This window comes from Bubalus bubalis, chromosome 7 (genome assembly GCF_019923935.1).
Source record: "Bubalus bubalis isolate 160015118507 breed Murrah chromosome 7, NDDB_SH_1, whole genome shotgun sequence".
Taxonomy (NCBI): domain Eukaryota; kingdom Metazoa; phylum Chordata; class Mammalia; order Artiodactyla; family Bovidae; genus Bubalus; species Bubalus bubalis.
In genome coordinates this window covers 33,820,425-33,926,806 of record NC_059163.1, presented here as the reverse complement: position 1 = coordinate 33,926,806, position 106,382 = coordinate 33,820,425, and the positions used below count along the sequence as shown (strand labels likewise).

At 37.0% G+C, this 106,382-nt stretch overlaps 2 protein-coding genes across 3 annotated transcripts; both read right to left on the bottom strand.

Moving 5' to 3' along the window:
• Positions 1-10,923: 10,923 nt before the first annotated feature.
• Positions 10,924-27,587, bottom strand: GNRHR (gonadotropin releasing hormone receptor). Of its 2 annotated transcripts, none has more exons than NM_001290857.1 (3): positions 26,987-27,515; positions 14,761-14,980; positions 10,924-11,197 (listed from the first exon to the last, which is right to left on the bottom strand). In NM_001290857.1, exons 1-3 carry the CDS (start codon positions 27,506-27,508, stop codon positions 10,953-10,955), a joined length of 987 nt encoding a protein of 328 aa, NP_001277786.1. In that variant the 5' UTR covers positions 27,509-27,515; the 3' UTR covers positions 10,924-10,952. The 2 variants fall into 2 exon arrangements, with proteins under 2 accessions (NP_001277786.1, XP_006079903.1); XM_006079841.3 differs by having other exon boundaries at positions 11,062-11,197; positions 14,761-14,852; positions 26,987-27,587.
• A 4,587-nt stretch (positions 27,588-32,174) lies between these two features.
• LOC102392527 (transmembrane protease serine 11C) lies at positions 32,175-100,983 on the bottom strand. Its single transcript, XM_006079839.3, has 10 exons — positions 100,928-100,983; positions 95,313-95,428; positions 81,407-81,525; positions 65,131-65,198; positions 63,595-63,758; positions 49,032-49,070; positions 45,260-45,431; positions 43,805-44,064; positions 42,344-42,486; positions 32,175-32,404 (listed from the first exon to the last, which is right to left on the bottom strand). The coding sequence occupies exons 1-10, from the start codon at positions 100,981-100,983 to the stop codon at positions 32,243-32,245; spliced, it is 1,299 nt and encodes a 432-aa protein (XP_006079901.2). The 3' UTR covers positions 32,175-32,242.
• Positions 100,984-106,382: the final 5,399 nt, after the last annotated feature.

Genomic DNA, 106,382 nt, shown 5'->3' with positions numbered 1-106,382 from the left:
GTCAGTTGTTTTGTTTGCTATTATTTTCTCCCATTCTGAAGGCTGTCTTTTTATGTTGCTTATAGTTTCCTTTGTTGTGCAAAAGCTTTTAAGTTTAATTAGGTCCCATTTGTTTATTTTTGCTTTTATTTCCATTACTCTGGGAGGTGGGTCATAGAGGATCCTGCTGTGATTTATGTTGGAGAGTGTTTTGCCTATGTTCTCCTCTAGGAGTTTTATAGTTTCTGGTCTTACATTTAGATCTTTAATCCATTTTGAGTTTATTTTTGTGTATGGTGTTAGAAAGGGTTCTAGTTTCATTCTTTTACAAGTGGTTGACCAGTTTTCCCAGCACCAATTGTTAAAGAGATTGTTTTTTCTCCATTGTATAATCTTGCCTCCTTTGTCAAAGATAAGGTGTCCATAGGTGTGTGGATTTATCTCTGGGTTTTCTATTTTGTTCCATTGATCTATATTTCTGTCTTTGTGCCAGTACCATACTGTCTTGATGACTGTAGCTTTGTAGTATAGTCTGAAGTCAGGTAGGTTGATTCCTCCAGTTCCATTCTTCTTTCTCAAGACTGCTTTGGCTATTCGAGGTTGTTTGTATTTCCATACAAATTGTGAAATTATTTGTTCTAGTTCTCTGAAAAATACTATTGGTAGCTTGATAGGGATTGCATTGAACCTATAGATTGCTTTGGGTAGTATACTCATCTTCACTATATTGATTCTTCCTATGCATGAACATGGTATATTTCTCCATCTATTTGTATCATCTTTTATTTCTTTCATCAGTGTTTTATAGTTTTCTATATATAGGTCTTTTGTTTCTTTAGGTAAATTTATCTCTAAGTATTTTATTCTTTTCATTGCAATGGTGAATGGAATTGTTTCCTTAATTTCTCTTCTGTTCTCTCATTGTTAGTGTATAGGAATGCAAAGGATTTCTGTGTGTTAATTTTACATCCGGAAACTTTACTATATTCATTGATTAGCTCTAGTAATTTTCTGGTGGAGTCTTTTGGGTTTTCCATGTAGAGGATCATGTCATCTGCAAAGAGTGAGAGTTTTATTTCTTCTTTTCCAATCTGGATTCCTTTTATTTCTTTTTCTTCTCTGATTGCTGTGGCTAAAACTTCCAAAACTATAGTAGTGGTGAGAGTGGGCACCCTTGTCTTGTTCCTGACTTTAGGGGAAATGCTTTCAATTTTTCACCATTGAGGATAATGTTTGCTATGGGTTTGTCATATATAGCTTTTATTATGTTGAGGTATGTTCCTTCTATGCCTGCTTTCTGGAGGGTTTTTTTATCATAAATGGATGTTGAATTTTGTCAAAGGCTTTCTCTGCATCTATTGAGATAACCGTATGGTTTTTATCTTTCAATTTGTTAATGTGGTGTATCACATTGATTGATTTGTGAATGTTAAAGAATCCTTGCATCCCTGGGATAAAGCCCACTTGGTCATGATGTATGATCTTTTTACTATGTTGTTGGATTCTGTTTGCTAGAATTTTGTTAAGGATTTTTGCATGTTAAGGATTTTGGCCTGTAGTTTTCTTTTTTTGTGTCACCTTTGTCTGGTTTTGGTATTAGGGTGATGGTGGCCTGATAGAATGAGTTTGGAAGTTTACCTTCCTCTGCAATTTTCTGAAAGAGTTTGAGTAGGATAGGTGTTAGCTCCTCTCTAAATTTTTGGTAGAATTCAGCTGTGAAAGCATCAGGTCCTGGGCTTTTGTTTGCTGGAAGATTTCTGATTACAGTTTTGATTTCTGTGCTTGTGATGAGTCTGTTAAGATTTTCTATTTCTTTCTGGTTCAGTTTTGGAAAGTTATACTTTTCTATGAATTTTTCCATTTCTTCCAAGTTGTCCATTTTATTGGCATATGGTTGCTGATAGTAGTCTCATGATCCTTTGTATTTCTGTGTTGTCTGTTATGATTTCTCCATTTTCATTTCTAATTTTGTTGATTTGATTCTTATCACTTGTTTCCTTGATGAGTCCGGGTAATGGTTTGTCTATTTTGTTTATCTTTTCAAAGAACCAGCTTTTAGCTTTGATGATTGTTACTGTGGTCTCCTTTGTTTCTTTTTCATTTATTTTTGCCCTGATTTTTATGATTTCTTTCCTTCTACTAACCCTGGGGTGCTTCATTTCTTCCTTTTCTAGTTGCTTTATGTGTAAGTAAGGTTATTAATTTGATTTTTCTCTTGTTTCTTGAGGTAACCTTGTACTGCTATGAACCTTTCTCTTACCATTGCTTTTACTGAATCCCATAGGTTTGGGATTGTTATTTTCATTTTCATTCGTTTCTATGCATATTTTGATTTCATCTTTGGTTTCTTCAGTGATTTGTTGGTTATTCAGAAGCATGTTTTTTAGCCTCCATATGTTTGTATTTCTAATAGTTTGTTTTTTTTTTTTCCCTGTAGTTGACATCTAATCTTACCGCATTGTGATCAGAAAAGAGGCTTGGAATGATTTCAGTTTTTTTGAATTTACCAAGGCTAGATTTATGGCCCAGGATGTGATCTGTCCTGGAGAAGATTCCATGTACACTTGAGAAAAAGGTGAAATTCATTGTTTTGGGGTGAAATGTCCTATAGATATCAACTAGGTGTAACTGGTCCATTGCATCATTTAAAGTTTGTGCTTCCTTGCTAATTTTCTGTTTAGTTGATCTATCCATAGGTGTCAGTGGGGTATTCAAGTTTCCCACTATTATTGTGTTACTGTTAATTTCCCCTTTCATATTAGTTAGCATTTGCCTTACATGTTGCAGTGCTCCCATGTTTGGTGCATATATATTTATAATTGTTATAACTTCTTCTTGGATTGATCCTTTGATCATTATATAGTGTTCTTCTCTGTCTCTTTTCACTGCCTTTATTTCAAAGTCTATTTTATCTAATATGAGTATTGCTACTCCTGCTTTCTTTTGGTCTCCTTTTTTCAGGAAATGTCTTTTTCCAGCCCTTCACTTACTGTCTGTATGTGTCCCTTGTTTTGAGGTGGGGCTCTTGTAGACAGCCTATATGGGGGTCTTGTTTTTGTATCCATTCAGCCGGTCTTTGTCTTTTGGTTGGGGCATTCAACCCATTTAAATTTAAGGTAAATATTGATAAGTATGATCCTGTTGCCATTTACTTTATTGTTTTGGGTTTGAGTTTATAAACCTTTTCTGTGTTTCCTGTCTAGAGAAGATCCTTTAGCATTTGTTGAAGAGCTGGTTTGGTGGTGCTGAATTTTCTGAGCTTTTGCTTGTCTTTAAAGCTTTTGATATCTCCTTCATATTTGAGTGAGATCCTTGCTGGGTACAGTAATCTGTGTTGTGGTTTTTCTCTTTCATCACTTTAAGTATGTCCTGCCATTCTCTTCTGGCTTGAAGAGTTTCTACTTAAAGATCAGCTGTTATCCTTATGGGAATCCCCTTGTGTGTTATTTGTTGTTTTTCCCTGCTGCTTTTAATATTTGTTCTTTGTGTTTGATCTTCGTTAATTTGGTTAATATGTGTCTTGTGATGTTTCGCCTTGGGTTTATCCTGTTTGGGACTCTCTGGGTTTCTTGGACTTGGGTGGCTATTTCCTTCCTCATTTTAGGGAAGTTTGCAACTATTATCTCTTCAAGTATTTTCTCATGGCCTTTCTTTTTGTCCTCTTCTTCTGGAACTCCTATGATTCAAATGTTGGGGCGTTTGACATTGTCCCAGAGGTCTCTGAGGTTGTCTTCATTTCTTTTAATTATTTTTTCTTTTTTTGTCTCTGCTTCATTTTATTTCCACCATTCTATCTTCCATCTACTTTGTCCTATCTTCTGCCTCAGTTATTCTACTGTTGGTTCCCTCCAGAGTGTTTTTGATCTAGTTATTGCATTATTCATTATTGATTGACTCTTCTTTATTTCTTCTAGGTCCTTGTTAAACATTTCTTGCATCTTCTCAATTCTTGTCTCCAGACTGTTTATCTGTAACTCCATTTTGTTTTCAAGATTTTGGATCATTTTTACTATCATTATTCTGTATTCTTTTTTCAGGTAGAGTCCCTATCTCCTCCTCTTTTGTTTGGATTTGTGGGCATTTATCATGTTCCTTTTCTGGCTTAATATTTCTCTGCCTTTTCATCTTATTTAGATTGCTGTGTTTGGGGTGGCCTTCTGTATGCTGGAAGTTTGTGGTTCCTCTTTATTGTGGAGCCTGCTCTCTGTGGGTGGGGTTGGATAAGTGGCTTGTCAAGGTTTTTCCTGGTTAGGGAAGCTTGTGTCCGTGTTCTGGTGGGTGGAGCTGGATCTCCTCTCTCTGGACTGCAATGAAGTGTTCAGGAGTGAGTTTTGAGGTTTCTATGGGTTTGGGTGCCCAGAGCACCCAAAAAGATTCACAGAGTCGGGCAGAGAAGAAAAGAGGGAGGGAGGAGATAGAGTTGACCTGGGGGAGAAAAAGAAAGATCAAAAAGGGGACAGAGCAATCAAGCCAGTAATCACACTCCTAAGTAAAAATAGGTACTAAAGATTGGATTTGTAAAGGTACAAAATTGATAACAAAAAACAAAAAGCAAAGATTAAAAATCTAGAATAGAAATTAAAATCTTGAAAATACAATATGAAAAAAACTAAACAAAATCACAAAAATTATAAAAAATATATATGAAATTTGCTTTAAAAAGAGGGTCTTTTTTTGGAAAAGGTATTAGGTTATAAAAATGAAAATTAAAGGAGTAATAAAGAACTTAAAAATTCAAAAAATTAAAAAATGATAATAGTAAAATATATCTAGGAATTTCTCTGGAGCTGTTGAGGTCAGTGTAGGGTCAGTTCAGTTCAATTCAGTCACTCAGTCGTGTCCGACTCTTTGCGACCCCATGAACCGCAGCACACCAGGCCTCCCTGTCCATCACCAACTCCCGGAGTCCACCCAAACCCATGTCCATCAAGTCGGTGATGCCATACAACCATCTCATCCTCTGTCGTCCCCTTCTCCTCCTGCCCTCAATCTTTCCCAGCATCAGGGTCTTTTCAAATGGGTCAGTTCAGTTTCAAATAATTCCTTCTTCTCAAGGTTATACTTCTTCTCAAGGTCTATAGGCCCCTTCCAATGTAGTCAGTGCTAATTATAGGGTTTTAATCTGTTGCACCTGTCACTTCCAGAGCAGTTCCCTCTTCTTTGTTTATTTTGGCTTCCTCTCTTTGCAAGTCTCTTCAGTGTCTAATTTCTGCCCTGACACTAGGGGGCAAAGTTATTTAGGTTATTTAGGCTAACTTGTTCGGAGAAGGCAATGGCACCCCACTCCAGTACTCTTGCCTGGTAAATCCCATGGACGGAGGAGCCTGGTGGGCTGCAGTCCATGGGGTCTTGAAGAGTCGGACACGACTGAGCAACTTCCCTTTCACTTTTCACTTTCATGCACTGGAGAAGGAAATGGCAACCCACTCCAGTGTTCTTGCCTGGAGAATCCCAGGGACAGCGGAGCCTGGTGGGCTGCTGTCTATGGGGTCGCACCGAGTTGGACACGACTGAAGCGACGTAGCAGCAGTAGCAGCAGCAGCAGGCTAACTTGTTCAGTTGTGCTGTGAAGAGGGAGGAGCACTGCAAACAAATATCATGGTGTGTGGGGGGAGTGCTCACAGTGTCTGGGCCACACTGGGTTTGCCCCTGCTAACGGAGTGTATGCTTTCCTGGTCTACAGTGCTCAGGCTCCAGGTTGCTCTGCAAGGGAACTGTCTAAGGTGGGCCTTGGGTTGGCGTGCACTTCCCAGGTCTAAGCCACTCAGGTTCAGGTTCTCAGGTACTCCACAAAGGGACAGACTCAGTTGGGCATGCGTTTTGTGCCCTTCCCAGGTCCGAACAGCTCAGGCAACCAGGTGCTCGGGGAGTGCACTCTCCCAGCTGGGCGGTGCATCTAATCACCTCCCTGGTCCCAGCCCCTCGGTTTCCTGGGTATGCCATGAGAGCGCAGTCTCAGATGTGTCATTTGGCTCCTCTGGGGAGCTGATCTCTGACTGCGACCCTCATGGCAGATGTCAACCCTCCAGGATCACAGCAAGACTTCGTTAGTAACTGGGGACTTGCTCACAGTTCGGTAGAGGGTGCCATCTCTGGGGCCAAGACCGCCCCTTGCCTTCTGCCTCTGGCTGTTACCCGCCTGCGTCTCTGCCTCCAGTGGGGGGAGGGGCTGGTCTGCAGCTGGCTAGCTCTCCTCTAGTATTTGCTCAATCCTTTGTTTTGTGAGCAGGCCAGGCTGTGCCTCAGAGCTTTTCATGGGAAAGTTCTCTCTCTCTCTCTTTTTTTTCTTTCTTTCTGGCTATCCTGCAGTTTGGATTGCTATCTCATGTTAGCTCCCTCAGATTGTCTTCAGGGCATTCAGGCGAGGTCCCTACCCTATGCATGCAGCCGGCGCCTCCCTGTTCAGTCCCTGCTCGCTGCTGGCGGATGCAGGCCTCTGGGCTACCTCTCTGCTGGGAGTTGCGGCTAGGCATGTAATCTGTGGGTTCTCTCTTTTTTTTCCTCCCAGTTATGTTGCCCTCCCAGATTCCAAACCTTTCCACAGACCCACTGGTAAGAGGGTTTCCTGGTATTTGGAAACTTCTCCTCCTTCATGACTCCCTCCCCAGGACAGGTCTCTGTCCCTAACTCTTTTGTCTCTCTTTTTATTTTTTATATTTTGCCTTACCTCCTTTCGAAGAGAATGGGCTGCCTTTCTGGGTGCCTGGTGTCCTCCCCCAGCATTCAGAAGTTGTTCTGTGGAATTTTCTCAGAGTTCAAATGATTTTTGGTAAATTTGTGGGGGAGAAAGTGGTCTCCCTGTCGTATTCCTCCGCCATCTTAGGACCGCCCTTGGATTTTGATTTTGAAAAATAATAAAATCTGTTCCCTTAGGGCTACATTTATTATTTAATTGCTATCGTGTAATTACTATATTTAGCCTTTATTCTTTTTGTTTAAATTGTGTGCTATTTAAACTTTGTGGTATACCTAGTTATGATTTTGAGAAGGTAATTGGTGATTATAGCTGGCACTTCTGACTTCTGATCCCCAAAACATTCCCCTCTTGTTCTCATAAAACAAGACAAAAGAAAAAGAGAGAGATACAGAGAGGGTCGGGGGGAGAGAACTGATTAAAAAAAAAAAATTATCAGATGACTAAATGTTCAGGCCACCGAGTGCTGCTCTCTGTAAGATAAATCATATCCTTAAGGTGTTTAGGGTAATCCTTTTCTCCTTTGGTAGTGATTAGTTTACAGGTGGTCATGTGCTCCAATTCTAGCCAGTTTAAGAGGAAATGTGAGGGTTATCGCAAGGAGAGAAGCACAGTGAGAAGCTACCCTTTCTTTATGCCTTTGAGACTCCTCATTGGTGACAACTAACTTCTAATAAATAAAGTAAAACCTAGAGGAAGTAAAGAAAATGACTCAAAGCTCTGAGCTAACCAACTCTGCATGCTTTCTTCTGGACTTCCTGTAACATGAAATGAAAACACACCATTTCTAGTCTGACATTTCTATTACAACAGAAAACACTCTAACAGAAACAGCATAAAACAAAAGTCATACAAACACACACATATAGTATTTATTTTACCCTTTTCTCATTACAAAAGCAATATATGTCTATTTTAGAAATTTGGGATATAGGTATTCACAAGAAAGAAAATTTTTTAAAAATGAGAGATAACTATGTCAACACGTTTTGTGTATATTCTGTTGTTCCTATGTATGCACTTTGTATATTGTATAACTTAAAAATTAAACTAATTGTCTTATACCTAATTTTTAAACTTAATAACCAAAAGAACTAAATTAAAGATTTAAATCAATTAATCCTAATTAGAGATTAAATTGAATCTTAATTTTATTTAGTTTCCTATGAACGCAAATTATAGCAGTCAGACAAGCTTTAGGAATTGGTTTGACATTGAAACTAGGCTAAAGATAAAACATGAAATTCAGATGTATTTTGACAGATGAAGTTTAAATGTATTTTAACACAAATATTATCTCTTTGAGACTACCAAGTAAGTTCTGAGACCAGGGCACTTAAAATTTTTTTCTAGTTCATTTACATTGAGTTATGCTCCTGGGAAGATAATGTTTGTGGTACCTCAACAATTTTTGGTTTGCTTATTTTTAGCTACGATACCTCTATTTTTTAGACGGAAGTTGAATTTGTGCAATCTTTGTTTAATTCATTGTTGTTTGTTCATGTTATGTATAACTAAATTGAATTGCAAGGGGAAATCCATTTTTTAACCTGTTTTATGAGCGACTTCACTTTCACTTTTCACTTTCATGCACTGGAGAAGGAACTGGCAACCCACTCCAGTGTTCTTGCCTGGAGAATCCCAGGGACAGGGGAGGCTGTTGGGCTGCCGTCTATGGGGTCACACAGAGTCGGACACGACTGAAACGACTTAGCAGCAGCAGCAGCATATGCTAAATAGAAGAAAAGACAGCCAAGATAGACTCTTAATTATCTGATAGATTTGATTACAGAAGATACAAGGAATCTTCATCTTTTATTATGCCTGAAAATAGAGTAAATGATTATAATATCAAATATTAAATACTCTTTGTTGAGTGATGTACTTTTAACTTAAAAGTTACATTTACCTTTTGCACTATTAATTTTGATTTGCATCCATATTCATATTATAATTTACATACCACAATATTTTATATAATATAGTTATTTCTGCAAAGTTTTTCATACATTTGGAGCCTTAAGAGAGTTTCCAAGGTTAAAATGGTGAGTGATCAAATTGAAATCCAGTTTCAATATTATTATGTATATATAAACACAGTCCATGGGGTTGTGACTATACACAAACAGATGAATACATTCTGATACATTTTTATTATAATAAACTTCTTTATAAATATACAAGATCAGTTGGCAATTCTTAATTTTTTTTGTGACATTGCTCCTTTGGCAGCCTGATTTGGCCTATAAACTCCTCTCAGGATAATGTTTTTAAGTGTATAAAATAATAGAAATAGAAATCAAAGAAAAGTTGTTCCATTGAAATAGTTTTGTGCATAGAGGACAGGTTAAAAACACCTGCATAAAGATTTTGAATAGCCCTTTAGTTAATATATTAAAAAAAAAATGCCTGAGAACTTATCTAAATTAAACAGTTCCATAAACAAAGCCAAACTGACATACGTTTTATAAACACACATCTACTAAAGCCCTTAGATTGTATCTCATATATTTTTGCTTTTAAATCCACACATCAGAATTGTTATAAGTTTAGAAGTAAGAATATGCATGATAAAGAGACAAGGGAGAAGAATGATTTTGTTGTGACTTATCTTTATATTCCTGTGTCATCTAGTAGAACTATATATTCTTGGTATCATTATACACACCTTTAAAGTTAACTTTGAGTGTTTTAGCACTTTACAAATTTTAAGTCCAGCCCAATTCAGTTGTGGAGTTGGGTCGTTGATTGGCTAATTAAAGGTATGAGTTTAGTAAAAAGGAGATGTGAATGAAAAAAAAGTAGAAAGAAGGAATTCAATTAATGAAGACAGAATTGGAAAATAATATAGAATGTGGGAAAAAACCACCACACCCTACAAAACTAAAAGACAAAGTATGAGGAGAGAAAAATAAGGAAAGCAAAGACCTACCATTAGTTTAATTAGCAATTTACTTTCCACAGTTCCACAAGGCCTGGAATATGTGGAAATTACCTTTCATCTTCAATGTGGCACTGCATATCACATGTGAATATAGTAATATTTTACCTATTTAAAAAAATAAATAGTGGTTGAGTTTCTTTTGAGTCCCTTATATAGTTTTCTTATTTAGTGGATACTAAAGAACCCTTTCATCCTATTCCCCTTTTCTTGGAATGTGTGGAAACAGGCCTGAATTAAAAGAGGTATTGTGCCAACATATTTTGGAAACCACACCATTTAATGCAAATATCAGTGGAAGTTAGTTACACATTTACAGAGAGTTTTTCTTTTCCTTTTTCTAATACTCTTCTGTCTCTTTTGACTTGTAATAGTGAGACTGAGGTTTTCAGAGTTCATTTTACATATCAAATAATATTTTGCTTGTGCATTTGCTTGATCTCTCTCTCTCTTTTTTTTTTTTTAGTGATTGTGGATTATGGATTTAGAAAGATCAGAAGACAAAAAAAAATCCATCATCTTAAAAGAGGGTATATTATTTATAAAACATAATCACTATAGATGTTTTCTTGATTGTATATTAAGACAGTGTTGTTATTACTGCACTTAATTACCACAAACTCCATAGACCACATAGCTGACAGGAATGTTCTATCCCCCAGTCCAAATCTGAACCCCTCTGAAACTCCCTTTTATATGGAGGTACTTCACAACCTGTACCAGGTGAAGAATGGGATGAAGGAGAACTATAAGTCTTGTCAAGCTGAAGGAGTGGATAGTGGGTTGGTTGCTGAATACTCCAAATATCAGAATGCTTTTGAAGCCAAGGAAAAAATTAGATTTATTGAATTTTTTCTTAACCCACAGGAGGAAAAACCAATCATATGGGCAGGGGAAATACTATCTGTGCTTTTTGTATTTATTATCTTAGCATAAGATTGTAACTGTTGCTAAGCCCCTTTGCAGAAAAAGGTCTGTGTTTCTCAGTGTTAATTTTTGGCATTTGTTTGCCTTAGGCCATGGCTATTTTAAATATTTATATATTATTATACAAGAATAAAGTGACTAAAAAACCCATATAATGTGTTATAGGAGTTCAAAAAGCAAAGGGATTAATTCAGAAACATGTGATTAAGTGAAAATATTTCATTATTTTTCCTGAAAAAAATCTTTTCCTTGTAATTGAGTTTCTGTGATTTCTAAAGGAAAAAGCGTAACATTACCTTAAACTCTGCTTTATTTATATGTAAATATGTCACAATATGCTTTGTGTTTCTCATTCCCAAAAGGAGAAATTCATTACTTTGCCTTTCTTTGACTTTCTATGCAGTCTAACAATTATAGAGAGAAATATCCATATATAAGTGGATCAAAGCATGGATTTAAAAAAGCAAAGAGAAAGAAGAAGTGATTTACTGGATCTGACACCCTGTTTACCATGTCAGGATCAAACCAATACCAAATTCCAAGGACATAGTAGGGAGTCCAGCAGACAGTAAATGAAGTGGCAAATGCAACCGTCATCTTTAAGGTCCTCAGCCGAGCTCGTGGTATATTGTTCTTGGACTGATTCAGTTGTAGTTCTTTTAAACAGAGAAAATAGAAGGTGTTTTTAATGACCAGTTTTATTACAAAGCCAAAATAGAAAAAAAGGAACAGAGAATCATAATTCAACCTGGTGAATATAATGGAGGCAAATTGCTAATAATTTTAATAATGACAATATGCTTGCAAAGCATGTTTGTATTTCAAGTTTTCCACTCTGCTACATAATAAATAGAAATATTAAAGATAGTAATGCTCTTAAAATTAATTTTCCATCAAACTAATAAGGATTTGAAATAGGAGGTTACTCAAATTCTTCAAATAAAATTTTAAGAGAGTAGACTGAGGTTGAATTGAATTTAATTCTCTGCCCTTTGGTTGTCATGCCAACATAGCCACATTTATTTTATAAACTTATAATTTTTCACCTTTCCTGACTGACCAAGCAGGAAGCCCTGTTGCCATCATAGGAGGTGATGTAAGCTTGGTGCAGGCAAGAAACACATGCACTGGATTGGTGTCAGAATCCTAGTTGGCATTAAGGAGATTTAAGGAATAATACACGATAGAGGAGTTGAAGGACATTAGCTCACCTCTTCTTATAGAAACACCAAAATCAGAACTAACTGCTGAACAGCTGTCAACAAAAAAAACCCCACTAGAACCTAACAAAAAAGATACCCTACATCATGTATGGATATGAGAGTTGGACTGCGAGGAAGGCTGAGCGCCGAAGAATTGATGCTTTTGAACTGTGGTGTTGGAGAAGACTCTTGAGAGTCCCTTGGACTGCAAGGAGATCCAACCAGTCCATTCTAAAGGAAATCAGTCCTGGGTATTCATTGGAAGGACTGATGCTGAGGCTGAAACTCCAATACTTTGGCCACCTCATTTGAAGAGTTGACTCATTGGAAAAGACCCTGATGCTGGGAGGGATTGGGGGCAGGTGGAAAAGGGGACGACAGAGTATGAGATGGCTGGATGGTATCACCAACTTAATGGACATGAATTTGAGTAAGCTCCAGGAGTTGGTGATGGACAGGGAGGCCTGGAGTGCTGTGATTCATGGGGTCACAAAGAGTCGGACACGACTGAGCGACTGAACGAACTGAACTGAACATCCAAAGATAAAGAAGGAGACACAATGAGATGGAAGGAGGGGTGCAATAGTGATAAAATCAAATTCCATACACACCAGGTGGGTAACCCACAAACTGTAAAATAATTAGACCACAGAAATTCTCCCACAGAAGTGAAAGTTCTGAGTCCCACATCAAGCTCCCCAGCCTGGGGATCTGGCAATAGGAGGAGCCCCCAGAGAATCTGTCCTTGAAGACCAGCAGGGTTTGATCTTAGGAGTTAAACAGGACTGGAGGAAACAGAAACTCCACTATTGGAGGGCACCCACAAGGTCTTGTGAATACTAGGACCCAAGTTAAAAATGGGGACCTCATGAGAGACTGAGTTAGATTTACCTGCTAGTGTTGGAGGGTCTCCTATGGAGGCAGGGGGTGGTTGTGGCTCACTGTGAGGACTCATTGGTGTAGCCCTCTTGAAGGCTGCCATTTTCACACACTAGACACATGAACTGACTTATGTGACTGGACATGTGAAGGCACATTCATATCTTTGAAAGTTCACAACTTTAAGGTTTGTATATAGAGGATTTACTGTATTTAAAGTGATGAGAGAACCCATAACCAAAAACACTCTGCTCAGCAAGGCTTTCATTCAGATTTGATGGAAAAATCAAAAGCTTCACAGACAAGCAAAAGCTAAGAGAATTCAGCACCACAAGACCAGCTTTGGAGCAAATGCTAAAAGAAGTTCTCCAGGGGGAGAAGAAAAGGTCACAACTAGAAACAAGAAAATTATGAATGGAAATGCTTACTGGTGAAGGCAAACATGCAATAAAGGTAGGAAATCATCTGTAGACAAATACAAAATCAAAACGATTAATTGTGAGGAGAGCATAAATGCAAGATATTGGAAAGGCATTTGAAATTAAAAGACCTGCAACTTAAAACAGTCTTGTTTATATATAGGCTGCTATATCAAAACCTCATGGTAACCAGAAACCAAAAATATACAATAGATACACACACACACACAAGAAAAAGGAGTCCAAACACAATACTAAAGTGAGTCTTACAGGAAATCAGTCCTAAATATTCATTGGAAGGACTGATGCTGAAACTGAAGCTCCAATATTTTGGCCACCTGATGCGACGAACTGACTCATTGGAAAAAACCCTGATGCTGGGAAAGATTGAAGGCAGGAAGAGAAGGGTTGGATGAGATGAGATGAGGATGAAATGAGATGAGATAAGATGGTTGGATGGCATCACCAACACGATGGACATGAATTTGAGCAAGCTCCGGGAGTTGGTGACGAACAGGGAAGCCTGGTGTGCTGCAGTCTATGGGGTCCCAAAGAGCCGGACATGACTGAGTGACTGAACTGAACTGAAAGTGAGTCATCAGTCACAAGAGAAGAGAACGAAATAGGAAGGGAAGGAAAAAACTTACAAAAACAAATCCGAAAAAATGAACAAAATGGCAATAAGAACATTCATGTCTATAATTATCTTAAGTGTAAACAGATTAAACAGTCCAACCAAAAGACAGAGACTGGCTGAGTAGATACCAAAACAAGACCTATATATATGCTGTCTACAAGAGACACACTTCAGATCTAGGGATACATAGAGACCACAAAAGAGTCAGATAAGACTTAGCAATCACCACCGACTGAACGTGAGGGGATGGAAAAAGGTATTCATTGAAAAAATAGATAACCAACAAGGGACTATTGTATAGCACAGGGAACTCTATTCTGTTATTAGGTTATTCTAAAATAACCTAAATGGGAAAAGAATTTAAAAATAAATATGTGTATATGTATGACTGAATCATTTTGCTGTACATCAGGACTTAATACCATATTGCTAATCAACTATACTCCAATATAAAATTTTAAAAATTCATACATTTGTTTTTGAGAATGCAACAAATTATTGAAGCAAAAAAAGTACAACCATGTGCGTGAAGTGAAAGATCAAATAGTCAATTGCATGTTCCATAATATTTAGCACACTCAACACACACACCGAAATGTGCATAGTGTGTGGATACACTGTGTGGATACAGGAGATTTGAATGTGATACAGAACAACTTAACTTTAACAAGTCTATTGGCAACTATATTATGAGTTGTACTTTGCTATATTCTAGGCATCAGGTGTTTGATAAAGTGTTATGATGAAGCAGCAGGAACAATTTGCCCATGCTTCTACTGGGTAAATGAAGTAATTGTCCTTTTAGCTTTAATTCCACGCTGTAAATTTATAATATGGGGAGATATTAAATTACCTCATCTCTAAATTGGGGATAATAAAAGTATTGCCTCATAGGGTGATTTTGAATACTGAAAGAGTTAATTAATGTATGTTAGTTGCTCATAATAATATCACAATACTATTACAATACAACACTATTACAGATAAAATAGTACCTGGCACAGCAAGTGCCACTCTGATTCTCTGGTTGGGGTATTGCCGTTAACAACTGTCCATCCACAATTAATCTGAGAAATACATACTGTGGGGATCCTGATGAAGGACCCTTGTTAGGGTGAAGATGATTTTTGCATTGCAGATCACCATGATGAGAAGAGGGATGATGAAGAGGCAGCTGAAGGTGAAAAAGTTATAAAAGGCTTGATGCCACCACTGTGGAAAACTGCAGTGTGTTACACACTGAGAGAAACCTTCAGTCTGTCCAGAGTCATCTGCTAAATGGATCATCCCAAAGATGTATAGCTGTAGGAGAAAATTTTAAAAATTAAAAAGGGATATTGCTTATTTTCAAACAATATTTGCAAGTTTTATCAAAAGTTTTCTCTTCTGTATTGTACTAATCTTCTTACATGTTGTTGCCCAAAGCAATTGCTAAGCTTCTTGACGTTTGGCTTTTGGCTTTTCTACAAAAAGTTGTAAGTGGATCTTTACTTAAAATATGTTTGGGTAATGTGAATGGATCTGTAGGATTTTGAATTTCTTCCAAAATTATTTCAGCCTTGCCGAATAATCACCGACCAAAGATTTAAACCTCCTCTGTATTTCAATTTCAGATGCTATTATGATGAGTAAACTTTTTGCAAGTGATTTTATTGTTAAATCTGCAGCACAAAAAAACTGTCTGGCATTTAGAATATGCCCTCAAAATAAATATTTAAATTTTATTTTTGAGACATAAGATCTCATTAAAATGGCCAGAAACATGTACAGACAGTTCATTAAAAAAGGGTGTAACAGTGACCCTTAAGTATATAAAAACATAGTTTCAACCTCACTTATGATAAGAGCAGTGTCAATCAATTAAGGCTACACTGATATGCCATTTCCCACTATCAAGCCTGGCAAAATTAAAAACAAAAACAAAAACAAACAGTAACACATTCTCATGATAAGGCTATAGGGAAACAGAAACTCTCATACATTGCTAATGGGCACGCAAATTGGTACAATCATTAAGGAGAGGAATTTGGCAATAATTAGTATACATTTGTACTTACCTTTGACTTAGCAATCTGACATTCAGGAGTTTTCCATGAAGATACACCCCTACTTCCATTATATGAAAATACATGTGCACAAGATTATTCACTGATGCATTGTTTATATGTGAAAAACATTGAAAATAATCTAAATATTAATTCATAGAACACCAGCTGAATAAACTATGGTGGACCACAAAATGGAGTCCTGTAGAGTAGTAAAAAAAGAGGGAGGGAAATTTCTATCTGAAGGTGTGTGTGTGTATACATGTACATACATTTATTCTAGCTCTGTGTGGAGAGAGGCTAAGAACAATGTCATCTAAGCAGCAGTGAGCATACCCCGCTCTCCAGTACCCAGATCTTATTTTCAGTATCATTCTCTACCAAAAGAAATCAGAGCTCATTGGTGAAGTGCATAATCCCAAGGTTGGGGCAATCAAAGCACAGTAAGTTGTTAGAACACCTGCTGTGCCAAAAAGTCTGGAAATGCCCAGAGAATGATGGAGCATGTGAAAACATTTCAGGCACCAGCTTTAAAGAGGTCCCATTGGCCAAATCTGGGATGTTTAAGCATGAAAACAAACAAACAAACCCTGATAGAAAAGAATAAGGGTTCAAATAAAGAAACCATGACTCCATGCTGATGTAAATGACAAAACCAGAATAACAAATATATGGGGAAAGGAAAAAGCTCTTTACTATACAGAAAGTCAGCTAGTAAATGTAAAAGATACAATGGAAGTAGCGATTACCATTTTGTAATTACTATAATAATAATTGATTCAGGCAAGATCACCAATGAATGGTAAAAATATGGGTGTAAGCTTGAGGAGAGTAGTTTATTTAAGTCATCTCAAAGTATCTACCTGTAGGATACATTGCATTATAAACAGTAAAATAATAACTTTACAGTAGAGAAATAACCAAATAATTAAGCTAACATTGCCAATAATGGGACAGATTGACAGCATCTGCTTCCTTCTACAAGGCATTGAGAAGAACTCAGAGTCACCTCTTTCATGTTTTTGTTAAAAATCAAATCAGTCAATCCTAAAGGATATCAATCCTGAGTATTCATTGGAAGGACTGATGCTGAAGCTCCAATACTTGGGCCACCTGATGGAAAGAACTGACTCATTAGAAAAGACCCTGATGCTGGGAAAGATAGAAGATGGGAGGACAAGGGGATGACAGAGGATGAGATGGTTGGATGGCATAACTGACTCAATGGACATGATTTTAAGCAAGCTCTGGGAGATAGTGAAGGACAGGAAAGCCTGGTATGCTGCATTCCATGGGGTTGCAAAGAGTCGGACACGACTGAGTGACTGAAGAACAACAATGTAGACAAAGAATGTCACCTACACAGTAAACAAAGGATGTTGTGGCCATCAAGTTATTAGCCACTGTACTTACCCTCAGGAGTGCTCCCGAAGGAGTGGATTCAGGATGGAGAAAAGTAGAAACATGGCCCTAGATAGTTAAGATGATGTATCAAAGGAATGATCTCAATAAGCCCAAACTCTTGCATCTTTCTGTACTTAGAAAAGTGCTACATTCATTAACCTGAGATGTATGGTTTTTCTTTAATTAGCAATAATCTTCTGATATTCTGACTACCAGGTTTTTGTTGCAAAGAAGCCTCCTATTAAAAACTCCTGGCTCCTCTGTTGCCTTTTATGAACTGGGAGCAATCTGAGAGACTGTCTTCTAGGCTTAAGTTCTCAAAAGTCTACTGAATAAAACATATTTCTCAACTTTTAGGTCATAGATTTTTTTTCAGTTGACAAGTGCACAACCTGAATCTACCCCCAAAAAAATATCAATCAAACTCAAATTGAAGGGCATTCTACAAAATAACTTCTCTGCACTCTTCAAAAATGTCAGTGTCATGAAATACAAAGAAAGACCAAGGAACTGTTCTAGTTTAAAGGAGACTAAAGAGACAATGGGTCTTCCCAGGTGGCTCAGTGGTAAAGGATCTCCCTGTCAATGCAGAAGACACAGGTTTGATCCCTGGGTTGGGAAGATCCCCTGGAGTAGGAAAGGGCTACCCACTCCAGTATTCTAGCCTGAAAAATTCTGTGGATAGAAGAGCCTGACAGGTTACAGTCCATGGGGTCAGAAAGAGTTGGACATGACTGAACACGCAAGCAAAGAGACAAGGCGACTGAACCTCTCGCATAATCTTGAATTTTCTTTTATTAAAGGGGATATTATTGAGACAGCTGAGAGATGAATAGGGCATATAGATTAAATGGTAGTACTTCAGTTCAGTTCAGTCACTCAGTTGTGTCCGACTCTTTGCAACCCCATGGAATGCAGCACGCCAGGCTTCCCTGTCCATCACCAACTCCTGGAGCTTGATCAAATTCATGTCCATCGAGTCGGTAATGCCATCTAACCATCTCATCCTCTGTCATCCCCTTCTCCTCCTGCCTTCAATCTTTTCCAGCATCAGGGTCTTTTCCAAGGAATCAGTTCTTCACATCAGGTTGCCAAAGTATTGGAGCTTCAGCTTCAGCATCATTCCTTCCAATGAATATTCAGGACTGATTTCCTTTAGGGTTGACTGGTTTGATCTCCATGCAGTCCAAGGAACTCTCAAGAGTCTTCTCCAACACCACAGTTCAAAAGCATCAATTCTTTGGCAGTCAGTAGTACTGTATTGGAGAAGGCAATGGCAACCCACTCCAGTACTCTTGCCTGGCAAATCCCATGGACGAAGGAGCCTGGTAGGCTGCAGTCCATGGGGTCGCTAGGAGTCGGACACCTCAGTAGGACTGAGCGACTTCACTTTCACTTTTCACTTTCATGCATTGAAGAAGGAAATGGCAACCCACTCCAGTGTTCTTGCCTGGAGAATCCCAGGGACAGGGGAGCCTGGTGGGCTGCAGTGTATGGGGTCATACAGAGTCGGACACGACTGAGGCGACTTAGCAGCAGCAGCAGCAGCAGTACTGTATTAATGTTAATTTCCCGATTTTGATACTTTATACTGCACTTATGTGCTAGAAAAAATACACTGAGGTATTGACAGAGACATCATGTCTGAACTTTTAAACAATCCATAAAAACATGCATACAAGACAGAGAATAAGCAAATGTAGCAAAATGTTAATATTTGGGGAGTCTAAGGGAAAAGTATCCTAGAAATCTTTGTATGATTCTTGCAACCTTTCCCTAAGTGTGAAATTATATTAAAAAAAGAACTAGTTGAGTCAACAAGGAAACAATGCAAGTGGTTTTCACAAACAAGTTCTAGTTGACATTTATTCATTCTTTCCCAATTTGCCAGGCACACTTCTTACTTCATAATTTCCAAAATTTTCTATTGAAAAACTTCATTTTACCACAAAACATCATTAAAATGAAGAGATAAGAGTGCCCAAGAGCTTTAAAACTGATAACAAGTTAATTCAAACAAAAATGTTGCAGCTTTTTTTTTTTTAAGTTTTAAGCAAGTGAGGGGAAGTATTCATTTTTATTTAGTTGTTGACTGAATTAGTAAACTTAAATTCCATTTAGTTAATTTAATAAGCTCAGAATTTCTTTCCTTTTGGGGGTGGCAGAGTGGAAAGAGTATACCTTAAAAAAATACTGTTTTCCTCTTTGCTTGTAGAGTAGAAAAATTTTAATAAATATAATAAACAAAATAAATACATATATAATAAGATCTAAGTACGTATAATATAAAATACAAGCCTATTTTATTTGTAATTATAATGCTGATTTTCAGTTTGTGATCTTTTCAGCTTCAAGGGCAAACAAGAATTTTTAGGTTAATCCACTAGAGGGCGCCCAATGATAATATTATCAATCTTAAAGTCAAGAAAAGCAAGTTCAGCTAATTCTGTTTTATGATCCAGATCAATTTTTTCCATGTTACAAAGTGACCCTTTCAGTTTTTCCATACTTCTTTGCAAACTGCCCTTATTTAAAGTTGAGTTTTGAATCTGACCCAACAGGTGTTGTGAATTGAAATCTTTGGAAGGGTTTTTCACATGACCCTGAGAGTCTTCTAACTCTTAAAAATAGTTTTTTCTTCCTATCTCCCTAGTCAGCCTTGGAACCAGATAATCTGAATTTGATTTTCTGCTCTGCACAGGGTCACATTTTCACTTTAATAGTTCATATTTTTAAGTTATAATGATGAGTCTTTCAATGAAAAGGACTTTATAGTACTATGGTTTGAATTTGGTTTTCATCTTTATGTAATGAATGCTTGTTTTTAAAGCAACTCCTTGGTCATAAAACTATACTTGGTACACTCTGTCATGAAAGATGAACTAAATATATCGTGCTATCAAGGAATTAAATATTTCTTAGGGGAGATAGAGCATGTATGTGACAACTATAATACTCAATAGACTGTGACAAGTTCCGAAGGAGAGTTATAGTGTTATGAAAATTCAGAATTTTACTCACCCACAAACTAATTTGTTTTAGGCTTCATTCAGTTTATTTTCAACTCCAAGACCATGTTCATTTGAATGATTAATATAGGGATATACTTTACTTCCAGTGATTCTTTCATACTTGGATGATATTTCATAAGTTTCTTTGTTTCTCCTCTCTCATGCCTGGCCCCAGTTCTCATCAGTGTTTACTTTATTTTGCCCTAAACAATAGCAGTTTGTTCTCCACCTTTACAGTCACTTGCAGATGCTATTCCTCTTAGCATATAATTTTTAACCTTCGCCTTACCCCATATTAGTGACACCATGACTTAATCTTTCTGAAGGTGATTATCTTTAGATGCTATGCTTTAGGTTCCTCTTGGGATTCCCTGGTGGCTAAGACAGTAACAAATCCGTCTGCAAAGTAGGAAACCCGGGTTCGATCCCTGGGTTGGGAAGCTGCCCTAGAGAAGAGAATGGCTTCCCACTCCAGTATTCTTGCCTGGAGAATTCCATGGACAGAGGAACCTAGTGGGCTAGGGAGATATAAATAGTATTTAACTCTAGGGACTGTCATGACAGTTAACAAGTGAATACTTGCAAAGCACCTAGAGTAATGCCTGGCCCACAGTTAGCACTATATAAATCATAGCCATTATTAAACATTTTTTTGAGGCACACAATATATAAATATATATTGCATATGTTTACATATTTATAAATTTATACCATATTTTTCCTGATATCACTTAACTATTTATTCTCACCTTAAGATTTTCCTGCCTTTTCCTTCTCTAGCCTCTTACAGGAAAAAAGAGACAGATTGCACACTGTGATACAATGATATGCATGCATGCTCAGATACAATGATATGCATGCATGCTCAGTCGCTCAGTCATGCCCAACTCTTTGTGACCACATGGACTATAGCCCACCAGGCTCTTCTGTTCATGTAATTTTCCAAGCGGGTTGAAACTCCTGGTGGTTAGAATTCTGGGCTTTCACTGCTGAGGCCCGAGTTCAATCCTGCTAGGGGAACTGAGATCCTGCAAGTCGCACAGCATGACCAGAGACAAATAAAAAAACAAAAAGCAACACAGAAGCATTTAACACAATTCCTGGCACGTTTATGTACTGAATAACTATTATTTATCAAAATAATCATCACCATTATTGTTATTTCTGCTATTAGTATGCTATTACTACATTACAGTAACATTTTTGGCATATTGTACACATGTAGTGAGTATTGATTGAATTTAAGCTGCTTGTGGGGCTTCCCAGGTGACACTAGTGGTAAAGAACCCTCCTGCCAATGCAAGAGACATAAGAGATGCCACTTCGATCCCTGGGTCGGGAAGATCCCCTGTAGGAGGGCATGGCAACCCACTGCAGTATTCTGGCCTGAAGAATTCCATGGACAGAGGAGCCTGGCAGGCTGCAGTCAGTCCATAGGATTGCAAAGAGTCAGACATGACTGAAGTGACAGCATGGATAGAGCATGCACAAGCTGCTTGTCAAGTTCAGAAGAGCCTGCTAGCATTGTAAATTTATGTTTGTAACAGGCAAGCCTCCACATTTATTCAGACCACACATCTTCACACCGAAGAATAAAGGAATACTCATATACAACAGACCCTCCAAATCTTTGGGTTCCACATCTGTAGATTCAACCAACTGCAGACGGAAAAATATTCAGAAAAAATTTTTTAGAAAGTTCCAAAGAGTAAGACTTGAACTTGGAAAGCTCCAGCAACTGTCTATATAATATTACATTGTATTTACAATTATTTACACAGCATTTACATTGTATTAGGTATTATAAGTAATCTAGAGATGATTTAAAGTATATAGGAGGGTGTACATAGGTTACAGGCAAATAGTATACAGTATTTTATAGAAGGGACTTGAACATCTGGGAAATTTCTTATCAGGCCACCACGGTGGGGAAGGAGGATGTCTAGGAACCAATCCCCTGGGGATATCAAGGGTGACTGCATTTTCTCTTCACGCCTGGGTTACCTACAGAATTAAAAAGCTGTCAACATATAATTCTCCCTAGTAACACAGAGAAACTAGTGATGTGAACTCTATCTGCAAATAATCTGCTGCTCTGGAATTCTTGTGGTCTTAGCTGACAGTCATCAGAAACCTTGCATTTTTTAATTGGAAATGGACACATCAGATTCAGGAAATGTTTCCTGCTTAACATGCACCTACTAGCCTGACCACAGTCAGTCTTAAGTCAGATATCCTTTCAAGTCCTGTTGGCTGTCTTGCCTTGCCTTCCTCTCCCTTCCGCCTTTTCTTCCTTTCTTATCCTATGTTTAGAAATAATACCTCCAAGACTTGAATCATTATGCTCTGGCATATAAAGCTTTTAGAGTGAATAAGACAGCTTAGTGACTAGGGAGGACATTGGCCAAATTTACTTATCAGTCAGAATACATGTCATAATTTTTTGAAGCAATCTTTACATAAGCAATTTTGTTTGTTGTTTCTTAAATAATTATTTTATTTTCATACTCATATTTCCCTAATACTTTTTTCTCCTGACTTCAAAAATCCTATTATGAAGGAAGTAATTAAGGTAGGAAAAGGGGAAGGAATGAATAGTAATGCATTTTTAAGACTTTATACTTAAAGTCTTATATATGATTGTGTATATCTTACTCTTTATAGCACTTTTTATAATGACCCTTTTAAACTTGGTTAAGTAAATTACTCAGATAGCTGGTAAAAGACAGCACTGAGATTTGAAACCAGCTTTGTTTAAATCCCACTGCCTTTCAGACTTGCAGGGATATCTGAGGTCTTCAGAGACTAGGACTGGAGCTGGTGAATGGTCAAACAGAGGACTGGGGCTCCCTTATCCCTATTTGACCAGAGCAACTCCACTTATATCTGTTTCATTTATTGAAGCTCCACACAGTATTTCATTTTAAATAAAATTCAATTACAAGCAAAAGTATAAAATTGTGGTCACAGTACACTGAAAGTTCTGGAAATATATCCCCAAACCATCACAGAACTCTGAGGTGATCAGCAAGGTGGAAAAGCAAGGTGGTCAGTTTGAAAGTTGGTCATTCTGAACTCTAGCAAAATGTCATAAATTCTCAGGTTCCTGGGAACATGACAACTAGCTTGTTAATTTTTTTTTTCTTTTTCCAACCTAGCATGAATTAATCAAGTGATAGAATATCCATATATATACCAAAGGATGAATACAATCCTAAAGGAAATCAGTCCTGAGTATTCATTGGAAGGACTGCTGCTGAAGCTGAAGCTCCACCTGATGTGAAGAGCTGACTCATTAGAAAAGACCTTGATGCTGGGAAAGATTGAGGGCAGGAGGAGAAGGGGACGACAGAGGATGAGATGGTTGGATGGCATCACTCACTGACTCAATGGACATCAGTTTGAGTAAACTCTGGGAGATGGTGAAGGACAGGGAAGTCTGGTGTGCTGCGGTTCATGGGGTTGCAGAGTCGAACATGACTGAGCAACTGAATAACAACAAACACAGGATGAAAATTAAAAGTCATCCTTTCAAACGCCTTTTAAATTAGCCACAACGGGATGTGCTTTTGTCAATGGGCTTTGTGGGGCATGGTGAAGTGTGAGCTGTACTCACTGCGTCACACAGCCTGGAAATCAAAAGCCTTTCCTATCTCTTGTCTTCCCCATCACGCACACATTACATTACTCACAGGGTTGAAGCCTCTTTTATTCAGAGAGAAAGAGCAGAGAGCTATAATAAAAAGATAAATTGGACTTAACAAAAAGACAGGAGTACAACAGATCAAGTGGCATTGGGCAAACAATCCTTTTAAGTGAATACTTTTCAAACTGCGGGTTGTACCCATCAGTTAGTTGTAATCAGTAATAAAAAATGATTTGGAACAGAATAGAGTATTTATTTTATGAAAACTTTTCTCAATTATAGGTCTATGAGAGATAGATTAAGTCTTTATGTAGTCTGTATTTCTTTCTTTCCATTACTGTCAAGAAGGTTTGAAGGACATTGATGTCAAAGGTTCTCTTTGAATGGTCTTTTTTTATGTGAAATGGAGATAATAGCATAGCTTTTACATATCTCACAGAGTCTGTGTAAATACCAAATAAGATTATGAATGTGAGGTCTTTCAGGAAACTTCAGCAAAGTGCTTTATCAATTTAAAGTGCTGCTGAAAGCAAGAATGAGTCATTTGTTTTACAAAATGAAATAGCGTCAATACTACCATATTCTGTAACCCATATGTAAATTTTCTTATGTACATCATTTTAATAATGTACAATATGATGGCCACAGTTAACACTGATGTATGATGTTTAGAAAAGTTGTTAAGAGAGTAAATCCTAAGAGTGCTCATCACAAGGAAAGAAAACTTTTTTCTTTTCATTGTGTCAATATGAGATGATATAAGAAGTTAGCTGAAACTATTGTGTTAATCATTTCACATTATATGTAAATCAAGCTATCATGCTGTACACGTTAAACCTACATGGTGATGTATACAGACTATTTTTCAGAAAATTGAAAATGAAGAAAAACAAAAAAAATCATTTAATCCTTGTGTAAGACTCATGAAAGTTATATGGCTTCCACATTGTTCTCAGAGTTTCCCCCAGCTATCTTCTGTTATATACATCCATTCCACCTCCATTTATTGATTCATCTATCCAAACTTTGTTTTCATTTTAGTAAAAGGTGAAAAGTTTATTTGATCTGAAGAGGAATCAGAGTATCCAAACATTTAAAATTTATATTTTTGTTGGGTATCTCATTGAGTACTGTGAATATGAATTAAATTGAACACAACAGTTTTCACTGTTGTAGCAGCACATATCATAATGGCAAAGACAAACAAGTACATAATTCCAATGTTTTCTGACAAAGAAACAGTGAGCCATGAGGTCAAAGGAAAGGCAGCAACCATGAAATCTAATTTCCTGCTACTGTCAATCTGTCACTTAAGCCAAACAAGTCTCCTTTGAAAATTAATCACTTTACAACTTTTGCTGAAAAATACATGTGATCCTTGGCTTATTTTTTCCATTCAAATACATTCATCTTTAAAAACTTAGTTTAGGGCTTCCCTTGTGGCTCAGCGGGTAAAGAATCTGCCTACAGTGAGGGAGACCTGGATTCGATCCCTGGATTGGGAAGATCCCCTGGAGGAGGGCATGACAACCCACTCCAGTATTCTTGCCTGGAGAATCCCCATGGACAGAGGACCCTGACAGGCTACAGTCCACTGGGTCACAATGAGTCAGACATGACTGAGCAACTAAGCACAAGACCTATTATATAAGCATTAATAAAATTGTTAAAGACCTTAAAAAAAAAACTCAGTTTATTCTACTTTTACCCTTCCTTCACCATTTTAACTTTAATAATTCATCTCTCTCTCTTCTACACTGGTAATAGGCTTGAACACTTTTTTTGTACATAGTTGTATTCATTTTTTATAAGTTTTATTTCTATAACTGAATGACATTTTTTTGTCTCTTTGTTTCATCAGTACCTGGTTCAGTGTTAGGAACCCAACTTGTGTTTATCTTCTCTAAGAAAATTGAACAATGCACAAATACACATCACTGATAGTTCAAAGAAATGAAATGGAAAATTTCAGAGCACAAACCTTTGCTAAGTAACCTCATTTAAGTGACATATTTGCTAAATTAATTCTTGTATATGCAGTCACTGTGAGAATAATTTTAATATACTTTTCTCCAGGGAAATAAAAGCATTTTGTTTTTTTCTGCCATAAAACACACACTGATATAAACAAAATGTTAAGTGAGGAATTGGTGGGAGAATATAGTTATCTAACTTTCTAGTGTCCTGAAGTATTTAGTGCATCCTGTGTGGCAGCTTTTGTTTGTTTGTTTGTTTTTTGTTTGTTTTTATGCCAGCTGGCTAGTTTAGAATCTCTAGATAAATTTCTATTTGTAGTGACAAGTTTTTGGAGGATCATGGTAAACTCTGACTTCCTGACACATCCCTGTACCCTGGATTCATCACAGGGTACATTCACACACAGAGACAATTTGGTCATCTTTGCCATTTTCAAGAATGCATCGTCTTCTTCAGAGATTTGGCTGTTGAAGAGGCAGATTCTGAAGATCCATCAACTGGGGTGCCTCTGATAAAGACAGTCTGGAGGGCTATCTGCTTTCTGAAGGAGAGGGTCTTGCCTGCACCAACAGTCATAGAGTTTTGCTAACAGCCTGTTACAGTCTCATCTACCTCCAAATAAAGCTCAAGTCAACCTCAGGGAAATGTTCCAATATCCAAACATCTAAGATGCCCCACATTTCCTTTTATTCAATCCCACCCAGCTGCAAACTGCAGAACATACTAATTAAGGATAGTTCTTTCTACTCTGCAATGACAGAAGACTCAAGAAGTTCCAAATAAAACAAGTTATGCATACTTTCTACCTATGCAAATTTTATTGTTCCTAAAGATTCTCCCAATTTACCATGTCAACCAGAGTAAAAGAAAATGTAGATGAAAGAATCAAATGAGGATGAGTTCAAATTTGAGAATAGCTTCATTTTGAGGGAGCATTTACTGTGTACCAGAGAGTATGATAGAAAACTTAACAAATTATTTGTTTAATCATTACAAAGGTACATCAAGTAGACATTACCTCCGTTTTATAAATGCAAGACCTGAAACTCAGAGAGGTTAAGACATTTGCCAAAGGTAACAGAGCAGAGTTAGGATTAAATTCCACACTCTGACTTCCAGCACCCAAGCTCTTAGAGATAATACAATACTACCTTTGACAAGACCTTCATTAAGATTTAGATAGGAAATCTGTAATCTCCATAAAAAGTTTGCAATATTGGTTTACCTGTGGTCCAGCAAAGATGCTACTGAGGAGCCAGGCCAAGCCAATCATGAACTGTCCAAGCTTGCTGTTGCTTTTCACTGCTAGAGGCTTGGTGATGGCCAGGGAGCGGTCGAGGCTGATCACCACCATCATGAAGGCGGGGGCGTACATGGAGAAAAGCTTCAGATAGCTGAGGACTTTGCAAAGGAGCTCTCCAGCATACCATTGAACAGTTATGTTCCACATTCCATCCAGTGGCATAACAATCAGAGTCTCCAGCAGGTTGGCTAAAGTCAAATGTTTTAAAAGCAACTTCATTCTTGAGAGCTTTTTCCTCTTCTCTTTCCTTTGAGTCCAATTCTGAAGTTTCAACAAGAAAGAAGTGTTGAAAATTGTGGAGAGTAGAAAAAGGAAGAAAGTAACTGTCACTCGGATCTTTCCAGATAGGGTCAGGGTGGGGAGGCTGCCTGGTGTTAGTGGGATGCTGCTGTTGATTGCTGAACAGTGGTTTTCATTCTGTTCAGGAGAGTCACTGTTTGCCATCCTTTATGGCTGATACAGCTTCAAGACTCGTGTTTCTGGCACTTCTGATGTTTTATTGTAATTGCACTTGGAGTCCTGTTTTATTTCAGCCTTATTTGGCTGGTAACGTCACAGGTTTATATTTATGTCAAATTTTGTCCCTGAGATACTTTGTATTTAAAGTGAAAGATCAAGGTGAACTTGTTTTGTGGGCTTGTAATCCAGCTGGGTGCTAAAGCAAAGCAGACAAACACTTTCTGAGGGCCAAATGTAACTGTAGTATCTCAGCAGATGGCCTGGTTTTCACAACATTTTTCCTAAGTGAAGAAGGACGTTTGAAACTTAATTTTGTATTTAAAATTCTCTTAGGATATTATTCAAGTAACTTTAGTGAAGATGTTTTCTAAAAAAAAAATGTTAAGTGTTCTGTTCAATACATGCAAAATGAAAAAGAAGAAAATACTAAAAAAGAACTTGATCCAGTTAAGATTTGTAATTTAAAGAATCACAAATCTGTAATTTCTCAAAAAATTTGTTTTCTTTTCAATCACACAATGCTGAGCATCCAAACACTAGATAAATATATTTATTCAGAACTGTCCTCTATGAAACATCAAACTAATACCTTAGCAGTTAGAATCAATTTGATCTAATACTGAGATGTATTCAAATTTATCAATCAGTCTTAATGTTTAGATAAAATCATTAACTTCATGAACAATTTTTCTGTTATTGCTTTGATTTTATAATTATTGTACTTGCTGTTTTTGCACATTATTTCATAGGGTAGCTTGGTATTAGAGGGAACACTGTATAAATGCTTAACCACATCTATGCATGTTTATATATAATATACATCCCTTTATATTGTAATTGGATCATTTCACATTAGGGCCACTTAGAAACTTTCTCTGTGTTCTTGCTGTATCTTACACATTGAGTGTTTGATGATGTTGTTTCCTACTACTGGTATGACTTAGATTGGAATTTATTAAGTCACCAGATTGATTTGTCTTATCAGCTAGTTTGCTTCTGTAGCAGCCAAAGAAAGAATAATGTTAAAAGTAAGGGTGGCTATTTTAATTTAGATGGCCCATTCTTGTAGTTTAATTTGTTTGTTGTGTTACATTCATTTATTAAATAAATAATTACTAAATACCTGCTATATATACTGTCTTGGCAGGTGAATGAAACATGAATATAGCATCATCTGGGCTTCCTTGGTGTCTTAGCGGTAAAGAATCCACCTGCCATTGCAGGAGACATTGGTTAAATCCCTGGATTGGGAAGATCCCTTGGAGAAGGAACTGGCAAACCACTCCAGTATTCTAGCCTGGGAAATCCTATGGACAGAGGATCCTTGTGGGCTATAGTCCATGAGGTCACAAGACAGTCAGACATGACTTAGAGACTAACCACCACCAACAACATTGCATCACTGAGGCCCTGAAGGAGTCTATTCGGTACTATATAAGGATAGATAAGCGTACTGGAGTTACCTTATGTACCTCTTCAGTTTCTTCTGTGCTAGCTCCTGGGTTTTGAGCAGCTTAGACCAGTTGCTTACCTGGGTTCCCTTTTGGTTGTCACCACGTTCTCAGAAATACTGGCTTCCTCCCAACTTTTGGACCTGGATGAAATATTATACCATAGGACATGGAATATACTTCCTAAGTGCCTTTCTGAAGGGTCTGGAAATATTTTCTAATGGATTGTTTTGGTTCTGAAATAGAGTGCTTTAGAAAAATTAGTGGTGGAAATAGATGAGTTAGAAACAAGAGGAGTGTGTTTTTTTAGAAAAATGTAACATGTGCAGTTTTAAACAAAAATATAGCATAGATATACAGTTCACTTTACTTATTTGTGGTAGTTATATTCTATAAGTTGCCATGAACTCTGAATTAGTGAATACTGAACCATTGATTCTAGTGAAAATACACTGTTAGGTTTCTGCAAGCCAAAAATATCACTTGCATCACCCAGGTTCATTTGTCAACATCCTTATAAAAACAAGCCAAAAGTAATCAGTGTTGAACACCTGCTCTTTACATAAGCCTTTTCCTGTATAATACATGGCAGATATTTTTAAAAAATCCTTTAACATAATATTATAAATCAACTGTACTTTACAAATTTTTCCTCAAATCCCTGATATGCAGAAACTGCTTCACCTGCAAGCTCGACATTTTCCACACTATAACACTATATCACAATATCACACTATAACTAGTTTGAAACATGCAAACTAGTTACCATAAGTTTCTTTGACTTTCAGCCTCACAACAATGCTGTCCACTATACTTTAAAAAATCAGCCCTTAAAATTGAATTACACCTCTAAAACTGACCCAATTTCATTCCTTTGATGGCTGTCATACAGAGTGAGGTAAGTCAGAAAGAGAAAAACAGATATTGTATATTAATACATGTACATATAATTTAGAAAAATGGTACAGATGAACCTAGTTCCAGGGCAGGAATAGAGACATAGATGTGGAGAGCAGACGTGTGGACACAGTGTGAGAAGGGGAGTGTGGGATGAATTGGGTGATTGCATTTGACATAAATACATGTGTAAAAGAGATGGCTAGTGGGAACCTGTGGTATAGCACAGGGAGCTCAGCTCGGTGCTCTGAGATGACCTAGTGGGTGGGATGGAGAGGGTGGGAGTGAAGTACAAAAGGGATACATGTATATGTAAAGGTAATTTGCTTTGTTGTACAGCAGAAGCTAGCACAACATTGTAAAGCAATTATACTCCAATAAAAAATATGAATAATTGACCCTTGGCCCAGAACTTCCGATATTTGGGATGCTTATTAGAAAGACTCAATCTATCATTTAGCTTCGACTTGAGTTGGTGAAATGGACGAGACATGGGTTTGTCCAGCACTATAGCCATCAACCAGAGGTGGCAATTGACCATCTGAAGTTTGGCTTAGCTGAGCTGAGATGTGCTTTAAGTGTAAAATGCACAATGGATTCTGAAGATTGAATAAGAAAAAGCGAATTTAAACTATTTCGTTAAGATCTTTTAGACAATGTTTCGGAGAAGGCAATGGCACCCCACTCCAGTACTCTTGCCTGGAAAATCACATGGACGGAGGAGCCTGGTAGGCTGCACTCCATGGGGTTGCTAAGAGTCGGACACGACTGAGCGACTTCACTTTCACTTTTCTTTTTTTTTTTGAAGGATTATATTACCTTTAATAGTATTAATTTTGAAGATGTTTCAACATTACATGAAGGGATACCCTTACAAGTGAAGTGTAGAAACCAGTGCAAATTTTGGTTAGCTTGTTCAGAAACAAAATGTTCCAAGAATGTTCTGAACATTGCTTCCATTATTAAAGTGAAGGTAATTTTTACAGTTGTTTGAGGTGTTGTAATATGTCTACTGATACTCCCAGCTGTTTTACCAAACTGGCTGTCTGTTCTAAAATCCAAGTGAGGCTTGGGTTTTCAGGGCATGCATGCTCCTGGGCTCTACACTTTTCACTTTCATGCATTGGAGAAGGAAATGGCAACCCACTCCAGTGTTCTTGCCTGGAGAATCCTAGGGACGGGGGAGCCTGGTGGGCTGCCATCTATGGGGTCGCACAGAGTCAGACACGATTGAAGCGACTTAGCAGCAGCAGACAATGTTTGTATTGTCAGTGTAAATACTTTTTGAAGTTATAACATTTTGCCGATTAAAATTATTTTGACTTGTTTTAAAAAAAATCAGCCCTCATCTCATGAATCCACAACTTTCAGCATTGTGCAGCTTTTCTATGGTTTCGTCATATACTATGGGTTTCAGCTTAGCACTCTCTGAAGCAGCCTCATGTACAGATCAGCAAATTTCCTCTTCCCTTTTCTGGATGTGCAAGGTTTTTGATTCATTAGCATTGAACACATGGACACAGCACTATAGCTTATGCCTGACAAGGCCCATCTAACATGTACATTTTCTCCATAAGGCACATTACAGCCTTCTTGTGCTCAGGAACACTGGACAGGACTTCAGCACTACTTTGGCGGGGCGTAGAAATGTTAATTCTTATACATTTATGTCTCAAGATATAGCAGAATATTTTAAGACCAATCAAATAATAAACCTACTGTGTTAACTCATGCAAAAATTTTACGGCAAATATTTCATTTTAGAGTACTATGTTAGGTAGATACTTAGTTACAACTATATCATATAACAGGATAGTAGGGACATCAGAATTTGAGTGTCACTCAAGGTAAGGAAGCCATCAATAGGGGATTAGCATTAGTACAAAAACTAGAAAGAAAACAAATAGACAAATTTTCCTGAAAAAATTTTTATAGCAGTATTATTGCAAATCGGAAGCTTACAACCCACTGATATGTGGATCTGGAGGAGTCCTTGTGATTCAGGAGATTGTTTATATGCAATAGAAGGGAATTTATTGATAACACCTAATCTGTGACTTCCCAAGGGACCTGGATCTGCAAATCAACAGAGAAAATCTCCTTAGTAAACTGCAATCCATATTTACTCAAATAATTTCCTTCAGTCTAGAGAGGGGTGAAAGGAGATTTCTATGTCTTGGTCCATTGCTATCACTAAATATTTGTCAAAATCTAATACACAAAAAGTTTTCATAATTCTAAAATTATACAAATATGCTTAAATTTGAAACATTAAATGTGCATAGAGACAGGTGATACTAAGTTAAATATGGTTTGGAATTACAAACATATTTAATAAGGGTATAATTTTTGAACTTTAATTACTTCTGCATTAGAGACCAGTTTTGGACATGATCCAGTCTCTGTAGTGCGTCACTCGAGTGTAGACTCCAGGCTTGTTTGGAAGGGCACACTCATCTCCCCAGCTTACAATACCAGCAAGGAACCAAGTGCCTTTATAATCTTCACCAACCAGAGGTCCACCAGAGTCACCCTAGAGATAAAAGGATATATATAATGACTATAATTTAAGAATGAATATTGCTTATCTTTTTCTCCTGTAGTAAAGACAGAGGAAACAGAAGGAAAAAAGCTAAATATTTCAATATTAAAATGATTCTAGTCAAGAACACTTTTAAATTCTGTAATCATTTATTTAAATCAAAGACATCAATATATGTCTTTGGATACAACAATATAATAATAAGAAATACATTTGAAAAATTTCAACTCAATTATTACCCAAAAGAGATACTTAAGATATTGTTGCTTATACCATCATCAGTATGCTGAGGAATTCTCTGATTATCTCCCCAAACGCTCTCATTTTCACACAGATGTTGAAAAAGAAGTAGTTTATATTTACTCACTACCAGCACTGGGCTATTGCTCTTCCAATCTTGGGGAAACACCTGGATTGGCTCCACCTATGAAATGCTATTACCAGCATTTACTTGCAGTTTTTTCACTCCATTCCTTTTCATTCTACATCTGCTCTTCAACTTCTTGAGAAAGCTAATTTTTGACTCCTCCCTTTTCTCCTACTGTATTAACTTACCTCCTACTTTCTATCTTTCTTTATGTGACTGGAGTGCATGATTTCGGAAAAGGCAATGGCACCCCACTCCAGTACTCTTGCCTGGAAAATCCCATGGGTGGAGGAGCCTGGTGGGCTGCAATCCATGGGGTCGCTAAGAGTCGGACAAGACTCAGTGACTTCACTTTCACTTTTCACTTTCATGCATTGGAGAGGAAAATGGCAACCCACTCCAGCACTCTTGCCTGGAGAATCCCAGGGACGGGGGAGCCTGGTGGGCTGCCGTCTATGGGGTTGCACAGAGTCGGACATGACTGAAGTGACTTAGCAGCAGCAGCAGCATTGCATTGCATGATTTATCCATACGACTACTCTGCCAACAAGATTCTTAGCTTCTTACCCTCCTCCCCACTACAATCTGGGCCAACCATACACTGTGAAAGAAAATCTTTCACAAATTTACATCCTTAAACCAACATCTTTTACCCTGTAGTTAGGGGTCCCTAGACATATTTCATTCTCATTGTTAAGAAGAGCCAGTAAAAACTTTTCATTTCATAATTTAAAAAAATATTTATTTTTCAGTTGTATAAAATACACATAAAATTACCATTTTAACCATTTTAAGTATGCAATTCAATGGCATTAAGTACATTCATATTGTGTGATCATCATCACCACCCATCTCCAGAACTTTTCCATCTTGGACAACTAAAGCTCTACACCCAGCACTGAATGATTACTCCTCATTGTCTCCTTTCTCCAGGTCCTGGCAGTCACCATTCTACTTTCTGTCTCTGTGAATCTAACTATTTCAAGTGCTTTATATGAATGGAATTGTATAGTATTTGTACTTCTGCGACTGGCTTATTTCAGTTAGCATAATGTCTTAAGTTTCATCCATGTTGTAGAGTGTCTCAGAATTTTCATCTTTTTAAGACTAAGTAATATGTAATTTATGCATATGTCACATTTTGTTTATCAATTTTTCCATCAATGGAGAGTTGTATTGCTTCAGTCTTTTGGCTCTTGTGAATAATGCTGCTATGAATATGGATGTACAAATATCTGTGTTCCTGCTTTTAATTCTTTTGGGTGAATACTAGAAAATGGAAATGCTGGAATGTATGGTTAATATATTTTTATTTGCTTTTGAAAAATGATTACCATGCTGCTTTCCATATAGGCTCACCATTTTACGTTCCCACCAGCAACATACAAGATTCATTTCAGAATTTTTAAAAATTTGATTTTCTCACTTGAAACCTAGTATCTTACTTAGTTTCAAATTGATGGAATAAGTAGAGAGCAACAGGTAGCAATCTGTCTGTTTCCTGTCCTTGTCCCTTTTGATTTCCCAGCTCACCTACATCAGCCCACACCTATGTTTACTCTCCTTTTCAGGCAAATGGATGTATTTGGTTCTTTTCAGGGTTAATCCCCTCATTTGTTCTTTGAATCAAAACCTTGTTCTCTCAGTAATTGTTTTGTGTAATTTTTTCCAATATGTCTTCATTTCCTTCACTGCCTTTTCTCTGTAGGCGTATATACTTTTTGGTCTGCCTGTTTTGGTTTGTCTACCTGAAAAAATCACAATATTTCTGGATATTAAAAGCTCTTATATTGTTCTAATTATCTTCCTTTCATAAAAGGGACTTCATGTAGTAATAGTGTTAATCGGTCAGTCATGTCCGACTCTGCAACCTCATAGACTGTAGTCTACTAGGCTCCTCTCTCCATGGGATTTCCCAGGAAAAAATACTGGAGTGGGTTGACATTTCCTTCTCCAGGGGATCTTCCTGATTCAGGATTGAACCCGGGTCTCATGCATTGCAGGCAGATTCTTTACCATCGGAGCCACTGGGAAGCCCAAACTTAATGTATAGTCTATACTGAAGTTTCCAGTTTCTCATTCTTTTGTTCACTTCTTTTTTTTTTAATTGAATTATAGTTAACATATAACATTATGTTATTTTCAGGTGTATAACATAGTGATTTGATCTTTTATATTGAATACATTATGAATTGATCCCCATGATAAGTCCAGGTACCACTGTCACCATGCAAAGTTATTACAGTGTTAGACATATTTCTATGTTCTACTTCATTATTTATTTTATAGCTGGAATTTTGTACCCCTTAATTCTCTTCACCTATTTCATCTGTTCCCCAACTCCTTCCCCTCTGGTAGCCACTAGATTCTTTTCTGTTCCTATAAGTCTGTTTCATTTTTTTTTTCAGATTTCACATGTAAGTGAAGTCATATAGTAACTATTACTCTGTCTTGCTTGTTTCACTTAGCACAATATCCTTCAGGTCCATCCATGTTGCTGCAAATGGCAAGATTTCATTCTTTTGTATGGCTGAATCATATTCCATTGTGTGTGTGTGTGTGTGTGTGTGTGTACCACATCTTCTTTATACATTCACCTATCAATGGACACTTAGGAAGTTTCCATTTAATAAAGTAGTTATATTTTTAATTTTTTGAGGAACTTCCAACTGCTAACATAACAGCTGCACCAATTCACATTCCCATCAACAGTGTACAAGGATTCCCTTTTCTTTGCAATCACCAACATTTGTATCTTCTTTTTCATAATTTCCATTTTAACAGGTATGAGGTGATATCTCATTGTAGTTTTGATTTGCACATCTCTGATAATTAATGATGTTGGGCATCTTTTCATGTGGCAAGAATAGTATGCAATGGGGGAAAAGCATCCTCTTTAATAAATGGTGCTTGGGCTTTCCTTGTGGCTCAACTGGTAAAGAATCCACCTGCAATGTGGATTCTGAGTTTGATCCCTGAGTTGGGAAGATTCCCTAGAGGAGGGAAAGGCTATCCACTCTACTATTCTGGCCTGGAATTTCACAAAGAGTCAGACATGACTGAATGACTTTCACTTTCATTTCCAGGAAAACTGGACAGTTACATGCAAAAGAATGAAACTGAACCATTGTCTTATACCACATACAAAAATACACTCAAAATGGATTAAAGATTTAAATATAAGACCCAAAATCATAAAACTCCTAGAGGAAAATGTAAACAGTAATCACTTTTACAGTGGTTTTAGCAATAGCTTTTTGGATGTCTTCTCAGGGAAGAGCAACAAAAGAAAAAATAAATGAGACTATATTAAACTAATACTCTTTTACTCAACTTACTTAATCTTTTACTCAATTGGTAGAAAAATTCAAAACAGTTTTTCTACCAAAGCAGTTTTCCAAACTTTACCAATAAACAATTGTTGAATTTGATAGACACTTTCCAGCAGTTAACTTGATGTTATGTGTTACTATTAACCATCCCCTTTTTTTCCAATTCCTGGATTTTGGTGAGATCAATTTCTTATGCTTTTCAGTTTTTCTGATCATTCTTATCTCTTACTGTTAGCCCTTTAAAAGCATGTATATCTGAGTTCAGTTACTTAGCTGCTTCTTATTTTATACACTGAGTTATTGTATCCATGCTCATGAATATAGCTACTGTCCAGGTGACAATGACTTTAAGGTATATCTCTGTAGCCACAACTCTTTCCTGAGCTCAAGATTTTTATTTACAATGATATATTGGACATATGTATCTAGATATTCCATAGGCACCTCATATTTTACAAACCCCAAATGGAACTCTTACCCTCCTCAACCTGCCTCTTTATCACACGCACCATCTCTCCAATAGCGCTCAGCTTTCTTTATAGTGCAACTCCCACATCTATACATGACTACTGGAAAAACCATAGCTTTGACTAGACGGACATTTGTTGGCAAAATAATGTCTCTGCTTCTTAATATGCTGTCTAGGTCGGTCAGAACTTTTCTTCCAAGGAGCAAGCATCTTTTAATTTCATGGCTGCAGTCACCATCTGCAGTGATTTTGGAGCCCAAGAAAAGACAGTCTGTCACTGTTTCCATTGTTTCCCCATCTTTTTGCCATAAAGTGATGGGACCAGATGCCATGATCTTAGTTTTCTGAATGTTGAGTTTTAAGCCAATTTTTTCAGTCTCCTCTTTTACTTTCATCAAGAGGCTCTTTAGTTCTTTTTCACTTTCTGCCTTAAGGGTGGTGTCATCTGCATATCTGAGGTTATTGATATTTCTCCCAGCAATCCTGATTCCAGCTTGTGCTTCCTCCAGCCCAGCGTTTCTTATGATGTACTCTGCATATAAGTTAAATAAGCAGGGTGATAATATACAGCCTTGACATACTCCTTTTCCTATTTTGAACCAGTCTGTTGTTGCATGTCCAGTTCTAACTGTTGTTTCCTGACTTGCATACAGGTTTCTCAAGAGGCAGGTCAGGTGGTCTGGTATTCCCATCTACTGAAGAATTTTCCACAGTTTATTGTGATCCACTCAGTCAAGACTTTGGCATAGTCAATAAAGCAGAAATAGATGTTTTTCTGGAACTCTCTTGCTTTTTCCATGATCCAGCGGATGTTGGCAATTTGATCTCTGGTTCCTCTGCCTTTTCTAAAACGAGCTTGAACATCTGGAAGTTCACAGTTCACATATTGCTGAAGCCTGGCTTTGAGCATTACTTTGCTAGCATGTGGGATGAGTGCAATTGTGCAATAGTTTGAGCATTCTTTGGCATTGCCTTTCTTTGCGATTGGAATGAAAACTGACCTTTTCCAGTCCTGTGGCCACTGCTGACTTTTCCAAATTTGCTGGCATATTGAGTGCAGCACTTTCGCAGCATCATCTTTTAGGATTTGAAATAGCTCAACTGGAATTCCATCACCTCCACTAGCTTTGTTCGTAGTGATGCATCCTAAGAGCCACTTGACTTCACATTCCAGAATATCTGGCTCTAGGTGAATGATCACACCATCATGATTATCTGGGCTGTGAAGATCTTTTTTGTATAGTTCTTCTGTGTATTCTTGCCACCTCTTCTTAATATCTTCTGCTTCTGTTAGGTCCATACCATTTCTGTCCTTTTTTGTGTCCATCTTTCCATGAAATGTTCCCTTGGTATCTCTAATTTTCTTGAAGAGATCTCTAGTTTTTCCCACTCTATTGTTTTCCTCTATTTCTTTGCATTGATGATTGAGAAAGGGTTTTTTATCTCTTCTTGCTATTCTTTGGAACTCTGCATTCAAATTGGTATATCTTTCCTTTTCTCCATTGCCTTTCACTTCTCTTGTTTTCACAGCTATTTGTAAGGCCTCCTCAGACAACCATTTTGCCTTTTTCATTTCTTTTTTGGCAGATGGTCTTGATCCTTGTTTTTTGTACAATGTCACAAACCTTCATCCATAGTTCTTCAGTCACTCTGTGTATCAGATGTAATCCCTTGAATCTATTTGTCACTTCCACCGTATAATTGTAAGGGATTTGATTTAGGTCGTACCTGAATAGTCTAGTGGTTTTCCCTCCTTTCTTCAATTTAAGTCTGAATTTGGCAATAAGACGTTCATGATCTGAGCCACAGTTAGCTCCTGGTCTTGTTTTTGCTGACTGTATAGAGCTTCTCCATTTTTGGCTGCAAAGAATATAATCAATCTGATATCGGTATTGACCACCTGGCAATGTTCATGTGTAGAGTCTTCTCCTGTGTTGCTGAAAGAGTGTGTTTGCTATGACCAGTTCATTCTCTTAGCAATACTCTATTAGCCTTTGCCCCGCTTCATTCCGTATTCTAAGGCCAAATTTGCCTGTTACTCCAGGTGTTTCTTGACTTCCTACTTTTGCATTCCAGTCCCCTATAATGAAAAGGACATCTTTTTGGGTGTTAGTTCTAAAAGGTCTTGTAGGCAAACCATTAAAAGAATGCAAACCACTTCAGTATTCTTGCCTTGAGAACCCCATGAACAGTGGATCATATATAAAAGCAAGTAAGGCAAATAGATTTCTTTGTGTTTGGAGATTAAGATGGGTGTGGGGGAATCAAAAGATGATGAAATCATTGATGGTGCTGTCAATGGAATGGCTGAAGTAATAAAACATGGATTCTAGGGTGCACAAATGTAGAAGAGAGTCATGGGGTAGAGGGTGATAGACTGGGATAAAGTTGAGAGAAACAGAATTTAAGTTTGTAATGACGTTGAAGAGTAAGTTTAATGAGACAGTTGGGAAGATGGGAATAAGTAATAAGAAATGATAATTATGTATTACAAGTTCTTGTTTGCATGTCATCTAGCTCCTGGAGTGCAAGAATAATGAGTGAATTGAATGAATAGGATAAGAATCCTTCTGGATTTATCACTGATCGTGCCTGCCTAGATAACTACAATAGTATTTTTGTTGGTTCTAGGACTATTGCTTATAAACAGCATCAGAAGTATTTGAAGCATATCAATAACCTCAGATATGCAGATGACACCACTGTTATGGCAGAAAGTGAAGAGGAACTAAAAAGCCTCTTGATGAGAGTGAAAGAGGAGAGTGAAAAAGTTGGCTTAAAGCTCAACATTCAGAAAACGAAGATCATGGCATCTGGTCCCATCACTTCCTGGGATATAGATGGGGAAACAGTGGAAACAGTGTCAGACTTTATTTTTGGGGGCTCCAAAATCACTGCAGATGGTGATTGCAGCCATGAAATTAAAAGACGCTTACTACTTGGAAGAAAATTTATGACCAACCTAGATAGCATATTGAAAAGCAGAGACATTACTTTGCCAACAAAGGTCCATCTAGTCAAGGCTATGGTTTTTCCTGTGGTCATGTATGGATGTGAGAGTTGGACTGTGAAGAAAGCTGAGCGCCAAAGAATTGATGCTTTTGCACTGTGGCCTTAGATAGAGTGCCTGATGAACTATGGAATGAGTTCGTGACATTGTACAGGAGACAGGGATCAAGACCATCCCCATGGAAAAGAAATGCAAAAAAGCAAAATGGCTGTCTGGGGAGGCCTTACAAATAGCTGTGAAAAGAAGAGAAGCAAAAAGCAAAGGAGAAAAGGAAAGATATAAACATCTGAATGCAGAGTTCCAAAGAATAGCAAGAAGAGATAAGAAAGCCTTCTTCAGCGATCAATGCAAAGAAATAGAGGAAAACAACAGAATGGGAAAGACTAGGGATCTCTTCAAGAAAATCAAGATACCAAAGGAACATTTCATGCAAAGATGAGCTTGATAAAGGACTGAAATGGTATGGACCTAACAGAAGCAGAAGATATTAAGAAGAGATGGCAAGAATACACAAAAGAACTGTACAAAAAAGATCTTCACGACCCAGATAATCACGATGGTGTGATCACTGACCTAGAGCCAGACATCCTGGAATGTGAAGTCAAGTGGGCCTTAGAAAGCATCACTACGAACAAAGCTAGTGGAGGTGATGGAATTCCAGTTGAGCTATTTTAATTCCTGAAAGATGATGCTGTGAAAGTGCTGCACTCAATATGCCAGCAAATTTGGAAAACTCAGCAGCGGCCACAGGACTGGAAAAGGTTAGTTTTCATTCCAATCGCAAAGAAAGGCAATGCCAAAGAATGCTCAAACTACCTCACAATTGCACTCATCTAACATGCTGGTAAAGTAATGCTCAAAATTCTCCAAGCCAGGCTTCAGCAATATGTGAACCGTGAACTTCCTGATGTTCAAGCTGGTTTTAGAAAAGGCAGAGGAACCAGAGATCAATTTCCCAACATCCGCTGGATCATGGAAAAAGCAAGAGAGTTCCAGAAAAACATCTATTTCTGCTTTATTGACTATGCCAAAGCCTTTGACTGTGTGGATCACAATAAACTATGGAAAATTCTGAAAGAGATGGGAATACCAGACCACCTGATCTGCCTCTTGAGAAATTTGTATGCAGGTCAGGAAGCAACAGTTAGAACTGGACATGGAACAACAGACTGGTTCCAAATAGGAAAAGGAGTACGTCAAGTCTGTATATTGTCACCCTGTTTATTTAACTTATATGCAGGGTACATCATGAGAAATGCTGGACTGGAAGAAACACAAGCTGGAATCAAGATTTCTGGGAGAAATATCAATAACCTCAGTTATGCATATGACACCACCCTTATGGCAGAAAGTGAAGAGGAACTCAAAAGCCTCTTGATGAAAGTGAAAGTGGAGAGTGAAAAAGTTGGCTTAAAGCTTAACATTTAGAAAACGAAGATCCTGGCATCCGGTCCCACCAGTTCATGGGAAATAGATGGGGAAACAGTGGAAACAGTGTCAGACTTTATTTTTCTGGGCTCCAAAATCACTGCAGATGGTGTTTGCAGCCATGAAATGAAAAGACGCTTACTCCTTGGAAGGAAAGTTATGACCAACCTAGATAGCATATTCAAAAGCAGAGACATTACTTTGCCAACAAAGGTTCGTCTAGTCAAGGCTATGGTTTTTCCTGTGGTCATGTATGGATGTGAGAGTTGCACTGTGAAGAAGGCTGAGCACCGAAGAATTGATGCTTTTGAACTGTGGTGTTGGAGAAGACTCTTGAGAGTCCCTTGGACTGCAAGGAGATCGAACCAGTCTATTCTAAAGGAGATCAGCTCTGGGTGTTCTTTGGAAGGAATGATGCTAAAGCTGAAACTCCAGTACTTTGGCCACCTCATGCGAAGAGTTGACTCATTGGAAAAGACTTTGATGCTGGGAGGGATTGGGGGCAGGAGGAGAAGGGGACGACAGAAGATGAGACGGCTGGATGGCATCACTGACTCGATGGACGTGAGTTTGAGTGAACTCCGGGAGATGGTGATGGACAGGGAGGCCTGGTGTGCTGCGATTCATGGGGTCGCAAAGAGTCGGACATGACTGAGCGACTGAACTGAACGGAACTGAACTGAACTGAAGCATATGGAAAGGAAACCTGGTGCAGCATTCAAATTAGAGTTGGTGGAGTCTAATTTCCTGAACTTAATCTCAGTTTTGTCATTGAATACCTGTGTTAGTTTAGACATTACTTGATCTACTTGTCCCAGTCTCTTCATTTGAGAAGTAGGGTTTATAATAGTATAAGCATACATCACAAGATTGTTATAACCCAACTAAATTATTTTTAAAGAGCTTAAAACAGTGGCTAGCTCATGAAGATGCTATATAAATGTTAAATAAATCAAATATCTAAGGTGTTGGAGCCACCCTAAATCAAAAAAGCTCCACAATCCTTAGTCCTGTTGTCAGACCCAGTTGTGTTTCCCAGTGAAAGAGGACCAGTTGAACTAAAGTTACCAATATTCAGTTGCATCTCTTTATTGCTTATTTGAAATTGATTCTCATCCCCTTTCAGTAAGGGTGATTTAGCCCGTTAATACTTTAGTAAGACCTATCATTATATATAAGAAATATAATTTTAATCAGCTACTTTGGCTATAATACGTACTTCAGTCTTTAAAGATTATCAGTCTTTTGAGACCATTGAACAGATTAATTGGAAATTAAAAATCATACAAAAAAATCCGTTTGAAAATAGAATAAGCAGATTTACCTGGCAGGCATCGACACTTCCTTCCAGAAACCCAGCACACAACATCCCAGGTGTGATTGCACCGTCATATACCACTTTCCTGTTGCAGATCTTGTTATCTATAATCTTCACTAATCCCTTTTGGAGTATATTAGGACTTGTTCCTAGGGAAAAAATTATATAACTTTTTCTAAAGTCAATATTAATCTCCCTGGCTAGGTTATTAGCGGAGAAGGCAATGGCAACCCACTCCTGTACTCTTGCCTGGAAAATGCCATGGACGGAGGAGCCTGGTAGGCTGCAGTCCATGGGGTCCAAAGAGTCGGACACGACTGAGCGACTTCACTTTCACTTTTCACTTTCATGCATTGGAGAAGGAAATGGCAACCCACTCCAGTGTTCTTGACTGGAGAATCCCAGGGACGGCGGAGCCTGGTGGGCTGCTGTCTATGGGGTCACACAGAGTCGGACATGACTGAAGCGACTTAGTAGTAGTAGTAGTAAGTTATTAGTGTCTAACACTGTGTATAATTTCAAAATCAATGTAAAGCATATGTTTTATTTAAACTTGTATTTGTGTGCTTTCTTATTTACAAGGAAATAATGTTATGAACACACCCAGCTACTGTTAAAAATGACCATATTTAGAAATACTAAGTGTGTCCATCCATGTTGATGGAATTTTTTTACTTTTGAATTGTTTTGGGAGTTTATATTTATTACACATATACTTTAGAAAACAAAATGAAAAACTCATACTCCAGAAATATACATTTTATGATCATTTTTAGATTTTCTGCTGTTTGTTACTATAATCCTATCTTGGAATTTGGGGTTTATTTTTTCTGCTTTTAAATGCATTTATGAACACAAACACAACATGCTTACATTATTAGGGTCATGTAAATGCACACATTTAAATGGTCTTTGCTCATGTATTGCTTTGTCACAGAAGTTCATTCATTTTATCCCATCAAAAATGTCCAATCTTCTGTGGTGCTTACTTTTTTTATGGTACTTACCTACAGAAAATGTGTTGTGTAATCTTATTTATTATATCTCATGATTATTGTCTGTCTTCCTTTGCCAAGAATGTGAGCTTTGTAAGGGCAGGAAATATTTGCCTATTTTAGTTACTAATATATCTAAACGACAGTACTTGGAATAAAGGTTGTGATCAAAATAAACATTTATTGAATGAGTAAATCAATAAATGAAATGGAGGTGAATGAATTGCTTATTCAAGTAATAAGCAATTCATTCAAATATTACATTTCTGTAAAAACTGCCATTGTTAAGGGAAGTGAAGTTACATAAAAAATGCTATGAAATTATAGTTTCTATATGAATGTCATTGAAGTTGGTTTTCATCTCCTTTAAAATGACCTAGAGAGAGTACTTCTCAGGTTTAGCTGTGATTCTGAGTATCTTTTTAAACTCCTAAAACCCGAACCATATAATGATAGAAGTTTAGGAACTCACCATCAGTCTTTAATGTTCCCCATCCAGTGACCACCACATCAGAATTGGATGGGAATGCATAAGAAGTTTCTGGAAGACATGCTCTTCGGATATTGCTTGTATACAGTACTGGTGAGGACAGACGTACTACAGCGATGTCATTGTTGTGTGAGGGGTAGCGGTAGTTTTCATGAATTATAATATCCTTGACACTTCGCTGTATTTGTGGATCACTTAAAAGGAGCCCGAAACTAACATTCCATTGTTTGGGATCCCTGGCACTAAAGAAAATAGATTTATTTATTAAAAGTCCTATATATTGGAGTTGTAGGAATTAATATCTTATACTTGCAAAAGAAATAGATAAATTTTGAATTCCATAGTGCATATAAGTATACAAAAGCAAAGCTGTACGTAAGAAACAAAGTTAAAATAATGATAGCATGAATAAATTTTGAATAAGTCAATAAGCTCTATTTTAAAAGGTAACTCATAGAAACTACATTTTATTATTATTTTTTGTACAGAAAAGACTCAAGAGGATTTAGAAAGATAAATATAACGACACAAGATAAATAAGATTTTATAAATAGTGTGCAAGGATATGAGACAGAGTAAACTTATGGAAATTAAGGATATAGTCAAAATTCTCTTTTATAATCATTAAAAACGATAAATAGAAAGATATTTCTGATTTTTACTATTACTTGTTAATCAAGGGTTGTATTCAACGCGTTAAGCACTGAATAGTGCTGCTGGAACACTTTAAAACTCTCAAGTTTGAGAGGAATTTTTGTTTGTATATAAAACCATTAAGTGTTATATAAAGTCAACATAAATTGGTGAAACGAACCATCAAACAAAAGGGTAAAAAACTTTCAGGTATAAAAGAGCAAACTTTTGGTATAATAATATATCCTTTAAAGAAATAATCATTTCAAACAAAGATATATATGGAAGGTTGCAGGAGGGACTAAAATACTTATAATTAAGTAAATTAGACCTAATGTAATAGATGAGAAAGAAACAGATCTGCATTCAGTTTGGGCTTTATAGTTTCCTTATGAAATTGAATTAAGTAGATTCATCTTCGTGACTTTCAGTTGAGAGCTATTTTGTCTTCCAAGAGACATTTACTAATGCCTGGAGAGGTTTTTGGTTGTCAGTCTTGAGGGGATGCTACTGACATTTGGTGTCTAGAGGACAGGGATGCTCCTAATCATTCTGTAATGCACAGGATAGCCCCCCACAACAAAGAATTATTTGGTCCAAAATGTGCCACTGTTGATAACATCTCTCAGTCTGAATATATCTTTTTTTTTTTAAAAAACTGATAGTTCATTGAGTAATTTTGAGCTATACCTCACAATACTGGACAGTTGAAAGCATAGTTATATGGCTGTATTCTTGAAAGATACCTATCAGACTTTTAGGTACTTGAGTGAATTTGAGAACTTTATGTGGTCCAGAGCTTACTTTAGGAAACAGTGAGCAGCAGTGATAAGCCAGCTGTTACTAATCAGAGTGGCTCCACATCGGTGGACATTTTTCTGTTGAAGACTAGCTTGCCAGGGCCATTCTCCTTCCTCAGCATCCATGCCCCCGGCTATCTTGTTGCCAGAGCGAGTAATTTTGCGATGTCCACAACCTGCTCCAAAATGGAGTCATTAGCACATAACGATATTGAGACCACTTATGCATGCATTCTTAAACAATCTACCTTTCTATAAATAAGTCACTATTAACTTTTAATTGAGAAAAAACACAGTCTTGGAGACGTTAATACTAATTTACTGATGTCATGAGATTTCCTGAAAATTCATTCAAAATAGATGGACATCTTTCTCCCCCATCCTCATCCCCTTTGTGTGTGTGTTTGTCCTTGCTATGACCTCCTGAAAGAGGTAGGTGGAATTCAATGTTTAAATTTGGAATAATTGTAAAACAAATTACAAAGTTGCATGGAAAAATGTGTGCTTTTAAAATTTGTGAACAGTTGTTTAAAGCAATGATTGCTAGGAAGCATTTATAAGAAAATGTGAATGAATGTGAATGTGAATGAGATACTGATGAGAGACAGAGTAGAGAGAAATGTGTTTTACTTGGATAAAAGGAATAATACATGAAGAGAACTAACCCTTGCCGCAAAGTTTTCAGTACTTTTCAGTAACAAGACTGTGCTTTATCATCAATTTAGGTCCAGAGAAACTGCTAGACTCTTAAGTCTTTAAAACAAATCTGTATAGCAGTAATAGTATAACTTCACTATTATCCTACCCTTCTGACCCTGTCTCTGAGTCTCTTATCTTGTCTTAATCCATTTAAAGCACTGAGCTTGTCCCTTAACAATTTATGATACCTTTTGCTAGAGATTCTCAGTCTCATTAATAAATATTTCTAGAGTGTAAGAACCATATCTTTAAAAATAATATATATTATATATATTAAAATGTTACAAATTATTATTAAAATAATATATATTATAATATTAAAATAATATAATATACATACATATTTTATATATATATATCTCTCTCTCTCCAGAACCTAATGGAGAGAACTCATCACATAAAAGAAGCTCAAACAAGTTCTCAAATGTTTGTAGAAATGAAGTCTATATAGTGTAATTCATGAGACATCTTAAGATAAAAATATTTGACTACAAAACCCTTTTTTTTTTTTTTTACAAAACCCTTTTATGTATAAGGTTTGTTCATAAGAATTTGGAGAGTAAATAAAACTTGCCAAAATCAATGCAGTGGTCGTAGATTAAAGTAGTGGTTTCAATTGGGGTCAGTTTTACATGCCACCTCCCATCCCCAGAAGTAATTTGTAATATCTGGAAACATTTTTGGTTGTTATAACTGGAAGGATGCCAGTGTTTGGCTACTGCTATCTAGTGGGTAGAGGCCAGGAATGCTGCTAAAAATCCTGTAATGCATGAACTGTCCTTGAAACAAAAGATTTTCTAGCCCAAAATGTTAGTAGTTAAGACTGAAAAACTCTGAATTAGATAAAGGTATTTGTATCAAGAGTGGGAATATTTACATTTATTGGAAAGGTTAGATGGTCAACTGCTTCATAGAGATGTTATGCATTATATATGACAAGATGTATCTTGAGATATTCTTTCTTGAGTGTGGAAAGGATTAGAAACACACAAGAGGTACATGTAGACTTTTAAAAGGCCTTCACTAGCCTCTTGAAATCTTTAAGCTTATATATTGCTTCTGACTCTAGATTGTTCTCTTTGATGAGACGCAAACTTCAGGTTGTTAAGGCATCCTCTTCACAAGCATCACTGAGTTGAAGCAGGGCCTTTGTGGTTGTTATTTTTGAATGAGAGAACCCTCATATTGACTCACTGAGTATGACTCCTTTTTCTTTCCCTCTTTCTTTCCACTCCCTTACCATGGACGCTACTGAGGATAAAGCAAATAACACAGAACCTAAAACTACAAGGGTTCCTCCGAATCCTCCCTTCTGTTTGAACAACTCCTAAAGGAAGTTGGCCTTTACTCAACTTCTTTCAGAGGAATGTAAAAACAAAAATGCTCTCTGGGCTACTAGAACCTCCCCTCGGTGACTCTACTTCCCCGTTTCTGCTCTTACTCAGAATTTTAATCTAATTTACCTCCATGCACCAATTTTCATTCCAAGATTTACTTATTCATGATAATTGCTTCTGTTAAGCTTTTGGATGCCACCGCTGCAGTATTACCTTGTTATTGTCTTTGCAAAATCTTACCTGGCACCTTAGAGCTTTTGTTCTGTCAAAAGAAGTCTTATGGCAAAATTTCAAGGATTTAAGGAATACAATAAAGGCTCTCTGTGTGATAGCTTCAGAAACATCAAATAATCTACCAAGCTCTAACAGCCTCTCTATCATCACTTTTTTACTACACTTGTTTTTTTTTTTTTTATTGAAGTATAGTTGATTTGCAATGCTGTGTTAATTTTTGCTATACAGCACAGTGACTCAGTTATACATACATATATATATATATATTCTTTTTCCATTATGGTTGATCATATGATATTGAATATAGTTCCCTGTGCTATACAGTAAGATACTGTTATTTATCCTATTACTGCACTTTAATATGTCACTTTATGTCACATGCCGCTGTAGTCTCTTTTCAATCCTGTTTGATTTTTCTTGCTTCTCCCTTCTCCCCTTTTATTTAAAGTAGAGTTAAAATCTCAGATAAACCAAGTCAAATTCAGATATTGATATAGATGGTTGTTTAATGTTCTAGTTGGGGGGATGCACAAATTGGCTGATCTCTTTCTTATCACTGCTTTTATTCCTATGTTGATTACTTCTCTCTACCAACCCGACAGAGTCTTAATTTTGGATTTTGGTCATATCAGTACTGAAGTTTTTTATAGGAATAAATGAGCTTAAAATGTCTTATTAGTTGCTAAATGATTGTTTCATCAAAATACATCACAGAGGAAAGCAATCTAATACAGATTTGTGTTAAATATTACCCAGGTTGCTCAGGAACAACCAAGCTGTGACTGAAGGATAGCCATTGGGGTTGGTGTCGCCTCGCTCTGGAGGGCGATTCCTCTAATCCAGCTGTTCCAGTCAACCTCAGGTAAGAGGAGTGCTTCTCTCTGACAGCGTGCTCCAGGTTCTAGTAACCTTGGGGATCGCATTTCTTAAAGCATCTAGCAGAAGGCCTTGGCCAGCAAGGAGCTGCTTGTATGTAAGGCAGCTGACTTCTCAGCACACTAATGGACTTGGCTTCTAGGATCAGAATTCCACAGAGAGCTCTTAGGCCTGAAGTTTTCATTGGCAGAATAGAAAATGAAAATAGCTGACATCTTTTGAGTGCTCACTAGGAGCGTGTACTCTTTTCAAGTACTTACTTGTACCTCCATTTATCATCACAATACCTTGGAACTGAAGGTCTGAGAAGTTAAGTAACCCGTGTAAATTTATTCAGTTAGTAACTGGCAGGCCTGGGGCTCAAAATTAATGTGTAGCTACGTTTAGATTCTGAGTTTTTAATTATCACTACTTAGATCCCCTCTGCCATTATGGCATGAGATAATGTGTTCCTCATTTTAAATCCATGGTATCAATGTAAGACCATCTAGAATCACCTTCATACAGTTTTTTAAAAAAGGCTTCCCATTGCCCCTTTGTGCATACCACATTAACTCTCAAGTAAAACTTCTTTTTTTTTTTCCACATCTAAGAAATTTTTTACTAGAAAATAACTATTAATGAACTTACATGTATGGAGAAAATTTTCTGCTGTTGGCATTGCAATATCTAAATGTCAAGGGAAAAGAAAATGGACATAGTTAGATTTATGAACACATTTAAAAAATATTAACTATTTTGTTTTAGAGAACACATTCTATAGGCATAATAATTTTAGTCAGTCTTGACTATGTAATTTTTATGTTCATAGGTTAGCATAGAGAGTAATAAAATCTTAGTATTTATTTTTCTGTTTCTAAAAAGATTCTCAAATTCCCCATTACAAGTTATTTGAGAAAGAAGTCTGGGTCCTCAAAAATACTAAAATATATGAAAAATGGTGATCTTTCACGACATCTTGAATACAAATCATTAAATACTAAATGCATTTAACCCCCTTTTTTTTGGGGTGCCACTTTGAATGCTCTTGGCCCAATTATCCTGGCCACAGTATGGTTACCAGTTCCACACAGATTTGGATCTGCTCATCTCAGGAGTAACAGATGACTTTCTCAAGTCAGTACCTAGGACTTTTCAGTTTCTGCTAGAAGGAAACCACTGGACATTCCCAGATGGACAATAATAGATAGGGGCAGTAACTCTGTTAGAGCCAGAATAGGATGAGAGCTGATGCAAAAATGTTTCCCCTGTTAGTCACAGGGGAAATAAAATTCAAAACGTCCAGTGAGATGAAGCCAGGGTTGCTGCTAGTAATGGTCAACTTCTTCTCCCCATTTTACTCTTTCTATCCTTTATTCTTTCTCAGATCAATTACTGCATATAAGTGTCTGTCTCAGGCTCTGCTTTTCGAGAAAGCAGGCTATGACACTAAAACAACTATATAACAGAAAAAATAATGCTTGTAACCAGGAAAGAGTGATATGTTGTTACATTTAATGAATTTTTTGGTGTTACATGCATTTTGCTGTATTTTGCTCATTTAGAAATCAATACATTTTGTATAGTAAGTTTCCATTATTCAGAACATTCAGTTAAGTGTGCCATTCCACTTCTCATTCATTTTGGATAAAAATATATTTTAATAATCATTTCTTACTCATTCCTAGATATCTAGGGAATATTCTAGAGTAAGATTTACTCCAGATAATTTTGCTATGCCTCTCCAATTCCTGCAGAATTGCAAACCTGTTTAATTCACGTGCAAACTGTGTGAGGAGAGGGTGAGTAAATGAATGACAATTATGTCCCAAGTTTCAGATGCAGAGAACTGTAAACCTATGAGGCATTTCTTCTTAGGAGTTGCTCTTCAAAAAAAAATCACCAGGTGTTCTATGAGTTAAATAGTATAAATGCCAATGTAGTTTATTTTTTATTGTGCTCTTGATTTCTATAAACCCAGAGGGAGTATCCACTTATATATGCCAATGACAATTACACTCTTATATTAGGTTGCACAACGAATCAGGGAGACAAAAGCATTCTTTACCAGAAAGTCAACCTGCCTGAACAAAAAGGCAGGAGCAATTCAGCAGTTAGATGGACTATGAGTAAGTATGAGCCACACGTACTTAAACAGATGGCATATTTCCATCTAATCCTTTATGACTGCTTTCCAGAAACTAATTTTTACTCAACATTATACTTGTGCAGTTTGATTTTGAGCTTTATGTGATTGGTAAAATATATCAAACTGTATTAATATTTTGGGAAATAATTTTCCAATTCAATTGGAAAAATGTTAATTCCTATAAGAATTAATTGTTTAGAAATCCTAACTTATTGGCAGACTTTCTTCTTTCTTTGAAGTTTTCTTTATTGATGTATTACTTTCTAAAAAGAAGAAATGTCTTTAAATTAGAACTTACTTTTAATAGCTGTATTATTTTAGAGCTTAAAATAACAAGTATATCTTGGGAAGGTGGAAGACAGGATGATGAATGGGGAAATGACTGAAGTCATCATTGTTTTTGACTGAGTCACTGCTATGGCTGTTTGTGTTTCTATCCTAACTCTGTGAGCCCCTGGCTCACACTTGAGGGCTGGGACTCTTATGGATTTACCTCTGAATCAGGGAGTTAGTGCTGTAACCTAAGATAATCTGTTTACAATGTACCACATAAAGGAAGTGACAAAAACAATGGCATTGCCCTTGCTAAGGAGGAGATTCCAGCAAAGAATAATATGAAAAAGCAGTTTTAAAAAGCAGCTCAGCTAATTTTAGCATTGGTCTTCTCCAATGGGCCAGGAATCAAAGGAGAGACGTGGGCCCTGTCCTCAATGAACTTGGAGTGTTGTGGAAGAGATGTGCAATTAAATAGATAACATTATGTGATAAGTACTATGTTAGATGTATGCATAGAAAATTGGATACACCTAGCATAGAGGGATGATGGGGAGAATGGGAACAGTTGACACCATTCTTTAGGGGAGGAGTCAAAGAATTAATTTTACTGGAGCAAAATAGGCATAATTCACTTACTACTGAAAATTAGAGTAGGATCTCCTGGAGAAGGGAATGGCTACCCACTCCAGTATTCTTGCTTGGAGAATTCCATGGACAGAGGAGCCTGGTGGGCTATAGTCCATGGATCGCAGAGTCGGACATGACTGAGCAACTAACACTTTTACTTTTTCACTCTCATAAGTGCTCTCTAAATGGACTTTTGGACCTGTAGTGTTGCAAATCCATGACTATTATTTCATATTTGGTGTCTTTTTGAGGTTAGGAAGTAAGAAATGCAACTTTGGATGCACTGGTAAGAATGAGGGCTCTAAAAGTCTGCTATCCAGTGGATAGTTTATTTCTTAAGAAAGAAGTCTGAAGCATAATAATAATGGAAACTGAGCTATATGGTTCCAATAAGGAAGAATTTTACAGTAGCAGTGGATACATTTATAATATAATTTTTACATATACCATGGGCTTTACCTCCACTGAGGTGAATTTATTGGGCTTTCCTGGTGGCTCAGATGGTAAAGAATCCACCTGCAATGCGGGAGACCTCGGTTTGATCCCTGGGTTGGGAAGATCCCCTGGAGGAGGGCATGGCAACCCACCATTTTTGCCCGGGGGAGAATCCCTATGGACAGAGGAGCCTGTGGGCTGCAGTCCATGGGGTTGCAAAGAGTCATACATGACTGAGTAACTAAGCAGGAATGCAGGTAAAGTTATTACTTTACATGAATCCAATGTTAAGTTAACTGATTAACCCTACTTTTCAGATAGTTTTCCCAGGGTTACAGCAGTAAAAATATCAGCTGAATTATCTTACAAATTCCTGATAATTCAGGAGATCAGCTGAATTATCTTACAAAGTGTGTTTTATGAGCTATTTTAAAATATTCATGTAGTAAATTTCTGAAAACCTTTAAACATACAGGGACATACTGAGCAAGATACTGCTACAAATAAAATTGTTTTCTGACAGAGAAATGATCATCTCCTACTAGGTAAGTTTATTCACAATGTATTCACCAAAAAAGCTACTCTGGAGCATTATATGACTGATCTACATTGAAAGGCAAAGGAACAGAACGTGGACCTGGATTGTGGTTGAACAAAATCTGAATCCCCGAATCACTCACTGCAGGTTTTAAATAGTCATTTGGCTGCATAGTTAGCCTCAATAAATCCTTTTCTTTATGTTTCTAATAGACTGAAAATTATCTCTGTGGTTTGATATTATATATCATTTGTAATACTATCAAAGTGATGTAGATTAGTTATTCACAGTACAGATCTTTAATATGTTTGCCATTCTGACTCTGAAGATAAAATTTTAAAATATTTTATTTATATTTAAATAATTATTTATAAATCAATTAAATAACCAGATGTATACACAGGCGGTAGCTTGAAAGGTAGAACTATTCACTGAAGGAAAATATGAAAGATAGGAAGCATCTATTTTTATTTGGATATTACAAATGCTTCTCCAATGACTTTGTTGGTTTTGTTTTGGAAGCAGTATAAAAAATTGCCATAATGAAGAGAGGACAGTACATGTACTGAGAAGTATCTTTAGACAATTATGTTGATATAGGACTCAGTGGATAATGTTGGACAGGAAGGTCATATTTCAGATTAGCATTTTCGGTTTGGAGAGTTTCTAGTCTGGATCTCCCACATACCTAGACACTTTGTGGAGTTTGCATTTGGATGCTACAGCTCTCATGTTGCATCCCACAGAGAATGACTTTGTGGATTTCTTTCATTTCATGCCCATTTACTTCTTTAAGACTCATCTTGAGATGTAGCTTCTCCATGAAGCTTTCCTTCTTATCTCCCTCTTCTCAAATAATTGCTTAACTTCATATTGCCTTGCCAATTTGGATATAGTAGTTTTTGATTCAAAATAACCATCATCTGGTAGTATTCACTTGTTCATTCTGAACAAACTAAATTTTTTCTCTGAAACTTATTTCAAGTTTCTTGTTTTAAATATATCTTTCCTAAAGTAAAAATTCTTCTGGGAACTGTATATATTGAAAAAAAAACACAGAGAAATAATATTCAGGCAGTGATTAATAGATTCAATTACAACTATGACAGAATTTATAGACTTATTTTATGCATTACTTATGAGTAAATCCATGACAATTACATGGTTTTTGAAGTTGAACAAATGAGCTGTCATTATAGACAAACCACAACTATTTTTTTCTTACTCAGAACATGTAGGACTCGTGTGTTTCTTTGGAAATTCTACATAGGAGACAAAAAATGCAGAGAGTATAAAGATACGCTATTTTAAAAGAATAGAAAAACTGGTTTGGGAAAAATTTCTGAAATTTTTAAGTTTCTTTGTGGCCTGAATTGACAGACTTGAGAAAGATTTTTCTTTTTTCAAAAAAGAGCTTTTAATATTTTTAATGCCTTATCTTGTCCTTATTGATTTTATCTCACATTATGAGCTTTAATAAAGGCTCTTCAAAATATGCAGAGCTTTAATAAAAGGCTCTGCATATTTTATCAGAAACAGAAATCAATTGAAGGAGAATAAAACATTAAAACTGGCATTTAGTATATGGTACTTTCAGCTATTTAATGTAGGAATTAAAGAATCATATGCAACTTATCAGTAATAAAGAAGAAAAAATAAAACTGGCTTTGTACATAATTTTAGTACCTTCACAATCTTATATAAAGTGTTTATGAATGTCAAAAGGTTTCAGGCTTCTGGAACAGAAGATAAAATATTATTATGTTTTAGTAGAAGTAATCCATTATGCTAGTTTGAAAAGATGTTCAAAATTTTCAAAGACATTAAAAACATGTCTTTTTTTATCAAGACTTTTTAATGAATGTTTTTTCATAAAAGACTTTTTATTCATAAGACTTTTTATGTCTTTTTATGAAACGAAACTCATACTATGACTCATTTAAATAATATTTGTTATGCAGCAATTCAGAGATCTAGGAGCATGAGAGATAGGAACCAAACTCATCAGTGCAATTAAAAAATGATCATTTTGTTATAATAGTGCATTCAGATGTAGATGCAATAAACACCGCTTATGTACTCTGGTACCCAATTTCTACCAAAGGTAATATCTTGCAAAGATGTTGTAAAGGTTAAAATCTTCAAAACTATACTACAATATCATAGCCAGGATATTGACAATGATGGTGCTAAATTACAGAACATTTCCATCACCACAAGAATTGGTCACATTGCTCTTTTATAGCCACACTTGTTTTCTCCCACTCTATTGCCTTCTTCAGTTCAGTTCAGTTCAGTCACTCAGTCATGTCCGACTCTTTGCGACCCCATGAATCGCAGCACGCCAGGCCTCCCTGTCCATCACCAACTCCCGGAGTTCACTCAGACTCACGTCCATCGAGTCAGTGATGCCATCCAGCCATCCCATCCTCTGCCGTCCCCTTCTCCTCCTGCTCCCAATCCCTCCCAGCATCAGAGTCTTTTCCAATCAGTCAACTCTTCGCATGTACTGGAGTTTCAGCTTTAGCCTCATTCCTTCTAAAGAAATCCCAGGACTGATCTCCTTCAGAATGGACTGGCTGGATCTCCTTGCAGTCCAAGGGACTCTCAAGAGTCTTCTACAACACCACAGTTCAAAAGCATCAATTCTCAGTCCTCAGCCTTCTTCACAGTCCAACTCTCACATCCATACATGACCATTGGAAAAACCATAGCCTTGACTAGACGGACCTTTGTTGGCAAAGTAATGTCTCTGCTTTTGAATATGCTATCTAGGTTGGTCATAACTTTCCTTCCAAGGAGTAAGCGTCTTTTAATTTCATGGCTGCAGTCACCATCTGCAGTGATTTTGGAGCCCCAAAAAATAAAGTCTGACACTGTTTCCACTGTTTCCCCATCTATTTCCCATGAAGTGATGGGACCGGATGCCAGGATCTTCGTTTTCTGAATGTTGAACTTTAAGCCAACTTTTCCACTCTCCACTTTCACTTTCATCAAGAGGCTTTTGAGTTCCTCTTCACTTTCTGCCATAGGGTGGTGTCATCTGCATATCTGAGGTTATTGATATTTCTCCCTGCAATCTTGATTCCAGCTTGTGTTTCTTCCAGTCCAGCGTTTCTCATGATGTACTCTGCATATAAGTTAAATAAGCAGGGTGACACTGTACAGCCTTGACGAACTCCTTTTCCTATTTGGAACCAGTCTGTTGTTCCATGTCCAGTTCTAACTGTTGCTTCCTGACCTGCATACAAATTTCTCAAGAGGTAGGTCAGGTGGTCTGGTATTCCCATCTCTTTCAGAATTTTCCATAGTTTATTGTGATCCACACAGTCAAAGGCTTTGGCATAGTCAGTAAAGCAGAAATAGATGTTTTTCTGGAACTCTCTTGATTTTTCCATGATTCTTAGTCCCTGGCAAACACTAATTTGTTTCCCTTTCTGTAATTTTGTCACTTCAAGAATGTCATATATTCATATAAGTAGACACATACAAGATGTAACTTTTTGGACTGGCTTCTTTAAATATTCAATTTCTTTTTTTTGTTGAGAAGTATTCCATGTCATGATGTACCTGAGTTTATTTAACCATCACTTGTTGAAGGTTACCTAGGTTGTTTTAGCTTTTGGCTATTAGGAATAAAGCTCCTATAAACATTCATGCATAAATTTTTGTTTGAACACAACTCACTATTTGTCTGAGATAATGACAAGGAGTGCCACTGCTGGGTTATATGGTAGTTGCATGCTTGCTTTTTTTGAGAAATTACCAAAGAGTTTTCCAGAGTGAATGTACCATTGTACATTCCCACAGGCATCGTATGAGTGATTCAGCTTCTCCTCATTCTTGCTAGAATTTGTTAGCCATCTCTAAAGTGTGTAGCAATATCTCATTGCAGTTTTAAGTTGTATTTCCTTAATTGCTAACGATATTGAGCATCTGTTCATGTGCTTATTTGCCATCTATATATTCCTTTTGGTCAAATGTATCTTCACGTTTTTTTCTCCATTTTCTGAATGGATTGTTTGTTTTCTCACTGAGTCTTGATAGTTCTTTTTATATTCTAGACTCTAGTCATTTGATGTGTAGGTGCAAATATTTTTTCCAAGTGTGTAGTTTGTCTTTTCCTCCTCTTAACAGGAGAAGGCACCCCACTCCAGTACTCTTGCCGGGAAAATCCCATGGACAGAGGAGCCTGGTAGGTTGCAGTCCTTGGGGTCGCTAAGAGTTGGACACGACTGAGCAACTTCACTTTCACTCATTGGAGAAGGAAATGGCAACCCACTCCTGTGTTCTTGCCTGGAGAATTCCAGGGATGGGGGAGCCTGGTAGGCTGGCATCTATGGGGTCGCACAGAGTTGGACATGACTGAAGTGACTTAGCAGCAGCAGCAGCAGCAGGTTATATTACACAGAGAAAAATTTGAACATTGATGAAATCCAATTCATTATTTTTTCTTATTTTGAAACATGCTTTCGGTGTCAAGTCTAAAGAACTCTACCTAGCCCTAGATGCCAAAGATTTCCTCCCGTATTTTTTCCTAAAATTATGATCTTGTATATCAATTTAGAGACAATGCTATTTAACTGAGTCTTTTAATATGTAAAGATGATTTCTCCTGTATCCTTGGAAGTTTTGGGACTGCCGGCCTCTTCAGTTCCAATTCCCGGATATATAAAACAAACCCGTGAGTCTCACCATGTTGTTGGGCCCTGAGGTCACTAGCCAGTCTGGGCTCTTATATCTGTTTTATTTGTAATACTTAGGGGTCTAAGCTGTATTTAGTGAGAGAAATATGGAAAAGTGTATCCAGTCCATCTTCTTAGAAGGTAACATTATGTATCCCTGATTGATTATTTATAAACCTTTTTTTCTCCTACCTTTTCATCTATTCTTGGTGAAGTTATCATCTCACTGATTACTCAGACTTAAAACTTGGACGTTGTATTCTGTTCCTTTCACTGTTGTGTCTCATATCCAGTCTTAAGTTCTGTCAATTCTTTAAGTATAATCTCTTTGACATGTTTATTATTTGTAATATTATTTTCACTATTATATTTCAGGTTTTTAATTCTTCACACTTGGACAGTTGCAATTCTTTCCTAACTGATCTCTTTGCTTAAAGACTTTCCCCACTAGTTCATCTTACACAATAGTATCAGATAAAAATTTTAGAAAAGAGACCTTTCATTACAGGTCTTTCATGATTTAATGGATTTTAATGGACCCTTATAACTACCAAAGCACAAACTCTTTAACCTAAAACTAATCACTTTTAATATATATTATATTATAAGACACTCAAGCTGAGCATATGGAATTCTGTGGCTTCAAAGGGTTAAGTTCCTGGGAAATGAAAGGCAACCAGGTCAGACTTGAAAAGAGATAGGAGAGTTGCTCTAGCTATATGCACAGTTTGACTCTTAGGAGTATGTAAGGCAAGTGGGATTTCCAAAAGCCCATAATAAATTTGAGTTTATTTGGGCTTGATGGTAGCTTACAGTGCTCTATGGCAGTCTGTATTAGTCAGAGTTCTCTAGAGAAACATATATATTATGAGGAATTGGCTCACAGGCAATTATGGAGGCTGAGAAACCCCACAATATGCCATTTGTTAGCTGGAGACCAAGAGAGTGCTGTCATTCTAGTCAAAGGCCTGAGAAATGCACTGCCAGTCTGAGGGCAGGAGAAAACCAATGCTCCAATTCAATCAGCCATGCAGAGAGAGAGAATTCACTCTTCCTCTATCCTTCTGCTCTGTTTAGGCCCTCAATGGATTGGATTATGCTCACCCATATTGGAGAGAGCAATGAGTCAGTCCACCCATTCAAATGCTGATGTCTTCTGAAAACATCCTCACAGAAGCCAGGAATATGTTTAAACAGATAACTGGGCACATGGAATGGCACAGTCAAGTTGGCACAAAATTTACCATCATATAAACTCAGATGAATAATGCCAGACTTTAGTCAGGACAGTAGTGTCTGGTTTGCAGGTGTTAAAAGCCACGGGTACAAGGATCTTGTGCTCAGTTGTGCCTGACTCTTTGTGACCCCATGGGTTATGTAGCTTGCCAGGTTGCTCTGTTCATGAAACTTTCCAGGCAAGAATACTGGAGTGGGTTGCCATTTCCTTCTCCAGGGGATCTTCCCAACCTAGGGATCAAACCCATGACTTTTGTGTCTCCTGCATTAGCAGCAGATTTTTTTACAACTGTGTCACCTGGGAAGCCATGAATACAAGATTCCAGTAATTTTATGGGTAGGTGACAAGAGCTATCATAGCTATTAGGATACCAGTCCAAATGGCTAAGTTTCTAAGAGAAACTTCAGCTTGAGAATGAAAATGTAGAAACCACAAATTACTAAAATAGAAATTGTTGTACAATACAGAATAGAGAACCAGATTGGGAATTCAGTCACAAGAAGTATCAAGGAAAAGATATGATGCAGATAGCATAGGGCAGAAATTCAGGATTCATCTCAGGTATACTGGATCTAAATTGGTAAGATGAATTTAGAACTTCACTAAAAAAATCTGTGGGGTCTGGTCAGCTAATAGGATGCCTCTTTTGATCTAGAGTGTCAGTCATTCTAGATAATCTAACAGGTAGTTCAGGCAAGTAACTGAGTTGGCTCACTAGAGGCAGTGTTTTAGCATTAATCATTTAAACTTAGTGTTAACTATCAAAAATAACTATTGTAAATTATGTTTTTTCCTTTTTAGAGATTAAAAAATAAGGATGATTCATTTGCAGGATCATTCTTAGTTCATGGATAATTTTGTGGCAGTGTCTCTTGTGGGCCGTATTGATAGTGAGTCTTTTAATGAAATGACTATTAATAAGTTTTAAATTCTTTAAAATATCTGGACAATGTCTAATAACTGTATCATTCAATAACATATATTTCAAACTTGCATTTGAAAAATAACTTAAATATTATTTGAAACAAATTCCTGGCTTTATTGAAAGACATTTTGAATTGCCAACAGGAATAGTGCTCCATATCTCTTGGTAAACCTGGAAACATTCTCTGCAATAAAGTCAACAATCAGGAAAAAAGGGTATCTGAGAAGTCAAAAGCTATATCAAAAGATATGTCAAGAATATAAGCTCACTAAAGCTTATATAACTAAATAAGGAAGCTCAATACACCTTAATTGAAAGGCTATTTCATTTTTCCAATTTTAATATAGAAATTACTATAAAACATTTTAAAATAATTTAAAATTTTAAAATGTAACATTTTAAGATGAATTTGAAGAAGGTAGGAGAAAGAACAGAGAGAATAAAAGTGACAGCAAGAATTTGACTTGACATTGAAGTATGAAAATGAACAAATATGAGAGCTCAAAACTCCAGTATTGGGGTTTATTTGGTGAAGGCATTAATATCTCTTCATTCCCTTAAATGCTCTGAGGGCACTACAACATCCACTCTAAATTAGTGGATGTCCATAGTAATGTCAAAGAGGAGGTGGTAGGTTTGAGAAAGATTTTTGTAAAAATATAATTTTAAAGAGAATTTTTCTGTTTTGTTAAAAAGATGAAATATAAACTCTTCAGGATCCCAGGGATGGGGGAGCCTGGTGGGCTGCCATCTATGGGGTCTCACGGAGTTGGACAAGACTGAAGCGACTTAGCAGCAACAGCAGGAAATTTGCCTATTTAGAAAGACTTATTTCAAAGAATTGTCTCTGGTCAAGGTCTTATACTACTGAGACTATTTTAAGACATACTTTGCAGATAAAACATGTTTGTGGAGCTGAAGATTGGTTCTTGGTTGAGAAAGGACACTGTGGGAGGCAACATACTTTGAAAAAATGTCCTCTAGAATTTACCTAAGAATTATTGGATAAAGTTGCTTAAAATGTGTTACAAATGAACCTATGCAGCATCTCAGGATCAAGCCATATGAAAAAGGTGTGTTCTACTAACATGATTTATATCTAAGCATTAGCCAGTTGTTCACAAATGAGTGCAAGACCAGAGTTTCATTCTTCCTGTAAAACCCTTAATAGTGGGTCAGGATGACCATCCTTGTGTATGAATTTCTATTAGTTCTACATAATTGAGTTTTTACTTTAACCAATTATGATTTAGGATAAATATTTAAAATATTTTTCATGCTTAATCAGTAGATGGTTAAGTATAGCAGTATGTACAAGACATTTGTCTGCAGGAAATAATAATTACTTTTTAAAACAAGTTACAGTCATATCCTTAAGTATGCCCATTAAAGTCATGAACATTCAACTATAAAGTTGAATTTTATTAAAAAACCTCACTTCAGTTTATGAGGCTATTTTTTTGTTTTTTACAAAAAATGATTCTGATTTTTCCTTCCAGAGCTTCCAGGAGAGAAACACAATATGGTCATCCTTGCAGCTGTGTACTTGGTACATCTAGCATTACATTTTCTTCTTAGCTCTTGGCTTAATAGTTTATGGCAGTGATAGTCAAGTGCATCATATTGTGAGATCGACTTGCTGGGTGATATATCACTTGCAATGCTTTACTTGTTTTTTCTTTCTTTGCATTAAAATTTTAATTACATGAACATAAGTATCATATGTATGTTCTGTTGTGATTCTTAAGCTGTGAAACAACAAGATCATGTAAGCATGACCTTATAATTTACAAAGGACTTTATAAAAGAAAAATTGTGTTAACTAATTATAACTATTGAGGTTATCATCTCTATTTTTAAAAGAATATAATATTGTTTAAGCATAAAGCATAAGTGAATATAAATTTAGGGGTTTGGGAATGCATAAAATCTTTTACCACTGAAGCCCCTGAGAGTTTTTTTCAGAAAACTGTTCTATCATGGGCAGGGGAAAACTATATGTTGTTCTCTAGGTTTTATGCTCATTGGTCAATTTGAAAATCCTCTGATCTAGTAAGTTTATAACTGATGGAGAAATGTTGATCTCTCACTGAAGAATACACCATCAATACTGACTGTTAGTACCTAGCACAGTAGTTGCAAGTGTCATTTTCTTGGAATTCATGAGTAAGTGGGAAATTAAATTACATATTATGTTCACAGTTCTTAGTAATTAAGGCATTCTTTACATCTTAAATCAGGGGATAACAATGTTTGCTAGAACATATATGTGCCAAACTTGCCATCAGTCTTTCTCAACTGGGGTTCTGGAAGGGGATTAAGCTCAAAAATCCCAGGTGGCTTTTGTTGTGATGAAACTTTTATGCACCTAAAGTATCATCCAGATGATTCAGAGTTTATGCATATCGTTATCTACATGCACTCTTCTAAGCATGATAATATAGGAACACTGGATATTGTATTCAGCAATTCATTGTAGCTTAGAGCACTGGTCAGTGATGTCTTTTTCCTCTGTGTTAGCAGCTTGTATGAAAATGAAATCCACAACCTTGACATACTTAGCAGGTACTAGGCAACCCAACTAACCAGGCAACAATAAGGTCAGGTTATTCAATAAGATGCTTTGACAGCAACCTTGGCTACCTAAATAAGCTTTCATAAATCCCTAAGCCAGAGATCCATTTACGTGGTGACCAGTGAATATTCATAATCTCTTTAAGTAAGAACTGTCTTGAATGTGAGCCTTGTGTTAAGTCACTTCATTGTGATTTTAGAGGCCTAGCCCAGTTGGCTTCTGAGTTTGATCCTGCACCTGTGAACGCCCAGTCAGTTTCATGGCACATCTAGCTTCTGATAAGAGGTGATGGGAGGAGAGAGAGGGAGTTTCTAGGCAACAGGTGGAGGCTAAGACAGTACCAAAGCACTGTATGTACTTAAGTGTATTGCACTTACCAGTCACTACTCTTCAGAAACTTGTAGGATGCACTGTAATAAATAAAACTACAGAGAAAAGCCATAAACCTAGAAAATACCTTCAGAAAGTTCATTTTCCTGGGATCCTATTTAATGTTCTTAAAGTCTGGAGGAATACCAGGAATATAATGCTGTTTCTTAACTACATGAGCTCATGTTTTTAGCAGATGAGTTTCCAAAAATATGTCCTTGTTGGTGAATTCTCTATAAATTGGAGAACTGCTTTATTTCTCTGTGATTTTTTTTGAGGTCATCAGAGGTTGGATAAGCTATGTGAGAAGGAAGGCTCTACAACAGAGCATCTAATATAACCTGAGGAGAGTCACATTTCAACAACATGATGGCTTTTTATCCAGGAGAAGCATATTCAGGTTTTACTTTTTGATCCTTTTGCTATTCCAGACAAATGAACACTTGGAGTGGATTTTTTTCCACAAACATTTAGTCCTTCCTGTAGGCTGGGGATACTTTTTTTCCCTTGATCATATTTGTTGTAGCAGAGAACTGATAGCCTAGCTTAGATGTGCCAGGCATTGGCTGTACTTTCATCAAGACCAGAGAAACACTGATTATCCTGGGAAGGGAGAATGTGTGTCCCTGTCTTTTAGAAGCCGTCTTCCACAATATTGTCACATGACCAAGAACAAGAATTAGAGTATATATAGGAGTGAAACAAATGAAGTCCATTAAAGGCTTATCAAGAAATAAATTTGCTGTTAAGGAGATTTAAACTCAATTTCTGGAATTTGGGAGTCTAGATTCTTGAGACATCCAAAAGAACTTAGGGAGAAATCATGACCCACAGAAACAAGCCATAAGAGTTTACATTTAAGATTGCCTTGTTTTGCAAAGAAAACTTGGAACCCAATGTGACTCTCCTTGGGTACTATTAGATACTCTGTCATAGAGCCTTTCTTCTCACATAGCTTATCCAACCTTTGATGATTTCAAAAACAAAACCACAGAGAAATAAAACAGCTCTCCAGCTTATAGAAAATTCACCACCAAGAATATATTTTTGGAAACTCATCTGCTAAAAACATGAGCTCACATAGTAAAGAAACAGCACTATTTGGCACCCTGATATTTGAGTTCACGCAAAGAAAACTTGGGACTTATATTTGGGACCATGATAGTTTTTTTTTTTAATCTATAATTAAGTAAAGTTTGATTTCAAGAACAACGGAATGATATTATATTAAAAATTGATTAACACAGACCTTAATTACTTTAACAGTGGTTAAAAGTAATTACCATTATCTATTAAATGATAATTAAAGAGAGCAGTATTGTTTTCAATTGCACAACAAAGCACCACACTCAAATTAAAAGATGAAAATTATTCTGCTCCATACATAAAAAGACTTACCTGAAAATCTAAATGAAGAAGAATCTATATATAATGACCCAGTTTTGCCGTTTAGCTTCTGACGTAAAATAGTTTCGATCTTATCTCGAAATTTTGCAGAAGTATTTGTATAATAAGATTTAAACTTAAGCACAGTGTGTATTACCACCTTTCCTTTAGCTCGGCTGCAAAACAGAAAAAGACAAAGAAATTATACTTTATTACGGAGTCTCTATCATTTTTAGTGGAGTCATTCTATCCTTTGGTTATCAGAGTTCCTGGCAGTTTTCCAGTTCCTTTAAAGGGAGTGAAAATGGCACTTTGTTGGCATGGTGAACAGTAAAGGGAGACTGATTTAGACTCATGGGAACTGACTTTGTATTCTAGATCTATCATTTGTCAGTTCATTGACTATGGCAAGGAGCACTGTACTCCATACCGTTCATCTCTATAACGTGTGCATGCTTAGTCGTTCAGTGGTGTCCGACTCTTTGTGACCCCATGGACTGTAGCCTTTTCCAGGCAAGAATACTGGAGTGGGTTGCCGTTTCCTTCTCCATCTTTATAATGGGGATGATAATGCCATTTACTGGGTTATTGTAAACACCACATAAGATAATGTATATGGAGGTGTTTTTAAAAATCTCAGAATGTTATGGGACAATTATTTACTAACATAAAGGTATCTATGTTTCATAAATGCACTATGGACCTTGTAGGAAGAGCCAATAGCAAATAATGAAATGAAATGTAACAGGGAAAGATGACAGAATCATTTATAGTTTTTTTTCTTCTTTATTGGTGGAGGCACAATTGCAAGACTGGGTCAAGTTCTCTTACTGTGAATATGTGAAAAGTTTACTTTTCTTTGGGCAAAGCCAATCACAAACACAGATGGCCTAAGGTCTCTTTCTCACCCCAGCCTTAAAAAAACCCTATTGTGCTTTGTTTCAGGGAAGATAAAACAGTTCTGGCTTCTCTTCTCTGTTGCAAAAGACTTGAACATTGTCTTCCTTGTCTGTTCAGTTTTGTCCGGTGTAATTTGTGCTTTGACAGCCCTGTGATGGGAACAATGTTGGCATGTTTATTGGAGGAATAACAACAGATCTGCGTGGATATCAAGTGTTATATGAGGATGAGGGTATGAGATGAAGTCAGAGAGAAGCCAGGTCATATCAGGTAAGATGATATATATCTTTGAGATATTAGCTACTCCTGTGTCAGACATTCTGTACCTGGTTCTCTTATCTTATCCGTTCTTTCTTATATTGAAATCATCATCTCATTTAAATTTGCTCTTTGGCTTTGTGTCTTCCAATGAAAAACAAGTCCATTTAACCCTTACCTGATATTCTTCATGAGCTGGAACTCGTGGTTCTGGTTTAATAATTTCCCAGCAGACCTTGAATATATTTTTTACATTTGAAACTGCTAGTGGTTTTGAAGCCCTAGATTTAACCTTTTCATTATATACTATACAAAGATATTCTGTTAAATATAAAATATGAAAGCAAAGGAAAATTTTATTTTTTGTGCATTTCAGGCTGTTTTACATACCTTACTTGGACAACCTGGGATGTGATATACTGTCTTCTCAGTCTGGATCCATGAAATGTTTCATTTATCTGTTAAAAGTAATATGAACAATGACTTATTTTTTAATTTTCATTGTGGAGAACTTCAAATATATGTGAAAGTATAGAAAGAAAAATGAACCTGACGTACCCATCAGTCAGCTTCACCAAATATCAATAAATGACCAAATCAGTTTAATTTTCTACTACTCACATCCTAGGAATTAAATAATTACTTAATATCATCAAATACATAGTGTTCAAATTTCTCTGGATCTCATTTAAAAAAGAGATGGAATGTGTGTTAAACATGTATTTTTTTAAAATTACCTTTATACTGGCTCAACTAATTCACAAATATTCTTGAATCAATAAATTGTGTGACAAAGTGAGGCAAAAATATTTGCTTCCTTCCCAACAGTATGAAAGGAAAGAATATTGTTCTCTTATTTTGGAGAAGTAAATTCAAAGGTCCACCTGATAGAGTTTATCTTTCATGTTCAGACTTCTTGTGAACATCAATGCCACTAAACAGAAGTGTCCCCAGAAGGAGGAAATGTTTCTAATTTATTTTTGTACTATGGAAGCTCTTTCTTCATATCTGAACTGCAAACCATTTTCCCTGATCTTTCAGTTATGTGCTATTGGTAGGTTCAAAGCAGTATACATGGAAATCGCTCAGAGAAATTTTATGTAAGAGTCATTTTCTCAGCTGTTCTAGATTTAACCTAATGGATAATTTATTGCAACAGGATCTTCACAGAGTACAGGACAAAATTTGCACTGTCCATAGTTTTTATTTTGGCAAAGATAATGCTTCAAAAACAGTCACTTATTATTGGAATTGCAGAGATTTAATATATCTTTTTTCTCTGGCTCCAAAGCAGGTGGAGGTATTCATTTATTCAATAATATCTACTGAAATAAAAATACAAATTAATTAGATAGATCCATACTTTCTAGGAGATTCAACGAAGGAGAGAGATAATAAGCATCAGATCAGATCAGATCAGTTGCTCAGTCGTGTCCGACTCCTTGCGACCCCATGAATCGCAGCACACCAGGCCTCCCTGTCTATCACCAACTCCCGGAGTTCACTCAGACTCACGTCCATCGAGTCAGTGATGCCATCCAGCCATCTCATCCTCTGTCGTCCCCTCCTCCTCTTGCCCCCAATCCCTTCCAGCATCAGAGTCTTTTCCAATGAGTCAACTCTTTGCATGAGGTGGCCAAAGTACTGGAGTTTCAGCTTTAGCATCATTCCTTCCAAAGAAATACCAGGGCTGATCTCCTTCAGAATGGACTGGCTGGATCTCCTTGCAGTCCAAGGGACTCTCAAGAATCTTCTCCAACACCACTGTTTAAAAGCATCAATTCTTCAGCGCTCAGCCTTCTTCACAGTCCAATTCTCACATTCATACATGACCACAGGAAAAACCATAGCCTTGACTAAGACGGACCTTTGTTGGCAAAGTAATGTCTCTGCTTTTGAATATGCTATCTAGGTTGGTCATAACTTTCCTTCCAAGGAGTAAGCGTCTTTTAATTTCATGGCTGCAGTCACCATCTGTAGTGATTTTGGAGCCCAGAAAAATAAAGTCTGACACTGTTTCCACTGTTTCCCCATCTATATCCCATGAAGTGATGGGACTGGATGCCATGATCTTCATTTTCTGAATGTTGAGCTTTAAGCCAACTTTTTGACTCTCCATTTTCACTTTCATTAAGAGGCTTTTTAGTTCCTCTTCACTTTCTGCCATAAGGGTGGTGTCATCTGCATATCTGAGGTTATTGATAATAAGCATACAAAGAAATAAATATATAAATATGATAACGAGATAGTGTTAGGTTATATTGAAAATGCAAAATAACATAATGTAGTGATTCAGCGGATACTGTTTGAATGATAAAATAAGATCCTTTTTAAGATATTTGATTGAGACTTGAAAGATGCAAAGTTGATAATCAAGGGGAGAAGAATATTCTAGATGGATTGAACAGCAGGTGATATAATCCCAGATAAAAATGAGATTCATATTTGAGGGAGAGCAGTAAAGTTGTGACTCAAGTAAAGTGAGTAAGGGAGAGTGTGTAAGTTGAGGTTGCCCTGGTAAATAGCAATGCCATTACAGAGAGCCTATTTGGATAAATTTGGATTTGGTAATAAATTTGGATGTTATTCCTAAATATAATGAATGGAGGAATCCTGACAACATGGTAACTAAACTATCCTGTATTTTTCTTCAATTCTCTATTCCAATCTGCCACTCCTGGGGGGCAGGTGGGATTGGGTTTTATAGAAGTCCTACAAACAGGAAGGTGATGAGAAACTGTTTTCCATGGGTCAGGGAAGAACCTAGAGAATAATCTGAGAGTCCTGTGCAAGGACAGAATCATAACAGGCCCTGGGAAGATCTTGGCTGACAGAGGTTTGTGAATATCCAGGGATAAGTTTGACACTGGAACATGAGACTGTGTTTCCATGAACCAACAGAGGTCACGAAGGAACTGCAAAGGGGGATGAAGCTTTTTTGCTTCTGATGCTGGGAGAGTTCTGGGTAGAAAGTGGGAAGCTGGAAGACTTCCTCCTGGGTCCTTGGTGAGGCAGGAGGCCTGCTGCCCCAACTTCAGCCTACAGGATTTAAGAACATCTCATCTTCTATCTTGTAGGATTGTCTCCAATAACAAGGCAGTGACCTGAATACACCAACAAGGAAAAATGATAACACAAATAAGGAAACCCAACAACCAGAGAAAGGAAATAACAGATTAGGTCTCATCAAAACAGAACTTCTGGAGGAAACAGCAACCTAAACCACAATGACAAAAAAAGCACTCATGCCAACATTCAGGTAGGTTAAAAAAAGATGATATAGTATTAAGAAGCACACTTTTCAAGTTAAAATATTTAGTGAGTCAATTTAAAAAGACGAGCGTCATTCTTGAGATACAAATTCGTGGCCTAAAAGGCCAGAAACAATATATACTCTAAATGGTAAAATTTAAAAAGAAGAAAACAAAGAGAAACAAAACAAAACACTTCGATCATGATTCCAAAAGTGGTTATGAATAATAGAATCTTGAAGACAGAAAAAATTATAGTAATGTAAGTAGTAGGACAAAGAGGTTCTGAATTAAAGAAAGATCAAAATCTGCATATTCAAAGAGACAGACTGTGTTTCAGGCAGATTTGATATATCAGAGGACTATTTTCAACTTTCAGATACAAAGAAACACTTCTACCAACTTCCATATTGAAGTTATATTGTTGGCCAAAATCTTGGCTTCTCTGCCCACTGAAGCTGAATAAAAAAATATGGAGACAGGGTTTGTAGGAAATAGAAAAGTGGCTTTAATTCTCAGCTGGCCGAGAGGGGAATACAGTAAGCTCATGCCTCAACAACTGTGCCCCCTCCATGAGAAATCTAGAGGCTTGTATCAGTTGAGGCTCACAGTCAGGAGTCAGTGATGAGGAACAAAGGTGTTAGGATCTTGTCAAAAACAGTCATAGGCTGGTGTCAGTAACCCAGTAATTGAGTCTGGCAGTTCAGTGACTCTGTGGCCTACTTTCTGAAATGTACCTGCAAGAGGATGGGTGTTGTAAGGGTAAACAGCAGATACAGGCTGTATTTAGCAGAGTCAAAGGAAAATAGGTGTGAAGTATAGCTCCTGCAAAGTTAGGAAGCAGAAAAGCAAACTTAGTTACAGACATGCAAAGTTAGGAGAAGTTAAAGTAAAAAAAAAATAAATAAAAAAACTAGTAATGTTCAAGCCTGCTCACTGTTCTCTTTATTTTCTTTGATCTCAGGAGAAGGAAAGACTCATTCCTCTTTTCTTCCTTGTCATTGCGACAGTTAAAATATATTAATAGAAGAAATAGAATCAATTTCATCTGTAACATTTGAAGATGGAAGCTGGTGGAATAATAGCCTCATATCTGAGAGAAAAAACTGACAATTCAACAATCCTATTCCCAATCAGGACATAATCGCTCTTTAGAGTAAAAGAAAGATAGCTATGGATACTTGAAAATTCAGTAGCATAGTGTTCACACAGAGACACGTGTATCCCAGTGTTCATCGCAGCACTGTTTATAATCGCCAGGACATGGAAGCAACCTAGATGTCCATCAGCAGATGAATGGATAAGAAAGCTATGGTACATATACACAATGGAGTATTATTCAGCCATTAAAAAGAATACATTTGAATCAGTTCTAATGAGGTGGATGAAACTGGAGCCTATTATACAGAGTGAAGTAAGCCAGAAAGAAAAACACCAATACAGTATACTAACGCATATATATGGAATTTAGAAAGATGGTAACAATAACCCTGTGTATGAGACAGCAAAAGAGACACTGATGTATAGAACAGTCTTATGGACTCTGTGAGAGAGGGAGAGGGTGGGAAGATTTGGGAGAATGGCATTGAAACATGTAAAATATCATGTATGAAATGAGTTGCCAGTCCAGGTTCGATGCACGCTACTGGATGCTTGGGGCTGGTGCACTGGGACGACCCAGAGGGATGGAATGGGGAGGGAGGAGGGAGGGGGGTTCGGGATGGGGAACACATGTATACCTGTGGCGGATTCATTTTGATATTTGGTAAAACTAATACAGTTATGTAAAGTCTAAAAATAAAATAAAATTAAAAAAAAAAAAGAAAAATATATGACTAAGGTTTTTAGGAAAGCAAAATCTAAACCAGAATTGGAGTCTTTATAGAGGGGGAGATGAAGAGGAGAGGAAACAAATCGAGCAATGAAACCGGAGGGGTGTGTGTGAAATACAACGAATGTAAAATTGAAATGCTTGCAGCAGAGACAGTGTACTTTAAGAAACAGGCTAACAATACTTCAGCAGTTGCAGGGCTATCTCTGCAAACCTACTTATTAGGAATGGGAAAGGAGGACAGAAGAGGAGAGGAAACAATGCTTCAAAGCCCTATCAGTGGGGAATAGGAATGTGAAGAGAGAAGAAACGTGCAAGTATGTAGAAGGCCTCCTATTCTTGGATTAGGGTTTAGGTAAGGAGAATAACATCTTGATAGGGATAATAATTTTTTTTAATAATAGACAAATATTCATCTAACTGGGTTTCAGGAAAGATAACTTAACTATTAACTAAGTACACTGAAATTTTCAAGAAGGAAAACACAGAATGAAAAACAATGAAAATCAGCAAGAATAAGGAAAAGAAACTAAAAAATACATTATTTACTTAAAGCCAACTGAAGAAATGAAATCAGGTATACTACCTGCTACAATTAATGAGAATAGATAAAGCTTTGTTATTAAAGAATCTATCAAATTGCATTCAAAATTAAAACCTAGTTATCTATTATTTAAAAAGAATCATACTTGTAAATAAAGGGATAAAAGACTGTTGAAAAGAAGCTATGAGAAAGAGATGGTATACAATTAATGTGGCACTCAATATAGAATCCAAAAATAGAGCCCAGGTTATATAGGGACTTAGGATACAACAAGGATGGCATTAATTTTATTTATTTTTCAAATTAACATTAAAATTTTATTTGGAAAAATGTAGTTTAAATTAGGGAAGATCTAGGTTTATTTCATGTTTGCACCTGTGTACTCACTGTTTAAGGACCACAGGTTTGAGTTCTAAAACACAGAGATTCTTATATAGTTTATTTTGTATGATTTCCATTATAAGAGAAAAAATGTGATGTATATTTATGATTTTATATACTGCCTTATAAAATATGTTCCCAGTACAAGGGAACTTCCATTTGACCATTTATTGAAATATGTGTAAATGAAATATGTGTAAATACTGATGGATCTTGAACAGACCTATTGTGGTGATCATTTCACAATATGTATATACATGGAATCATGTTAGGCACCTGGAACCAACAAAATGTTGAAAGTGTTAAATGTCAGTTACATCTAAAAAAAAGAACTGAAACCTTTAAAATATTTTGCATGTCCAATGACTGGAAAACTTTTCCACACACTGGATTCTGATTCCATAATACCAAGACTAATTTATCCTCCTCTGCCACATACTTCCAGTGTTGATGTTCATGATGTATTCATCATCATTTTAGGGCCCTGACCCTCTTCCTCATATAACAGTGTTAATTTTCCTGTGAGATGCATAAGTTCTAGAAGCTATATGTGCAGTAAAGAGTTAACTCAGTAGGCGTAGGAACTTTGTACATTCATTCCAAAGGAAAAGAGAGACCCTTGAGCGGCTTCTGAGAGATAACCTTTGAACCTTGGATTATCCTGCCTGAGAAGTGTCTTGTAAACCTGAGGCTTTGGGAGAAGGCAATGGCAACCCACTCCAGTACTCTTGCCTGGAAACTCCCATGGACGGAGGAGCCTGGTAGGCTGCAGTCCATGGGGTCGCTAAGGGTCGGACATGACTAAGCAACTTCATTTTCACTTTTCACTTTAATGCACTTGAGAAGGAAATGGCAACCCACTCCACTGTTCTTGCCTGGAGAATCCCAGGGATGGTGGAGGCTGATGGGCTGCCGTCTATGGGGTCGCACAGAGTTGGACACGACTGGAGCGACTTAGCAGTAGCAGCAGCAGTAGACTTCAAGTTAACACAGTGATCTGTGAGGGATGCTTGCTTTTGTTTGCCTGGGGCTCTGGTCAGGGTATATCAGTTTCACCTCTGGAGGGGCTACAGATTAAACAGTTAAGGTCAGTCATGTGGCCACTCCATGCTTATGTGGTTGGTGACTGTCTCCCAGTAATTACACTGGATGCCCTAAGACTTGGATGAGATTCACTGCAGGTGTTGGCAATATTTCATACTTCAAGCATTTTGTGAACAGGGCTAGTAATTATATGTGGCTTATGAGTTGTTATGATGATTATGCTTAGAACAGTGACAGACACTGTTCAAAAAAAACAAAAAAAAAGCCATATAAGGGCTTGTTAAATAAAACTAAGGGTTGAGAACTGGAAAGCCAGAGTTTAGAACTTGAAAACACGTATCAAACATCAGATATGGGATGACAGAGTTAAGAGCAAATACCAAAGGGTCAAAAGGCAAAGATCTGGAGCAATAAAGAAATAAACACACAAGAGATACACACAAAATGTGAAGTAGAAGGAAATTTGATTTGGTTCGGCACATAGATCCCAGTTGAAACAAAAGTGCTAGAAGACCATCTTGTTGGGTTCTGGAGAATCCTATAGAGAAGTAGGATTAGGTATGTGTGCCTGCTCAGTCCCTTCAGTCATGTCCAACTCTTTGTGACTTTATGAACTATAGCCTCCCAGTTTCCTCTGTCCATGGGATTCTCCAGGCAAGAATACTGCAGTGTGTTGCCATGCCCTCCTCCAGGGAATCTTTCGACCCAGGGATAGAACCTGTCTCCTTTATCTTCTGCATTGCAGGTGGGTTCTTTACCACTGAGCCATTGGAGAAACCCAGGATTAGGTATAGAGCCTGGCAAATAAATCTCTCCTGCCTCTAACACTTTGTTCTGTAGAATTTTTTTTTTTTTTTAAAGAAGGAGTGGAAACATTAGTTGTTTTGGTGAAGGAAGAATGTTGTGCTTCTCCTTATGAAACGGTAGCGTTTTAAATCACAGGGATAGGTTGAATTATTGAATAAGTACTGCAAACTCAACTGGCTCTCTATACTTGGAAAAAAAATACATTTGGGCTCCTACCTTGTACTAATTCTGGAAGAGGAAATGGCAACCCACTCCAGTATTATGTCTGGAGAATACCATGGACAGAGGAGCCTGGCGGGCTACAGTCCATGGGGTCGCAAAGAGTAGGACACGACTGAAGTGACTGAGAATCACCTTGTACTAAATTATTTCTGTGTGGATAAAGACTTAAAAGTAGGGGGAAAAACTCCCAAGGAAATTGGATACACTTCTTTTCATGGGCTGTGAATTCCATTTGAATCAAGACCAAAAATTCAAAAAATTAAAATAAAGTCAACATAAGACCACACAAATAGTCAGATGGTAAAAAGTACATTTGGGAAGATATTTGCATGTGAATAGTAAAGAAAGTTTTAACATCTATAATTTACAGAGATATTTACAGATTAACAAGGATAAACAAAAGACACAATAGAAAAACTGGTCAAAGAAAGTAACAGGAAATTCACACACGAGCAAGCCCAAATGGTCACTATGTAGAGAAAAAAATTCTCAACCTCATTACTAGTTAGAGAAAATGCAAATTAAATTAACAATAGCATATACTTATCAAATTAGCACAAAGTTAAAACTGTGTACCTGTTGCTGGGGGGCAGGGGGTGGTAGAGGAAGAGTACTCAAATACACAACTAGTGGAAGTGTGAATTATTTCAACCCTTTGGAAAACAATCTGGCAATGTTTCTTAAAATTAGAAATTCTCATCTGATTAAGAAATCTCAATCTAGAAACCTATCAAATGTATATAAATATAAGGATGTATATACAAGGACATTTTTGCAATGTTGGTTATATTAGTCAAAACCTGAAAATAAAGTAAATAACTAAAAATACAGAAAAAATTGAATATATTGTGCTACATCCATACTGAGGAATATTATGCAGTCATAGAAAAGAATAGATTAAACCTTTACATTGCATTGGAGAGTATCTGTGAGATATTGCTGAGAAAAGCAAACAAATTTCAGAAGATTGTGTATAATATAAACCTTCTTCAGTAAAATACTGATAAACATTCCTATGGATTTTCTTTTCTATGTAGGCTAATTAATCAAGGAGGAGAATAAGAAAGGAGATATACCATTTTGTCGATATGAATTACTTGGAGGTAGAGTTTGGGGATGTATGTAGAGGGAGAGGAAGGAGTGGGAAAAAATAGGGAAAAAAGCAAAAGGAGGATTGAACTTTAAAAAAAAATCCATTTATGTGTTTTACCCTATCCTTCCACTTACATAAGTTTTACTTTTATTTTTTATGTGTACATCTTTATATAAATATGAATGAACTTGGACATCTTTGGAGGGTTTTAAAGTTGGTAAGTGATGTGATTTGATTTTCATTTTTATTGTAGGGAGATTAGGTGAAAGCAAAGAAGCCAGTTAGGAGGCAAGTGTAGGGGTTTAGGCAATAAAAATAATAGGGGCTGCAATTAAGGAGAAAAATAGATAAAGTTATATTTTGGTGATGGAGTCAATAGAATGTACTAATTTGTTGATTGAGAAAAGTGTTTCTTTGTTAAGTGTTTAGGTTAAGCAGGTGGGTTAATTTTGGTGTTATTTACTGAGAAGTGTAAGGCAGGAGGAGAAACAGGTCTTGGGGTAAAGATCTAGAGTTCCCTTTTTGGAGTCATCAATGTTGTTGGCTTTTAAAATTTGGATGAGGAAGTTAGAGGTTGTACAGACAGAGAAGAAAGGAGATGAAAGGAAGAGGTAAGAAAGAGAAGGGAGGAGGTGAGGATTGTCTGGAAAATGCAGAGGGGATCACTTATATTTAGAGATCTACAGATGATAGTGTACATGCATGGTGAGTCACTTCAGTTATGTCCAGTTCTTTGCCACCCTATGGACTGTAGCCCACCAGGCTCCTCTGTCCATGAGATTCTCCAGGCAAGAATACTGGACTGGGTTGCCATGCCCTCCTCCAGGGGATCTTCCCAACCCAGGGATTGAACCCACAATTCTTAGATCTCCTACATTGGCAGGTGGGTTCTTTACCACTAGCGCCACCTGGGAAGCCCTACAGATGATAAGGAACCACCCAAGGCAGCTGGGAAAGGCAGCTAGTGAAGAAGAAGGAAAAATGAAGACGGATGTGTCTTAGACACCAAAAAGAGAAAAGGAAGAAGGAAAAAGATAATGGGGCTAAGCTCAAGTAAGAAGTGACCATCAGATTTGGCAACAGTGAGGTCTTTGGTGACCTCTATAAGAATAATTGAATGGGGTAGAGAGAAAGAAATTCTAATTGGACAGGGTTAAATTGAGAACAGGTGACAAGGAGGTGGAAACAGCACAGAAATCTAAAATTTTCAACAAAATTTTACTGAGAAGGGGAGAAGGAAACTGTTGCTGGAGGAGGAAAGAGTCAAGAGCAATCTTTTTAGATGAGAGTGTGTGAGCTAGCTACTGATATCACTGAAGAACAGACCATGAAATACTGTACTGCACTCTGAAAGAGCAGTATCTTATTTCCTGTAGAAAAGAAAGTGAAAGTCATTCAGTTGTGTCTGACTCTTTGCTACCCCATGGACCATACAGTCCATGGAATTCTCCAGGCCAGAATACTGGAGTGGGTACACTTTCCCTTCTCCATGGGATCTTCCCAACCCAAGGATGGAACCTAGGTCTCCTGCATTGCCAGCGGATTCTTACCAAATGAGCCACCAAAGAAAATCCTATGAAAAGAGGGAATAATGCAACTACTTATATGCTCAGAATAATGCACCTGTTGTTAGCTCTCCTAGGCTGCAGAAATATTTCTGGTTATCTACCTAAGCTATTTCATCACTTTTCTTCTCTCACTCCTTCCTAACCCCCTTCCCCCTGACTTTTTATTCTCCTATTTCCCCAAATATTATTTGAATATGAGGGAAAGTTTGGGACAATTGTACAGGGAGCATACCTGTAGCTGCAAAGTAAAGACACAATGACAAAATTCGTACCACAGATTGTGATTTCTGTAGATATTCAGAGATGGGAGACAACATTTTGAGTTGGAGTGGTTAGATAATAGCATCCTAGAATTGACAGTAATAAATCCACAGATTCATGGATTTAAATCTATAAACCACCTTAATCTTAATTAGTCCTGTTCTTCAAATAAGTAAACAGAATCTTGCCCAAGCTAACTACTTATGTAATAGAGTGATTATGCCAGAAATGCAAGCAATATTACTTCCTATATTTTCCAGATGGCTAGCTGATTGTCCTAACAATACTGAATTTGAAATAACATCCTTATCATAAACTAAAGGATTGTACTGAATTTTTGATTAATTTGCACAGGATTGACATAATTAAAATAAAGTTACATGTTTTTTCCCCTTATTTATTCTTTTATATTGTTTAGCAAGATTTCATATTTTTATTCATATAGATTGTTTATAATTTGTGTTAGTTTCATTCATGTATATTATATAGATTTTGTTGCTATTAAGTGAAGTTTAAAAATAATATTTATATTTTGTTACTTTTGGTAATTAAGAAAAATATTACTTTTTATATGTTGGTCTGGTAATTGGCCACCTTACAAAACTCTACAGTTGATTCTAATAATTTTTCAACTAAGTCTTTTGAGTATTTTAAGTATAAAGAATACTGTCAGTAGGCTTCCCTGGTGGCTTAATGGTAAAGGATCTGCTTGCTAAGGCAGGAAACACGGGTTCATATCCTTAGGTCAGGAAGATCCCCTGGAGAAAGAAATGGCAACCCACTCCAGTATTCTTGCCTAGGAAAACTCATGGATAGAGGAGGCTGGTGGGCTATATTCCATGGCGTCTCAGAAGAGTTGGACACGACTTAGTGTCTTAACAACAACATTATCAGTAAATAATGACCTTTTCCTTCATTCTTTATTCATTTATTACTTCCTTTCCTTTTTCTAATTGCATTGGAATAGACTTCTAGTAGAATATTTGATTCAGTCCTTTAATTTACAATATATTATTTCCTGTAGAAATACTTAATACCTTAAATTGATTAATTAGTTATTGACTGTGACTTTCTTTCATAACCTTTGATTTCTCTGATCTCAAGGTTATTCCAAGTTTTTGTTGGAAAACTCACTTTCTTGGAGGCCAGTATTTTTATCTCCAGGGAGTTATTTGTCAGCAACTGTGATGCTGAGATTTTGCTCTTTGCAAATCTCTAGTTTTTATCTTCCAAAAACTCTTCACTCTTGGTGGCAACATTTCTGTCATTATAAGACACATTGTTTTTATTTGTTTTCTGTCATTTTAGTGAAATTTGAGGAGAGAGAGGGATAAATTCTCACTATTGTTCAGCAATTTTGCTTTGGAAGTTAGGCTAGAAACACTTTGAAGGAATAAGTAATAAAATTTGGTGAATGGTTAGATAATGGAGAAGGAGGGGTCAAAATTGACTTTAAGATATGGTGGATAGGTGAGTCTGAGAATGGGAATACCATGAATTAAAACCATGGAAAGAGACTAGACTCAAGATCAGAAATGATGCCTACTAATTTTTCCAGTAGTCATGTATGGATGTGAAAGTTGGACTGTGAAGAAAGCTGAGCGCCGAAGAATTGATGCTTTTGAACTGTGGTGTTGGAGAAGACTCTTGAGAGTCCCTTGGACTGCAAGGAGATCCAACCAGCTCATTCTAAAGGAGATCAGTCCTGGGTGTTCTTTGGAAGGAATGATGCTAAAGCTGAAACTCCAGTACTTTGGCCACCTCATGCGAAGAGTTGACTCATTGGAAAAGACTCTGATGCTGGGAGGGATTGGGGGCAGGAGGAGAAGGGGACAACAGAGGATGAGATGGCTGGATGGCATCACCGACTCGATGGACGTGAGTTTGAGTGAACTCCGGGAGATGGTGATGGACAGGGAGGCCTGGCATACTGCAATTCATGGGGTCGCAAAGAGTTGGACACGACTGAGCGACTGAACTGAACTGAACTGAAATGATCCTTTAAAATATTGCTTCAGAATGAACTCAGACACCCAGCCTTAGCGTATAATATTTGTTTAATAAGGTGTGTATAGATGGATGATGTAGAACCATCCTTCGAGCGAATAGTAACTTTAGGCTTGGGGTGTTCCAAGAAGCTGTAAGGTGGATTTATGAGAGCTTCCCCAGTAACAGTCATACAATTCCTATTTTTAAGAGGCTCAGACTCTTGGCACACCCTGTAGGAAAAGGGTTGTTAGGTATTTGACCTGAAACCAAATGCCAAGTTTCATAAACTCATTTAGTTTCTCACTAACTTATGTTAGTGGGCATTATCACCCCGTGACCCTGCAACCATGTCTGCAGACATCCTGCCCTGAGCATCTAGTATTTATTTCTTCTTTCCTTATGTTCCAATCGTACAAAAGAAAGCTAGTCCATCAGTAAGTTTTGTAAGTTTTCTTCATACCATTTGAAAATATGAATAATGTCTCTGTAATATTGGTTGCATTTTTGATAAACCTTTGATCTTCTCAGTTCCTTCATGTTAGCAATTAATGCACAATGATTTTCATTTAATGTATCAGATTAGCACTTTTCTCAATAGCTTATACTGCAGTCACCATCTACAGTGATTTTGGAGGCTCCAAAAATAAAGTCAGCCACTGTTTCCCCATCTATCTGCCATGAAGTGGTGGCACAGATGCCATGACCTTAGTTTTCTAATAAGTTTTGAGGGGCATGAAACTGAATGAACACTAACCTAATTTTTATTCTACCTGAGACATTTCTAATCTGTATTAGACGGAACAGGAATCTTGAATATTATCCTTCACTTTGTTACCTTTTAAAAATCACATACTTCTAAGCCTGATGAATTCCATAGATAATCTATCATTTGGTAGATTGCAAGAAGAGTCATAAGCATAAAGATGTATATGTTCATTCCAGGTTTAGGTTAGCTCAGCTGAATATTTGTTATTTGACAAATGCTATCGTTATATAATGATCAAAGATGCTCTCTGTTCTTGGATACTCTGGTAAGTGGTTTGATGTATAAGTTTGGCTGATCTGTTTCTTATGGATCCTCTTAGATATCTTACACATACCAGGTATCATTTTGGTCATCTATAATCCACTGTATTTATATGTGAAAACTACATGGGAGTTTCTTAAACATTTTGGAATATATGACAGGTCATATGAAAGGTGATGTAATCTGAAGTGTGCTTGAAATTTTATAATGTTCACATGCTCATTAATTATAGGGCAATACATCATAAAGAAGAAGCAGGTATTGCAGTATAACTTTAGGTAAATTAACCTCTTTGTGCCTCAGTTTCTTCATACAGAAAATGAGAATGCCAGGAGAATCAAATAAGTTAATACATAAAGTGCTTAGACCAGTACTGACAATTAGTAAAGCTAATTTTTGTTGTTAAGGTACTGCCTCACTCCTAAATTTTAGAATTTATATTCACTATAGTTGGGCATCATATCTTCTGGGGAGCTACAAAAAATAAGAAATTACAGATATTTCTTACATTTCCCACTGGAAAACCATATATCTAAAACATGAAAATGTTCTGTATGAAGGAACATTTATTCCCAGTAGTAAAAAATTAAAGACTGTCATTCATAGTAAAGCAACATCTCTCTTTATTCTTTTTCTTCTCTTCGAGTGAATCATCATAAGAATTATTTAACGGAAATCAGAAGAGAAACAGGCTGTGCACATTGTAATTGTGACTAATAGCTAAGTTTGACGAATGTTCAGAATTCCATTTGGTACATTCTATCTCCATTTGATTATCACAGGTGTTGTACTTATGGATGTTGTGTATATGGTAATACTTATAATACAAAGAACATTGGATTAAATGAAAATAGAGAGAAAGGCATGTAGAAGCAGGAATCCTGACCCATGTAAATGAAAAAAGTATGAGAAATATTTGGTGATTGTCTTAATACAGGTAGTTAGAAACTGGGAATGAGGGAGGGCTGCAAAAGAAGCCTGAAACAAGATGTCAGGACATCTTAATGTTTGACTAACCAAGATGATATAATAATACATCAGATTGATACTTTTGGAATATTCATTTGTGAAGTAAACATAGGTTAGTTTATTTGAATATCTTGATTTGAATTTATAGCATAAAAGGTGAATTTCTTAATATAGGCCTATTTGGAGTTATTTTAAAGTTATACATTAGCTTTGTTATATACTTATAACTTATTATCTATTAATGGTACTCACTTTAGCCCTTATTCTAATTCTAAGGGCTTACAGATTAATAGAACTTCTGCTAAGATTATGGCATATTTAACCTTATGTCATGCCAAGAACATTCCCATGGTATTGTATCTATGTTTGCCATCTCATTGTTAGTTGAAGAAACTGAGGTGTGGGGAGATGAAAGAACTTGTGTTAAGTCATACAGCTAATAAATGGTTAAACTTAGAAAGGAACACGGACTCTGAGTCCAAAACCTATTTATTAATCAGTGAGTTATATTGATTACTTCCATGTCATTTCCCTCTTTATCATAAAGCTAAATTAAAGCAGGAATTCTCTTTCATTTTTTATTATACTAACTCTTAGTATAATGGTAAAAGCATACCAAGACTCTTAAAGTCTTTGGATTTATTAGAAACTGGGAGATACTGAAATTCCTTAGAAAAATTACAAGCTTTTGTCAGAGAGAGTTAGGTCTGAAAATGTGTTGTCAAGAATCTGCTCAAGAAAATGGGAGATGAATGATGCCATCACTACTCTTGCACAATTTGGTTTGGTTTATAAAATTATTTGAGTTAAAATGGCATCTATGATAAAGGAAGCTAATGTTAAAGGGACAGTCAAGACTCTTCATTGGCTTTAACTTAAAATATTGGAGAAGGAAATGGCAACCCACTCCAGTGTTCTTGCCTGGAGAATCCCACGGACAGAGGAGCCTGGTGGGCTGCAGTCTATGGGGTCGCAAGAGTCGGACACGAGTGAGTGACTAAGCACAGCACAGTACAGCACACATAACAAAACATACTCTTAAATAGACATTAATGTTTACATACACTGAGGTTTAACAAGAACTTTATTTGGGGTTGTATGTTCTTTTCTACTGGAGAAGGCAATGGCACCCCACTCCAGTACTCTTGCCTGGAAAATCCCATGGACGGAGGAGCCTGGTAGGCTGTAGTCCATGGGGTCGCTAAGAGTCGGACATGACTCAATTCTTTTCTACACTAACCATTTCTCTTCCTTGAATAACTGTTTAAATTAGAAGCAGAAACAACATGGCCTTCATCAGGTATCTTGGATATAGAATAAATTTCATTCATTTAATTTTTTTTTTTCTTTAATTTTATTTTATTTTTAAACTTTACATAACTGTATTAGATTTGCCAAATATCAAAATGAATACATTAAAAACCTTCTTTGAGTGTCTATCACAAGGTAAGTGTTTCTTAGGTGTTCTCAATGTCTCTCTTACATGTTTCCTCCCACGCATGTTTTCTAACTGATTTTCTGAAAGGGTTGACTATCTTCATCTAGAAATGAGGTAGTGGCAAGAAATAATATAAAATTATAAATCATTTTCAACTTGAAAGGTGACTGCTAGGATTCAGGCATTTAAAGGAGAATAGCATTTAAAAAAAAACAATGCTAAGAAAAGAATTTCAACTTACCAAAGATACTATCTTATTATTTAGGTCCGTATATTCTTGTGAATATGGTTTTGCAAACTTGCTGTCATAGTCAATATTATTGACTTTAAAGCTGATATGATGGTAGAAATATGTCTTTCCTGAGAAGGAGAAAAAAGAAAAAACAGTTTTCATTTTGCTCATTGTGTAACTGCTTTCATTCCTAAGAAAAATCTTGTGAAATAGAATACTCCTATGAAATTTCAGGTAACTTGACATTTAAATAGTATTAGTTCCTAGTGATTGTTGAAATAACTTTGACATGCATATTAAATTATAACCTTGTCAAAGAATGTAAGTCATATTTTAGCATTCTAATAAAATTCTTCATATGAGTGAGTGACTGCAGTTAATTATTTAAAAGCTCTTTCTTATATACTCACTAATAGTAAAAAAAAAAAAAAAAGCAGAGTAAAATGAGATATCATTTTTCTTGAACTGTATTGGCAAATGTGACAAAAATAATACTACTCAAACTGGAGTGCCTATACTTAGATAAAAAGATTTTAAGCTAAAAATAGTATTGAATAATAAGAGACAAAGAAGATCATAACATAATAATATATGTAATGATAAAAGGGGTCAATTCATTAAGAAGACATAAGAATTTTAAATGCATATGTACCCAACATCAGAGCATCTATATACATTAAGTAAATACTGATAGATCTGAAGGGAGAAATAGATAATGATATAATAATAGTATGTGTGTGTGTGTCTGTGTGTTTAGTCACTTCAGTTGCATCCAACTGTTTGTGACTCTGTGGACTAGAGCCCCCCAGGTTCCTCTGTCCATGGGATTCTCCAGGCAAGAATACTGGAGTGGGTTGCCATGCCCTTCTCCAGGGGATCTTCATGACCCAGGGATCAAACCCTCTTCTCCTTCATCCTGCATTGCAGTTGGATTCTTTACCCACTGAGCCATTGGGGAAGCCCCAAAGTTACCAGAAGCAAGAAAACAACAAAATCAGAGCAGAAATAATGTGATGCAAAGATCAAGGTTTCTTGAAACTTTAAACAAGATCAAGAAAATTTAGCTAGACTGAGAAAAACAGACAGAAGAGTCAAAACCAGAAATTAAAGAGAAAACTTTGCAACTGATACTACAGAAATAAAGGATCATGAGACTACTATGAATGATTATGCACCAAAAAGTTGATTAACTTAGAAGAGATAGATAAATTTTTAGAAACATACAACCTTCCAAGACTCAATCATGAAGAAACAGAAAATCTGAATGGACCAACAACAAGTTAGGAGTTTCAACCAATAATCAGAAACCTTCCCAAAGAGAAAAACCCAGGGCTAGATTGTTTCTCCAATGAATTCTACCAAACATTTAAGGAATTAATGTTAATCCTTCTCAAAATCATCTAGAAAATAGAAGAGAAAGGAACACTTCTAAATTCATTTTGTTGTTATTTAGTTGCTACGTCATGTCTGACTTTGCAACCTCATGGATTGTAGCCTGCCAGGCTCCTCTGTTTTGCGATCTCCCAAGTAAGAATACTGGAGTTGGTTGTCATTTCCTTCTCCAGGAGATATTTCAACCCAGGAATCAAGCTGAAGTCTTCTGCATTGGCAGGTGGATTCTTTACCACTGAGCCACCAGGGAAGCTCAAACTCACTTTACAAGGCCAGTATTACCCTAATATCAAAACCAGATTAGGACACTGCAATAAAATCCCTAAGGAATATGGTACAAAAATCCTTAACAAAATGATAGCAGACTGAATGTAACTATTAATACATGTTAAAAGGATCATATGCCATAATCGAGATGTATCCCTGGAATTGAAGGATAGTTCAATATACACAAATCAATAAATTTGATATACCATATTAATAGAATGACATAAAAATCACTGATCATCTCAATTGAGGCAGAAAATGCATTTGACAAAATATAGCCTTTCACATTGTAAAAACCTAAGGGAGCAAGCCTCAGCATAATGAAGGTGATAATGACAAATCCATGGTCAGCATGATAATCAAGGACGTAAGGTTGAAAGGTCAGGAACAAGATAAGGGTACCCACTCTCACTACTTCTATTTGACATAGTTCTAGAAATCCTAGCCAGAGCAATCAGGTAAGAGAAAGAAATAAAAGGCATCCAAATTAGAAAGGAAGAAGGAAAATTGTGATTTGTACACGGATGATCTTATATACAGAAAGTCCTATAGACTCTGCCAAAAAACTGTTAGAACTAATTGAGTCAGTAAAGTTGTTGGATACAAAATCAGTTGTGTTTATATACCCTAACAATGAAACATCTGAAATAATGTATAAGCATATTGTGATAATCATTTTATAATATGTAAGTGTATAGTAGTAACCATTTTGCAATATATATCAAATCAACTTGTTATATACCTTCAACTGACATTAATGTCATATGTCAATTATATTTAGGTAAAGCTGGCAAAAGAAAGTTTCAAAGGAACATATTATTTTTGTCATTATATATTTTTATTCATAAATACTGTATGACTTCTTAATTTTCCATTAGGATATCAGGGTTGAAAATCTAGGCCATTAAGACAGTATTAGGTTTTATTTATGTGTTGAACTACTAAAAGAATTTTAAACACTAGAAAGGAATGCCATTCCCTGGGTCTGTTAATCCTGTTAGAGCTCTGAGTCCTGAATTAGAAGGCAAAGTGGTAAATTGAGTGCCACTGTTGGCATTCAAAGGAACTATCAGACTATTATATTAAAGGATTAGCTTCTGTCCTTCAAATATAACCTAGACCTTAAGCAAGAAAAATTATGGACTATGATCTAAGTATTATTTTGATTGGTTTTTCCTTCCTAGAAGAGTCACATTTTTCAAAGGTTCCAGGTCACATTCTGGGCTAGTCCTAGCCAACTATTATCCTGACCTAGCCCAGGACTATTATCCTGACCAGTTTTTCTCTCTGTGTCTTTATTTACTTTTGTTTGATTTCCAAGTGGTTTTTAAAACTGAGATATAATTGACACACATCATTATATTAGTTTCATGTGTGGTGGTAGTAGTTTAGTTGCTAAGTCATGTCCAACTCGTGACTCCATAGACTATAGCCCACCAGGCTCCTCTGTCCATGGGATTTTCCAGGCAAGAATACTGGAGTGGGTTGCCATTTCCTTCTCCAGGGAATCTTCCCAACTCAGGGCTCGAACCCAGATCTCCTGCACTGCAGGCAGATTCTTTACCAACTGAGCTACCAGAGTTTCATGTGTACAACATAATGATTCAATATATGTACATATTTAAAAATGATCACCATAATAAGTCTAGTTAACATCCTTCCAAGTGATTTTTGTGCACATTAAAGCTTGAAAAGCAGGGTTTAGATAAGTGGCTCTAAGCCCGCACTTTCAATTAAGATCATATGTGGACTTTGAAGAACTATCATTCTTTGTGTTCTCTCCCACAGATTTGTTTATTGGACTCGGTGGGAACATGAATGTTGTTTTAATTAAGAGCTCTAGATGATTCTGAGGCCAGGGTTAAGTATCTGCACTCCCGAGCATATTTATGAGGGTCGGGTTCAGCCTTTGGTCCTAGGGTAGATAACAGGGTCTGTTCTGCATGGGTTTGGTAGAGGCAGAGTGGTGCAGCCCACATTAGTCATTGTATAGCAAAATTTGGGACATCTGTGGGAAGGGAGGGTCCTCAAAGACAGAGAAGGAGAAGCTCAAAGTTTGTTCTTCATGTAGGAGTCATCTTTCCTGAATCTCTCCTGAGACAGGGACGGGTAGACATTCCTGAATTTCCAGGCCCTTCTGCCTGTGGCCATGGTGGTAGCAGGTAAGGGTCTGTGCTGAAGCCTTTAAAGGCATATTCTGAAGATGCTGCTGTGATTTCTGAAAATTATTTCCCTTGAGGAAGAAACCTAGAGGAGGAAGTGGAAGAGGACGACATAGCAGGTTCTCAGGTAAATGTCCTATTAGGGGCTATGTCCTCCTTACTTCTTGAAATGCCATGGTTTTGCAACTGAAAAATTTTACTTTTGTACCTTTGGTGTTCCTGCCTAACAAGTGTTTTTCAACATTTTATTTCCTGTGATAGTCAAGGTTAAGTCTTTATACTACTTCTCTCCTATATCCCAAATTCTTCTTTTCCTTTTCTGTTCAGATTTCTGATGGGCCTTTAGCAATTCCCATCACAAATTAATGACTTGCAACTACAGAAAATTTTCCCTTTGTGCTAGATCACTTGGGAAGTTAGTAATAGCTAAGATTCCTATGTGGGATGAAGTGGGGGCCTGGGATTATCAGTGAAGGGAAATGTAGTGTTTAGTTCCTGTATGGATGCTCCATCAGTTCTCTGTACACCAAGATTAAGAAAATGCACATCGAGAGAGGATGGCATTAATGGTCCAGAATAACATAGACTTTTCTAGAAAAGAAGAGTAATTATGAGACACAACCTCTCTAGAATTCTAAAGAAAGAATATGGGAGTTCTATGTGGCTTGACATTTGAATAAGACTGAAGTTTTTTATGACTAGATTTAGATTATGATTTGCTTATTTTTCTGCCAATAAATATCACAACAGTTATATGTCCTTCAGCAAATATTAGGCTCCTGATATCAGTTTGTCTCATCAGAGCTGATGTTATTCACTTGGTCCAAGTGCCAGATTTCTCCCCTACTCTTTGTATCTTTCCAAAACTACTGAGAAGTAATAAAAAAATGCTGTTTTTTATGTTGAATTTTCTACCTGTCTTATGATAAATAGAATTCTTTCTGTGGTCAGGACCATACATATATTGTGGGCTTATCATTTAACTGATAACAGCATTTGTGTACTTGTCCTGGAATTTTCCACCCCAGCTCTTTCTCACACATGGTGACTTATTTGCTCAAAACTGGATTCCAGTGGCCACCAATTGCTCCCATTTTGGGCTGCTATTATCTTAAAAAATGAATCACCTGAAATACTACCAGCTAGGTCCTTGGTTTCTGTTCTCAATGTTTAGGACTTGTTAAAAGTAGTTCTCTAAACTAGGATCTGGAGCGTCAAAGAAATGCTTTTTTCCAAAGACTACTAGTTAACATTAAACTTAGCCCTGAAGAAAAAGTCTAGGAAAAGTACCTCACATATTTATTAATATCATTTTGTTCTTTGCTAAGAAGCAAAAACAAAAACAAAGAATATAAATTTCAATTCAAGAAGGAATAATTTTTGCCTTGACTCTGTTTTCCCTTTCTTTTCCTGTTCCTTGAAAGTGAGATTGCTATTTTGGGATTAACAGTTTCCATTTACAGTTGGCACAGGAATACTTGAAATTTCCTGAATTACCAGTAGTGAGAAAAACATCCAGACAGATTAACATTCTCCATGCATATTCCGAAACTTCCCTGGAAGTCTCATCTGCTCATTTCCTCATCAATTACTCACAGCCTAACCTAGATAGAATTTTAACTTCCTGAGGAAGACATTATGTGCTACTTCTTGATATTCTACCTTCTCTTTTCCTATAGCAGTGTAGTTTGTGATTTTTAACTGAGGAAATTCTATCCAGAAATAAAAATCTATATTTTTCTGCCCCTGTTTATTCCATATGGGAGTGATGGAGTGCACTTAGGTTCTGACAAATGGAATGAAAGGGAAAAGGGTATGTGCAGCTCCTGAGATGTTTTCTTATTGATAGAAAACAAGCTCATCTCCTTCCTACTCTGCCTTCTGTCTGGCTGGAATGAGAACTTAACGGTCAGAACTGACACCATCACTTTAAACATTAAGATCTGGTAGTAGCATGGTAGTAGCATAGCAAGATTGAAGGAGACTGGGTCCCTGAAATCTTGAAGTGACAAACTGAACCTGAGTCACTAACCTCTAAACTTATTTGTACCTATTTGTACCTCTGAATCTTATATTATATCTGTCTCCTTCCAGATCAGTAGTTCTGACTTTGGCTGAACATTAGAACCATCTGGGGAGCTTTTAAAGTTAAAATTTCCATTTCAGACAGCATTTTTTTTTTTGTAGTTCATTTTATTTTTATTTATTTTTTTTTGCTTACAATTACACTTTTATTATTATTATTTTTACTTTACAATATTGTATTGGTTTTGCCATACATCATTTTTCAGTGGGGCTTTTGTATTAGTATTCTTTTAAAAAGCTTTCCAGGTGATTCTAAGGTACAGTCAGGGCTAAAATTTATTACTCTAGATCAGGGATGAGCAAACTATGAAATTTAGCCTGCTGCTGAGTTTTGTATGGCCTATGAGCTAAGACTCATAGACTATTTTCTTGGGCTCCAAAAGCACTGCAGATGGTGACTGCAGCCATGAAATTAAAAGGCACTTGCTCCTTGGAAGAGAAGCAATGGCAAAACTTTGCCTACGAAAGTCCCTATAGTCAAAGATATGGTTTTTACAGTAGTTATGTATGGATGTGAGAGCTACACAGTAAAAAAGGCTGAGTGCTGAAGAACTGATGCTTTCAAACCGTGGTGCTGAGAAGACTGAGATTCCCTTGGACAGCAAGAAAATCAAACCAGTCAATCAGAAAGGAAATCAACCCTGAATATTCATTGGAAGGGCTGATGGTGAAGCTGAAGCTTTAATACTTCAGCCACCTGGTGCTACGAGCTGACTCATTAGAAAAGATATTGATGCTGGGAAGGATTGAAGGCAGGTAGAGAAGTGGACGACAGAGGATGAGATGGTTGGATGGCATCACCGACTCAATGGACATGAGTTTGAGTAAACTCTGGGGGATGGTGAAGGACAGGGAAGCCTAGTGTGCTGCAGTCCATGGGGTCACAAAGAGTCAGACATGGTTGAGCAACTGAACAACAGCAAATGAGCTAAGAAGGTTTTTACATTTTTTAAAAGTTGAAAAAAGTAAAAATAATATTTTATGTCATGTGAAAATTACCTGAAATTCAAATTTCAATGTCCACGAGTAAAGCTTTATTGGAAATTAGTTATGTCCACTTATTTACATATTGGCTACAGTAGCACTACAACATTAGACTTGAGTTGTGATAGACTATTATCACCCACAGAGTGGAAATTGTATACTGTCTGACCCTTTACAGGAAAAGTGTGCTGACCCTGTACTAGAAGCTGAGCACTTTAGGAAAAGGACTAATGTGATATTCTAGAAACTCTCCTCCACTAATGGTATACTCCCTTGATAGCACCTACCCTACTCTTTTCATTAAGTACATAGTAGTCACCCAGTGGGGCTTCTCTGGTGGCTCAGTTGGTAAAGAATTTGCCTGCAATGCAGATTGCCTGCAACACTGGAGACCTAGGTTGGGAAGATTCCTTAGAGAAGGAAATGGCAACCCACTCCAATATTCGTGCCTGGGAATTCCTAGGCACAGAAGAGCCTGGTGGGCTACGTCCATGGGGTTGTAAGAGTTGGACACAACTTAGTGACTAAACCATCACCACCAGTCACCCAGTGAATGGCTTGTTGGATTGAATTTCTATCCAGTTTCAGATATATGGGCTTCCCTGGTATCTCAGATAGTAAAAAAATCTGCCTGCAATGCAGGAGACCTGAGTTCAATCTTTGGGTTGGGAAGATTCCCTGGAGAAGGAATTGGCTACCCACTCCAGTATTCTTACCTGGAGAATCCCCATGGGCAGAGGAGCCTGGTGGGCTATAGTCCATGGGTCTATAAAGTCACAAAGAGTCAGATACGACTGAGTGACTAAGACTTCAGATATAATGGGAGAAAGAAGAAGGCACTCTTTCTATCATCTCTTAAAAAGTTAACCAAATAGACAACACAACATTATCGTTGCATAGAGTTGTGAAGTAGAAAAAGGTATGTTTTTGGAGTGAATATTTGTGCTGTGCTTTGGTTTGTCCAGCTGTACTTGTTTAATTGGTCATTGGCCCAAGGGAATGAGTCCTTAATGAGAGGAGATGGGCAGTTACTTCCATGTTTGGTGTCTGGAATAGTGAACTAGAAAATCTTAAAATGGTGATGGAAGCCTTATTTAAGAGACTGCCTTTAAATGATACCAAAACATCTGGATAAAAAGTAAAAAATTGTTTAATTAGATTGAGATTTTGTTTATTTAGTGACAAACAGGTATATTCTTAAAAGGGTCTTTTGATTTAATTTTTTAGTGCATTCAAGATATTGTGGAATCAGGTAGATGGCCTAAAAGTAAAAACAAATGGTCTGTAAAAAGACAAAGAAATAAAATCTAGGACTTTGGACACTCTATCAAAGTACTTTACACAGTATTAGGATACTCTATTCCTGTTTTTACAGGTGTACTATGATTTGAGAAAACTTACATTATTAACAAAATTATTTATTATTTTCATACAAAGGTATTTAATTTTGGATCCTCTCCTTTATGGAAGTTTTTATAAGCAATTAACTTTTATAATTTCCGGGAAATAGGTATTACTATGACTAACTCCATGAGTGTATCTTAAATATATTAGAATTCATACTCATTTCTCCCATGAGTAGGTTTCTTCTGGGCCCAATGAAGTGATCTGAATTTAATTGTTTTAGAATAAACTGCAAGTGGTGATTATGTATATCATACGCATATCATATGTATATAAAGTATTAGTATCAGTTCAGTCGTCAGTCGTGTCTGACTCTCTGCGACCCTGTGAATCGCAGGACGCCAGGCCTCCCTGTCCATCACCATCTCCTGGAGTTCACTCAAACTCACATCTATCGAGTCGGTGATGCCATCCCGCCATCTCATTCTCTGTCATCCCCTTCTCCTCCTGCCCCCAATCCCTCCCAGCATCAGAGTCTTTTCCAATGAGTCAACTCTTGGCATGAGGTGGCCAAAGTACTGGAGTTTCAGCTTTAGCATCAGTCCTTCCAAAGAACACCCAGGGCTGATCTCTTTAGAATGGACTGGTTGGATCTCCTTGCAGTCCAAGGGACTCTCAAGAGTCTTCTCCAACACCACAGTTCAAAAGCATCAATTCTTCAGCACTCAGCCTTCTTCACAGTCCAACTCTCACATCCATACATGACCATGGGAAAAACCATAGCCTTGACTAGATGGACCTTTGTTGCCAAAGTAATGTCTCTGCTTTTCAACATGCTATCTAGATTGGTCATAACTTTTCTTCCAAGGAGTAAGCGTCTTTTAATTTCATGGCTGCAATCACCATCTGCAGTGATTTTGGAGCCCCCCAAAATAAAGTCTGACACTATTTCCACTGTTTCTCCATGTATTTCCCATGAAGTGATGGGACCAGATGCCATGATCTTCATTTTCTGAATGTTGAGCTTTAAGCCAACTTTTTCACTCTCCTCTTTCACTTTCATCAAGAGGCTTTTTAGTTCCTCTTCACTTTCTGCCATAAGGGTGGTGTCATATGCATATCTGAGGTTATTGATATTTCTCCCAGAAATCTTGATTCCAGCTTGTGCTTCTTCCAGCCCAGCGTTTCTCATGATGTACTCTGCATATAAGTTAAATAGGCAGGTTGACAATATACAGCCTTGACATACTCCTTTTCCTATTTGGAACCAGGCTGTTGTTCCATGTCCAGTTCTAACTGTTGCTTCCTGACCTGCATACAGGTTTCTCAAGAGGCAGGGCAGGTGGTCTGGTATGCCCATCTCTTTCAGAATTTTTCATAGTTTATTGTGATCCACACAGTGAAAGGCTTTGGCATAGTCAATAAAGCAGAAATAGATGTTTTTCTGGAACTCTCTTGCTTTTCCCCATGATCCAGAGGATGTTGGCAATTTGATCTCTGGTTCCTTTGCTTCTTCTAAAACCAGCTTGAACATCTGGAAGTTCATGGTTCATGTATTGCTGAAGCCTGGCTTGGAGAATTTTGAGCATTACTTTACTAGCGTGTGAGATGAGTGCAATTGTGCGGTAGTTTGAGCTTTCTTTGGCATTGCCTTTCTTTGGGATTGGAATGAAAACTGACCTTTTCAAGTCCTGTGGGCACTGCTGAGTTTTCCAAATTTGCTGGCATATTGAGTGTAGCACTTTCACAGCATCACCTTTCAGGATTTGAAATAGCTCAACTGGAATTCCATCACCTCCACTAGCTTTGTTCATAGTGATGCTTTCTCAGGCCCACTTGACTTCACATTCCAGGATGTCTAGCTCTAGGTGAGTGATCATAGCATCGTGATTATCTTGGTCATGAAGATCTTTCTTGTACAGTTCTTCCGTGTATTCTTGCCACTTCTTCTTACTATCTTCTGCTTCTGTTAGGTCCATACCCTTTCTGTCCTTTATCGAGCCTGTCTTTGCATGAAATGTTCCCTTGGTATCTCTAATTTTCTTGAAGAGATCTCTAGTCTTTCCAATTCTGTTGCTTTCCTCTATTTCTTTGCATTGATCGCTGAGAAAGGCTTTTTTAATCTCTTCTTGCTATTCTTTGGAACTCTGCATTCAAATACTTATATCTTTCCTTTTCTCCTTTGCTTTTGGTTTCTCTTCTTTTCACAGCTATTTGTAAGGCCTCCCCAGACAGCCATTTTGCTTTTTTGCATTTCTTTTCCATGAGGGTGGTCTTGATCCCTGTCTCCTGTACAATGTCATGAATCTCAGTCCATAGTTCATCAGGCAGTCTATCTATCAGATCTAGTCCCTTAAATCTATTTCTCACTTCCACTGTATAATCATAAGGGATTTGATTTAGGTCATACCTGAATGGTCTAGTGGTTTTCCCTACTTTCTTTAGGTTAAGTCTGAATTTGGCAATAAGGAGCTCATGATCTGAGCCACAGTCAGCTCCCAGTCTTGTTTTTGCTGACTGTATAGAGCTTCTCCATCTTTGGCTGCAAAGCATATAATCAATCTGATTTCGGTGTTGACCATCTGATGATGTCCATGTGTAGAGTCTTCTCTTGTGTTGTTGCAAGAAGGTGTTTGCTATGACCAGTGCGTTCTCTTGGCAAAATTCTATTAGCCTTTGCCCTGCTTCATTCCATATTCCAAGGCCAACTATGTGTATTATATATACATTGGGCTACTCCTGATGGCCCAGATGGTAAAGAATCTGCCTGCAGTGCAGGAGACCTGGGTTCAATCCCTGGATCAGGAAAATCCCCTGGAGCAGGAAATGACTAACCATGGCAATGTTCTTGCCTGAAGAATTCCATGGACAGAGTAGCCTGGTGAGCTACAGTCCATGGGGGTCACGAAAAGTCAGACATGACTGAGCAACTAACACTTTCACTTTCATATATACATTATATGCAACATGATGCATATATTTGTACTATATACACATGTATATAGACCAGTATTTCAAACAAGAATATTTTATAGGGTGTAACCATAAAAATTTGATTTAATTCTTTAGTATTAAAAAGTCTTACCATCACTATAAACCCAAAACAGGATCTCGATTCAGAAAGTAAGATATCCAGGTCCATTTAATAATCAAAATTTGAACTTAATTTAAAGTTGAGATAGTTTCCTTCCCAACCTCTTTACCCAGTAAGTCTGGCTATTCCTCCTTTTCCACTTAATATACAGGATTTGGACCCCCATAGGTGCCTACTTGAATGGTTGAGAATTTGGCATCTAGCTCTTGTGCTCTAGGAACTTAGTTTGTATTTACAATTAACTTCTTTCTAGTTTTTCTTTTTTTTTTCCTGAATTTTGACATTCATTTTTCTACTCATTACTGGTGATGTTTCAACTACAGTTCCTTTACACAAAAAAAAGTAGTAATTCCAGCTTGACTTTACTCATTCATTAACATTTAAGTAGCTGGAGATACTTCCTATTCTTTAACTGAAGATCTGATTACCCCTCCAGGTGGCCTCTTGAAAAGGACCTAAGGTGAGGGGGCTTTTTTCTAGGGTGGTCTATATCTGTTTCACAGGGAACATTTTATGCATTATTTGTCTCAAAGACTAGTTGTTCAAACGGCCCAAGGGTACTGTCTTCTCTTCACTCTGCTAAACAAGCACCACCACGTCTCTTGCCTTTTAGAATGTCCACATATGAGTCAGAGTCCAGTCCACTCTCTTCTTGGATCTGCAAGTCTTCTTAGGGTTGCATTGGTCTCTTTCAAAGTCCTTCTCTCAGCTTGATGTAAAGGGAAATACATCACCTATTCTTCACATATCAGGGTGGTTGTAGTTGTATGGGAAATTACAGCGCTGCTGCTGCTAAGTCGCTTCAGCCGTGTCCGACTCTGTGCGACCCCATAGATGGCAGCCCACTAGGCTCCCCTGTCCCTGGCATTCTCAAGGCAATAACACTGGAGTGGGTTGCCATTTCCTTCTCCAATGCATGAAAGTGAAAAGTGAAAGTGAAGTCGCTCAGTCGTCTCCGACTCTTAGCGACCCCATGGACTGTAGCCCACCAGGCTCCTCCATCCATGGGATTTTCCAGGCAAGAGTACTGGAGTGGGGTGCCATTGCCTTCTCCTAATTACAGCGCACCTATCTCTAAAGATAACCTATTCAAATATCCTTGCCTATCTCCAGTTTCTGGCACTTTTACACACTTGATGAAAGGCAACGTCTGTCTTGAGTGAGCACCTCTTACTCAAAGGTTTATGGGCATATACTATGACTATGACTCTTGTTTTGGCTGTGGTAGCAACTGGCATTATGACCTACCTAATGATAGTGTTCACACAATTGTGTCTGTCTCTGGAAGATGAAACAGATGGTAGTAAAACACACAGTTACTGAGGAGATGGCCTCTTTATTCCATTACACACAACTCGATTTCTCTTTATCCAAGTTCTTGTCCTCTTATAAATGGAAATGAATGTTTATTTAGCCAGAAAGCCTCTTTCTAAATGTATTAAAAAAAAAAATACTACTATGATTTACAGCAGTTGTTCCCATCCTGTAAGCCATGAATTATACAGGGTAGGGGTAAGTTGGCAGTAGAGATGATTCTGGGGAAAAAAATATATATATATGTATATACACCAGGCATTTTTTCTATACTTAATAAAAAACAATTCTTATACATATGTCATTTTCAAACATATATAGATGTAATTAAGCGGGTTAACTAAAAGCATTACTAAATTTATATTGTTTATGCCTTTTTTAATTCAAGAAGTATTTATTCTCTTGAGGGAATGTAGGAAAAAATTTCCCCTATAAAAAGTCCTCATTCTTAAAAAGGTTAGGAAAGAGGGGGTTAAAGGCAGTAACGAGAATAGAACAGAAAACTTGGCACAAAAAGCTATTTTTAAGAAAAACAACCTGGAAGTAAAGCATTAGTAACTGAGCTGTGTCCTACTCTTTGTGACCCCATGGATTGTAGCCCTCCAGGCTCCTCTGTCCATGGGGTTCTCCAGGCAAGAATACTGGAGTGGCTTGCCATGCCCTCCTCCAGGGGATCTTCCTAACCCAGGGATCGAACTTGTGTCTCCTGCTTTGCACACAGATTCTGTACCATCTGAGCCACAGGGAAAGCCCTCAGGATGACTCCACATTTTTTTCTATAGTATGCAAAATATAGGAAAATATTGTTCTGACAGTTTAAATTTTATTCCTCAATAATAGGGAAAATTCTACTTTTTAGTAAGAATTTTATGAGAAGAAAACTTAGTATAGAGAAAAAATTACAGGCCTTGGGATAAGAAACCTTAGAATCCCATGTTATAGACTTATGTTTGTTAACTCACTGACTTTCTCTTCAGAAAGTTCTATGTTCAGCAAAGGTAGGGGCTATGACTACTTGATTCAATAATACATTGAATTGAGAACATAAATCTTTACCCAGAAACCACCACATCAAATCTTTGGATGCAGAATGCCCTAAGCCAAAGTTTGCTAAAGAACAATCTCATTAAATGTTATTAACCATGAGAAATTATCTCTGTCTAGTAATCTTATAGAACTGCTTTCCTTCCCTCATTCTCAAAATTCCTAATTTTCCCAACAATGGAAACAATAATTCTGTATGATCAGAAAATCAGACATATTGAGTACTCACCATAAGTGACAAAACAAACAATGAGTCCGATGACTAGTATGGCGATGACCACCGTTAAGATACACAGGGTAATTTTTCCACACCTTGTGATTTTCATTTTTGTGTTTGAATCCATTCTTTTGAGCAGTAAGGATAGGGAAGCAAGTGTTAATATGAGCAAAATATAGGATACTCTCAGAAATAAACATGGACTTTGATGTAAAATGTAAAAGTGCACTGTTTTACGTTAATTATGGACTCAGTGGACTGCTGAGCTTGTGTGTGCATGTGTGTGTGTGTGTGTGTGTGTGTGTGTGTTTGTGTGTGTGTAAAGTCCCTCAGTCATGTCCAACTCTTTGTGACCCCATGGACTGTAGCCTGCCAGGCTCCTCTGTCCATGGGATTCTCCAGGCAAGAATACTGGAGTGGGTTGCCATTGCCTTCTCCAGGGGATCTTCCCAACCCAAGGATCGAACCCTGGTCTCCTGCATTGCAGGCAGACGCTTTATCCTCTGAGCCACCAGGGAAGCTGAGCTTGGGGAACAATATGTAAAACTAGTGAATTAATATTGACCTGCTTATTTTTCAGCACATATGAATAATGTATTACTAAAATTAAACTTACTTCATTCAGCAAATGTTTATAGATAGCCTACTAAGCATAGTTGCAGGAATAAAAATCTCTTTCCTTATGAAGATTACATTTTACTAAGGGGATATAGACAACAAATAGAGTATATTTAATAAATAAAATGCATAACTGGTAAAAAGGTAATAAGTACTGTAGGAAAAGTAGAGCTACATCAGGAATGTGAATGAGGCAGAAAGTGGTAAGAGTAATTCTTATTGGTACCAGAGTCCAGGTCATATAGGGACTGTGGGTCATTGTAATAAATTTTTTTCCCCTCTGAGTTAAGTGTGAACTTTGGAAGTCTTTGAATGGAAGACTATGATGATTTGGCCTAATTTCTTAATGAGATCCCTCTGACTGCTTTGTGGAAAGTAAATTATACATGGCAAGTGTGGAAGCAGAGTGACAAGATAAGAAATGATAATAATTGGGGCACAATATGATGTTGACTTGGACCAGAGTGCTGGAGGTGGAGAAAGTGAAAAGGATTTGAGTTGGATATATTCTGAATACAGAGTTGATAGAAGTTCCCGATGAACTGGTGGAGTGGATGGAAAAGACATGTGAAAGATTGTTCCCAGTTCTTTAGCATGAGGGCTTGAGGGAGGGAGTTGTCTACATCTGAGATGGGAAGGCTATTGCTATGGCAGGTTTTTGAGGAGATGATTATTATTTCAGTTTTATGTTTTAGATGTTCACTAGTCATCCAAGTGAAGATGCAGGTGGGATATACAAGTCTGGAGATTTGAATAGAGGTCTGGGCTGGTGATATACATTTGGCACTCCTCAACATAGAGATTAGGCTCTGGGGCCAGATGGCATTACCAAAGGAGCTAGTGTAACTAAAGAAAAAGGTCAAGAGATGATCACTGGGACACTCCTATTTTAAGAGAGCAGGGAGAAGAGGAAAACCAAGCAAAGGAGACTGAGAGGAAGCCACCAATGCCAGTAGGAGGAAAACCAAGAAAATTGATGTCCTGGGAGGCAGTAGAAATTTATCAAGGATTGTGTAGGGGATCAACTGTGTCAGATGATTGCCAATGGCTCATAAAATTGATGAGCACTGAAAATTCATCATTGGTTTACCATTATGAGGTTATTGGTGACCTTGATGCAAGAAATTTTAGGAATAGAAGGGGTATGATAGTAGCTAGAGATGGTTTGAGAGAGAATGGAAGTAGAGGAACTAGAGACAATAAGCACTGATCACACTTTCAAAGATTTTGCTGAAAAAGGGAGTAAAGAAATGGGAATATATACATGGTGAAGAAAACAGGATCAAGAAAAGTTTTATTTTGTTATGGAAAATTTAAATATATACATAAAAGTATAGAAAATAGTTTAATAAAACTCAATTTATCAATCGCATATATTTAAAAACATTTTGTAAGTTTTCATCTATTTTTCTGAAGTATTAGTAGTTACAGAAAGCAATAATTATAGAAAATAATTGCATCATGACATTAACAATGGAAAAGTAATTTAACATTTTTTCTATAAAAAATAAGGGCATTTAAAAATGACCATCATTTCTAATAAAATTCATAATAATTTTTTAATATAGTGTAATATCAAGGTCATATTCCTCAAGATATATTTTACATTTTTTTGTTGTTGAACAAAAATCAGATCAAAACCCTCACATTGCATTTGTTTATTATTTTGCTTACATCTCTTTTAATCTAGAATAACTTTCATATCCTGCTTTCCTTTTTAAATTTTTTGTGACATTGACTTATTGAAGGTACTGGGTCAGTTGTGCTGTAGAATGTTCTACCTAAGAAAATAAAACACTTCATATTTATATTTATAATGTAATATACATTTGAATTTATATTATATATTTCATATTTTATATATACCCACATGTAAAATATTCCAGGTATGCTTGTATGTGTGAAAGACATTGCTGATATATGTCATTGAAATATATACATTAAAATGACTACTAAATTTTCATTAGTTTAAAAGCATTCATATTAATTTGATTTTTAATTTGTAAATAGAGTCAAGTATCTATCAGAAATTTATTTTTTAGTTAGTTAACAGTCATTCTCTGAAAGGTAATATCCTTGGAGAAATATTTACTAGATCCCTGGTATAGATAAATGTCCAAATTTTACATCTTTTAGATATTTCCTTTTACTTAAAAAGAAAACTCACTTTGACTATTTAAATAGTGTTTGTCAAAATTATGTTTGCATCCTGCACATAAAATTGATATCTCAATATTTCTAAAGAAATGTGATAATCATGAACTCTTTTGGTCCGTAATAAAATAAAAAACCATAAGGATACCTGACTATGTAAAAGTTTAGAGGAAAACACTTTTCAGTTGGACCAATTCACTTACTAAGTTTAGAAGAGTATATGACATGGTTTTTGGAAAAGGAAAAGACTAAAGGACTTGGTAAAACCTTGGTAACTTAAATTCTGTAGATGAGTATGTTATCCTAAAGTATCCTCTTCCATACCGAAAGGTGTATGTCTGTATGTTTTCCTTAATACAGGTTACCATGGAATAAGCCTCAATGAAAATGTGATAAATGGAGTGTGAAATTTGATGTGGCAAATACTTGGAATATATTTTCTATTTATCTCAGTTGTGTTCTTAAAACTATATTGAACTATATAAAGACACTGCTTTTGTGAATCAAAAAATTTGAATATTGCCAATTTTATAATAATTCAACCTATTACATGTACATTTCATTAATTTTTACATGTACAACTTATTACATGTATGTTTCATTAATTTTTTTCTCCTTCTTTGTCTGTAAGGTGACAAACAATTGATGCTTGTAAACAAGAACTTGTTTACTAGGAAGATGGTTTGACTTTAAACTTCTCTTCAATGTAAAGTTCCTAGAATGAGAGATGCATGGCCTTTTGAAGTTGGCAGGGAATTTGCAAATCATCCATTGCTGTTTCATTATTAAAAATGTGGAAATTGTAGGACAATATTTTCTTTTAGAACCTTCTGAATCTAGGGAAGACAAGCATTCTAAGTAGGTAGAGATTTCTTCTTTGATTACTAGCAGTATATTTAGTGATAAGGTTAGAATATCGATTAAGATTCTTTCCTGATCTCCAGAAAGAAAATTAAATTATATAGGACTCTCCAACTTGGAACTCTCACTTATCTTCCAGCCAAAATCTGAGATCACTGTAGTGATCAAGACAACTATCTTGATTCACAAATGTAAAATTATGGTTAGTTAATAAAAATTTAAAGGCAAATGAACTTTATTTCTGTTATTATCTGAGTTTTCAAAGATGAAGATGGGTTTTATTGACTTGGAAAGTAGTTATCTTCTGTTTGAGTGTTTTGTTTGTATGTGTGTGTGTGTGGGTATTCCTAAATTCAAAAGACAAATTAAACCTTGTCACCATTCAGATTCTTTAAAGTATTCTCTAGAAACAATGTGAGACATATTAAATTCCACTTTCTTAAAGTCCTATTATATGAAGTGTCTGTTGCAAAATAGTGTCTGTTGGGTCTTAGGTGGGAGGTGGCATGAGGAATAGAAAAACATTTAGATTTCAACAACATGCCTATTTCTCCTGAGTTTTATTTATTCACCAAGTGTATCTTGAATCCTCATTGGAAAAGACCCTGATGATGGGAAAGATTGAGGGCAGAAGGAGAAGGGGTGACAGAAGATGAGATGGTTGAATGGCATCACTGACTCAATGGACATGAGATTGAGCAAACTCCAGGAGATAGTGAAAGACAGGGATGCCTGGTATGCTGCATTCCATGGGATCGCAAAGAGTTGGACATGACTTAGCAACTCAACAACAACAACAATTTTTAAGCCACTCAGGTGTAATAATGGTATTGAAGATGATTTACCAATTTCAGAAAGTGTGACTTAACTGGTGAGTTTTACTTAAAAATTGTTTCCTTGAAGGGATGAAATCAGGGTGTGTCTGTACATTATTTCTCATATATTGTTAATAGAGCATAAGGAACTGAGCAAGTTAACATGAACATAAAATATATTACTAGGAGCCAAGACCAAACATTTTTAGTAGACTTTTTGTTAATTAAATCATAGGGATTAACAGTCACAATTTAATGGAAAAGATTTTGGGAGTTCTCTTATCTCTTATAGTTACATTAAATATTAATGAGAATGCAATTATTAATTAAGTTACATTCTGACCTCTATTAAACTGTTCACCTAGAATCTAGATGTTGTCAAGATGTGAAAACCAGAAAACTTGTTTAAAAATCTAGATCAGGCCTAATGGACTTGTTAAGGCATGCATTTTGAAGTAACAGAAAAGACTATAATATGTGTGAGAACATTTATCTTTGTGTGCTAATCAAAACTTATCTGTCCATCTGTGTGTGCCATGGAACCAGTCAGCATATTTTTTGACTTTTGGGCCAATTGCTATCTAAGCATATGGTGTTGCTAATCAAAAAAAAAATAAAATCTCCTTCTGTTCTTGTTTCTATCTAAAATATTAAATCATACCAGTAAAAATGTATAGCAATGAAGCATTTTATATTTCAGTGATCAAAAATTAAGACTTAAACTTTTATCTATCACTTCCTATAGGTAAAATAGCATGTTATAAATATAACATTAATGTCTCTGTATCAACACACACCATTAAATATATATATATATATATATATATATATATAACTATCTTGTGATCTTTCAGTTTTCAAAGTGAAGTTATCTTAAAAAGTAAAATGTCCCAATTTTGCTTCAGCAATTTATACATACACTTGTCATGAATGTTTTAACTGTGATGAAAAAATTTCTCACACACACAAAAAAAACCAGACTCTGATGATTAGAATTTATCAATCTTAATCACTCTTGTTTTTCTTTGATTTGGAATATACTTTGTTCCTATTTCCATAAAAAGTTCATTTTTGAGAATTTAAAATACGAATGAAGCTACTTTAATGAATTTGGTCCCTTTAGAAAGTTTCTCTGAGAAGCGAGGGCAAGCCCCCCTGCTGCCCAGCCCCCAAGCCCACCTGTTCTGCAGTGGTGTCCATGCCTGCTCTCTCTGTGGAGGCTGTCCTTTTGCCATCTTCTCCCTGAGTGCTGTGCAGCTCAGTCATTCTCACCTATTTAGCTTATGAGATTCTGGCTACTATGTGTTTTATGATAATGATGTAATGATAATACTTAGTGCTCATACAACTTTGCATCTTCAAAGCACTTTCTGAGCATTTCCTAATTGTACATTAGTAAAACATGAGCTATTCCATAAATCATAAATACTCAACACAAGTAGAGGCAAAATTTAAAACTCTCAGTCACTGAGATTGAGGAAGCAATAAGGTCACCTGGTTTGAGAAGGATAGTCTTTACCCAGTTCTGTATTTGTGAATCTGAAGAGAGCAGCTGCCCTTATTCTCTTCAGTGGTCCCCAACCTTTCTGGCACCAGGGACTGGCTTTGTGGAAGACAATTTTTCAACAGATGTGAAGGGGTGATGATTTTGGGATGATTCAAGGGCATTATATTTATTGTGCACTTTATTTCTATTATTATTACATTAGCCCCACCTCATATCATCAGGTGTAGATGCTGGAGGTTGGGGAACCCTATACCTCAGTTCAGTTCAGTTCAGTCGCTCAGTCGTGTCCGACTCTTTGCGACCCCATGAATCGCAGCACTCCAGGCCTCCCTGTCCATCACCAACTCCCGGAGCTCACCCAGACTCATGTCCATCGAGTCAGTGATGCCATCCAGCCCCTGTACCTAGATTGCATCAATTTCTTTATTGCTTTTGGGTGGAAGACCAATGGCTCTCCAAGTTCTAACCCTCCACTAGAATCTTAATGTTCTACAACTTATAACTCTTGTCTCCTTAGACTCATATCACCCTCTCATGACTTCATCCCTGACATTTTTACTGCTAACCTAACATTAGCATTCATTAAAGAGTTTTTCATTCTCTCAAGTCCAAAATGTGCTGATTATTTTTTTTATCAAAAGTATATATGGAATAACCAGTAAGTTTTCCGATTTTTAGGTATCATTCTGGTTCTTAGCAGCCAATTTAGATAATGTTGTGGAGACTAGATAGGAAACATTCTGATGTTTAGCCACTTGGAAGAAAAATAATTTTCCAGAGGCCAGGGACCAGCAGGAAGGGAGAATCCAGTTATGCTGGGAGCAAAGGCTTCCTTGGATAACAGTCTTTGTTAAAGAAACTCAAACTTATAGGATCAAGTGGAAATATTGTTCCACATAGACCCTGCCATTGTCCATGGGGTTGCAAAATAGTCAGACATGACTTGGCGACCAAACAACAAGAATGGAGAGTTGTGAGCTCTTGCTCTAGTCTGTATGTTCTCCCTGACAGGCTGGCAGCAGGGTAGATTTACAGAATTCTCCTCATCTGGAGGAGATCTTGCTGGGTGCACACAGTTCTTGCAAGGTGGGTGCTATTCTGACAGGGCTCACACTCTAGATTAGGAGTGCTAGGCCCAGCCTTTCTTCACCCGGCCCCCTCCCGCCATCTTGGATTCCAGCGTTGTGCGCAGATTCTGCACACGTGCCAAGTGGTCGGCTTGGTGGTTCTGTCCTGGGACTGCTAATCCCGCGTGTTAGGTGCAAGGCCTCTGTGTGGGGCCTCTATGAGCAAATGAAACTAGACTAAGCACAAAGGAAGGTCGACCTTACCGCCTAGATTCCATCTTATTTTTCCTGTGGGCGTTGCTGGCAGTACCATAGGTAAGCGTTACCCTAAATTTAAAGGCGTTTCATTTTGCAATTGATGTTTCCTGAGTCAGGTTTGGGAAAAAAATGAAGTCACCGTCAATTTATAATAACAATGCCATGGCAATCCACTCGAGTATTCTTGCCTGGAGAATCCCATGGACAGAGGAGCCTGACGGGCTACAGTCCATGGGGTCACAAAGAGTCAGACATAATTGTGCGACTAACGACGACGACGACTACTACTGCTTGCTGAGTCTTCTATAGAGAAAAGTTTTAGAGAAAGGATGATAAAAAGCTTCAGCATTTTAGAGGAAAAAAATATTTTCTTTTCTGATAAATGCTATAAACCAAATGGAGATTTCCTTTTAAAACCAGAATAATATAATTATATAGACTTTAACATCTGTGGGATAATTTTAAAGGTTTTTTTTTTTTCTTTTAATTAGTCTAAGTGGGTGATAAACACATATCTTATGAGCCAATGTTGATGAGTTCATGAAATTGCTCTTACTGTCAAAAGTAGAGAGAAAGGGGTACATTTACGGTTAAAAAGAAACAGGGTTGCATCTTAAGCCTGTTCAGGACAAAAAAATGTTACTGAAATTACCTTATAAGGATGGATAAATCATCATGAAAGGATCAAAATGCAGTTTCTGTTTTTTTTTTTTTTCAGGTGGCCCATAGTAAGTATGAGAGGTACTGAGTTAGGACAGCATTAGAACTGAAAGGCAAACATTGTAGAAAAAAGTACAGTAGTTTAAAAGTTATAGTAAAACACTACTTCTGGCCAACTCACTTGAAACCCAGTTTATCTTTTGTCCCTGGTGGCTCAGAGGGTAAACTGTCTGCCTGCAATGCAGGAGATTGGGGTTCAATCCCTGGGTAGGGAAGATCCCCTGGAGAAGGAAATGGCAATGCACTCTGGTACTGTTGCCTGGAAAATCCCATGGATGGAGAAGCCTGGTAGGCTACCGTCCACAGGGTCGCAAAAAGTCAGACATGACTGAGTGACTTCACTCTGTACTTTCAGAGTCCCTGTTTCATTGCACTGACACTTATGGAAGCTTTAGTTTTCTTTTCTTGCATGGAGGGAGTTTTGTTGGAGGCAGTGGCTAAATGGAGTTCAGGGTATGTGTCAAGTCCCTGGGACTGTCTATACTTAAAGGAGTCAAGGCCAAAAACAGAACATTTTTTATTATAATGAGAAGTTTGTTTAGATTTTAAGGCAGAGGCAATTAGTAAAGCAGAATGAAGTGTTCAAGAAGCCTTCTCAGTTCAGTTCAGTCAATCAGTTGTGTCCAACTCTTTGCAACCCCATGAATTGCAGCACACCAGGCCCCCCTGTCCATCATTAACTCCTGGAGTTTACCGAAACTCATGTCTATCGAGTCGGTGATGCCATCCAGCCATCTCATCCTCTGTTGTCCCCTTCTCCTCCTGCCCCCAGTCCCTCTCAGCATCAGGGTCTTTTCCAATGAGTCAACTCTTCACATGAGGTGGCCAAAGTATTGGAGTTTCAGCTTTAGCATCAGTCCTTCCAAAGAAATCCCAGGACTGATCTCTTTTAGAATGGACTGGTTGGATCTTCTTGCAGTCCAAGGGACTCTCAAGAGTCTTCTCCAACACCACAGTTCAAAAGCATCAATTCTTAGGCGCTCAGCTTTCTTCACAGTCCAACTCTCACATCCATACATGACCACTGGAAAACCCATAGCCTTGACTAGATGGACCTTTGTTGACAAAGTAATGTCTCTGCTTTTCAATATGCTATCTAGGTTGGTCATAAGTTTCCTTCCAAGGAGTAAGCGTCTTTTAATTTCATGGCTGCAAACACCGTCTGCAGTGATTTTGGAGCCCAGAAAAATAAAGTCTGACACTGTTTCCACTGTTTCCACTGTTTCCCCATCTGTTTCCCATGAAGTGATGGGACCAGATGCCATGATCTTCGTTTTCTGAATGTTGAGCTTTAAGCCAACTTTTTCACTCTCCTCTTTCACTTTCATCAAGAGGCTTCTGAGTTCCTCTTCACTTTCTGCCATAAGGGTGGTGTCATCTGCATATCTGAGGTTATTGATATTTCTCCCAGAAATCCTGATTCCAGCTTCTGGTTCTTCCAGCCCAGCGTTTCTCATGATGTAGTCTGCATAGAATTTAAATAAGCAGGTTGACAATATACAGCCTTGACGTACTCCTTTTCCTATTTGGAACCAGTCTGTTGTCCCATGTCCAGTTCTAACTGTTGCTTCCTGACCTGCATATAGGTTCTCAAGAGGCAGGTCAGGTGGTCTGGTATTCCCATCTCTTTCAGAATTTTCCCCAGTTTATTGTGATCCACACAGTCAAAGGCTTTGGCATAGTCAATAAAGCAGAAATAGATGTTTTTCTGGAACTCTCTTCCTTTTTCCATGATCCAGCTGATGTTGGCAATTTGATCTCTGTTTCTCTGCCTTTTCTAAAACCAGCTTGAACATCTGGAAGTTCATGGTTCACGTATTGCTGAAGCTTGGCTTGGAGAATTTTAAGCATTACTTTACTAGCATGTGAGATGAGTGCAATTGTGCGGTAGTTTGAGCATTATTTGGCATTGCCTTTCTTTGGGACTGGAATGGAAACTGACCTTTTCCAGTCCTGTGGCCACTGCTGAATTTTCCATATTTGCTGGCATATTAAGGTTCAGCCATGTTATTAGGTGTGACTCTAGTCTGTTCATTTTTATTGCTGCATTGTATTCCATTGTGTGAAAAATAAGATTTATTTGTCCATTTTACTGTTGATGGACATTTGGTTGTTTCCACTGTTTGGCTGTGAAGAATAATACTGCTTTGAATATTTCTACACAATGGGAACCATTTCTAGAGGGTTCACTTTGGAATAAAATTGCTGTATTGTAGGATATGCATATGATATTCTTTGATAATGTCATTTTTTTTTTCACGTTAAAGAAATTTACACTCTCCCATCCTTACCAATGAGCCCCTGGCAGCTCAGTTGTAAGGAATCCACTAGCAATGCAGGAGAGGTGGGTTTGATCCCTTTCTTGGAAAGATCCCCTGGAGAAGGAAATGACAACCTACTCCAGTATTCTTGCCTGGGAAGTCTCATGGACAGAGGAGCCTGGTGGACTACAGTCCACGGAGCCACAAATGAGTCAGAATATGGCTTAGTGGCTAAACAACAACATCCTGACCAATGCTTGATATCGTCAGACTTTCCAATTTTATCCATTGGTACATGTGTAGCTGTGATACATTACAGTAGCTTTATTTTACATTTCTTTATTTCTAATAAGGTTAAACCCCTCATCTTGCATCATCATCCACTTAAACTTCTTTTTTTCTGATATGCCTTTTCAATCTTTTTCCATTTTTCTTTTGAATTATCTTTTCCTTTTGATCTATAGTCATTCCCCATGCATTCTAGATATATGGTATCTATTATGTATATGGCAAATATCTTCTCACTCTGTCATTTTGACTTTTTTATTCCTTAATAGTGTATTTTGGATAGAAAGTTCTTAATTTTAAGAAAATCAAATTTAACTTCTTTCATTTAAATCCCTTTCTGTTGTGATGCTAAAATCATTCCATCTTCTTTAGCTATCAAAATATTTCTTGATCGTCAAGATATTTCCTTACATTTTCCAAAAGCTCTATTTCCCACTTCCTCTTCTAGTCATCCAGCATGGTTTTTGTCCCCTACTTCCCTGAAACTATAAATGTCATCAAATAGATATTTCAGGTCTCACTCTCTCCCCAGA

Bases quoted from the DNA above. Each gene is read 5' to 3' on its own strand.
- GNRHR (NM_001290857.1), bottom strand. From the start codon at position 27,508: ATGGCAAACAGTGACTCTCCTGAACAGAATGAAAACCACTGTTCAGCA. The intron at 14,981-26,986 runs GTAAACCAATAT...TTTCTCCTACAG, and splicing joins GCATCTTTGCTGGACCACAG to CTATACATCTTTGGGATGAT. The intron at 11,198-14,760 runs GTATGTATTTCT...TCTGTTTAAAAG, and splicing joins CCTTCATCAGGATCCCCACA to AACTACAACTGAATCAGTCC.
- LOC102392527 (XM_006079839.3), bottom strand. From the start codon at position 100,983: ATGGCAAAAGGACAGCCTCCACAGAGAGAGCAGGCATGGACACCACTG. The intron at 44,065-45,259 runs GTAAGCTCTGGA...TATTTTCTTTAG, and splicing joins GCTGCTCACTGTTTCCTAAA to TGCCAGGGATCCCAAACAAT. The intron at 32,405-42,343 runs GTAAATCTGCTT...TTTTATCTCTAG, and splicing joins GAAGTGTCGATGCCTGCCAG to GGTGACTCTGGTGGACCTCT.